The sequence below is a fragment of the Salvelinus fontinalis genome, chromosome 19 (genome assembly GCF_029448725.1).
Source record: "Salvelinus fontinalis isolate EN_2023a chromosome 19, ASM2944872v1, whole genome shotgun sequence".
NCBI lineage: Eukaryota > Metazoa > Chordata > Actinopteri > Salmoniformes > Salmonidae > Salvelinus > Salvelinus fontinalis.
In genome coordinates this window covers 11,822,116-11,950,296 of record NC_074683.1, presented here as the reverse complement: position 1 = coordinate 11,950,296, position 128,181 = coordinate 11,822,116, and the positions used below count along the sequence as shown (strand labels likewise).

At 42.9% G+C, this 128,181-nt stretch overlaps 4 protein-coding genes across 15 annotated transcripts; 3 read left to right on the top strand and 1 right to left on the bottom strand.

The window, feature by feature from the left end:
- The first annotated feature begins 21,689 nt into the window (after nucleotides 1–21,689).
- Nucleotides 21,690–46,258, top strand: slc40a1 (solute carrier family 40 member 1). The gene is made up of 8 exons (XM_055870784.1): nucleotides 21,690–22,010; nucleotides 22,150–22,217; nucleotides 24,764–24,923; nucleotides 25,133–25,248; nucleotides 28,110–28,236; nucleotides 28,616–28,861; nucleotides 39,737–40,387; nucleotides 41,302–46,258. The coding sequence occupies exons 1-8, from the start codon at nucleotides 21,977–21,979 to the stop codon at nucleotides 41,622–41,624; spliced, it is 1,725 nt and encodes a 574-aa protein (XP_055726759.1). The 5' UTR covers nucleotides 21,690–21,976; the 3' UTR covers nucleotides 41,625–46,258.
- Nucleotides 46,259–48,824: 2,566 nt separating this feature from the next.
- wdr75 (WD repeat domain 75) lies at nucleotides 48,825–68,503 on the bottom strand. 2 transcript variants are annotated; one of them, XM_055870782.1, is made up of 20 exons: nucleotides 68,391–68,503; nucleotides 65,241–65,370; nucleotides 63,931–63,996; nucleotides 62,338–62,437; nucleotides 62,037–62,158; nucleotides 61,773–61,843; nucleotides 61,324–61,440; nucleotides 61,115–61,203; nucleotides 59,532–59,690; nucleotides 57,971–58,146; nucleotides 57,523–57,698; nucleotides 55,981–56,132; nucleotides 55,589–55,766; nucleotides 54,456–54,550; nucleotides 54,213–54,308; nucleotides 53,797–53,966; nucleotides 53,470–53,529; nucleotides 53,213–53,347; nucleotides 52,799–52,890; nucleotides 48,825–49,219 (listed from the first exon to the last, which is right to left on the bottom strand). In XM_055870782.1, exons 1-20 carry the CDS (start codon nucleotides 68,474–68,476, stop codon nucleotides 49,000–49,002), a joined length of 2,490 nt encoding a protein of 829 aa, XP_055726757.1. In that variant the 5' UTR covers nucleotides 68,477–68,503; the 3' UTR covers nucleotides 48,825–48,999. The 2 variants fall into 2 exon arrangements, with proteins under 2 accessions (XP_055726757.1, XP_055726758.1); XM_055870783.1 differs by having other exon boundaries at nucleotides 55,589–55,763.
- A 188-nt stretch (nucleotides 68,504–68,691) lies between these two features.
- LOC129816366 (uncharacterized) lies at nucleotides 68,692–110,729 on the top strand. 11 transcript variants are annotated; one of them, XM_055870777.1, is made up of 10 exons: nucleotides 68,692–69,017; nucleotides 72,260–72,418; nucleotides 77,073–77,124; nucleotides 77,348–77,537; nucleotides 77,653–77,689; nucleotides 77,967–78,211; nucleotides 78,407–82,868; nucleotides 82,995–83,073; nucleotides 83,670–83,789; nucleotides 84,937–85,122. In XM_055870777.1, the coding sequence occupies exons 1-10, from the start codon at nucleotides 69,003–69,005 to the stop codon at nucleotides 85,089–85,091; spliced, it is 5,514 nt and encodes a 1,837-aa protein (XP_055726752.1). In that variant the 5' UTR covers nucleotides 68,692–69,002; the 3' UTR covers nucleotides 85,092–85,122. The 11 variants fall into 11 exon arrangements, 5 of the variants coding, with proteins under 5 accessions (XP_055726752.1, XP_055726756.1, XP_055726751.1 ...); XM_055870776.1 differs by lacking the exon at nucleotides 68,692–69,017 and adding an exon at nucleotides 69,062–69,646; XM_055870781.1 differs by lacking the exon at nucleotides 72,260–72,418 and having other exon boundaries at nucleotides 68,693–69,017.
- Nucleotides 110,730–111,200: 471 nt separating this feature from the next.
- On the top strand, nucleotides 111,201–119,584 carry LOC129817011 (uncharacterized). The gene is made up of 6 exons (XM_055871996.1): nucleotides 111,201–114,031; nucleotides 114,817–114,975; nucleotides 115,211–115,378; nucleotides 116,273–117,922; nucleotides 118,049–118,127; nucleotides 119,430–119,584. Exons 1-6 carry the CDS (start codon nucleotides 114,017–114,019, stop codon nucleotides 119,582–119,584), a joined length of 2,226 nt encoding a protein of 741 aa, XP_055727971.1. The 5' UTR covers nucleotides 111,201–114,016.
- The last annotated feature ends 8,597 nt before the right edge of the window (nucleotides 119,585–128,181 follow it).

Sequence of the window (128,181 nt, the reverse complement as noted above, 5' to 3'; positions counted from 1 at the left end):
CAACAAGTGCACTTGGGTATACTTAATTAATGATGCATGCACAGCCATGATTGTTGTGTAAAAACTCTCAAGGACTTTGAAAGGAGATCTGCAGCTCCAACTGCTTATTTAACCCCTAATTCACCTTCATCCTTCAACAAATATACTGCTTGCAAAAGAGCAGATATACAGTGAGCTCCAAAAGTATTGGGACAGTGACACATTTTTTGTTGTTTTGCCTCTGTACTCCAGCACTTTGGTTTTGAAATGATACAAGGACTATGAGGTTAAAGTTAAGACTCTCCATTTTCATCCATATCGGGTGAACCGTTCAGAAATTACAACACTTTTTGTACATAGTCCCCACATTTTAGGGGACCAGAAGTATTGGGACAAATTCACTTGTGTATTAAAGTGGTCAAAAGTTTAGTGTTTGGTCCCATATTCCTAGCACACAATGATTACATCAAGTTTGTGACTCTACAGAGTAAATTTGAAAGTGTTAAATCAACACTTTGTGTTAAATGTAACACTGTCGGCAAGTACATATGGCCCCACTCTACACAGAGTAAAAAGTACACTGATCAAAGTGTTACATTTCTAGTGTTGATTTAACACTGAGGAGTGCAAAAAGTTAACACTGCACTACACTGGCCAGTGTTGATCAAATTTAACACAGAGGTAATCAACACTGAGTGTTATAGTGACTCTCACTATAGTTGATCTAGGGTGACTCCTTTTAGAGTAAAAATGTGTTTACTCTATACAGTGTTAATTGATTTACTCTTCACCCATGTAAATAGAAATTATATTTTGTAAAAGCACTTGGAATTTCACAATAAACTCAAGCAAAGCTGTTTCAACATTAAAATATGTTATTCACAACCTAACCATAAGTCTCAGCCCTGGCTTAAACTGTTATCAAGTAAGAGTAGAATGTAGTCAAAAGAATCCCTTGCTCCATATGACATGAGCAAATCAAAAGGTTTGTGGTACATGATATCATTTACATGAAATACCTTGCATGGTGGACTTTGCTTCAAAACAACTTTAAATGCATGCAAATGATCATCAAAACATAAGGTTTCAAGAGCTGACCCAACCAAAAAAACATTTTCCTCTTTCAGAACAATAGCCTTAATTATGTAAAATACTGGCATTTCAATGACTACTTCACCACATATGACCAAATCAAGATGATATTCTGTACCATGGTGCTTTACCCATTTAACTGACAAAACATTTGTGTGCACTGAGACATTCAGCTTGGCAGCAATCTCATGGCTTTCTTTCAGCTCATTGAGCCTTGACATCTTTCCTGGACCTATAGCTAGTCTATCCTGGCTGAACATTTCCCAATTATATGCCATGTCATTTTGGTGTTTCTTGGTTAAGGTCATAGTGACATTCTTAAAACTCTTCAGTTGCTTTTTTAAAGAAATTATGTTTTGCCTCGTAGCGCATACACCACGAATGAAGAATTGGCCCAATATTCCTTATACAACAAGGATAATGTATCATGAAGTGGTGTTTCGGTAAAATATTTCTATCAGGAAACAAATACATGAAAAGCCTATGATGTTCAGCAATTAAGTGCGTCAGATAGATAGTCATGCCCTCTGTTAGTATAGGAGAAAACACAATATTTACAATTTGTAGTAGTAACCAAAGCAGCTGCCAGTATTTATCATCTTTCTGTACCAGATCACCAAATATCAATGTCAAATTACAGAGAAGACACCAAGACTGAATAGCATTTAGACACAAATCATTGCTCCCATCATCCAATTTGAGTGCAGGTGGATGATTCCTCCTCTCTGTGTAGCCATAGTTAAATGAATGAACTCTACCGTACACATCTTTAGCAGTCACAAAGTTGGCTTGTATATACTGTAACACACGTTTTACCTCAAGTTGTGCAACTCCTTCTAAAATGTCATGCATTATATCAACAGAAAAAGTGTCTGTAGTATTGAAGTACTGCAGAGAGTTCAATAAGCAGGCATGCTTCACACCGTACACATGAGGTAGTGTTGAGTTTGACTGAATAGTTTGACAATGGTCTGAGTGCATTTCCCAGTGTGGCAATAACGGCAACAATAACGAGCACTAAATGATTCCACAAAACCAAACAGGCAATGTATACCAAGATTATCTCCAGTTACTTGGACAATACTGCCATGTATACGACCACTGAAGAAGGGAACTTCAATACCCTCAGTCTTAAGCACTTCCAAATCACTTACTATTGGCTCAAGAATGGAATCAAATCCATAGGTTTTAAGGTCCTGGGTATGGAAGAGTGCACATAAGTTAATACTTACCAAAATTGAATTAAACTTTGGGGTAAAATTTCTCAAAGTAAAGTATATACCTCCCAACTTGTGAATATCCTTTTTTGATCCCAATGGATTAGCGGTCTCAAAGTCATCATAAAAGAGTTGAATTTGCAATGAATTTTTATCTTTAGAAAAGAGAGGATGTCTCTTCATATATAGTCCATCTTCCAAATCAAAGTTAACACCATTTTAAAAAAGCTCTGAGCTCAGCAACCCTTGGAGTCTCCTTAACCTTCCCAATGTCTATGTCCTTTCACTCCCTCCTCTCTACATTCTCCTCTTCTGTCTCTGCTGCTAAAGCCAATTTCTACCACTCTAAATTCCAAGCATCTGCCTCTAACCCTAGGAAGCTCTTTGCCACCTTCTCCTCCCTCCTGAATCCTCCTCCCCCTCCTCCCCCCTCCTCCCTCTCTGCTGATGACTTCGTCAACCATTTTGAAAAGAAGGTCGACGACATCCGATCCTCATTTGCTAAGTCAAACGACACCGCTGGTTCTGCTCACACTGCCCTACCCTGTGCTTTGACCTCTTTCTCCCCTCTCTCTCCAGATGAAATCTCGCGTCTTGTGACGGCCGGCCGCCCAACAACCTGCCCGCTTGACCCTATCCCCTCCTCTCTTCTCCAGACCATTTCCGGAGACCTTCTCCCTTACCTAATCTCGCTCATCAACTCATCCTTGACCGCTGGCTACGTCCCTTCCGTCTTCAAGAGAGCGAGAGTTGCACCCCTTCTGAAAAAACCTACACTCGATCCCTCCGATGTCAACAACTACAGACCAGTATCCCTTCTTTCTTTTCTCTCCAAAACTCTTGAACGTGCCGTCCTTGGCCAGCTCTCCTGCTATCTCTCTCAGAATGACCTTCTTGATCCAAATCAGTCAGGTTTCAAGACTAGTCATTCAACTGAGACTGCTCTTCTCTGTGTCACGGAGGCGCTCCGCACTGCTAAAGCTAACTCTCTCTCCTCTGCTCTCATCCTTCTAGACCTATCGGCTGCCTTTGATACTGTGAACCATCAGATCCTCCTCTCCACCCTCTCCGAGCTGGGCATCTCCGGCGCGGCCCACGCTTGGATTGCGTCCTACCTGACAGGTCGCTCCTACCAGGTGGCGTGGCGAGAATCTGTCTCCGCACCACGTGCTCTCACCACTGGTGTCCCCCAGGGCTCTGTTCTAGGCCCTCTCCTATTCTCGCTATACACCAAGTCACTTGGCTCTGTCATATCCTCACATGGTCTCTCCTATCATTGCTATGCAGACGACACACAATTAATCTTCTCCTTTCCCCCCTCTGATAACCAGGTGGTGAATCGCATCTCTGCATGTCTGGCAGACATATCAGTGTGGATGACGGATCACCACCTCAAGCTGAACCTCGGCAAGACGGAGCTGCTCTTCCTCCCGGGGAAGGACTGCCCGTTCCATGATCTCGCCATCACGGTTGACAACTCCATTGTGTCCTCCTCCCAGAGTGCTAAGAACCTTGGCGTGATCCTGGACAACACCCTGTCGTTCTCAACTAACATCAAGGCGGTGACCCGTTCCTGTAGGTTCATGCTCTACAACATTCGCAGAGTACGACCCTGCCTCACGCAGGAAGCGGCGCAGGTCCTAATCCAGGCACTTGTCATCTCCCGCCTGGATTACTGCAACTCGCTGTTGGCTGGGCTCCCTGCCTGTGCCATTAAACCCCTACAACTCATCCAGAACGCCGCAGCCCGTCTGGTGTTCAACTTTCCCAAGTTCTCTCACGTCACCCCGCTCCTCCGCTCTCTCCACTGGCTTCCAGTTGAAGCTCGCATCCGCTACAAGACCATGGTGCTTGCCTACGGAGCTGTGAGGGGAACGGCACCTCAGTACCTTCAGGCTCTGATCAGGCCCTACACCCAAACAAGGGCACTGCGTTCATCCACCTCTGGCCTGCTCGCCTCCCTACCTCTGAGGAAGTACAGTTCCCGCTCAGCCCAGTCAAAACTGTTCGCTGCTCTGGCACCCCAATGGTGGAACAAACTCCCTCACGACGCCAGGTCAGCGGAGTCAATCACCACCTTCCGGAGACACCTGAAACCCCACCTCTTTAAGGAATACCTAGGATAGGATAAAGTAATCCTTCTAACCCCCTCCCCCCCTTAAAAGAGTTAGATGCACTATTGTAAAGTGGTTGTTCCACTGGATATCATAAGGTGAATGCACCAATTTGTAAGTCGCTCTGGATAAGAGCGTCTGCTAAATGACTTAAATGTAAATGTAAATGTTGTACACAGTTGTTTGTATGAAGGTGTACATGTTGCGCAGCATTGTATTGTAAGCAGTACCAAAAACAAAGTGAGTCTTGAAAAGCTCATCGAAGGCCCCAAGAGCTCTCATTGACTTGCACAGCAAGGCTCGCTTGTCCAGGATGATGAAGTAAGGCTTGCTTGTCCAGGATGATGAAGTAAGCATGGATGCTGCTCTTCCTGGTCCCGACTGCAAGAAGATATGGTTGGTGGCTCTGGTCAATCGCATCAAGGTGCTCCTGGATACTGGTTCCTGCCTAAAGACGACAAAAACTAACACCATCATTAGTTCATCATAACGGCTGCAGCACTGTCCATGAATAAGAATGCCAATACAAACCTTTGGAATATCACAAGATGCTGTTCAGCTTGGGATGCAGACATCTTGCCTGGTCTTTTGCGGCCTTGTGATGAAGGAGGAGTCAAATGGAGCAGCAGAAGGATGGAGGATAGGTCACTGTCCCATCCTAAACAAAGAGATCCTGATTAAAATGGTAAATTCCTTCAGTGACACTAACATTTCAGAGTTATTTGAAATATAAATTATGATCATCTTAACATCAGCATTCGTGTCAGCTCATTCATCAACTGCACATTCTGCCATCTGGATCAGCTCCTGAAGTTCAGGTCCCTGAGTCGCCTTGCTTAGGGTCTTGCTTAGCATGATGATCTTTTGCTTGAATGTAGTTGGCCCCCTCTCCAAACAGCAGCACAAAATCCTGTTCAATCTGAATAAAATAAGACAAAAACATTCCACTTTAACCTCCAAAACAGAGTTTGAGTAAATCCCCAGCCTACACATTCATTGAACTACTATTACTGGCCAACCTGAATTGGCATCTAGAGATAAAACACAATTTATACAACTTAAAACTGTTTAAAAAAAAGTCTTACCAAGCCCTTCACATCAAGAAAGCGTGGAAATTCGGTTAGGATGGTGGAGCATTTCCTCAGGTTGTGGGTCAACTTCTTCCTGTACTCAAAGGTCAATTTCATCTTCTTTTTGACTGTTTCTTCATCAGAAGAATATTCATAAGAGAAATGGTCTCTCGGCACTGGTCTTAACTCAGGGTAGCCAAAGTGGATGGACTGGACTCCCTCTCAGCAGTTGGCCCTCCAGAGTATAGTTGAGTTGGCCGTTTCTCTGATGAAGCCAAATTCCTCTGAATGGTTTTGATTCTATGGGAACAAGGAGACGATGCCTTGTGCAAACGTTTCTCTCACACTGCGCCGTGGTGATCTCCTGACAAGAATATAATGTTATGTTTAGGCGGCAATCAGAATCTCCACAAGCAGCATTGGTCCCCAGTCAGCTAAATATCAGGAGTGATTTTTTGAATCACATCGAGTTTGATACAAGATAAATCTTCTACCAATAGCAGTGGATGGTCAGCAGTAGCCTATCCAATTATGCGACTGAGATACTGATACAGAAGTTATTTTTAACATTCAGCAGATATAGGAGCAAGTAATGCTCAACAATTTTCATTATGAATCTTTCCTTTAAATTTACCCATGAGTCGCTGTCATCGCCGAAACAAGAATGTTGACCATCTTTCATCTGGTGCAGTCAGTCAGGCTTTTAGTTTTGGAGTACTCCTTGATGATAACCTCTCCACCAGGCTTTTTCTTCAGTATGCTCTCTGTTAGCTGTAAAAAAAAAACAGCAGTGAAAAATCCATTGAATTGAATAATGAATTACAAATGTAAATTCTTTGCTTCGTCATCAGATCTTTGACGCTTTTGTGGAGGGCTTCCATCCTCGCTCAAAATTATTGTATCATCAACTGACTCATGGTCTGAACCACCCACCACAGAACTGGCAAAGACAGGACTCATCAGGAAAGATTCTGAAATAAACAAAGATGACAATAATACAGGCATGTCAAATGTATGGTTATATTGAAAGTGATGCCACAAGTAACCAAGACTTGAAAACCAGCACATACCTTTAGCATCATTGTTCAGTGTGAGCTTGAAAACACCAAGATTTGGCCGTGTCACCACCTCCTCAAACACATCCCCATCAACTTCAGTTCCAGACCCATCATACAGCTTTGGCTCTGATAAACTAGGAAGTGGGATCTCAAATTTCAGGAAACCTGTGACAAACATTAAAAAACAACCTACAATTAGAATTGCAATCGTAATGGTAAGAGTAATTAGACTGACTGGTATGAAAACAATACATTTATTTCCAATCACAAATGAAAAGTTTACCTCCAATCAAAAGGTCTTCAAGTGTCAGGTCAATGATCTTGACATATTTTTGTTCACCATTGAATTTCACCCTGATCAGCATGACTAGGTCTGAAAGCAGTTAATGGTACGAAATAAGGACAAAACGGATGAAAAAGCATTACATTTTGTATTTCGATCATGACACATTATATAAGGATGACTTCAAACATTTTCACCAATACTCCTGCAATGCTAATTTCAAAGTATATTATGAAATTATTAGATCATGACCACAACTTGTTTGATATTGCTTGAAGCAGGTCCCAAACTACAGCAAACAGACTATTGAACTGACATTCACTGTCCCGAAATATTGACGGCCTAATTAGTCCAGTAAAATACAGTCATAATTCCAGCTAGTCACTATATTATGTTGTCATGTTCTAGGAACAGTCTTACAAGCCCGCCAAAATCAACTGGTGATAAAGCGAGTGCGAAACGCAGTTAGCTAGACTAGATAGCTGCCAATGCAATGGCTACAATATGTATCTATAAGCATCACCCACAAGTCAAAAATGCAGTTATAATTTGGATAAATAAACAACTCACCTTAATCAGATTAGTCCTCAATATATAGTAAGCAGCTGAAATAAAGAGAACAAACTAGTATAAAGCGAAAAAAGCTCAGTGCTGAAATGAGACACGCGCCCATGGAACCGCCAGGTAGAGCAGACTAACTGCACAGGACAGGGGCGAGCTAGTTAGCTAGCATGCTAGCTATCTAGGAAAGACTTGCAAAAAGTGAAACAACGCAAGTAACTCTAACATTAGCTGCACACACACACAATCAAAACTTCTAGACTTTTTATGTTACACTGCAGTCTGACAACCATATACAAAGTATTTACATTAAAATTGCTAAATAATATCAGTGAAATAATTGTTTAAAACTCACCTTTGCGTGGAACAAATTAGGATTTTGTTGATCCAACAATGGTGTACGAGAAAAGAGGAAATTTGAACACAAACTGAATTTATGGGCGGGGTGGTGATGATGTTCACACTTACTGAGTAAAAGTCTACACTAATAAAGTAACATTTTACACCTTAGCAATTAACACCAGTTATCAGCACTGACACTAGGGGTCATTTGGCACTGCCAGTTGCTAAAACAACTCTATGGGAGTCCATCACTTTTGACACAGTGAATTTAACGCTGGTGATTTTACTGTGTACAAACTTGTTGGATGGATTTTCTGTTTGTTTGATTGTGTTTCAGATTATTTTGTGCCCAATAGAAATACATGGTAAATGATGTATTGTGTCATTTTGGAGTCACTTTTATTGTAATTGAGAATCAAATATGTTTCTAAACACTTCTAGATTAATGTGGATCTTACCATGAATACTATTACGGCTAAGACCCAGATGCAGACACAGGAGGCAGATAGTAAGAGTCTCAGAGTTTATTATAATTCAAGGGGCAGGCAAAAGGTAAGTTAAAGCAGGAAAACGGTTGTAATCCAAATCAGAGTCAGGCAGATACAGGATGACAGGCAGGATCAGGGTCAGGACAGGCAGAAAGGTCCGAACTGGGAAGACTAGGTGTGCTGTAAGCCCGGACGAAACAACGGTAGAAATTGGCAAGCCCCAGGAAACGTTGCAGCTGCACTCTGGATGTGGGTTGAGGCCAATCCACCACCTCTCTCACCTTGTCAGGGTCCATCTGAATATTCCCTGCAGCGATGACGTATCCTAGGAAGAAGATGGTGAAGCGATGGAACTCACATTTCTCCGCCTTCATGAAAAGCTGGTACTCCAGGAGATGCTGGAGGACCTGTCGGGCATGGAGGACGTGCTCTTGAGCTGACCGGGAATAGATTTGGATGTCATTGAGGTAGACAAACTGACGTCGTCAGAGTGCAACGTATGTTTGATGTTGTTGAACGCTGTCGATCGCCGAAGCTGAAACCTGTCGAACGCTGAAACCTGAACTAAAAACCTTGGTTTAAAAGCTGACCGTGTTTTTATATACTTTTATTTTGAATCCTGCAGCTCTGTTGGGCTAAATTGCTGTGAGTGCTGCTATCTGTCCTGGGATCCTGCCAGATTCCGTATAGGGGGAGAGACGCGAAAGCCCAGCTAGCCTAGTTGCCTCGGTGGACTCAAATGGAGTTGAATGTTTCCAACCTTGCAGGAGCTGCGTTTGTTCCGGGACAATGTGGACCGCATTGACTTTCAATGTAGCAACTGCATGATTGCGGAGGACTACAGGAGCGAAGTAGCTACTCTTAGCAAGCAAGTAGAACGCTGCTCTGGTCTGATGGAAGTTTCGCGGCCGTGTCGGCTCTCCACAGCCGACTGGCCGGTGAGAGGCAGGGTTCCATCCCCGAAGGGTTCTCCCCCTTCCCTGGAGAACGGAGCTCAACCCAACCCAACCAACCAGCCATGGAGGTACGTCACTCGCCATGGAAGTCGAAGAAGGCGTCCTCTGGCAATGGGGGTCTCCATGGAGATTTTGAGCCTTTTTTCAGCTGTCATCATAGGCAGCTCTATGGTGAGAAACATCTCGGTCCCCAAGGCAAAAAACCCTGTGCTACCCAGGAGCATGAGTACAGGACATAACAAGGCTGCTTCCGACTGTTCTACCACAGATGCCGGGAGCTGACACTATCGTAGTCCATGTGGGGTCAAACGACATCAGGAGGGCTAGCTCGAAACATTTGAAAATGGATTTTAAAGAACTGATTTTAGCATTAAAAGACTCCAAAAAATAGCCAATAATTTCAGGTCCAGTACCATCATTGGGTGTGAAAGATTCAGCAGGCTGCTGGAATTACACATCTGGCTAAAAGACTACTGTAGCTCTGCTGGAGTCACTTTTATTGATAACTTTGACACCTTCTGGAAACCGAAGATACTCTACAGGAATGAGGGAGTCCGTCCAAATCATCTTGGCTCCTGGATTCTGTCCACCCATTTCAAGGCTGCATTGAAACAATGACTGGTAAATGATCCAAGACCAGCTCAGTTAATCCCTACCATTGCGACAATGAGTCGTCATAATGCTGCATCAAATGTACATGATCTTAAGGGCATTGGTAAACACAATGTAAGTAATTTAATTTATGTACCCCTAATTGCACCGAATACATCTGTTTACCCTACAGCTATTGTAAGCAGGAATCATGAGCCTATACACCAGAGTTACACTGTTAGCACTGAAGCACTGTGCAATAGTAGGAAGACCCCTTTATGCAGCTCACCCTGCACTATCAGTTCCAATGTAAATAACATGAGTAAGTCTACCTCTGTTTTTTATGCTTTACTGGGAAGCTTATCAATCAAGCTACCCAGAAAAGTGCTAAAAATAGCCCATATTAACATATGTAGCCTAAGAAACAAGGTCCATGAAGTCAATAACTTGCTTGTAACAGATGACATTCATATTCTGACTATCTCTGAAACTCACTTAGACAATAACTTTGATGATACAGTGGTAGCAATACATGGTTATAACATCTACTGAATATACAGAAATGCCAACGGAGGCGGTGTTGCGGTCTATATTCAGAACCACATTCCTGTAAAGCTTAGAGACGATTTAATGTTAAATACTGTTGAAGTAATATGGCTACAGGTTCATCTGCCTCACCTAAAGCCCATGCTTGTGGGAAGCTGCTATAGACCACCAAGTGCTAACAGTCAGTATCTGGATAATATGTGTGAAATGCTTGATAATGTATGTGATATCAACAGAGAAGTATATTTTCTGTGTGATTTAAATATTGTCTGGCTATCATCAAGCTGCCCACTCAGGAAAAAACTTCAAACTGTAACCAATGGCTGCAACCTGGATCAGGTTGTCAGTCAACCTACCAGGGTAGTTACAAACAGCACAGGAATGAAATCCACAGCATGTATTGATCACATTTTTAATAACGCTGCAGATGTTTGCTTTAAAGCAGTATCCAAATCCATAGGATGTAGTGATCACAATATAATAGCCATATTAAAAACCAAAGTTCCAAAGCCTGGGCCTAATATAGTGTATAAGAGGTCATACAAGAAGTTTGTAGTGATTCCTATGTTGATGTAAAGAATATTTGCTGGTCTGTGGTGTAAAATGAGGAGCAACCAGATACTGCACTTGATGCTTTTATGAAACTACTTATTCCGGTTACTAATAAGCACGCATCCATTATGAAAATGACTGTAAAAACTGTTAAATCCCCTTGGATTGATGAGGAATTGAAAAATTGTATGGTTGAGAGCAATGAGGCAAAAGGTATGACAATTAAGTCTGGCAGCCCAACTGATTGGCAAATGTACTGCAAATTAAGAAATAATCTGACTAAACTAAATAAAAAGAAACTACACTATGAAACAAAGATACATTTCATAAAGAATGATGGTGGTCCTGTGTGGCTCAGTTGGTAGAGCATGGCGCTTGCAACGCCAGGGTTGTGGGTTCATTTCCCACGGGGGGACCAGGGTTCAATTCCCATGGGGGGACCAGGATGAATATGTATGAACTTTCCAATTTGTAAGTCGCTCTGGATAAGAGCGTCTGCTAAATGACTTAAATGTAAATGATAGTAAAAAGCTTTGGGGCACCTTAAATGACATTTTGGGGGAAAAAAGCCAACTCGGCTCCTTCATTTATTGAATCAGATGGCTCATTCATCACAAAGCCCACTCATATTGCAAACTACTTTAATTATTTTTTCATTGGCAACATAAGCAAACTTAGCGATGACATGCCAGCAACAAACACTGACACTACACATCCAAGTATATCGGACCAAATTATGAAAGACAAGAATTGTACTTTTGAATTCCGTAAAGTCAGTGTGTAAGAGGTGAAAATAATATTGTTGTCTATCAACAATGACAAGCCACCGGGGTCTGACAATCTAGATGGAAAATTACTGAGGATAATAGCAGACGATAATGCCACTCCTATTTGCCACATCTTCAATTTAAGCCTACTAGAGAGCATGTGCCCTCAGGCCTGGAGGGAAGCTAAAGTCAATTCCGCTACCCAAGAATATTAAAGCCCCCTTTACTGGCTCAAATAGCTGACAAATCAACCCTTAGTAAACTTCTGAAAAAAATATATGTTTGACCAGATACAATGCTATTTTACAGTAAACAAATTGACAACAGAATTTCAGAATGCTTATAGAGAAGGACACTCAACAAGCACAGCACTTGACTGATGACTGATGATTGGCTCAGAGAAATTGATGATAAAATGATTGTGGTGACTGTCTTGCTAGACTTCAGTGCAGCTTTTGACATTATTGATCATAGTCTGCTGCTGGAAAAACTTATATGTTATGACTTTACACCCCTTGCTATAATGTGGATAAAGAATTACTTGTCTAACAGAACACAGAGGGTGTTCATTAATGGAAGCCTATAAAATATAATCCAATTAGAATCAGGAATTCCCCAGGGTAGCTGTTTAGGCCCCTTGCTTTTTTCAATTTTTACTAACGACATGCCACCGACTTTGAGTAAAGCCAGAGTTTCTATGTATGCGGATGACTCTATACTCTAACGCTATACACGTCAGCTACTACAGCGACTGAAATGACTGCAACACTCAACAAAGAGCTGCAGTTAGTTTCAGAGTGGGTGGCAAGGAATAAGTTAGCTGTCACGTTCTGACCTTAGTTCTTTTGTTATTTCTTTGTTTTAGTATGGTCAGGGCGTGAGTTGGGTGGGTTATCATGGTCATGGTCAAAACATATTGATGCCGTAGTAGCTAAGATGGGGAGAAGTCTGTCTATAATAAAGCGATGCTCTGCCTTCTTAACAACCCTATCATCAGGCAGGTCCTACAGGCCCAGTTTTGTCGCACCTTGACTACTGTTCAGTCGTGTGGTCAGGTGCCACAAAAAAGGACTTAAGAAAATTGCAATTGGCTCAGAACAGGGCAGCACGGCTGGCCCTTGGATGTACACAGAGAGCTAATATTAATAATATGCATGTCAATCTCTCCTGGCTGAAAGTGGAGGAGAGATTGACTTCATCACTACTTTTATTTATGAGCGGTATTGACATGTTGAATGCACCGAGCTGTCTGTCTAAACTACTCGCACACAGCTCGGACACCCATGCATACCCCACAAGACATGCCACAAGAGGTCTCTTCACAGTCCCCAAGTCCAGAACAGACGATGGGATGCACACAGTACTACATAGAGCCATGACTACATGAAACTCTATTCCGCATCAAGTAACTGTCACGACTTCCGCCGAAGTCGGCTCCTCTCCTTGTTCGGGCGGCGTTCGGCGGTCGACGTCACCGGCTTACTAGCCATCGCCGCTCCATTTTTCATTCGTCCATTTGTTTTGTCTTGTTCCCTGCACACCTGGTTTTCATTCCCCAATCACACCATGTATTTATTCCTCTGTTCCCCCTCATGTCTTTGTGTGAAATTGTTTGTGTTACGTGTTTATTGTTGACGCGCCAGACTGGTTTGCCTATAGCGTGTTGTTCACGAAGATGTTTATTGTTAAAGATAAATTATTGTGACTGTTTTGCGCGTTTTGCACTTTTGCCTATGGGGTGGAGGTTTTTGACGCAGTTGCGTCTGTCTGTTGGTATCTCCTGCCTCAATAAAGTGTGCGCCTGTTCACAACTCTCTGCTCTACTGCACTTGACTTCGCTACCAGTACGCACACACCTGACAGTAACTGACGCAAGCAATAAAATTAGATTTAAAAAACAGATTAAAAAACACCTTATAGAACAGCGGGGACTGTGAAGCAACACAAACATTGGCACAGACACATGCACACACACACACGATAACATACGCACTATACATACACATGGATTTAGTACTGCAGATATGTGGTAGTGGTGGAGTAGGGGCCTGAGGGCACACAGTGTGTTGTGAAATCTGTGAATGTATTGTAATGTTTTAAAATTTTATAAACTGCCTTAATTTTGCTGGACCCCAGGAAGAATAGCTGCTTTGGCAGCAGCTAATGGGGATACATAATAAATACAAATCGGTTCAACATGTCTCAGAACACATCATTGACCAGGGCTGGAACACTGCAGGAGCGTTTGTCAATCCAAATGGCATCACCAGGTACTTGTAGTGCCCGTTAGCTGTGTTAAAGGCATTCTTCCACTCATCTCCTTCCTGTATCCAAACCAGATGGTAGGCGTTCCGAAGGTTCAACTTGGAGAAGATGATCGCCCCCTGGAGAGCCTCGAAAGCTGAGGAGATGAGTGGTGGCGGGTAACTTTAGACTTAAACAGACAAGACATCCTAACCTCTAATAGAGGAAATATTCCATGAAATAGAGGGGTAAACATCTGACAGGTGTTTCTGATCGATAAAAAACAGAGTTTATCTGTCACATCACTGGCAGCTGAGAGCGGGGGTTTGTGTTCTTGACCTCTCATGCCGTTGCATGTGGATCAAAATCAACATTTGTTTGCAAGTAATGGCAGAGCAAACCACCACAATCTCCGGCCACTTTTGAGTAAGCAGCACAACAAAAAGCAGACGACCTAATGAAGGGGCTGTCTGCACATGAGTTGACTTTGAACTAAGTCATGGAATGATGAGATCAGAATACAGTGAAGTGTATCAGGTAAACCTGAAATGGATGAAAATACCCTCACATTAAAGCTGACAGTCTGCACTTTAACCTCACAGTCATTGTATCATTTCATATCCAAAGTGCTGGAGTATAAAGCCAAAAAAACAAAAAATGTCAATGTCCCAATACTTTTGGACTTCACTGTATTGTGATCTCATCATTCCATGACTTAGTTCAAAGTCAACTCATGTGCAGACAGCCCCTTCATTAGGTGGTCTGCTTTTTGCTGTGCTGCTTACTCAAAAGTGGCTGGAGATTGTGGTGGTTTGCTCTGCCATTACTTGCAAACAAATGTTGATTTTGATCCACATGCAATGGCATGAGAGGTCAAGCACACAAACCCCTGCTCTCAGCAACGTGACAGATTAACTCTGGGGTTTTTTATCGATCAGAAACACCTGTCAGCTGTTTACCCCTCTATTTCATGGAAGTTGTCCTGTATTAGAGGTTAGGATGTCTTGTATGTTTAAGTCTAACAGCTAAGAGCTGTCTGATCACCTCATTCAACCAAAATATATGGTGGAGTAGGTGTAAAAATGTTCAAATGCAACTTATGTGGCAAAGCATCTCAGTGCTTGAGGCATCACTAGACACCCTGGTTCAATTCCAGGCTGTATCACAACCGGTTGTGATTGGGAGTCCCATAGGGCGGCGCACAATTGGCCCATCGTCATCCGGGTTTGGCCATCATTGTAAATAAGAATTTGTTGTTCACTGACTTGCCTAGGTAAATAAAGGTAAAACATACATATATGTATATATATATATATTTTTTTTTAAATGGTCCCTATTTATAACCATAACATAAAACCAACCAACACAGAAACATTTGAATGACATATAAGAATAACTAACCATATTACACAGACTTTAATGGATTAGGGAAAGATCTGATCTAGTGATCTATTGGCACTGTCTGTGTTTGAAATGTAACTAGGTAAATTAAGTGTTTTTCCAACAATGTGAACATGAATTAAATAATGGTAATAGGATTCCATTAAGAAAGGACATTTATTACACCAACATTTGTGGTATTACAATAAGAAGATAAATAAAGTAAAATGGGAAAAATAGGTTACACATCATTGTTTGATAATTAATATATTGTTCAAACCTGTTTCAAATATAAGATGCAAAGAGACCATCCTCTCACTTGTTGCAATAATCTGCTCTGAGTGGATTGTGAAGCATGAAGCAGAACGATTGCAGACACTTTTGCCAAGTCATCCTTTGTTTGTGTTCCTGCCAGGGGTGTACATTTAGATGTAAACTGAGATGTTGTTCCACCTCTAGCCTGGGAGAGGTGCTCAGTGAGGCATACCTCCAGATCATGTGATCCCAACATGACACAGCAAAAGCCTTACTACTGAACATAGACACCTCAGCCAGCTGACAACAACAACCCACTAATGGGATCAGGTCAGTTGTTTTTAGCTCTTCAATAGGGCCAGGTCAATTCTCTACCCCTCTGACTTAACCATGAATAGATCAAAATAGATGAGGGATGCCAACTGTGACCACACAACACAAAAGTAACTGCTGAGTGTGAGGTTTGTGTCCTGTATACCCCACACAATGAGACTAAGCAGCCTACTTGTTACTTGTGGTCAAAGAGGTAACCAAGTGTTTGACCATAAATACCTTATATTGAATACTAGAAGCTTGCTGAAAAAATAATGTGTTATGTTACTCATGTTACTAATTTTGATTAAACCAATTATGTTATTATGCATAGTATGGAAAGAGATATAGAGAGGTCATCTTTTGTTGAGAGGAAGATATAGAATGCTGTGTCATTATGGGATCACATTACCCGGAGGTATGCCTCACAGAGCACTTCTCTCAGGCTAGCAGTGGAACAACATCTCATTTACATCTACATTTACACCCCTAGTAAGAACATGCACAAGGATGACTTGTCAAAAAGTCTTCAATCATTCTGCGTCATGCTTCACAATCCACTAAGAGCAGATTATTATTGGAGTCACTTTTATTGTAAATAAGTATAGAATATGGCTCTAAACACTTCTACATTCATGTGGATGCATCACCATGATAACGGATTGAATCGTGAATAATGAAGATTATCATTTTTTTGGAGGGGTGGTATGAAATTTATGCCTCTAACTTTCTCGCTCTCATTATTCACAATTAATTTGTCCCATTACTTTTGGTCCCCTAAAATGGGGGGACTATGTACAATTTTTTTTAAATTCTAAACGGTTCACCCGATATAGATGAAAATGACATCAAATTAAAGCTGACAGTCTGCACTTTAACCTCAGTCAGTGTATCATTTCAAATCCAAAGTGCTGGAGTACAGAGCTCACTGTATATAATGACACTCGTATTCATATATAAAAGCATTGTTATCACATGCGCACCGTTTTACGACAGGTCTGATTTATAATGAGAAATGTGTATATATGGCGTGCGCCAAGTGTATAAATATTAATATTTTTGTGCGCACACAGATATTTATTGCAACATTTACGCAACGGGTATAAATGGAGGCCCCAGCTGACAGAAGGCCATGGCATATGGTTTACATCGTTGTCATGCTCATCACACTCATCAAACGATTGAGGTCACTCGTGCCCTGTGGATGGGGGCATCCAGCATTTTTATACGTGATCTTAAGCATGATTGGATGTTAATTGCATAATTAAATCAGGAACTACACCTGTGTGGAGATACCTGCTTTCAATACACTTTGTATCCCTCCTTTACTCAAGTGTTTCCATTATTTTGGCAGTTACCCGTATTTCATTGAAGACATATCAGCGGCCTTTGTTCCAAATATCTTTGTGGTGATGCATTGTCACACCAAAACAACAATATGACCAATAATTATTCCGAATTTTTGGACATTGTATGTCAGTGATATTACACAATGGCTTGACAGAAACAATGTTTCTGCTTTTGCCAACTCTCTTGTTGCTGTCTTGACAAAAAGTGTGGCAAATTAAAAGTGATGCGTTGTTGAATGCCGAAGCAGTCCACCCAATCATGCAGAAATGTGCAGTAATTACTGTAGTAGTATATAATTTTACAGTTTGCCTGTTACAACTGTTCAATCAGATTATAATGGTATTCAGTTTCAGGGGAAGATAAACCATTTTGAGATTAATTATTTTCCAAGTAGGACAAACAATCATAAAACAGAAGTCTGCGGTGCAAAAGGCCTGCCACAGGTCTGCGTATTTCTGAACTCTACACTGTGATTGGTTAGTGCTAATCACGATTGCAGTTACCAATAAAATCTTGAAAATATAATTAGTTTGACCACAGACTGCAGAATAACCCGACAGAATATGTAATCTTGACTATAATTGTAATGGCAGCCTTCCTCCTCTTCGTCTGAAGAGGAGGTGTAGCAGGGATCGGACCAAAACGCAGCGTAGTTAGTGTCCATCATGTTTTAATAATAACAAAAACGTGAACACTACAAAAATACAAAATAACAAATGTGGCAAAACCAAAACAGTCCTATCTGGTGCAATGAAAACAAAGACAGAAGACAACCACCCACAAACCCCAACACAAAACAAGCTACCTAAATATGGTTCCCAATCAGAGACAATGACTAACACCTGCCTCTGATTGAGAACCATATCAGGTCATACATAGAAACGGACAAACTAGACACACAACATAGAATGCCCACCCAGCTCACGTCCTGACCAACACTAAAACAAAGAAAACACAAAAGAACTATGGTCAGAACGTGACAATAATCATCAATTTGTGACTGAGATTGCCTGAACAAAACGTGATAGTGTTATTGGTGTTGATGTGGGTTCTGTTTAGGCCACTCAGGGCGTTTTTCAGCAGAACAAATGGTGAAACGCATAAGAAATACAGTATCTTGCTGCGTTTTGTAAACAGAGATCTACAGTGCATTCGGAAAGTATTCAGACCCCTTGACCTTTTCCACATGTTGTTACATTACAGCCGTATCCTAAAATTGATTAAAATGTTTCCCCCCCCTTCATCAATCTACACATAATATCCCATAATGACAAAGCAAAAACAGGGTGTTAGACATTTTTGCAAAAACTAATAATAATACTGAAATAGCACATTTCAATAAGTATTCAGACCCTTTACTCTGTACTTTGTTGAAGCACATTTGGTAGTGATTGCAGCCGCAAGTCTTCTTGGGTATGACCCTGCAAGCTTGGCACACCTGTATTTGGGGAGTTTCTCCCATTCTTCTCTGCAGATCTTCTCAAGCTCTGTCAGGTGAGATGGGGATTGTCGCTGCACAGCTATTTTCAGGTCTCTCCAGAGATGTTTGATCAGGTTCAAGTCCGGGCTCTGGCTGGGCCACTCAAGGACATTCAGAGACTTGTCCAGAAAACACTCCTAAGATGTCTTGGTGGTGTGTTTAAGTTTGTTGTCCTGTTGGAAGGTGAACCTTTGCCCCAGTCTGAGGTCCTGGAGATAGGTTTCCATCAAGGATATTTCTGTACGTTGCTCTGTTCATCTTTCCCTCGATCCTGACTAGTCTCCCAGTCCCTGCTGCTGAAAAACATCCCCACAACATAATGCTGCCACCACCAGCTTCACCATAGGGATGGTGCCAGGTTACCTCCAGACGTGACACTTTTCATTCAGACCAAAGAGTTAAATCTTGGTTTCATCAGACCAGAGAATCTTGCTTCTTATGGTCTGAGATTCCTTTAGTTGCCAAAAGGCAGACTCCAAGTGGGCTGTCATGTGCCTTTTACTGAGGAGTGGCTTCCGTCTGGCCACTCTACCATAAAGGCCTATTTGGTGGAGTGCTGCAGAGATGGTTGTCCCATTTCCACAGAGGAACTCTGGAGCTCTGTCAGAGTGACCATTAGGCTCTTGGTCACCTCCCTGACAAAGGCCCTTCTACCCCAATTGCTCAGTTTGGCCGGGTGGCAAGCTCTAGGAGCTCTAGAGTCATGGTGGTTCCAAACTTCTTCCATTTAAGAATGTTAGAGGCCATTGTGTTTTTGGGGACCTTCAATGCTGCAGAATTTTTTTTGTACCCTTCTCCAGATTTGCACCTCGACACAATCCTGTCTTGGACCTCTACAGACAATTTATTCGACCTCATGGCTTGGTTTTTTCTCTGACATGCACGGTCAACTATGGGACTTTATTTAGACGTGTGTGCCTTCCCAAATCATGTCCAATTAATTTAATTTACCACAGGTGGACTCCAATCAAGTTGTAGAAACATCTCAAGGATGACCAATGGAAAAAGAATGCACCTGAGCTCAATTTCGAGTCTCATAGCAAAGGGTCTGAATACTTATGTAAATAAGGTATTTGTTGTTTTTTCTAAAAACCTGTTTTCGCTTTCTCAATATGGGGTATTGTGTGTAGATTGATGAGGAAAACAATTAATTTAATACATTTTATAATAAGGCTGTAACTAAACAAAATGTGGAAAAAGTGAAGGGGTCTGAATACTTTCCGAATGCGCTGTATAATGCTTCTTAATGTAATTTCTGCTCGGCATCAGACTAATTTTGTGCTTCAGTTGCACTTCTCCACTCGGATGAGAATTCATAAACAGGCATTCTATCAAGTCAGAGCTATCAAGTCAGAGCTCTGACTGATGTGTAGCTACTTTTCTCTGGTGAAATGCAAGATTAACTACAAGCAAAACATTGGGAAATGTAGCTAGCACCATTCTTTCTATCATAAACATATGTTGGCCATGCATAGTTTTTGCAAAAAAGACCTTGCTTTTTCACTGTAAGAATTTACTTGTGAGGGCCTCCCGGGTGGCGCAGTGGTCTAGCAAAAAAAATGACTGTTGACATTCTATATTAAACACAGGTGAAATGGTTTAAAACGCAGATTTTTTGATGATCAGCGTTTTGAAAATATGACCTCTGCGATATAGCCAACTGATATGGGAAGCTGGTTTAATGACTGATTAGATTATGTAACAGATACAGTAATATTATTATCTCCTATCACCCTTCCTTGTGCATGTACATTTATAGGTTTTAGCCCCAAATACAGACTGACCAACTTTATGCACACATGCATAGAAAATAAACACGCAGTGCTGCTTCAAGCATTGCCCTCCATATAGCCTACTTGCATATGCTACACAAAATGACCATTTGTGTTAGTTATGCCACAAGCAATGGATTAATTATCTTAGTGTTTTTATATGTATTTTTCACTTTTCTTCCTGACAGGTAAGCAAATAGATAGGCTCCTGTGCATTTATTTATCTGGGGTAGTCCACATCTGTAACACTTGCCACTGGTTTCGCGTGAGTCCTGGGATACATAAAAGCAATAAAAAACAGTCACTATGTATGTGTTGTATCTAACTATCTGCAACTATAATTATTTTTATCCCTCTCCCAATATATGCAGTTATTATAAGCTGGGTGGTTTGAGCCCTGAATTCTGATTGGCTGAAAGCCATGGTATATCAGACCGTATACCACTGGGTATGACAAAATATTTAGTTGTACTGTTCTAATTACATTGGTAAGCAGTTTATAATAGCAATAAGGCTCCTCGGGGGTTTGTGATATATGGCCAATATACCACGGCTAAGGGCTATGTCCAGGCACTCCGCGTTGCGTGTTATGAACAGCGCTTAGCCGTGGTATATTGGCCCTATACCAAACCTCCTCTGGCCTTATTGCTTAATTATATAATTAATATTGTTGTAACAACCACCTAAATCATGGATCCTGTCAGATCTTTTGCAACAATGTATCAATAATTGTCCACAAGGGTTTTGTTTTGAATGCATTTACATCAATGATTTATATATGCATCATCACGCTGTGCTCGAGTCGTCGACTGGACTGTGCCGTGTGCTTCTGGCTGCTCACTGTATGCAGCGATACTTTTTAGGAGATGGTAAACTCCATTAGAATGGTATTACCGCCTATTGTGTACGTTGCCCAACTATGGCAATGCGCGATGCATTCTGGACGCTATCTCAAAAAAAATCTAACATTTGCACGAATTTCGTCAACAAGAATCACAACATTTCAAGTATTTTCCAAGACGGTAGATACGTTACTTGCTATCTGTAATATTGTATAGCTGTGGAATCGTGACATTGCGTACTTTCGCGGTAAATAGACACGTTTCTCGACTCATACCCTGACTTTGAGAAAGGAATTTTGTGACGATTAGTTTAGCAACCATGTGACGCAACATGACAACGTGAACACGATTGGTCGGCAGTCTGCTGGGTATCCATTCAATGCCAAATGGTATTCCTATCTCCACCTTTCTGTAATATCTCTGTTGTAGATATATTGACAGGAGACTGCGGGGACAAAAATACTGTAGGCAGTGCAGAAAGGACGAGAGAAGGCTGCTGGAGCCGTCCAGGAGATTTTATTGTTTTGTATTTTAACTAACAAGGCTTTTCGGCAAATATATATCTTTCCAACTTCAGCTACAGTGATAGCTAAGTTTGGAAAGGAGAAAGGGGAGTTTTGGAGTGCGTTTATCGAAAATTCAATGCACCGAGTATCGCCTGCATCGAAAGCCTGTACAAAGGGAAATAAATATTGACTAAATTATTTTGAGAAAAAATATTACAAATGGATAACGCGGGACCTAAGAAACGTTATTGTGGTAGGTCAATTTTATATTTTCAGTGCTTTTAAAAGGACTCATTCAAATGGAATATTTGATTAAGTATTGATAACTGCCGATCTATTGACCATATTTGTTCTGATATCAACAAGAATCTCAAACATCATTTCCCTTGCAGAATCTGTCCAATCGTTCTTCACATCACCAACGTTCCTTATTTACCTTGGACATGCCCTCTCCACATGGGTAAGTGAATCAAAAGTAGCCAATACAAAATGTCACAACCATTGTAAACCATTCATTTAAAATAATGTTTAGGGAGGCTATCACCCTAATTACTCATCATAGGTGGAGGGTCATTTGACAAAATCTTATAGCTTATTTGTGTTTTAGAATAGGTACACACGTAGGGAATATATATAGGCTATTTCCCATCTCTTTGGGTGCATTTTGCTTGGGGAAAAAAATAAACATTTGATCAAGTCCAATGGCACATCAGTGGACACGGATGGTTCCATATAATGTGCGATGGTCTATACAATATTTATTATGTCAGGGTATTTCTAAATCGGGTAATTGCATTATTAAGGTCATGTTTCTTTTGTGTACAGTTCTTGACAGTAGACCATTATACATTTATATAGGATAGCTTTATATAGGCTCGATAGTAGGCTAGGATCATGTTTCTGCAAGCATTATCCATATACTGTAGCCCTACTGTGCAGTACATTTTAACAGCTGGTTGCAACCTGGTCTCAGAGCATTTCTTGTTATTCTGTACATAAATTCAAGACACTCCATTTAGTATAATATGTTACGTTTCATATGGTGTGTATTCATTTGTGGTAGTCCAGCACCCATTTCATATGATATGTTGCAAATTACAATTCGTATTATATGTTACGGATTAGAAAAATGCAAATGGAATAGACAAAAGGTGGAAATTATAGGCAATTAGCAAGACACCCCCAAAAAAGGAGTGATTCTGCAGGTGGTGACCACAGACCACTTCTCAGTTCCTATGCTTCCTGGCTGATGTTTTGGTCACTTTTGAATGCTGGCGGTGCTCTCACCCTAGTGGTAGCATGAGACAGAGTCTACAACCCACACAAGTGGCTCAGGTAGTGCAGTTCATCCAGGATGGCACATCAATGCGAGCTGTGGCAAAAAGGTTTGCTGTGTCTGTCAGCGTAGTGTCCAGAGCATGGAGGCGCTACCAGGAGACAGGCCAGTACATCAGGAGACGTGGAGGCGCCGTAGGAAGGCAACAACCCAGCAGCAGGACTGCTACCTCCGCCTTTGTGCAAGGAGGTGCACTGCCAGAGCCCTGCAAAAGGACCTCCAGCAGGCCACAAATGTGCATGTGTCAGCATATGGTCTCACAATGGGTCTGAGGATCTCATCTCGGTACCTAATGGCAGTCAGGCTACCTCTGGCGAGCACATGGAGGGCTGTGCGGCCCCACAAAGAAATGCCACCCCACACCATGACTGACCCATCGCCAAACCGGTCATACTGGAGGATGTTGCAGGCAGCAGAACGTTGTCCACGGCGTCTCCAGACTCTGTCACATGTGCTCATGTGCTCAGTGTGAACCTGCTTTCATCTGTGAAGAGCACAGGGCGCCAGTGGCGAATTTGCCAATCTTGTTGTTCTCTGGCAAATGCCAAACGTCCTGCACGGTGTTGGGCTGTAAGCACAACCCCCACCTGTGGACGTCGGGCCCTCATACCACCCTCATGGAGTCTGTTTCTGACCGTTTGAGCAGACACATGCACATTTGTGGCCTGCTGGAGGTCATTTTGCAGGGCGCTGGCAGTGCACCTCCTTGCACAAAGGCGGAGGTAGCGGTCCTGCTGCTGGGTTGTTGCCCTCCTACGGCCTCCTCCACGTCTCCTGGTAGCGCCTCCATGCTCTGGACACTACGCTGACAGACACAGCAAACCTTTTTGCCACAGCTCGCATTGATGTGCCATCCTGGATGAACTGCACTACCTGAGCCACTTGTGTGGGTTGTAGACTCCGTCTCATGCTACCACTAGAGTGAGAGCACCGCCAGCATTCAAAAGTGACCAAAACATCAGCCAGGAAACATAGGAACTGAGAAGTGGTCTGTGGTCACCACCTGCAGAATCACTCCTTTTTTGGGGGTGTCTTGCTAATTGCCTATAATTTCCACCTTTTGTCTATTCCATTTGCACAACAGCATGTGAAATTTATTGTCAATCAGTGTTGCTTCCTAAGTGGACAGTTTGATTTCATAGAAGTGTGATTGACTTCGAGTTACATTGTGTTGTTTAAGTGTTCCCTTTATTTTTTTGAGCAGTGTATATGGTATTAATTTGGAAAGCGTATGATATGTTACGAATTCTAGATAGATGGCTAACGTTAGCTAGCTGCCTAACGTTAGCTAGGTTAGGGGTTAAGGTTAGAGTTAAGTTTAGGAGTTAGGTGAAAGGGTTTAAAGGGTTAAGGTTAGGGGAAGGGTTATCTAAAAGGGTTAGCTAACATGCTAAATAGTTACAAAGTAACAAAAAAAGTAGTAAGTAGTTGAAAAGTTGCCTGTGATGAGATTCTAACTCACAACCTTTGGGTTGCTAGACATTCACATTATACACCCACCCATCCTACTTTTTTGGGTGCCTTAAGTAACCAGCTGTCTGATGTAACTATACTAAACGTAACATATCATAATAACTTTAGTGTGCCAGATTGACATTTTCTATGTTACGTCTAAGCTATGAAAATAGGTTGCTGGTTGAAACAACAATGTAACATGCATGTATTTGTAGGGAGATCGTATGTGGAATTTCGCTGTAGCTGTATTTCTGGTGGTGCTGTATGGCAACAGCCTCCTGCTCACGGCTGTGTACGGACTGGTGGTGGCAGGGTCAGTCCTGCTGCTCGGAGCCATTATCGGTGACTGGGTGGATAAAAACCCCAGACTCAAAGGTATGTAGCCATAAGTAGGCCTACTCTACAGTCAGTGTTTCTGAACAGAACTGAATACACAGAACATGAATAAGCAATATACAGTCTCAAAACATTAGTAAATCGTTAATTTTGTTTGGGATTAGAACTTTTGGTCTTGGTGATTTACACAGAAATTAATTGTTTATGACCAACCCTACATCTCTAATGCTTGTCCTCTAATTTGATAGTGGCCCAGACTTCACTGGTTGTCCAGAACTGTGCCGTCATACTGTGTGGGATCCTCTTGATGGTGGTTTTCCAGTTCAAAGAACAGCTCGCAGAGTTATATAATGGATGGGTTCTGGTAAGATTCCATTGCCTGAACTCTCTCATACTGTCATTTTAAACTTAGAATTGAATGGTTATGCATTTACCCATTTGATAAGTACAACGTGACCTTCACTAATATGATCTATAATTTAAAACAAGCTTTACATATCAGTTCAGCCTCTGGACAGCAGCCTAGGCTACACATTGAATAATGTCTGAAAGCTTTCTTCACTGTGGCTTTGAAATGAGCTACATCAGTATTTTACACAGACCTCAAGTTTACTCAATTACCTCACATTTGAAACAGAAAAAACTTTGGACAGGGTCTTGCCTGAGTAGCGATCTAGGGAAAATTGTTTGATTCTTATGATTACACAAAGATTTGCCAGGAAACATGTTTGGCTTCTTGAAAAAGCTCGTTCTTTTGGTTGAATGTGTAGATCGGGTCCAAATGAGCACATTTAATTTACATTGTACAGCAAGACTTTGTCCCATAGAAGAAGTGCTGTGCCTTGTTTTTTGTTAATAAAATAAGACTGTTGCAATAGCGAGTGTTACAATCTGCTGGCTACTACACTATCAGGATCATGAAAGTCTCTCACACGTGGTGTATTGTGGGACAAATCGTGTTTTTGTGAAGGGGCCCTTGGTTTTTGAGAGAGGTGGTTGCTGTAAGTTCTCTGGTATGTGTGTTTCTGGAGATGGGGGAGAAACAGGAGATTGAGTGTCTTGTTCATGACTGTGTAGTCAGCGGATTTCCTCTAGGGCTGTCATGTGAGGTCTCGAAATGCTGCCTAACCAGTTGAGCCAATCCATCTGTATTCCTCTGGCCAGAACAGCTGCAACCATAATCTACACAACAAAAAACAGCAGGCCTGTTTGTTTCACTCTTACACTGGCTGATGGCTGTTAAGCATTGTAGTGTTAGCGATTTCTAGATGAAATGATATGCTAAGCTGAACAATAGTCGTTTTTTCTCGTTGTTGTCGTGTAAGTGCTAGCTATAGACACGAAGAAGTCCACAGGGGCCGACAAACTGGAGCTGGCTCTGCTTACCAGCGCAGCTCCCCTCATCACTGGCTCAATAACCCATATTTGAAATTGTTATATTGATGTCGGGAAATGTTCCAAAAGTATGGAAGGCTGCTTATGTGCTGCCTCTCCATAAGGGTGAGGACACTGGTGTTCTTGATAATTATCGTCCCATATCTAGGCTTTGTCTGGCTACGATTCTTTAATCTTTGGTAAGTGTACAACTTTGTTACTTTTTATCTGAGAATTGTATTCTGAATGTACATCAAAATCAGGCCACAGTACTATTACTGCAACCACATTAGTTGTACATTATATTGTCAATGTTTTAGATGCCCAAATTAATTGTGCTGCCCTGTTTGTGGACTTGTCAAAGTCTTTTAACATAGTTGATCATTCTATTTTATTGAACAAGTCCTGGGCACTGAAGCCTGTATGTGGTTTCAGTACTCTCAGTAATAGAACTAAGGCTATTGTGACCAAGTTTCAAATCTGGATTACTTTAAGTGCATGAAGGGGTACCCCAGGGTTTGATTTTGGGGACACTATTGTTTACGCTGTATGTAAATTACATTGAAAATACTGTGATAAAGAGTTATACATTTTTATGTTGATACAGTATTGTACTCTATTGCACAATCTGTAAATCAAGCCTTTTCACATTTGCAATCTGATTTCCAAGCACTACAGAAATCACTCCTGGATCTTAAATTAGTACTCAATGCAAACAAAACAAAATACATGCCATTTTCTAGGTTCCATAACTTGGACTTAAGTGGCCTTGAAAGTACTAGCCTGAACAGAACACAAATTGAACGAGTTCCCTCTTATAAATATCTTGGTATCTGCCTAGATGATAAGTTGGCATTTTTAAAACACGTTACTGAGCTGGTAAAGAAGTTGAAGATCAAAATGTGATTATTTTCACTCCGGGCTCCAGAGTGGCGCAGCGGTCTAAGGCACTGCATCTGTGCTTCAGGCGTCACTACAGACACCCTGGTTCGAATCCAGGCTGTACCACATCCTGCCATGATTGGGAGTCCCATAGGGCGGCGCACAATTGGCTCAGCCTTGGCCGGGGTAGGCCGTCATTGTAAATAAGAATTTGTTCTTAACTGACTTGCCTAGTTAAATAAAAAAGAGAAAGAGAGCATGTGTAGTCTTTTGATAATAGGAAGGAAGTTATCTAGGCCATTTACTGTATGTTTGTTTTAGATTACGGGGACATAATCTACATGCATGCAGAAGCTTCCACACTTAAACCTCTAGATGCTGTTTTCTATTGTACCCTTAGATTTATCAAAAGGTGGGTTGGGTCTCTGTATGTAAGAGAGCAGCATTCCCTTTGTTTATTTGCAAAGCGCTCCTGTAGAAACTTCTGATGTATCTGACACTCGTACTGCATTTTATTGTTTTGACCTTGACAAGAGCACAGGATTGCATAGTGCTAGAGGGTCCAAAGGTGGCTTCTGATTTAGGTAGAGATGCTTATAGTTTTTATGCTCCACAGATGTGGAATATGTTGCAAGGGAGGCTTGAATGCCCTTAAGAGACTTTAGAGCATTAGTGGGGGATGGTTCTAAGGGAAGATCTATATATTTTTAAATTATCATATTTTGCATTCAAGTGTGTTTTGTATTGTGCAGGGCTCATTTGAAAGAGACTTTGTCTCCATGACACCCTGTTAAAATAAAGATGAACACATTTATAAAAAGAAAGTAAGATCACATGTTGAGGCCAAAAATATCACACTGGAAACTTTGTCCATGTTTTGATTTTTCAAAAGTAAATTTATAAAAGTAAACTTGTATGCTTTGATTTTTACCTAAGCGATCAATAATGTATTGTTTTCTTGGTTTTCAGACATGCTGCTATATCTTGGTCATCTCCATAGCCAACATTGCTAACTTGGCCAGTACTGCCATGTCAATTACCATCCAGAGAGACTGGGTGGTGGTTGTGGCTGGACAGGACAGCAGCAAGCTGGCAGGTCAGTCTCCATGGGAAACCATCCCAAATCGATTGGCCTCATGACCTGGCATTTATCTCCTTGCAGTGGCGTGACTTTGAACCCAACCAAAGCAAATCACTAATTGTTATTTTAGAACTTCCCCAGTTTCACCTTGGTTTACAAACGCTATCAAACAGATTAACACAGTAAAAATGCAACACTTCCGAACATCTAATCTCAAATTATTTTTTTCACAAGCCATAAAGACCCACAGTTCACAAATAACCAGAGCTGGGTGCTACAGTTTGCTTATCTGCACCATTGAAGTAATTTAACCTTCAGTAAATCTATAAAAATCCCTGTCATATGAGTTTGCTTTTCCTATGGACAATAAAATAATTCTGCGCTTCTTCAATAGACATGAATGCCACAGTACGGATCATCGACCAGCTAACAAACATCCTGGCGCCTATGTTGGTGGGCCAGATCATGGCTTTCTGCTCCAACTTTATTGGCTGCGGCTTCATCGCCGGCTGGAACCTGTGCTCTATGTGCTTGGAGTACTGTCTGCTGTGGAAAGTCTACCAGAAATGTCCAGCACTGGCCATGAAGGCTGGCAAGAAAGAAGACTACCAGGAACTGAAACGACTGAACTCCCCGAAAGGTATGTTCTAGTCCTCCAGTTCTCTGAAACATCAATGAACATCACTGATAGATATCATGTCTTAACATCAGTGTTCTTGGGAAATATTGCACAAAAAAAAAAATTGTCAACAAAATAGATATGTTTTTGAAAGAAAGACTAAATGCTGAGATGTGGGCCCGTATCAACAAAGCTCAGTGTAGGAGTGCTGAGCTAGGATCATTTTTGCCTTATAGATCACAATGAATGTCTTGATTGAAGCTCAATATTAAATTAAAATCTCCCTACCATCATATCTAAGCCAATGTGACACCAATGTCTATGAAACTTTGCAAATCAACTTGGCGACACAAAACACAACCCCCACCTCTCATCATAAGCAGTCCGGTCGTTACCGAGAATCAGATACCGGATATAACAGGGTCGTTAACATTAGGAAAAAATAACATTTCTTGCCCCGACCTAGCTCAATATCTATCGAGGCGTCAGATAAGAACGAGACTACAGTGTCCATAAAGTGATCATTAGACTTGATCATGATCATCACCTTTCGGACTGAATATGTTTGTAGGGGCAACAGTTTTGATTACATTTATAATAAAAAATAAATAAAAATAAATAAATCGCTCACGTGCTCATTTCTGTCCATTAAGAACCAACGATGCCCTACCCTTTTGTAGCATTTCTGACAATGCCAACATATTTTTTTAGCCGACGCTCAGTGTTCTAACACCTGGTCTGTTGCTCGGCAACAACACAGCTGCTTGCACCAGTGTGCCAATCATAAGTATGCAAACAAACCAAGGCTGCTGTAGATGGCTAGCCTAATGTTTGCATTCAAGTGGAGGTTAATCAATACAGTGGCTTGCGAAAGTATTCACCCCCTTGGCATTTTTCCTATTTTGTTGCCTTACAGCCTGTAATTAAAATGGATTTTTGGGGGGTTTGTATCAATTGATTTACACAACATGTCTACCACTCTGAAGATGTAAAATATTTTTTCTTCTTGTGAAACAAACAAGAAATAAGACAAAAAAACTTGAGCGTGCATAACTGTTCACCACCCCAAAGTCAATACTTTGAAGAGCCACCTTTTTCAGCAATTACAGCTGCAAGTCTCTTGGGGTATGTCTCTATAAGCTTGGCACATCTAGCCACTGCAATTTTCCCCCCATTCTTCAAGGCAAAACTGCTCCAGCTCCAAGTTGGATGGGTTCCGCTGGTGTACAGCAATCTTTAAGTCATACCACAGATTCTCCATTGGATTGAGGTCTGGGCTTTGACTAGGCCATTCCAAGACATTTAAATGTTTCCCCTTAAACCACTCGACTGCTGCTTTAGCAGTATGCGTCGGGTCATTGTCCTGCTGGAATGTGAACCTCCGTCCCAGTCTCAATCTCTGGAAGACTGAAACAGGTTTCCCTCAAGAATTTCCCTGTATTTAACGGCATCCATCATTCCTTCAATTCTGACCTGTTTCCCAGTCCCTGCCGATAGAAAACCATCCCCAGAGCATGATGCTGCCACCACCATGCTTCACTGTGGGGATGGTGTTCTCGGGGTGATGAGAGGTGTTGGGTTTGCACCAGACATAGCGTTTTCCTTGATGGCCAAAAAGTCCCACATGCCTTTTGGCGAACACCAAATGTGTTTACTTATTTCTTTCTTTAAGCAATGGCTTTTTTCTGGCCACTCTTCCATAAAGCCCAGCTCTGTGGAGTGTACGGCTTAAAGTGGTCCTATGGACAGATACTCCAAACTCCGCTTTGCCGCTCCTTCAGCGCTATCTTTGGTCTCTTTGTTGCCTCTCTGATTAATGCCCTCCTTGCCTGGTCCGTGAGTTTTGGTGGGTGGCCCTCTCTTGGCAGGTTTGTTCTGGTGTCATATTCTTTCAATTTTTTAATAATGGATTTAACGGTGCTCTGTGGGATGTTCGAAGTTTCAGATATTTTTTTTTAATAACCCAACCCTGATCTGTACTTCTCCACAACTTTGTTCCTAACCTGTTTGGAGAGCTCCTTGGTCTTCATGGTGCCGATTGCTTGGTGGTGCCCCTTGCTTAGTGGTGTTGCAGACACCGCGGTCTTTCAGAACAAGTGTGTGTGTGTGTATATACACTGCTCAAAAAAATAAAGGGAACACTAAAATAACACATCCTAGATCTGAATGAATGAAATATTCTTATTAAATACTTTTTTCTTTACATAGTTGAATGTGCTGACAACAAAATCACACAAATTATCAATGGAAATCAAATTTATCAACCCATTGAGGTCTGGATTTGGAGTCACACTCAAAATTAAAGTGGAAAACCACACTACAAGCTGATCCAACTTTGATGTAATGTCCTTAAAACAAGTCAAAATGAGGCTCAGTAGTGTGTGTGGCCTCCACGTGCCTGTATGACCTCCCTACAATGCCTGGGCATGCTCCTGATGAGGTGGCAGATGGTCTCCTGAGGGATCTTCTCCCAGACCTAGACTAAAGCATCCGCCAACTCCTGGACAGTCTGTGGTGCAACGTGGCGTTGGCGGATGGAGCGAGACATGATGTCCCAGATGTGCTCAATTGGATTCAGGTCTGGGGAACGGGCGGGCCAGTCCATAGCATCAATGCCTTCCTCTTGCAGGAACTGCTGACACACTCCAGCCACATGAGGTCTAGCATTGTCTTGCATTAGGAGGAACCCAGGGCCAACCGCACCAGCATATGGTCTCACAAGGGGTCTGAGGATCTCATCTCGGTACCTAATGGCAGTCAGGCTACCTCTGGCGAGCACATGGAGGTCTGTGCGGCCCCCCAAAGAAATGCCACCCCACACCATGACTGACCCACCGCCAAACCGGTCATGCTGGAGGATGTTGCAGGCAGCAGAACGTTCCACGGTGTCGCCAGACTCTGTCACGTCTGTCACATGTGCGTGTGAACCTGCTTTCATCTGAAGAGCACAGGGCGCCAGTGGCGAATTTGCCAATCTTGGTGTTCTCTGACAAATGCCAAACGTCCTGCACGGTGTTGGGCTGTAAGCACAACCCCCACCTGTGGACGTCGGGCCCTCATACCACCCTCATGGAGTCTGTTTCTGACCGTTTGAGCAGACACATGCACATTTGTGGCCTGCTCCTCCTTGCACAAAGGCGGAGGTAGCGGTCCTGCTGCTGGGTTGTTGCCCTCCTACGGCCTCCTCCACGTCTCCTGATGTACTGGCCTGTCTCCTGGTAGCGCCTCCATGCTCTGGACACTACACTGACAGACACAGCAAACCTTCTTGCCACAGCTCGCATTGATGTGCCATCCTGGATGAGCTGCACTACCTGAGCCACTTGTGTGGGTTGTAGACTCCGTCTCATGCTACCACTAGAGTGAAAGCACCGCCAGCATTCAGCGAAAGCACTACAAACGATTATATTAGATCACACCAAACCACAATAAGCACAGACATTTTTCCAGCGAAATATAGCAGTCACAAAAAGCAGAAAGAGAAAAAATGTATCACTAACCTTTGATGATCTTCATCAGATGACACTCATAGGACTTCATGTTACACAATACATGTATGTTTTGTTTGATAAAGTTCATATTTATATAAAAAAAAAATCTGAGTTTACATTGGCGCGTTACATTCACTAGTTCCAAAAACATCAAGTGATTTTGCATAGCCACATCGTTTCAACAGAAATACTCATCATAAATGTAGATGATAATACAAGTTATACACATGGAATTATAGATATACCTCTCCTTAATGCAACCGCTGTGTCAGATTTCAAAAAAACTTTACGGAAAAAGCAAACCATGCAATAATCTGAGACGGAGCTTAGAACAATAGCCAAATTAGCCGCCATGTTGGAGTCAACAGAAACCAGGAATTACATGATAAATATTCCCTTACCTTTGATGATCTTTATCAGAATGCACTCCCAGGAATCCTAGTTCCACAATAAATTGTTGATTTGTTCGATAATGTCCATTACTTATGTCCAAGTAGCTACTTTTGCTTGCATGTGTAGTACACGTGTCCAAACGTTCGCGCAGATGCAGGCAAATGTCAGACGAAAACTTCAAAAAGTTATATTACAAGTCGAATAAACTGGTCAAACTAAGTAGATAATCAATCTTCAGGATGTTGTTATCATATATATCCAATAACGTTCCAACCGGAGCATTCCTTCTGTCTGTAGAAGTTATGGAACGCAAGGCGATATCATGAGGAATGCGTGTGACCAGGAACTGGCAATCTGCCAGACCACTGACTCATTCCCCTCTCATCCGCCCCCACAACACAGTATAAACTTCATTCAATGTTCTACCGACTGTTGACATCTAGTGGAAGGCGTAGGAAGTGCAAACAGATCCATATATTACAGGGAATTGAATAGGCGATGACTTTAACATCGACCACTCAGAATTCTCACTTCCTGTTTGGATTTTTTCTCAGGTTTTTGCCTGCCATATGAGTTCTGTTATACTCACAGACATAATTCAAACAGTTTTAGAAATTTCAGAGTGTTTTCTAACCAATACTAATAAGCATGTATTAGTAACTGGGACTGAGGAGCAGGCCGTTTACTCTGAGCACCTTTCATCCAAGCTACTCAATACTGCCCCTGCAGCCATAAGAAGTTAAACAAGTTATTTAAAAAAAAATCACTTCACCTATTTGGACTATTTTGTGTATATCCATTACATGAAATCCAAATAAAAATCTATTTAAATTATAGGTTGTAATGCAACAAAATAGGAAAAACGGCACGGGGGATGAATACTTTTGCAAGGCATTGTAAATGTAAACAGATTTTTTTAGCTAGCTAAGATTAGGTTGCTTGTCCAAAGTCCAGCATCTAGCCTCTGCAGCTAGCAAACACCAGTCAGCTGAACGCTAGCTAGACAATGAACAGGCAAAGAAAGGTAGCTAGCCGATGTTTTTTGTAGCTAGCTAACGTCACGTTATACTAGTCAGATGAGAGCTAACGTTGGCTAGGTAGCTAACCATCAAGCGAGTAGGCTTAGGCAGTATACTGTATAAATCGGGAAAAAGCCACGGGATGGTTTTTCAACGTCAATCATTTCTTTGAAGTTTAATACATTTCAATATTTGTAGCTACTTTAAGTAAATGCCTACAGTCAAGTTGTGCAATGCATTAGGAGATATAAAAAAGATTGTTCTTAATTTCTCCTAGTAACAACCAGTCATTCGAGGCAGGGCACCTGTTTTGAGCCCCACTTGTTTAGTTGCACTATATATACACACACATATACACACACATATACACACACAGAAAGGATTCAGACCCCTTGACTTTTCCCACAATTTGTTACGTTACAGCCGTATTCTAAAATGGATAAAATATTTTCTTAATCTACACAAAATACCCCAGAATGACAAACAAAAACAGGTTATACATTTTTGCACATTTATGCAGTTGAAGTCGGAAGTTTACATACACCTTAGCCAAATACATTTAAACTCAGTTTTTCACAATTCCTGACATTTAGTCCTAGTAAAAATTCCCAGTCTTAGGTCAGTTAGGATCACCACTTTATTTTAAGAATGTGAAATGCCAGAATAATAGTAGAGAATTATTTATTTCAGCTTTTATTTCTTTCATCACATTCCCAGTGGGTCAGAAGTTTACATGCACTCAATTAGTATTCGGTAGCATTGCCTTTAAAATTGTTTAACTTATCTCAAACATTTTGGGTAGCCTTCCACAAGCTTCCCACAATAAGTTGGGTGAATTTTGCCCCATTCCTCCTGACAGCTGGTGTAACCGAGTCAGGTTTGTAGGCCTCCTTGCTCACACATGCTTTTTCAGTTCTGCCCACTCATTCTGTATGGGATTGAGGTCAGGGCTTTGTGCTGGCCAATCCAATACCTTGACTTTGTTGTCCTTGAGCCATTTTGCCACAACTTTGGAAGTAAGCTTGGGGTCACTGTCCATTTGGAAGACCCATTTGCGACCAAGCTTTAACTTCCTGATATCTTGAGATGTTGCTTCAATATATCCACATCATTCCCCCCCTCATTATGCCATCTATTTTGTGAAGTGCACCAGTCCCTCCTACAGCAATGCACCCCCACAACATGATGCTGCCACCCCCGTGCTTCATGGTCGGGATGGTGTTCTTCGGCTTGCAAGCTTCCCCCTTTTCCCTCCAAACATAATGATTTTCATGATCGCCAAACAGTTCTATTTTTGTTTCATCAGACCAGTAGACATTTCTCCAAAAAGTACAATCTTTGTCCCCATGTGCAGTTGCAAACCATAGTCTGGCTTTTTTATGGCGGTTTTGGAGCAGTGGCTTCTTCCTTGCTGAGCGGCCTTTCAAGTTATATTGATATAGGACTCGTTTTACTGTGGATATAGATTCTTTCATACCTGTTTCCTCCAGCATCTTCACAAGGTCCTTTGCTGTTGTTCTGGGATTGCACTTTTCGCAGAACGTGTCTCCTTCCTGAGCGGTATGACAGCTGCGTGGTCCCATGGTGTTTATACTTGCGTACTATTGTTTGTACAGATGAACGTGGTACCTTTAGGCATTTGGAAATTGCTCCCAAGGATAAACCAGACTTGTGGTCTACAATTGTTTTTCTGAGGTCTTGGCTGATTTCTTTTGATTTTCCCATGATGTCAAGCAAAGAGGCACTGATTTTGAAGGTAGGCCTTGAAATACATCCACAGGTACACCTCCAATTGATTCAAATTATATCAATTAGCCTATCAGAAGCTTCTAATGCCATGACATAATTTTCTGTAATTTTCAAAGCTGTTTAAAAAGGGACAGTCAACTTAGTGTATGTAAACTTCTGACCCACTGGAATTGTGATACAGTGAATTATAAGTGAAATAATCTGTCTGTAAACAATTGTTGGAAAAATGACTTGTGTCATGCACAAAAGTAGATGTCCTAACTGACTTTCCAAAACTATAGTTTGTTAACAAAAAAATTCTGGCATGGTTGAAAAACTAGTTTGAATGATTCCAACCTAAGTGTATGTAAACATCTGACTTCAACTGTATATTTTTTTACTGAAATATGACATTTACATAAGTATTCAGACCGTTTACTCAGTACTTTGTTGAAGCACCTTTGGCAGCAGTTAGAGCCTTGTGTCTTCTTGGGTATGACACTACAAGCTTAGCACACCTGAATTTGGGGAGTTTCTCTCATTCTTCTCTGTAGGTCTTCTCAAACTCTCTGGTTGGAAGGGGTGTATCGCTGCACAGCTATTTTCAGGTCTCTCCAGAGATGTTTGATCAGGTTCAAGTCCGGGCTCTGGCTGGGCCTCAAGGACATTCAGAGACATGTCCCGAAGCCACTCCTATGTTGTCTTGGCTGTGTGCTTAGGGTCGTTGTCATGTTGGAAGGAGACCCTTCGCCACAGTCTGAGGTCCTGAGCGCACTGGAGCAGGTTTTCATCAAGGATCTCCCTGTACTTTGCTCCGTTCATCTTTCCCTAGATCCTGACTAGTCTCCCAGTCCCTGCCGCTGAAAGACATCCCCACAGCCTGATGCTGCCACCATCACCATGCTTCGCAGTAGGGATGGTGCCAGGTTTGGCACCAGGCCAAATAATTAAATATTGGTTTCATCAGACCAGATAATCTTGTTTCTCATTGTCCAAGCGGGCTGTTATGTGGCTTTTACTGAAGAGTGGCTTCCATCTGGCCACTCTACCATAAAGGCCTGATTGGTGGAGTGCTGCAGAGATGATTGTCATTCTGGAATGTTCTTCCATCTCCACAGAGGAACTCTGGACCTCTGTCAGAGTGACCATTGGTTTCTCAGTCACCTCCCTGACCAAGGCCCTTCTCTCCCGATCGCACAGTTTGGCCAGGCGGACAGCTTTAGGAAGAGTCTTGGTGGTTCCTAAAATTCTTCCATTTAAGAATGGAGTCCACTATGTTCTTGGGGACCTTCAATGCTGCAGAAATGTTTTGGACAATTCCTTCGACCTCATTGCTTAGTTTTTGCTCTGACATGCACTGTCAACTGTGGGACCTTATATAGACGTGTGTGCCTTTCCAAACCTTATCCAAACCTTGTCCAATCAATTGAATTTACCACTGGCGGACTCCAATCCAGTTGTAAAAACATCAAGGTTGATCAATGGAAACAGGATGCACCTGAGCACAATTAAAGAGTCTGAATACTTAAGTATCAGTTTTATTTTTTATAAATTTGCAAAAATATATTTTCGCTTCGTCATCATGGGGTATTGTTAGTAATTTATATATATTTTTTTATCCACTTTAGATTAAGGGCTGTAACAAAATGTGGAATAAGTGAAGGGGTCTGAATACTTTCCGAAGGCACTGTATATCTTTTTTTTGCATGTTTTGCGTGTTATTTTGGCATTAATACGTGTCACATCAGTTTGCAAACAACGTAAAAAAAATCATTGAGTTAATAAAGCCGCATACAACTAAGGTCCCTTTTTTGCTTTCTTAAGGCAGCTCTAAAATGCATGCGTTTCAGCGTAGCACAGTGCTGTCTGTGATGGTGGGGCAGCCAGCAGAAAATACAGAGCATAGGGGTTGGTAATGTTCTCTAGTTGCGCCGTGATTGGCTCAGTGTTCTGTCAGTCACAGGGACACCACATCACCTCAAAATCTATGGGTAGAGCTTAAATTCAAGCCTCTTGGGTGCTGATATAGAGTTACATTAGAAGTGCCCACCCAAAAAGGCTCAAGGTCATTGGCCATAGATAAAATTACATCAAATCACATATCTACAGTAGCTTTGATTGGATCGACTATGTCAACATCATACTTTCAAAATCTTAGCTAGCAGTAATCATCATGAATGAAGTCGACAATCTGCTGGCAAATCCTTTTCAATCCTTGTCATATGGAGAGAAATTATAGGTAAAACGTATCAGTGCTCATCGGCCATTGGACATAAACATTACACAAGTTGGAAATCGCAAATGAGTGAAACAATGAGTGGTTTGGAAGGAATCAGTGGCTAACTGCAAGCATTGCAAAGCAATCACTAGCCTGCTATTCAGTGGAGTGGGTGTGTGGTCCAAGTCTGGGTTCATGAATCTCTTTTCCAAGCTTAAAAGGATAAACATTCAACATTGGCCATTATGTCAATCCAGCATGATTTCTGCCGCGCTCAAAACAACTGGAAACTCGTAACTGGGAAATCGGACTCGCTGCTCACTGTAATTTGCATTGTTAGTGCTAGCTAGTCAATGAGATGCATCACTTATGTTTACTACCGAACTAGCTAGTTAGGTAGCCAACGTTACACCATCCAGACTGTACCACAACTCTGTTGATAATACATCCAAGCAACATTCTTCACAAAACTTAGCAAGCTAGCTGAGTAGGTTCAAAGCCAATGCCAAACTTAGGGAAGCTAGCTACCTAACAATGCATGCAAAGGGCATTGCAAAACTAGCTAAGAAGTCTACTCCATAGGCCAAGTTACGGTAAGACGAGGTAGACAGATTTCAGACAGGACAAACACTTCAGTTAGCTTTGCTACTTTTCGACTAAGAACAACCAAGAAGGCTACACAAACCATAGCCAAGGAAACAAATAGCTTTGTAAACAGTAAGCTAGCTATGTTGAACCGCATATAGTTGATGGTTGAACCCCAGACGCACATGTAAACAGAACCTCAGTTCAGTTGTGCACTACAAGTGTGGAAATGCATGCTTGCATCAGACAACTTATCAGACTCGACTGACCGCATCGCTGTTTCACACATGTCAAATAAATTCCAGCTCCAGCATACACTCCCTCTCTTGCCTTCTTGTGATTATTATAATCCACATTTGTGCTGACTGATCAACAGTGTCAAGTTACTTTTCAGTGTTCCCAGAAAAGTCACTATCCACAGGTAAAAAGTAGTCAGGGGGTGCAAGTGCTGTACCCGGTGCACCCAGGTAAAACTACTTCAGAATAATTTCTTGCTTGTGTCCTGCTGCGTGCAGTCAAAAGACAATTAAATGCTTGCTAACTTGGTTAGCTATGTCATTAAATGGAGTGTTTTCAACAAATCAACTGTTTTAAACTGTCTTTTTACAAAGCAAGAGAAACTTTCAATCAGTACTGAGTGAATGAACAAAATCATTTTGGAACGAACGATTCGACTGTCCATTTTTAAAATGGTCTGTCGAAGTCAATATGTTAAGACTAGGGTTCATAGTGTAATGGTTAGAGCTACCACCTGTGGATCAACTTTTTCGTAGCAGTAGGTTAGGATAATTAGGCTAAGGGTTAGCTGAAAATGCTCTCCTAACCTGCTATAAAAAGTAACTTGTATCGAAGTGCCGTGGTTTTAGGGAGTCCTGTCCGTGGACGATGAAATCAAGGCCAGTGCAGACCGCACCAAAAAAAGACGGAGTAGGTTCCCTTTGTGGGAAGTAGCCATCAACAAGTAAAAAACTGGAGGGGGGTCTGGAAGGCTCTCCCTCAGTCATCCAATTTATTCAGTAATTGCACCTACAAAGGTTCTGATGATGAACTTAGCCTTAAGATGCTTTTTGGAAACCGGGCCCTAAAATGAGACACATTTGATTTTACATTTTAAGCGCAAATTACATTTTTGAAAGACCTTTTGCATGTGGAAATGTTGTAGAAATGTTGTGTAATCACCGTGAGAGAAGTAGGGATTGGTCTTAAAGAAATTCATGAGCAGCACAATGCCTACTCCGCCCATGCTCTACCAAGGTTTTCCAGCCCGCAGCTTTGACCTATTACAGTAGCTATGTTGCTCTATTGTACTTCAAATAATGCGTGTGCAGGTTGCTTAAGATTCAAATGGACAGATCCTAGGTCAGCACTCCTGCTGAGACACTGTGGATACGGGCCCTGATCTGTGTACAGTTGTGTGGCCCAAAAACTCATGTCTATCTGCTCTTCTTCCTGTGGTCTGCAGAGCTAGAGAACGGCCAGGGCCCAGTGGAGGGCTCCCAGCTCATGAACGAGACTGCTGTCGTCAAGGCTGACTCTCCCAGGAAGACTGGCTGCTGCTACCAGATGGCGGAGCCCCTACGCACCATCCGCGATGGCTGGGTGGCCTACTACAACCAGTCCATCTTCTTCGCTGGCATGTCACTAGCTTTCCTCTACATGACAGTGCTGGGCTTTGACTGCATTACAACAGGCTACGCCTACATGCAGGGCCTCAATGGCTCTGTGCTCAGCCTGCTGATGGGCGCCTCAGCCGTGTCGGGCATCTGTGGCACGGTGGCCTTTACCTGGGTTCGCAAGAGTTGTGGCCTGATCCGCACAGGCTTCATCTCGGGTGTGGTGCAGCTCTCCTGCCTAATGCTGTGCGTGGCGTCTGTCTTCGCACCGGGCAGCCCCTTTGACCTCAGTGTCTCGCCCTTCCAGGACATCTATAGCCACCTGACTGGGAAGAGCAGCGCCCTCCCGGAGGCCGCCTACCCGGCTAGCGTGCTAACCATCGATGGTCAGGGTATGCTGGTTAACAGTTCGACCGTGCCGCCCACCGAGGAACTACCGCCTCTGCAGTCCTACATGTCAGTCAGTCTGCTGTTTTCTGGGGTCATTGCTGCTAGAATTGGTGAGTTACTCGAAAGTCCACATTGGGAAAAGCGCTCAATGAGTGCTACTATGTTAAGTTACGCTGGCACAGAAGTTAATTGTTTGAGGAAGTCTAAAACAATGCATCACATCATTGCGTAGCGCATGAACTTTGTTGTATAAGGCAGGTGTTCCCAAACTTTATGGAGGCGGGGACCCCTTTTGTGATAGCAAATTCATCAGGGACCCCCTCAAAATCAGAACACAACTCCCAACTTTAGAGTGCGATAAAAATAGCATACAAAGAGTTTTACTATGACTGCTGCAGTGCATGCATGGCTGGACTAACCAAGTCTCGGGCCCTGGGAAATAAAATTTGAAAGACCCCCTCTTCCCAGCGGAGAAAATGGTGCAATTTTGCAGCTAATTTCCTGCAACTCTACACATTTTGCCATGGGGTAGAAAGAACATTTTGCAGTTTTAAAGCTTAAAATTACAGTGCATACATGTTCAAAACAAAAAAAAGGAAATACAAGAAGTACTGAGTTGAAAATGGAGTAACTGTGGATCCCTGTGAGCCTCACAGGCCATCCTTCTAAGGGTAAATTGTAGATTAATATTACATTGTATTGCACCCTATAAACTTCTTCCACAGACCCCACATTTGGTTATTCTGTTTTTGCTAGAAATATTTGTTTATTTAAAAATGAAAAATAAGAAATTGAGATCAGACCTCTCCAGCTTAGGAACCACTGGTATAAGGCAGCAGCCACCACTTGGCGGGAAGTCGGCTCCAGATCCGGTGTTAATGTCACCATAGAGAAATATTGCCAGCCTTTGATGCCAATATAGTCTGATAATTAGTAAATCATTCCGATTCTTTTTTTATATTGCTTTTATGTGGCCGTAAAAATGCCATTCTGAATGACTGCTGTGCCGTCATCCCCTCTGCAGGTCTATGGTCCTTTGACTTAACCGTGACCCAGCTCATCCAAGAGAATGTGATCGAGTCGGAGAGGGGACTGATCAACGGCGTCCAGAACTCCATGAACTACCTCCTAGACCTTCTGCATTTCATTATGGTGATTCTGGCGCCCAACCCAGAGGCCTTCGGCCTGCTCGTCATCCTCTCCGTCTCATTCGTGGCCATGGGCCACATAATGTACTTCAGGTTTGCCTTTAAGAGCCTCGGGCGGCGCCTCTTCCTCTGCTTCTCTCCAGAGCAGCAGACTCAGCCCCTCCCCGACTCTCCCTCCTCGCTTCCCACCACGGTGTAACCCATTAAAGAGACTCTTTCCCTGCTTACAGCTCCGCCTGCAGTACACAAATACTTCCTTCTCCTCCAGCCCCCTAGCCATCAACCTAAACATGCTTGTAGCCCCGGCAGGACTAATGTATTTACTTTTGCGCCTTACCCTAGCAGGTGCTGTCCTTTGTCATTGTAGATAGCATTTGCCGTTCGCTGAGGGAGAAGGGTAGTGCGGCCGCAGACATAGAGAGAGAGTCTCAGACAAACAACCCCATTCATAAGTGTCACAAAAAAAACCTTCCCTACTTCCAATATTTAAATGTAGCCGTCTTGTCATGCATTCAGCTTAAAAGCTAAACTAAGGTGGAAAATTGCAGGTATTGCCACTTGCAGTTACTCCGGTTACAGCTGGGTACTGCTCAAGTATGTGCTAGTGCTGTTTGCATCTCATTACAGCTCTGCATCAGCCGTGGGATTCCTATTTCCACTTTCAAGCCATTTGTTTCGCAGTAGTTTATTGGTGCTATAAATCATTCATGCTAGCATTTCAGTTATTTCAGCTTAAGTAATTAATGTTTTAGATGATCGGTTCTTGCTCATTTCTCTTTAATACATGGTTATAAGGGTTATGCAAATGTATTTATTCAAGGAGCGCAAATACTTATGTTTATCTATACATGGAGTGTACAATACATTAGGAACACCTGCTCTTTCTATGACGGACTGAACAGGTGAACATTACGATCCTTATTGGTGACACCTGTTAAATCCACTTCGAAGACAGGTTAAAGAAGGATTTTAAGCCATGAGATAGAGACATGGATTGTGTGTGTGCCATGGATGGTGAATAGGCAAGACAAAATATTTAAGTTCCTTTGAACGGGGTATTGTAGTAGATGCCAGGTGCACCGGCTTGAGTGTGTCAAGAACTGCAACGCTGCTGGGTTTTTCACACTCAACAATTTCCCATGTGTATCAAGAATGGTCCACCACCCAAAGGACAGCCAGCCAACTTGACAACTGTGGGAAGCACTGGAGTCAACATGGGCCAGCATCCCTGTGGAACGCTTGACACATTGTATAGTCCATGCACCAACTAATTGAGGCTGTTCTGAGGGCAAAAGGGGGTGCAACTCAATATTAGGTAGGTATTCCTAATGTTTTGTACACTCAGGTGTATATTCTCAATGTATCATCACTATTGTCTTTCTCACTCATGGTGGTGCTAATGTACTAGCTATAGCAACACCTGGAAAACTGTGCATTCACATTAACAACGCTCTCAATGACCAAAGTGGACCTTATATAGCTTAAAGGAAATGAGGGGAAAACCGATTTGTTACATTTGTTTGAGCATTCCAAATATTTCTTTGATGTGAAGTGACAGTGAAACTTGTATAAGCTCATTAACGCTATTGTAGACACTTGTGTACACTTACAAGCTCAGCCCCCCCCCCCCCCCCCCCCGCCGCAATTCTTTTAACTATAGCATAACAATGTAAACTACTAGTTATTTGTCATGATTGATTTCTATAGCGCCTTCAGAAAGTATTCACACACCTTGTCTTTTTCCACATTGTGTGTTACAGCCTGATTTTAAACTGAGATTGTGTTCCTAGCCTACACACAATACCCCATATCGTCAGTGGAATTGTTTCACATTTTTACAAATTAAAAATGAAAAGCTGAAATGTCTTCAGCCAATAAGAATTCAACCCCTTTGTTATGGCACACCTAAATAAGTTCAGGAGTAAAAATGTGCTTAACAAGTCACATGGACTCACTGTGTACAATGAGTTTAACATGATTTTTTTTAAATGACTAACTCACCTCTGTACCCCACACATACAGATAATTTTAAGGTCCCTCAGTCGAGCAGTGAATATCAAACAGATTCAACCACAAAGACCAGCAAGGTTTTCCAATGCCTCAAAAGAAGGGCACCTATTGCCAAAAATGTAAAGAAAAGCAGACGTTGAATATGCCTTTGAGCATGGTGAAGTTATTAATTACACTTTGGATGGTGTATCAATACACCCAGTCACTACAAAGATACAGACCTTCCTAACTCAGTTGCCGGAGTGGAAGGAAACCGATCGGGGATTTCAGCATGAGGCCAATGGTGACTTTAAAACTACTAGTTTAAATGGCTGTGATAGGACAAAACTGAGGATGGATCAACAGCAATACGAACAAAATTGACAGAGTGAAAAGGAAGCCTGTACTGAATAAAATATATTCCTAAACATGCATCCAGTTTCAAACAAGATACTGCCAGAAAATGTGCCAAAGCAATTCCCTTTTTGTCCTGAATACAAAAAGTTGTTTGGGGGTAAATCCAATACAACACATTAAAGTACCACTCTCCATATTTTCAAGCATAGTAGTGGCTGCATCATGTTATGGGTATGCTTGTAATAGTTAAGAACTGGATAGTACAAAAAAGAAACGGAATGGAGCCAAACAGGCAAAATCAGTGGAAAACCTGGTTGTCCGCTTTCCAACATACACTGGGAGATTAATTCACCTTTCAGCAGAACAATAACCGAAAACACAAGGCCAAATCTACAATGGAATTACTTACCAAGAAGACAGTGAATGTGGCTGAGTTACAGTTGACATATCTAATTTGAAATCAAATGGCAAGACCTGAAAATGGTTGTCTTGCAATGATCTACAACCAATTTGACAAAGCTTGAAGAATTTTGAAAATAATAAAAATAGGCAAATGTTGCACAATCCAGGTGTGGAAAGCTTAGACTTACCTAGAAAACCTCACAGCTGTAATCGCTGCCAAAAGGTGCTTCTACAAAGTATTGACACAGGGGTATGAATACTAGATATCTATATATATATATACACATTTATTTTTTATTTTGTCATTGTGTGGTATTGTGTAGATGGCGGAGAGAAAAAAAGTAATACATTTTGAATTCAGGCTGGAACAATGTAGAATAAGTCAAGGGGTATGAATACTTTAAGTGATTGTACTATGTCCATAATAATGGTTGAGCTCCTGCCTCCTCACTGAGTTTAACTGAAGGACTTTTAGTTTCCTGGCAGGACCATGATACCGAGCCATCATTACGCTAAGCTCTGCCACAAACACACACACACACAGCGCAATTGTAAACCCAGACACTAGGTGAGCATGAAAAACTGTACCACCTTTTTCCTGTGGGCGACTTTCAAAATCCCTCCCAAGTTTACCTGTGATTTTCCCCTCTTCCCCCCTTAGTCTAGCAGACCTCCCCACCCCTTGTTCACTTGCCAGAGTAGAAAGTCAGCATCTTCAGGTTGTCTCAGCTGGCCAAGGACTGCCATTACACCAACCAGGTGGTTGCCAGGCAGAACTGTAGGTTTGTAGCTCTTGGAGCTCTCCAACACCACTAAAAGGGTTGCAGAAGGCTTTTTAAAATATTTTTAAATGTGGTTTGACTCACTGTAATACTCACATGTTCACAATAGACTATGGTTATTACCTCTGCCCATGAAAACCATGGCTGAGATTTTGTAATGAAAATATTAGGATTGGTGCAGAGAATAGCCATGGCACTAAGAGAACAGTGAGGCCTTTCTTTACATCTGCCTACAAGAGCCTTTTAATACACCGCCCAGAGCTAGAGTCGGACAGAACTGCGGGTTTGTGGAACTGCAGCTGGTGTTCTGTAGAGAAATGCCAGGAACTGAGCTCTATGTTGATGTTTGGCATGGGTTACCCCTCAAATGGAAAGTAAGCACATTCTCCAGAAAATGTGTTTTTAACATTTCAGGAATACTTCAGACAAGGCAATTTTATATTTTTCACATAACAATCGCCGTCAATTGATATATACTATTTGATACACTGTACTGGATGTACATTTTTTGTAGTTGAACATTATCAGATTGTTGTCTTTAAATGTTGGTGTGGTTTTTAAATGTTTTTATATAAGTGTTAACTTCTCAATTAGCAAATATATGTTTTCTGAACGATTTGTGAAATTTCTCTGCCTCGTGTTTACAAACAATGCTCTCATGCATAATAGTAATGGGATTTTTTTGTTGATAGTTACAGATCACAGTATACTTTTTTTTCCTACTGTTTGTAGTGTACACTAGCGCTGGTCGGCTGTACCTGCACCAAAACCCCGATATTTTTCATTCTATAGCATCTTTTTAAAACAGCGAGCCAACATGTTCAGGACTTATTTCCCTGACAGATCAAAACTAGTTGTTTTCTCATGCTCTCGTCTCTCTGCAGCAGACATAGTGAGCCATTTGTTTGGAACATCAAATCTCAATACATATAGAATCATGAGAATCGCAATACAGTACATATCGTATCGGCACTGAAGTATCGTGATATCATAAGGTTCCTAGCAATTCCCAGCCCTAAAGCATAAACCAAGAAAATCATGAGTACACTGTTCCAATGGACCATAATATGTACTGTCCATAATCTCCCATCATTGTTAAATACAGAAAAAGCATTGTTAGATAATCTGTTTAAAAAAAAATATTGAATCATTGTGAAATCATTATGTAATCACAGCTTTCAACATTGGAGGAGTAAATTGAGATGTTTGTATGCAATAATTACATCACACTCCATTGAAGTGGATGACGGTTATACAGCTTATATTGCATGAGCTCTGAAATAAATAAAGTCTTTACACTCTGTCTCGTTAGTGTTTTATGTTATCACAGGAACCAATTCATTGTACTGTATAAGAAGACTGCAGCCATTTTAAGAGCCCCACTCAGTCAGTTCCTAGTCCCAGTTCTCTAGCTCTGGCCAGGCCGCCACTGTGCAGGTTCACATTCCACAGGGGTTTGTCCCTAATTTGCCCCAGAAGCCCCTTTGACAGCCAGTGTTAAATGGACTGACTGGCTAAGCTGAACTGTATGATCTAGACCTGTGTGCTTGCAGGCGAAAGACAAAGAGTGACCTGGTTTCCCACAACATGAGTGACAGATTGGGCAGAACAGACCCGTGTGGCCAGTAGGTCGACTGGCTTTTCTGGATTTGCATCAGCGCCGCCTGTCCCCCAATTGCGCACAAGCTCTCTAAGAGGCCTAGTGCATTATATTGACACACTCTACCCAAAAGTTACAAACGCTCCTCCTTGCCTTGAGGGTTTAAGGGGAAAAGTGCACTTTAAGAGTACAATGTCTACTTAAATTAACTAAGACTCCAGATAAAATAGACATGCAGAAGATTTGAGTTTGTTTCCTCAGATAATGTCACGCTGATCTTAAGAAACATGAACATACAAAAAATAATCTTTATAGTTCCGATTTCTTTCATAATTCTTTCTAAATTAACCCCTTTTTTAAAATTAGGAGCACAGTGACCTATGGCCTGACATTGCCGATAGCACATTAAAAACACAACAGGCTTTCTACCCTCAGTGGTTTCTATTCTGGTTAAATGGAATCAGGTTTACAGTCCCAGGTGATATTGGGTCACTAACAGGCTAAACATACCTCACTGACTAAACATATCATTTTGGGCCAATAGGGAAACCAACTGAGGGTGACCCAGTTTCTGCTGAGGCAGACCTATGCACGCTTTGTCAACTTGAGGAACAGAAAAATGTGACTTGGTCAGTTTTAAGTTCCTTGTCAGGGCTTGGAGCTCATTCTACCTCTAGAAACTACAATTACTACCATGAATGTGTATGCCAGCAATCTTGACACAATGAATCACAATGACACTATGAATAACATTGATTGACTCACTTATCAAAGTCCAGCTAGTGCAATCTGCATAATAAACAATACTGCATGGTAGGCTTGGGCAGTATACTGGGGTATTTGGAAATAGCCAGGGGCTGGTTTTTCCAATACCCTTTAAAATAATTTATTTTAAGTTTTTCGCTACATTTTTATTTTTGTAGCTACTTTAGGTAAATACCTGCAGTCAACTTGTGCAATACGTTAGGAGATAAATCAGATTGCGTTCTTTATTTCACCTGTCACATTATGAAGCATACAGTAGTTCCCCAGAACAGTTGAGCCAGTCACCTGTTTGTTTGTAAATAGCGCAACCGTAGAAAATGGGAGCAGGTGAGTCCAGCTGTGGTATTGACAAGGATTGCATTTTATATTGAAAGTCAAGAGTTTTTTTGCTCCACAGAAAATACATTAGTGCCACACATGTCTGAAAATAAATGAACTTTCAGATGACAACAGAAGCGCAACGCTATTTGGCAGGCAGACATACAAATACAAGTAAATGAGCTTACAATGAAAAAGCAAGGTATTTTTGTAAAAAAAACAATGCATGGCCGTCAAATTTCTAAGTGTTTATCATAGAAAGAATGTAGCCATCTATATTTCCTAATGTTTTGCTTAAAGTTAATCTTTCATTTTACCAGAGAAAAGTAGGCTGGCCACACTGAGAAAAGTACCAGAGAAAAGTAGCTACACCGTCAGAGCATTGACTATCAGTGATGGATGAGAATTCATGAACGGCATTCTGAATGGAGAAGTGCAACTGAAGCACAAAATGTCTGACACCGAGCAGAAATGACAATAAGAAGCATTTTAGATCTGACTTTAGAAAACACTGAAAGATCTATGACTATTTTTCCTGTGTGAAAAACGCAGAATCTCGCAACCCCTAAATTTAATTTGCTAGTTATCTAAGTAAGTGGCTGAATTAATAATGTGAGGGTGAATCATAGTGTTAGCTTTCTGCAGTGTTTGAGAAGTCAAAGCCCTTTGGATGAGTTATCTGTAGGCTAGAGCCAGCGGTGTCTCAATTTCCTTGTGTTTTTCTCCTCTCAGTTCTCGGCCTGTCTGCTGCTCCTCCCCCACTCTTTTTCAAGCAGAGCAGGCAGGCTCGTTGCCGTAGCGACCAGTACTGTTCTTGCTTCATACAAGCATGCCTCAAAACTTTGTTCATTTGAGCAATGTCTTTCGTTTACATTCGCTTGTAAAAGTCCAAACTCACAAAAGGACATTCGGTAAGTCCTACCTATACACGTATAACTTTATGAGCTGGATTGCCTGTCTTTGCCATTTCATTTATTTTTGTTTGCGCTTGTTAGCATATTTAGCTAGCAGCCCCTATGGAAATGCGCTATTACTTGTGGTAATTGTGTTACCATTCTGGTAATAAACACCCAATTGGCTTTTTTGGCGCCCTCTTGTGTACTAAGCCGGTAATAAGTAAATCTCGGGATGAGAAACGGTATGACGATACTGCCCAACCCTACTGCATGGAGACAGACATAATACATAGTGAGATTGTGTATATATACACAAACATTTTTATTTTATTTTAAGTACAGCAAAACTAAAATAATAAGCATGATACGGCACATTTGAAAATTGAAATATTTTATTACATCAAAATACAGCCATAGGAAAACTATGACTGGGTAAATTGTGTGTGTGTTTTGGCTTGGTAAAGGTTAACATTCAAGGAGGCTACTGAGCCAGCTGTGGTCAAAATGTTTCACTCTCCTCAGTTCCCGCTCCTGGGCTTTCGTGAGAGCTGGTGCCCCCAACTCTTCACCTGGGCCCCATGCTGCCGACCCCCCCAGATCCTGCCTGGCGTCTCGGAGCTCTGCTTCCCCTTCAGAGTCCTCTTCCTCACTCTCCATTTCCTCTTCTACAGGTTCCTTTTCCTCTCTTCAGCAATTATAAAACAACAAAACACTTGTATAAGGGAGGTGAAAGTCCCGGTCGTGAGGCCAACTAAGCAACTATTCCTGACAGTCAGCATAAAATGACATTTTCCATAGCATTGTCAATTTATCTGCTGAACCGAGGTGTATCAGCCTGGTTTCATGTCAAGTAGTCCAACCATACGGTTTGGTTTTGTACCCATGTAACCTTATGTTTAAGATCATTTAAAACAACCACCTGGGGGAATCCAAGAACAAGCCTGAATACAAATCATGGGACATTATTTTGGATCTTTTCAGTCAGCATTTGAAAAGTTCTGACGGCATATTGTTGGTTTGGGAAAAAATCAATGATTAATGAGAGGCTGATAATGTTTTCTGCCTCGCTGCCAAGACTGGAGCCATCTCTGATCTCCCAGGAGGCCTTTGGCAGAGTGACCCTGAGCAATGTCAACACAGACATCATGCCAAGTCGGAGTGCTGCAGACAACAACCATCCAAATAATAACTGTGCAGTATGCACATGCCTCTTAATGTCATTTTTCAGTCCACATCAACCTCTCAATGAAAGCGGACAGTTAACACTTCACAACCTTCCAAAGGAAGTCAATGGCAGTGTCCGAATACCCATACTTGCTTTCTAAATAGGCAGTTTTAAATTTAAGTTTAATAGTATGTGACATTTCTAAAATCAAGTATACTTTAAACGCCCGGATGGCATACTCATTTCAGCTTTGACAACAGCTGATTAATTAGATATGGGGATGCGCTACAGAAGTGAACAAATAGCGGGAAACAACAAAAATCAAGTATGGTATAAATGCTAGGATGTTATACTAATTTAAGATCTAGTCAAATTTGATGCACACTTTTCCACGATGCATTGGAAGAGGTGGGCTGCGAGTGATAGGCCCTAGGTTTCTTCAAGTAGCCAAACAACAAAACTAGGCTACTTAAAAATGGGAAGATGCCAAAAGCTTCTGCAGTGAAAAAAAAAGTAGGCTAAGTAGTTTTTGTTCTCCTTTAAAATTATTATTGCATCATATTTGAAAACAAGTATTTTTATTTTACCCATAGTGAATCTTATTTGTCACTGAAAAGTCTGTTCTCTTGGCCTTCGTCAGAGCTTTTAAACTAAATACTAAACCATCTTGATTTCTGAATGTGTCGGTACTGCAGTATTGATGGCATGTTACTCAGGCCTTTTGATTTGAACATATGTATTGTTTAAGTTTTGTAGGCTACCTATTTAATTAATGGATCAAGCCTGAGCAGTCCTTCTGATCTCGTTCCCAATGATCAGTGGTTTAGTTTATTATGTTGCTGTCCAGCAGTTCTGAATTTGCGATGCACCTGACTGTCCATGTTTTTCTGTGCAATAGCATTTTGATTTGAACATCTGAAAAGTTTGTGTGTACTAGGCTATTTGATTGCATTTATATTAAACTACCGTTCAAAAGTTCGGAGTCACTTAGAAATGTCCTTGTTTGTGAAAGAAAAGCTGATTTTTTTAATGGAATATCTACGTAGGCCCATTATCAGCAACAATCACTCCTGTGTTCCAATGGCACGTTGTGTTAGCTAATCATTTTAAAAAGGCTAATTGATCATCATAAAACCATTTTGAAATTATGTTAGCACAGCTGAAAACTGTTGTTCTGATTAAAGAAGCAATAAAACTGCCCTTCTTTAGAGTAGTTGAGTATCTGGAGCATCAGCATTTGTGGGTTCGATTACAGGCCAGAAACAAAGGACTTTCTTCTGAAACTCGTCAGTCTATTCTTGTTCTGAAAAATGAAGGCTATTCCATGTGAGAAATTGCCAAGAAACTGAAGATCTCGTACAACGCTGTGTACTGCTCCGTTCATAGAACAGCACAAACGGGCTCTAACCAGAATAGAAAGAGTGGGAGGCCCTGGGTGCACAACTGAGCAAGAGGACAAGTACATTAGAGTGTCTAGTTTGAGAAACAGATGCCTCACAAGTCCTCAACTGGCAGCTTCATTAAATAGTACACGCAAAACACCAGTCTCAACGTCAAAAGTGAAGAGGCGACTCTGGGATGCTGGCCTTCTAGGCAGAGTTGCAAAGAAAAAGCCATATCTCAGACTGGCCAATACAAAGAAAATATTAAAATGGGCAAAAGAACAGACACTGGACAGAGGAAGATTGTAAAAAAAAAAAGTGTTATGGACAGACAAATCTAAGTTTGAGATGTTCTGATCACAAAGAAGAACACTCGTGAGATGAAGAAAAAAATGACGATGCTGGAGCAGTTCTTGACGCCATCTGTCAAGCATGGTGGAGGCAATGGGATGGTCTGGGGATGCTTTGGGGGTGGTAAAGTGGGAGATTTGTACAGGGTAAAAGGTATCTTAAAGGCTATCACTCCATTTTGGAGTGGCCAGCACAGTCACCGGATCTCAACCCTATTGAGCTGTTTTGGGAGCAGCTTGACCCTATGGTATGCAAGAAGTGCCCATCAAGCCAATCCAACTTGTGGGAGGTGCTTCAGGAAGCATGGGGTGAAATCTCTTCAGATTACCTTAACAAATTGACAACTAGAATGCCATAGGTCTGCAAGGCTGTAATTGCTGCAAATGGAGGATTCTTTGACGAAAACAAAGTTTGACAGACACAATAATTTAATTAAAAATCATTATTTATATTTCCTATTCATTTTGCAACTCATTTCATGTATGTTTTCATGGAAAACAAGGACATGTCTAAGTGACCCCAAACTTTTGAACGGTAGTGTATGTAACAGCACTTTGGTTTGCTAATAAATATGTTGAAATGGAATCAAAATAATATTTTTCTGTCTTCAGTCCTAGGATAGATGGGCTATATGGTCTACTACAGTATAGGTTGAATGTGATCAGCTTGAGTAGGCCAATAACGCAATTCCTATTCTATTCCGAGTTTAGAGAAATTAATCAAGTTGAAAATTAGCTATTTTCAGGATGGTTAATGCGATGCATGTCTGTCCCACCCCACCTACTCAGCCAATCAGGAGCCGCTACTGCGTTGCACCCCGGGCATTCCTTTTACTAACCGGTACGTGCTAAATAGTATGTGGCGAAGAGTAAATAGTATGCAGTCTGTAGTACACTATTATGGGTATTCGGACACGGCCAGTGTGTGGTGGCCTACACAACTCCAGTTCTTGAACCGGATGCGCTGGTTACAATTCTTGCCTTGTAGTTGGGATTAAGACAAACCAGGTGGTCAAATTTCATTTGATGTGGCTTCCTCGCCGTGTCTCCATCTACACTGATGTGTCCGAGCAAGACTGGTGAAAGAGTCCGCTAGGGTGCAAGGCCATCATCACAATACTGCTTTGACCTTAGTTTTCAGGCCAATATAGCTTAACCTATTTATTGTGATTCTATGTCAATTGTAATGTATAATTTAAAAAAATAACAGAATTCAGACCTCAATAGTAGAGGCATAGACAGAGGGTGGCCAAAATGTATATGCGGTCCTGAGTCGGAAGCCTCGACCGCTACACCAGACTGGCACAATGTCTATTTTTCATTTTCTTGTCTGGAACAATAAAGTAACTACTAGTTACTGGACTCACCTGGCAGGAGAGCTGGAGATGAGCAGGGAGCGGACGAACATAGAGCAGAGGAACGAGGCTGAAGGCAGGACGTGGGCTGGGGTGTATAGCAGCTGAGGGGGAGAGAGGAGTGAGTTATGAGGAGCTCCTGATGCTTATTCCCCCCCCCCCCCCCAGAACCTGGTCTAACTTTCTAATACAATCTAGAAATATTTGTAGACCAACTTGTTTTAGCTAGCATCTAAAGTGAACTCAGTATATTTAGTAGTTCACTACATGGAAGTATACAAGTACTTGGCACGTGCACTATTTAAGCAAAACTAAACATGAACTTTGAGGGCCAACACTACAGAACGTAGAAACACTAGCTTATTTACAAGTACGCAAATAAATGGCCAGTGGCCCTTGCATGAATGCGCGTGCGCACATACACACCTCCTTGATGGCAATGGAACCCTGTGGTAACTGAATCCTTTCTGCCATGGGATTGGTCAGCGCTTCTTGCTGCTGCCTGTGTTTCCCTAGCAACAGATAGAACGGCGTCACGGCAACACTGTCGTCCACCATGAGCTGAAAAACACCCCAAAAACAAATAGTCAGGACTTCAGTAGAGAATGCTATACATGTGTTACAGGAATAGATTACTTTGGCAATATGTTTCGCAACTGCTTTGTAACAAAGTGGGATTGTACCCGTTTACTGGACGCCAACAGTCTGTCCTCCTCAGTCTTAGTGCTAAACGTCATCAAATCCTACAATGGAGAGAGGATGTCAGACAGAACTCTGTGGTTAGTTACCTGCCAGTGGAATAAGAAGTAAAACCCACACATGCGCCATCCCCTCAGATGAACGGGTTCTTTACGTTCAATGTCATTTAGTAGTTTGGGGGATCTTGTATTCAACGTTTGAATTGGAACAGAACATGTGGTGTGTCCAGTCATTTAATGTATTAGGGGTGACAAAGGAAAGGAGACGAGGAAGCCATGAGTCTGGAGACAGTCTGTGTATTATATTTTCACCATGTGTTGGGTGAGGAAGTAGAGCTGGGATCTGTTGAGCCATTGAGCGTGCTCCTCGCAGCTCTCCAGCATCTGGTCGCGCGGGGCGAAGACGGCATGCTGTACCTTGCCCGTGCACAAGGCCCTCTGGGAGTAGAGGGGCAGCGGCTCGCTGGGCTTGAACACAAACACTGGTGGGAGGAGAGGTCATTGATGAGTGAAGCCCATATAACCTAGGTGATGTTTAGGTAATGTTGCCATACCACACAACCCTAAGACCCAAAGTTTAGCTAGTTGCACACATGTAACATGGCAGGTTCTCCTAGGTATTCCATAATATGTACTTTGGTCTTGGTAGACCCAGCCAAGTCTAAATCTAAATAAGCAAAGAGAAAGAGTCCTGTTGGAGCTAGGAGCTACATCCAGGAAGCACTCACAGTCGGAGCAGCCAGACTGACTGCAGAAGGCAGCCATGTTCTCAGACAGTGGGTCGGCCTGGAGCAGGCTCACATCCACGGAGGTACTCCACTCCACTGATTGAGAGAAGGGAAGAGAGAGAAACAAAAGTAGGAAAACAAACGTCAGGTCTATGGATTGAACAGATTCTATTTTAGGTTGTGGTTATGTTGCTTATAGGACAATTGCACATAGGCACAAGCACGTCAGAGGGTCTGTCTTACGTGAGCAGGTGAGGAGGTTCCAGCAACAGAGTTGGTTCTTGGTGCTGGTCCCCAACAGGTACTTGGAACAGCTTAACCTTCCAAAACAAAGGTCCCTGGTGGATCAAGAAAGTCTCATCTTTCAAACCCATTCACCAGTCTCTTACCACACTTTCAAAGTACCCATGACCATTCCACTCACAGGATTAGTGGCAAGGACCTTTTCCACACCAGAGCTACAACAACAAATACAGTCATCTGAAATCATTTCTGTTCAGAGCACCAGCAGACACCAAACAGAAAATCAATAGGAGGCGGTTATACAAGGGGCTGTGGGCAGCTGGAATAACAGTGCGGAGGCCCAGTGCTCGCCTTCCAAAGCCATTTCTGTACCAGCAAGTGCCTACATTACTCAGAGCACATATGAGGCAGAGCTAGCCCTATACATTACATCCTCATTTAGGTGGGGGAAGTAAAAGGATGAAGAGTGATGTATAGTTGACTCTTGGGACCATTGTGAATAACAGCACTAAAACCAGGGCATGCAAATGGAAGTAAAAAGAACACATTCAAATTTGGACTCGTAAATGACACAGCACTGCAACAGTTAACATTGATCACGAGTTTATAGGCAGCAGCTAGGCAGCTCTGGCATGCAATTGAGTAAGACTCAACACCAAATACTAGTTTTCTGCACTCGCTGACCTAAGGAAGGGGGAGTTGACTTGGCAAATATTGTTGTAGAGGCTCCCTCAATGTTGCAGAGCAGGTTCTGTCTCCCAAGTTGACATGGCTGGCCAATATCACTTGGTTTTTTTGGTATGTTCCCGATCTGTTGCCATAAAGTACACTCGTTTTGTGCCAGTGAAGTCACATATTACAGACTTATCTACCACGGAGGGTTTTTACACAAGTAAACAATGTAAATGTGAATCTAAGTTCATATCACGAGTCACAGCTGCTAGTTTAAAAAGCCATCTTGTTTGTTGATAGACAGCCATATCTGCTAACGTACACATTTTTGTTGTTAGGAAAGTTGTTGAAATGTCTGCTCGTTTGAATGGTCATGCATGTTTGTGTATACTTGTATAAGTGTGTGAAGTTGTTTCTAAGTGCGTCTGTCTGTTTATAGGTGTGTGCGAGTGAGCTCTGACCTGATGGCCCCTGGGGGCTGGGACAGGGTGGTAAGTAGCTCCCAGGAGGGGCTCCATACAGTCACCACTTCCTGGAAACCGACAGCCAATAGGGAGCCGTCGGCCGAGAAGCAGCAGCAGCCAGGCTTAAGGAGGTGGTACCCGCCCACAAAGTCACATGTCCAGGAGGCGCCCTCTGCTGGTAGTCAGCAGTATAGAGAGAAATGAAAAGCCAGGGTGAATATTAGAGCGTCAATGTGGTTTAGCTCATCATCAATACCTTGATTAGCCGAATCATGTGTCAGTGAACAATAACTAGCAGGTCTCCAGGACCAAAATGGAAGAACATTATTATAGGCAGACTCTTGCCAACTCCTGGCCATCAGGCTCATTGATAGAAAATAACCATTTACCCTTGGTGTCCGAGTTGTCTGCCAGCAGCCAGGCTTTGAAGTGGCCGTCGAAGCTGATGGTCACCAGCATGGTGGTCTCTGGTGAGGGGCTGAAGCACATGGCTGTAATCTGGTCATCGTGGGGGGCTGTGACTGTAGTGTTCAGCACAAAACTACAGAGGGGGGAGGAGGAAGGGTAGAGAGTGGACGAAAGATGGAAACCACAATTTTGTGTATATATATGGTGTATGTTTAAGTATGCGGACATCCCTTCAAATTAGTGTAGTCGGCCATTTCAGCCACACCCGTTGCTGACAGGTGTATAAAATCGAGCACACAGCCATACAATCTCCATAGACAAACATTAGCAGTAGAATGGCCTTAGTGAAGAGCTCAGTGACTTTCAATGTGACACCGTCAAAGGATGCCGCCAGGTCATCAATTTTCTACACTGCTAGAGCTGCCAGTCAACTCTAAGTGCTGTTATTGTGAAGTGGAAACGCCTAGGAGCAACAACGGCTCAGCCGCGAAGTGGTAGGCCACACAAGCTCACAGAACGGGACCGGCGAGTGCTGAAGCACGTAAAAATTGTCTGTCCTCAGTTGCAACACTCACTACCGAGTTCCAAACTGCCTCTGGAAGCAACGTCAGCAAAATAACTGTTAGTAGGGAGCTACATGAAATGGTTTTCCATGGTCGAGCAGCTGCACACAAGCCTAAGATCACCATGCACAACGCCAAGCGTCGGCTGGAGTGGTATAAAGCTCGCAGCCATTGGACTCTGGAGCAGTGGAAACTCGTTCTCTGGAGTGATGAATCAAGCCTTATCATCTGGCAGTCCAATGGACTAATCTGGGTTTGGCGGATGCCAAGAGACCGCTACCTGCCAGATTGCATAGTGCCAACTGTAAAGTTTGGTGGAGGAGGAATAATGGTCTGGGGCTGTTTTTCAGCCAAGGGAAATCTTAACGCTATACCATACAATTCTAGACGATTCTGTTCTTCCAACTTTGTGGCAACAGTTTGGAGAAAGGCCCTTTCCTGTTTCAGCATGACAATGCCCTCATGCACAAAGCGAGGTCCGTAAAGAAATGGTTTGTCGAGATCGGTGTGGAAGAACTTGACAGGCCTGCACAGAGCCCCGACCTCAACCCCCATCAAACACCTAACACCTTTGGGATGAATTGGAATGCCGACTACGAGCCAAGCCTAATCGCCCAACATCAGTGCCCGACGTCACTAATGCTCTTGTGGCTGAATGGAAGCAATGTTCCAACATCAAGTGGAAAGCCTCCACAGAAGAGTGGAGGCTGTTATAGCAGCAAAGGGGTGGGGGGACCCAACTCCATATTAATGGCCATGATTTTGGAATGCGACGTTCGACGAGCAGGTGGCCACATACACTACAAGACCAAAAGTATCACATGGATACGGCCAAACGTGTGAACAGCATTAACTAAGGGGCTTGTTAATGACGAGCATGAAAAATGGCACGTTGATACGAAGACATGTACAACAACATGTAACCAGTAGTGGTGACTATGGTGTGCAAACAAATAGTACCTCTGAGTTTTCTCATCGTACGCCCACATCTTCAAATTGATCTCTAGCTCAGAGCCTTTTGGCGTCCTCTCCTCCACCGTAGCAAGCCAGTCGCCGCGGGCGTCGAACGCCGCCCTGACCACCTCAAACTGGTCCAGACCCTCTTCGTGGATGTACTCCTGCTGTACTATGTCCAACTGAAGGTAGAAGAGAAAGTCAAATCATTTTCATCAGCTTGATTGGTCAATAAGAGTTAATTCACTTATCAAAGGGTTAATTTTGAGTTCATGACAAAAGAGCGAAGCCAGACCTCCAAGACTCAGGCCATCCATTCTAGTCATTCTATGTCTAATAGTCACATGACATCAACGTTCAAGAACCTTCCTAGGTAGCTCCACTGGGCCAAGTTAACAAGGACAGTGTTTGGTGTTTTTCATTGACAGCTCCAGGCAATAAAAGCTGTGCTTACATTGTAGAGCAGCTTGTCGCGATGGAGAGAGTAGAACTGCAAGTGGCCTGGTTTCCCGTTGAGCACCAAGGCTTTGCTACGCGGGTCGATCATCAGGTTTGTCCGCACACCCTCACCCTTGACCAGCCCCTGGATGACGGCCGGCACTTTAACACAGCTCTGGATGATAGTGATTTCTTGACAGGGAAAATAGGGGGGAAAAAAAGATGGATCAGGTCTACAGATTAAACTCCGTGACAACATCCAAAAGCCCTTACAGTTGTTTGACACAACATATAGTGGGTCCAAAATTATTGGATCCCTTGATAAAGATGAACAAAAAAAAAACTAAAATAAATAAAAATAATGAGCTATGTTGTATGCGCAATTTTTTAAAATGTTTCATTATTTAATACTACCACAATTGTTCAGAGAACGAGATTTTGTTTAACAAGTCAGAGATCAAAATCACTTTACTCCAACACTCTCCCCTGGCAAAGATAAGAGATTTAAAAAAAACTTTTTATGAGATTGAAGAACACATTGGGAGGGATCTTAGACCAATCTGCCATTCAGAACCCTTCCAGATCTTTGATATGTTTTATCTGCTCTTATGGACTTCCCTTGTGAATTAAAACCACAGGTTTTCAATGAGGTTATGTCTGTCAATGGCCATCTAGGTCTGGAGACTGAGAAGGCCATTGCAAAATGTTGATTTTGTGGTCAATTAACCATTTCTTTGTGGATTTTGGATGTGTTCTTGTGGTTATTGTCTTGCTGAAAGATCCACGTGTTGCCAAGTTTCAGCCTTCTGGACAAAATGTTCTGGTACATGGTAAAGTTCATGATGCTGTTTGACCTTAACTCATTTGACACCAGGAAATCCCCAGGTGAACAAGATGAAATTCTGATGATTCACCACCATATTTTACAGTAGGTGTGTGGTTCTTTTCTGATTATGCATCTTTGGCGTGGCCAAAGAGCTCTATTTTCATGTCATCTGACCATAGCACTGGTTCCAATCCAAGTGCCAAAGTCTGGGTCGTTATCCTAGCAAGAGGAATATTGAACAGGGGATCCAATTATTTTGACCCCTATCTTTGAGATGTATTTATTTATTACTTGTTAAACACAATCTTTCTCTGAGCAATTGTGTTAGTATAAAATAATAAAAACAATGGTGCATACAATATAGCTCAGAATTACTTTGGAACAAGCATTTCGCTACACCCGCAATAACATCAGATAAGTTTGTGTCAGCAATAAAATTCGATTTATTTGTTTTTATACACAGTATTTTTTGCTCATCTTTAATCAAATGTTGGACCCCACTGTACATGGTGATGTCAGCACCAGCCATTGCTAAGATAAAATAGTATATGCTACTTGGGAATCTTCCCTTTCAAGAGTGAGACGGAGGACCCTGAACAGTTTTAAGCATCTTTCCTTAAAGTAATCACTGAAATCCGCTACATAGCAGTTACCATTCCAGTCATGTCAGATCAGAGATTACTTCAAGGGAGGGAGGCAAGATGGAGGAATGAACCATGAAATTATTGTAACAGGGTGCAACAGTCCTTACTGTTGTCAGAGTGGGAGGTGCAGAACAATGAACCGTCAGGTGACACGGCAATGTGTGTGATTGCACCGCCCAGGCGCGGCAGGAAGTCCATCTGGGTCGCTTGTGTGTAACGCCACTGGACCAGCACCGATTCTATCCCCCCACTTAGCAGGTTGGTGCCTACAGAAAAGAAGCGGAGACAAAGGCCATCACGCCACTGGTCAGAATGCTTCCATCATGAACCAGGAAAACAGTTGGCATAGAGCAGGGGTCGCATTAGCTTTTAGAAATGTGCATTTTCAAAACGCAGACAATCAGAAAATCTGAGTTTCAAACCATTTCACCTGCATTTTATATTGAAAGTCAACTGTGTTTATTTGCCTAAATAGAATGATCAGCGGCATGCAACTATAGTTTTCTGCAAAAAATTGCTGGGTTTTCATCAGATAACAGAAGTGCAAGGTGTTTTTTTCCCAAAAAACATGCATTGCCATCAGAGTTCTCATGTTTATCATAGAAAGAATGTAGCCAGCTAAATGTCCTAATGTTTTGCTTGCAGTTCATCGAGGATCCTTTTTATATAGAAGGACTGAGAAGCTCAGTTCTGGTGACTTTTATAAAAGGACATTTAACTCCAAAATGAAAGAAAATAAAAGTATGCTGACAACATCTAAAATATCATTTCCACCTTCAGAAATGAGCCCAATAACATATTGGTAAAAATATTCTAATAATTATGACATATTGGACCATGCATGGTCTATCAGATGTACCATTAGCACTAAGCATTATCACCTGTAGTCCAATTGATGCAGCATAGTGGCTATAACATTTACATATGCTGAAGCATGGGGTTTGTCCATCTGCATTTACCCCATTGGACAGAACATCCTGATTGTTGTTGTTATTCATAATTAATATTTTATTATAATTAATTGTTCACTTTCAGGCATTTCTATTACAAAGTACATCACTGCCCTTTAATTAAGATGCCAATGTCCACTTTGAGCTGTTGCGCAGCTGCTCCTAGACCATGACTGAAAACTTCAGCTGTAACTTTTTTTTTTAAACAAAGGTCAAAAAGGCTTTCATAATATATTTACCAAAACGGCTTTGCATTAACAATTTATGTGAACTGATTGCTTGTCAGAATACATGTTTCCCTCCCCATGGCTCTCGCAACTTGAATGCGCCTCAAGAGGATTATTTATCTTACAGAACACATGGCAAGTCGACGAGGTAAATAGGTAAAGTATTCTGATTTTGTTTTAATAAGATTACATGGCAAAAATAGTAGCACTGGAAAGTTGCAAGCCAACACGAGTGACAAAGTAGAGGCTTTGAACTACTTTGTCAGCAGTACCACTGCTTGAGTTGAGTGCCACAGTAGTGCGCATTATAGACTATTTAATTCCCTTCATCTGGACAATCAGAGTGTCAGCAAAAATCATGCATGTCAGTTCTGTGCACACAGCTTAACAGAGAAAATAAAATATTTGGGAATATATCTCATATAACAGACATGCGACCCCTGTAGTGTGATCAAAGATGATGATTTGTACAGGTATAATTCAACAGTTATAGGGTCAGGGGTTATAGGTTACCTTCAGGGGTGAATTGCAGTGTGTTGACTGCCCCGTGGTGCCAGTGTAGGGTGGAGTATGTGTACTCCTTCTTCTGGTTGAAGTTTCTCCTATGAAGACAGAGAAAGAACATTGATTGTGAGTGATGCCAATCCAGTGTTTCCCCTAAATGTGGTCTTAAGTGAGACCATGTATGGTCATGGCCGCAATGTTCCTCCGGCATCACTCACCACAGGCGAATTTTGCCGTCCTCGTGACCTGTGGCGATACAGTCCTCTTTAGGGTGGCACGAGACACAGGTGAAGGCATTCTTGGCCCCTTTCTTATTCCCCGGCTTGAGGAAAAACCTGTGGGGCACAGAAACAGACAATACAGTTGAATGAGTGCTATGACTAGTGATGACCAATGTTTAGTTGGGCAATGTCAAATCCCCATAACATACTGTAACGTAATCAATCCCGTTTCCAGGCGAGGGGGTTGCTCAAAACAATCGAGAGGGCTGGCTGAACTCCCCCACTCCTGACCACAGACAAGCAGAAAGGCCACTCATCCAACAGAAAGGACTGCCGTTCAGCGTGTTTGGACTTGTATTGCACAAACACTAGCCAGAAAAACATTAACATTCATGCTTAGAGTCCTTGAAGGGGACAGCCTCCTGACAGGGCAGAATGTTGTTTACCTGTAGGACTTCTGCTTCTTGAAGAAAAACACCTCAAGCTTTAAACCTTTGGCGGCAGCAATGTATTCACCCTGTTAGATTGGAGGAATAAACAAGCTTTTCACAAAGAGCTGGCGTCCATATTGGAGGTGGTAATAAAAAAAAAACTCAAACCTTTCACTTAACAATACAATGGCAAACTATGACAAGTGACCCAAGCGTAAATTGTTTGCTGCCAAGAAACTTGTTTGCTACTGAAGTTCCAGGTAGGCCTACTACACGTACCTCTCTGCCAAAGGAGGCAGCCCCAGAGGGGCTGACATCACAGAGGACGGCCGAGAGCTCTCGCGCCTCCACTTCCTGGTCCTCACTTCGGGGCAGATGAACAGCTACCAGCTGGAACAGCTCTGAAGACACACACAACCATGTCAGAGATCACCCTCCTCCACATTCTGCACTATTATGTTGACCAATTACAAAACAAATCACTTGTGACTTGAAAGAACACTGACTGACTGCAAAAAGACCCTATATAGGCATTTAAGGACAATTGATGTGCAAATGCCAACCTCTGATTTGTACTTACCAGAGCTTTTGTCATTTGCCATTGGGACGACGACAAACACAACTCCTCCATGATTTTCAGAGACGTATATGGAGTAGATGGGGTACCCAATAATGAAGGTCTGAAAAGTATTATAGTGAAGTGATTTCTAAATACAGAACCAGTCAAAAGTTGACAAACCTACTCATTCCAGGGTTTCTTTATTTGTACTATTTTCTACATTGTAGAATAATGGTGAAGATATCAAAACTAGGAAATAAACACACGGAATCATGTAGTAAACAAAAGTGTTAAATTAAAATATATTTTTTTATATTTGATTCTTCAAAGTAGCCACCCTTTGCCTAGATGACAGCTTTGCACACTCTTGGCATTCTCACAACCATTCTAGTCAACTGGAATGCATTTAAAATGACAGGTGTGCCTTGTTAAAAGTTGATTTGTGGAATTTCTTTCCTTAATTTGTTTGACCCAATCAGTTGTGTTGTGACATTCTAGGGGTGGTATACAGATATTGTCCCTATTTGGTAAAGACCAAGTCCATATTATGGCAAGAACAGCTCAAATAAGCAAAGAAACGACAGTCCGTCATTACTTTAAAGACATGAAGGTCAGTCAATCCGGAATCAAGAACTTTGAACTTTTATTCAAGTGCAGTCGCAAAAACCATCAAGCGCCATGATGAAACTGGCTCTCATGAGGACCGCCACAGGAAAGGATGACCCAGAGTTACCTCTGCTGCAGAGGATAAGCTCATTAGTTACCAGCCTCAGAAATCACAGTCCAAATAAATACTTCACAGAGTTCAAGTAACAGACACATCAACATCAGACCTTCATGGTCAAATTGCTGCAAAGAAACCACTACTAAAGGACACCAATAAGAAGAGACTTGCTTGGGCAAAGAAACACGAGCAATGCACATTAGACTGGTGGAAATCTGTCCTTTGGTCTGGAGTCCAAATAGGAGATTTTTGGTTCCAACCGCTTTGTCTTTGTGAGACGCAGAGTACGTGAACGGAGGATCTCCGCATGTGTGGTTCTCATCGTGAATCATGGAGGAGGTGCGATGTGTGGAGGTGCTTTCCTGATGACACGGTCTGCGATTTATTTAGAATTCAAGGCATACTTGACCAGCATGGCTACCACAGCATTCTGCAACGAAACACCATCCCTTCTGGTTTGCGCTTAGTGGGACTATCATTTGTTTTTCAACAGGACAATGACCCAACACACCTTCAGGCTGTGTAAGGGCTATTTGACCAAGAAGGAGAGTGATGGAGTGCTGCATCAGATGACCTGACCTCCACAATCACCCGACCTCAACCCAATTGAGATGTTTTGCGATGAATTACACCTTTCCAGGGGAAGCTGGTTGAGAGAATGCCAAGTCTGTGCAAAGCTGTCACCAAGGCAGCTTATTTGTTATTACATGATTCCATGTTTGTTATTTCATAGTTTGGATGTCTTTACTATTATTTTAAAATGTAGAAAGTAGTAAAAATAAAGAAAAACCCTTGAATGAGTAGGTGTGTCCAAGCTTTGACTAGTACTGTACATAACGCAAAAAGGAAGCAGCGATCGCAAATGATTTTGGCAAAGGGTGCGGCTGTACCTTGATGAGGATGCCATCTGTGAAGTCCCACAATCGGACAGTGCCATCTGCCGAGCACGAGTATACCTGCAGGAGAGTGCAACAATGTCACGTCTACACTCAAAACATTGCAATGAACAAACATTCCTCAGAAACACCAAACCATAAGAGCAACAACAAACCATTCATTCGACAAACATGCTGAGTGCAGACACGTATGTAGCTACTGTATTTATAGCTACCAGATATGTGATAACTATGTCTCTGTACTGGGCGTTACAGGAAAGCCCTATACAAGATGTCACCTTAGGGCCTCCCGGGTGGCGCAGTGGTCTAGGGCACTGCATCGCAGTGCTAGCTGCGCCACCAGAGTCTCTGGGTTCGCGCCCAGGCTCTGTCGCAGCCGGCCGCGACCAGGAGATCCGTGGGGCGACGCACAATTGGCCTAGCGTCGTTAGGGTTAGGGAGGGTTTGGCCGGTAGGGATATCCTTGTCTCATCGCGCTCCAGCGACTCCTGTGGCGGGCTGGGCGCAGTGCGCGCTAACTAAGGGGGCCAGGTACACGGTGTTTCCTCCGACACATTGGTGCGGCTGGCTTCCGGGTTGGAGGCGCGCTGTGCTAAGAAGCAGTGCGGCTTGGTTGGGTTGTGCGTCGGAGGACGCATGGCTTTCGACCTTCGTCTCTCCCGAGCCCGTACGGGAGTTGTAGCGATGAGACAAGATAGTAATTACTAGCGATTGGATACCATGAAAATTTGGGAGATAAGGGGATAAAAAAATTATAATAATAAAGATGTCACCTTAGATTTTTCAACTTAAATTTTCTTGGTTATACTTTCTTTGTTCTCGATTCGGTCAGAAAAGTATATTAGAAATGTGTGTTAGTTGCAGGTCATTCTACAAAAACAAAGAAAGATATTAAATCTACGTTTAGCACCAAGTGAGGTGTTTCCTCGCCATTTTAGCTGCCAGACATCTTGCATTTTCCAACATCTTTGTAGAAGTAGATGACAGATTGCCGCAACCAAAACAAAGATCTACACACATGCAAGTGGGATTTCTCACTTGGTAAAAAAAACAAGATTACATTGCAAAAATAGTAGCACTGCTTTTGCCAAGCGTTTTCGCAGTTTTTTTGTAGAACCACCTGCAACTGGACACAGACATTTAAAGATACTTTTTTCACTGACTCAAGAACAAAGAAAGTGGAAAGGACGGTTACGGTAGTTAAAGTCTATGGCGCTGTCTTGTATAGTGCTTTCCTGTAATGCCCAGTATGGAAAGTTTACACATATCGGACACACAAACTGGTAGCTACTGTATTTACAAACCTGCAGGTGGTTTGAAGGGTTGCGGACAATGCCTGACACCAGGTCTGTGTGTCCCTGCAAATCATGGACGCATTCCTCAGAGCTGGAACTGTACACTTTCACTGATTCCCCCGAGGCACACAAAATGAACCTGGTGAAAAGGACCGGAAAGAAATCAGTTTACAGACTATGGTTATTCCCGATTCAACAGACACCCGACTGTTTATTATGATTAGCTAACTAGCTAGCTAAATACCAAAAACAGGTCTAGCTAGCTTACGATAGCGGTTAGGTGCTTTTAGCAACTCAGGTGTATTTACATACAATAGAAGCAACGCTAGCGTATTGGGTTGCACAAAAACAGAAATAAAATTCTGGGAAGCCAGAAGTTAAAAACAATTCCATTTCAACTTACTGTGCCGGTGGCCATGGCGGGTTGGTCATTATGACAGGAGGGAATTCGAGACACATTATCTAAAAGATTGTATTATTTAACGGACTTTCCAAACGTGGGTCTGTTGTAGACCCACTTCCTCTCTGCTTACCTCAAATAAAAGTCCTGCACGTGTGCCATATGTAGACAAAAAGGAATAACTTCTGGGGGGACTTTTATTTTGACATGAGGTAAGCAGAGAGGAAGTGGGTCCCTTAAGTGTTATCAAACGTGGCCCCTTTCAGACAATTTTTCTGAACTCAGTGAGGTTAGCTTAATTTTTGTGCAGTGTGAACACTCCAAGGGAACCCAGACCCCTCAAAAGAGCCCCGAAGCGAACCAAAACAATCTCAAGAGGTGGTCTAAGTTCGATTCGCTTGAAGTCTGTGTTCGGTTCCCTTTTTTAGGGCAATGCGAACAAAAATCTCCATGTTCGCTTGTCATTATTCCCGCACCATACACTAGACTACTGCAATACAGTTTCCCCTTCCATAACCTCCTACATTGGTGCCACAAAAGAGATAAGATGATGTTCAGGTTCACAGAAAAAACGTGCTGTTTTTGGACATTGGCTAGAGATTGTCAAGGATGCACATACATGCAAATATAAGTATTTAGTTTTGTATCAACACGATGTTCAGATTATTTGTTTGCAATATGATCTATAAGCGAAGAGCTTCATAAGCCATTTATTCGATTGTGGGGTTTGAATAGTGTAAGACACAACATATTTGGTGAATCAATGCTAGCTCTTAAAGGGGCAGTAGCCTTCATCAGGTGTACAATTTTCAATTACAGCATTATTTAATCTACAGTTATTCTTCTGACATTTATTCTGTTACCAATAATATTTACATGTTAATATTATCTTACGATTATAATTATGTCTCATAGTTTAGCAAAATGCAAATGTATTAGCTTCCAAAATGTGATTAGGTATATCTAGCTGTCCAATAACACATTCTGATAAAATGTCTCGTCCTGCACTTCGTAAAAACCCAGACTGTGGGCCAGCCAGAGTGCATTGGGTGAATGTTGCAAAAATACCTTGGTTCCTTTCTAAACATAGCAATGTGAATGCAGAAAGGTTTCAGACCACAAAATAGGTAAAGATAGGTAAAGTGAACTGGCAAAAAAATAAAAAGAGTTCAGTCCTCATTCAAAGGGAACAGTTATTCTGCTTTCTTCACTTTAAAGAGGACTGAGATGACTGAAAACACAAAAAGTTGAAATGGAATTGTATTTCAATTCTGGCTTCCCATGGACTGTTTTTGTGCAACCAAAAACAATTGAAAGCAATGCCAGTGTATTTAAATAAACGTTAACGTTACACCCTCGTTGCTTAAAGCACCTAGCTAGTTACCGGTATGTGTAACATTACATTTTGAATTAGTAGCCTGCAAGCAAGGAAGTGGAATCAGTGGATTGCCTAGTTAGTTAATATATACTGAACAAAAATATAAGAACGCACCATGTAAAGTGTCGGTCCCATGTTTCATGAGCTGAAATAAAAGAACCCAGCAATTTTCCATACGCATAGGCGATGTGGGGTGCTGCATAAGGCAAATAGTGGTCACACCAGAAACTGACTGGTTTTGTGATCCATGCCCCTACCAGGTAAGGTATCTGTAACCAACAGATGTATATCTGTATTCCGAGTCATGTGAAATCAATAGATTAGGGCCTAATGAAGTTATTTAAAATGACAGGTTTTCTTAAAAATAGTAACTCAGTAAAATCTTTGAAATTGTTGCCTGTTGCATTTTAATTTTGTTCTGTGCAGTGGTGTAATGTACTTAAAAATTGTACTACTACTTATGTCTATTTTCTTTTGGAATCCAAAATAATGTACTTTTCACTGAATACAATTTCTGACATTTTGAATGCTTAGCAGGACAGGAAAATTGTCATCCCTACTGCCACTGATCTGGTGACTCAATAAACACACATCCTTAATTTGTCAATTATGTTAGTGTTGGAGCCCCTGGCTATCCATGAATTAAAAAAACAACAATATGGTGCCGTCTGGTTTGCTTAATATAAGGAATTATTTATAGGTTTATAAGTATATTTTATCCAATTACATTTTTGATACTTAAGTATATTTAAAACCAAATACTTTTAGACTATTACTCTAGTATTTTACTGGGTGACTAACTTGAGTAAAAGTAAAGATACCTTAATAGAAAATGACTGTCATTTATGACAATTGGGTACTTTTTCCACCACTGCACTTGGTTCTGTGTATAAGCCATTTAGCAAGAACTTTTACCCAAAGCGACTTAGCTACGACCATGCAAAGTATCGTCCCTAGAGATACTGAATATGCCGCTGTTAACATTATTTTCGTTTGAGTTGGTTGATCAAGGACGCCTGACTACGTACGGAAGCTTCCTCAACGAGTCGTCTGTATAAACAATGGTTCGCTGCGGGACGAAGCAATGGCCATGCACGTATACATTTTACGTATGGGTGTTCCCGGGATTCGAACCCATAATTCTTGCGTTGCAAGCGCCATTCTGTACCAACTGAGCTACAGGACCACAGACAATAGCCAACGTTACGTTTCTCTCAAGATTAGAATACTTGTGTTGTAGCTATACAGTAACACGTTAGCTAACGTGCTAGCTAACTAGCCACAGTAGCTAGCCAGGGATCCAGTTTGCATCCATGCCATACTTGTGACATACAGTTAATTCAGGTTTAGCTCATGTCAGCTGCAAAGTACACACACGTACCTGGAATCATTTGTAATAACTGGCTCTCTGAAGTTTATTTTGCTGCCACCACGGTGAACCACGCGTATTTCTGCGTGCGCCATCATCTTTTCGAATTTCAACTATGAACCTTCGCCTCTGACCCAACAACACATGGCTTGCTTCTGTCCTTGTTTATTCAAAACTGGTTCGTAGTCGCCCTCAAGCGTTCTTCTCCAATTACTGCATTTGATTTATTTTTTTATTTTTTATTATTTCACCTTATTTAACTAGGCAAGTCAGTTAAGAACACATTCTTATTTACAATGTTATGTATTGCTCATCATTGTTGTCGGCTGTTGTTTACTTATTTATTTGTTGTCATCACATTATTGTACAAAAAAACGGAAACGTAGCTAATACACCAGTATTTATTGTTTCGAGTGGTCTTTTTAGTGGTATGGGGATCCAGTATTGCGTCGCTGATCGCATTGATTGACAGATCATCACTGAAGTTGTTTTATTACGTAAAAGTTCTTTCACATTGTGACGTTGGCTGAGTTACCGTATAAAATGCGATAGCTTATCTCTTTGGTAATCACTTGGTAAAGTTTTACATGATGGGAACATAGGCTCCAGCTATAGACTTTAACCATGGAGGATAATAAGGTAAGCCTATGAATTGTTAACAGAGAAGGCCTATGCAGTGGTGCTGGAACCGCTGCGCCGTCTTTTTTTTATGCTGCGGCAGGAACCACAGGGTATACAGGACATGCCGATAGGGGTGCCGCAAGTAGTGACAGCTGGGTGGCCGTGTGGGCTAACGTTAATGTGCCGCTAATATTATACTTTTTAATATTGTAATTTTTTTAATGCATTATAATAACCTATGGGACTTGTTATACATGAAATATGATCCTTGCAAAGATAACAGCAGTAGGCTATTTATCATAATTTTACCTAAATTATATAATAATAGGTGACTCCATAACGCGTTCATTACGAATCTTGATATCAGGCAATAGGATCTATGTGTATTTATAGCGAAAACCTGTACTGTACAAAAATACAACTGTCAACTCCGTCCGTGTAGCCATTTTGTTAGTTATTTAGCAGTCTTATGGCTTGGCGATTGAAGCTGTTCAGGAGCATGTTGGTGTCAGACTTGATGCACGGTACCGCTTGCTGTGCCGAAGCGGAGAGAACAGTCTATGGCTTGGGTGGCAGGAGTTTAACGATTTCCGGGTCTTCCTTTCGGCCTGATATAGAGGTCCTGGATGACAGAGAGCACAGCCCTGGTGATCAAATTGTATTTTGCACATACACATGTTTAGCTGATGTTATTGCAGGTGTAGCAAAATGCTTGTTTCTAGCTCAAACAGTGCAGAAATATCTAACAAGTAATATTTAACAATACACACAATCTAAAGTAAAGGAATGGAATTAATAATATATAAATATTTGGATGAGCAATGACAGAGCAGCATAGACTAAGATACAGTAGAATTGGAAGGATACAGTATATACATATGAGATGAGTAATGCAAAATATGTAATGAAACAGGCAGGGAGCAGGTCTCGAACACTCAACCTTCTAGCCCGAAGTCCAGCGTGCTATCGACTGTGCCTCAAAAGCATGCTTGAGTGGCAGAGTCGATATCCGCGCTTATAAACCCAGGGTCGTTACATTATGTAAACATTATTAAAGTGAATAGTGTTCCATTGTTAAAGTGGCCAGTGATTTCAAGTCTCTGTATATAGGGCAGCAGCCTCTAATGTGCTAGTGATGGCAATTTAACAGTCTGATGGCCATGAGATAGAAGCTGTTTTTCAGTCTCTCTTCTGGATGATAGCGGGGTGAACAGGCAGTGGTTCGGGTGGTTGTTGCCCTTGATGATCTTTTTGTCTTTCCTGTGACATCGGGTGCTGTAGGTGTCCTGGAGGGCAGGTAGCTTGCCCCCGGTGATGCATTGGTTGGGCTCATTTACTAGGCTGTCCGCACCACCCTCTGTAGCGCCATGCAATCGTGGGCGGTGCTATTACCATACCAAGCAGTGATGCAGCCAGTCAAGATGCTCCTAATTGTACAGCTGTAAAACTTTTGAGGATTTGAGGACCCATACCTAGGGCTGTGGCGGTCATGACATTTTGTCAGCTGGTGATTGTCAAGCAAATAACTGCTGGTCTCACAGTAATTGACCTTTAATTAAAATAAACACATTTAGCATCTCCTGGCTTCCACGCATAGCCTACAAACCACTGATGCAGACCATTGCGACATCTACATATTAAAATGTCTAATAAATCCATGTAATATAGCCTACACCATCACAATAAATCCAGTCTAAAATGTAGTCTATTTCAGAAGAACACTTGCCCTTATGTTAGACCCTGATCTGGCTATGCCATATGGCTACACTGGTTCATTTAGCAGACAAGATCTAGTTAGAATTCCATGGCATTATTTTATATTATTTTATAGTATGAAGAATACAATTGAACATAGCTGAATAAAATGAAATAAAATGTTTTCTCCAAGCGATTTTAGGGAGTGCGCACATGTGGCTATTCTGTGTTTAGCAGTTAACAAAGAAATAGGTACTCCTATATGCTTAATTTATAGTTATTTATGTAACTTTAGTTGTGATACAAACGTTGGGTTATCCGTTTTGATTTTCAATACATTCTAAGGCTGTATGATTTGCCTCTAATGATGATTTGAAAAAAGTTGCATGAAAGGCATGAGCTCTGCTTAGTTTTTTTGCTCAGGCTGCACACTGTTATTCACAATTTGACAAGCACATGATAATACCTCAAATTACCTGGCGACATCCCCTTTGTGTGACCGTAATGCCCCCTAAAAAAATCCATGCCTTTTGCGACCTGTGTCCTTGGACTGAATATAATAATTATAATTCCCTTCTCCTGGCTCTGAAGCACCTCTCACTCACATGGCTCTCTCAGATAGCTCAATTCTCATTAGCCAATGCCCATCAAGTGATCGGGTCTTTCTCACAGGCTACAAGTGAAGACAGACACATTGGAGACTCAATTGCGTGCGTCCTTATCCAATTCCAAGGCGCGTATTGAATATATTGGAAGAACTGTCCACATTTACTTTTCATCAGCCAACAAAATGAGTAGGCCTAATGAACAGCAAAAGCACTAGCCTATGTCAATCTACTATCCCCATAGTACAAAAATTGACCTATTCTGTGTGAGATATAAATATTCCAAACATAGTCTGGGACAGCTGTGGGATGCGATAGATCCCAAAATGAATACAACCGTTAGCAAAGAATGAATTTACCATGGCTAAGGGCTGTATCCAGGCACTTCGCGTTTCGGCTTGCTTCAGAACAGCCCTTAGCCGTGGTAAAATGGCCATATAGCACCCCCCCCCCCCCCCCCCCCCCCCCCCCTGCCTTATTGCGTAATTATAAACCAGGCAGTTTGGGTCCTGGATGCTTATTGGCTGAAACAGCATTTCAGCCATGTGTATATACGACAATATACCACGGGTTTGATGCAAATATACTTGTTACTCTTCTATTGATGTTGGTAACCAGTTTTTATTGGCAATATGGCACCTCAGTGTTTGTGGTATATGGCCAATATACCACAGCTAAGAGCTTTATCCAAGCAGTTTTGCCTAAGAACAGCGCTTAGCCATAGTATATTGGCCATTATAAACTGGGTAGTTCGAGCCCTGAATGCTGATTGGCTGAAAGCTGTGGTATATCAGAGCGTATACCACGGGTATGACAAAACAATTATTTTTACTCTTCTAATTAAGTTGGTAACCAGTTTTAATAACTCTGCGTTGTGTCGTGCGTAAGAACAGCTCTTAGCTGTGGTATATTGGCCATATCCATGAGCATTTAAAGAATGGTCTAATTTGTTCCAATCAGAGTTTAAACGAAGATGATCCACATGATCATCAAAGTTTGGAAGGTCAAGTCCAGAAAATGAAGAATGATATCCTGGGTTTAAACTATCCAGAAGATATTGAAGTGAAGGATCCCCTGCCTCAGATCGAGCTGAAGGCTGTGACAAGGAGAAAAGTTAAGGTGAGAGAATAGATTGAGGAGAGAAAGGGAAATCGGGGGTCTTACCTGTCCACACTCTAAACCTGTCCAATATGCCATACAACATGTTGTTGTGAGGTTGGAGGGTAAATTGTCCTTACAACAGACTTCCATCTCTTAATATTCAATCACCAATCGTTTACTGTAGCTCTTCTCAAAGGCCTGTATAGCATTAAGAAGGAAAGAAATTCCTTTACTTAACTTTTAACAAGGCACACCTGTTAATTAATTAAATGCATTCCAGGTGACTACCTCATGAAGCTGGTTGAGAGAATGCCAAGTTTGTGCAATGCTGCCATCAAGGCAAAGGATGGCTACTTTGAAGAATCTCAAATTGAAAATATAATATATATTTGTTTAACCCTTTTTTGGTACCTACATGATTCCATATGTAGTTCCATTTCATAGTTGTAACGGCTTTCCTCCTCCTCTTCATCAGAAGAGGAGGAGCAGGGATCGAACCAAAATGCAGCTGAGTTTGTAGACATGATTTATTAACGAAAAACACGAACTCGACTAATACACTAACAAAACAAATAAACGGTGTAGACAGATCTGAACGATGGACTCACATAACACACGAGAACGCACGAACAGGGAAAAAAGCCTACACATAAATGACACTGAACAAACAAACCGAAACCAGTCCCGTGTGGCGTAACGACATACACAAACACAGGAGACAATCACCCACAACGAACACTGTGAAAACACCTACCTAAATATGACTCTTAATTAGAGGAACGCCAAACACCTGCCTCTAATTAAGAGCCATACCAGGCAACCCATAAACCAACATAGAAACAGAAAACATAGAATGCCCACCCAAACTCACGTCCTGACCAACTAACACATATAACAAACTAACAGAAATAGGTCAGGAACGTGACATAACCCCCCCCATAAGGTGCGAACTCCGGGCGCACCAGCACAAAGTCTAGGGGAGGGTCTGAGTGGGCATCTGACCACGGTGGTGGCTCAGGCTCCGGGCGAGGTCCCCACCCCACCATAGTCAATCCCAGCTTCCATCTCCCCCTATGAATGTCCACCCTCCTCTTACCCCCACAAAATCCTTTTTGTAACATCAACAACAGGGGCAGCACCGGGACAGAGGGATAGATCAAGACAGAGGGATAGATCAGGATAGAGAGGTAGCTTAGGATAGAGAGGTAAATCAGGATAGAGGGGCAACTCCGGACTGAAAGGCAGCTCCGGACAGAGAGACAGCTCTGGACTGAGGGGCAGTTCTGGGTAAATAGCCGCTCCGGGCTAAGGGACAGCTCATGACTGGCTAACGGCTCTGGACGCTCATGGCTGGCTGACGGCTCTCGACGCTCATGGCTGGCTGACGGCTCTCGACGCTCATGGCTCGCTGACGACTCTGGACGCTCATGGCTCGCTGACGGCTCTGGACGCTCATGGCTCGCTGACGGCTCTGGACGCTCATGGCTCACTGACGGATCTGGCAGATCCTGTCTGGTTGGCGGCTCTGGCAGATCCGGTCTGGTTGGCGGCTCTGGCAGATCCTGTCTGGTTGGCGGCTCTGGCAGATCCTGTCTGGTTGGCGGCTCTGGCAGATCCTGTCTGGTTGGCGGCTCTGGCAGATCCTGACTGATAACTGGCTCTAGCGGCTCCTGACTGACTATCGGCTCTGACGGCTCGGGACAGACGGGCGGCTCTAATGGCTCAGGACAGACGGATGGCTCAGACGGCGCTGGGGAGACGGATGGCTCAGACGGCGCTGGGGAGACGGATGGCTCAGACGGCGCTGGGGAGACGGATGGCTCAGATGGCACTGGGGAGACGGATGGCTCAGATGGCGCTGCGGAGACGGATGGCTCAGACTGCTCCTGTCTGGCGGAAGGCTCTGGCTGCTCCTGTCTGGCGGAAGGCTCTGTAGGCTCATGGCAGACGGGCAGCTTTGCAGGCTCATGGCAGACAGGCAGTTCATGCGCCGTTGGGCAGACGGCAGACTCTGGCCGGCTGAGACGCACTGTAGGCTTGGTGCGTAGTGCCGGAACTGGAGGCACCTGACTGAGGACACGCACTTCAAGCCTAGTGCGGGGAGCAGGGACAGGACACACTGACCTCTCGAAGCGCACTATATTCCTGGTGCGTGGTACCGGACTGAGGGCACGCACCTCAGGACGAGTGCGGGGAGAAACAGTGTGCACAGGACTTAGGAGACGCACATGTGGCTTAGTGCGCGGTGCCGGAACTGGAGGCACTGGGCTGGAGACACGCACCATAGGGAGAGTGCGTGGAGGAGGCACAGGGCTCTGAAAACGCACTGGAAGCCTGGTGCGTGGTGTAGGCACTGGTGGTACTGGGCTGAGGCGGGGAGGTAGTGCCGGAAATACCGGACCGTGAAGGCGTACTGGCTCCCTTGAGCACCGAGCCTGCCCAACCTTACCTGGTTGAATGCTCCCCGTCGCCCGACCAGTGCGGGGAGGTGGAATAACCCGCACCGGGCTATGTAGGCGAACCGGGGACACCATGCGTAAGGCTGGTGCCATGTAAGCCGGCCCGAGGAGACGCACTGGAGACCAGATGCGTTGAGCCGGCCTCATGACACCTGGCTCAATGCCCAATCTAGCCCTACCAGTGCGGGGAGGTGGAATAACCCGCACTGGGCTATGCACTCGTACAGGAGACACCGTGCGCTCTACTGCGTAACACGGCGCCTGCCCGTACTCCCGCTCTCCACGGTAAGCCTGGGAAGTGGGCGCAGGTCTCCTACCTGCCCTTGGCCCACTACCTCTTAGCCCCCCCCCAATAAATTTTTGGGGTCTCCTCTCGGGCTTCCAGCCACGTCTCCTTGCTGCCTCCTCATACCACCGCCTCTCTGCTTTCGCTGCCTCCAGCTCAGCTTTGGGACGGCGATATTCTCCCGGCTGTGCCCATGGACCTCTCCCGTCCAATATGTCCTCCCAAGTCCATGATTCCTGTGTATAATCCTGCTTGAACTCATGCCGCTTGGTTCTGGAATGGTGGGTGATTCTGTAACGGCTTTCCTCCTCCTCTTCATCAGAAGAGGAGGAGCAGGGATCGAACCAAAATGCAGCTGAGTTTGTAGACATGATTTATTAACGAAAAACACGAACTCGACTAATACACTAACAAAACAAATAAACGGTGTAGACAGATCTGAACGATGGACTCACATAACACACGAGAACGCACGAGCAGGGAAAAAAGCCTACACATAAATGACACTGAACAAACAAACCGAAACCAGTCCCGTGTGGCATAACGACATACACAAACACAGGAGACAATCACCCACAACGAACACTGTGAAAACACCTACCTAAATATGACTCTTAATTAGAGGAACGCCAAACACCTGCCTCTAATTAAGAGCCATACCAGGCAACCCATAAACCAACATAGAAACAGAAAACATAGAATGCCCACCCAAACTCACGTCCTGACCAACTAACACATATAACAAACTAACAGAAATAGGTCAGGAACGTGACAATAGTTTTGATGTATTCACTACTATTCTACAATGTAGAAAATAGTAAAAATAAAGAAAAACCCTTGAATGAGTACATGTGCCCAAACTTTTGACTGGTACTGTATATATATATATGTATATATATATATATATATATATAATGTTGAATTAAGCAAATTCACTGATTCGGCTGTTTTTAATCTTTGCTATGCTGTAATAAAGGCTTTACAATTTTTTGTCGTTAGAACAGACTGGTATTGCTTAGAATTTATTTAGTGTTGTTTACACTGTTCCAAATGGTCAGAAAAAACAATATTGTAATCTAACAGCAACTGTTTGGCACACATAACACTCACGCAGCACTTGGTCCTATAGCCTCCTTTTTGTTGATCACCAGTAGTTTCCACAACTAAGTCAAATGTCTTCCACAGATCTGACTTCCCCTTTCCCTCCTAAGCAACCAGTAAACATTCGCCCGTTTGGCGTTTATTTTTCACATCCTCCGCATCCATTTTGCTGTTGATATTACTGTGTTCGGAGTTTGTTATAACCAATTTATTGACTTGATTATGATAGGCTATAGGTCAGGCCCTATTTGTCACATGCATGCGATGCTTACATGTTTCACTTAAAGAGAGCAAGGCTGAGGAAATAGGTCATGCTTTTTGTAAACAAGTTAGGGATTTCGGTAACAGAACCTTTCAGTCAGAAACGAGGAAGAAACTAAATGGCTGAAATTATGTTGCATCTTCAGCATGGACAGCACAATAAACACTTGCTGTTATGTGGTGCCTTTTCACTGCAGTAGGGAGGAGAGCGAGACAACGTGCGCCTGTCACACAGGCACTCGCTGTCATTTCTTTTTAATACAGTATCACCATCGGGCTCTTTTTTGAGTCATTTGTGTGTCTTAATTATTTAATTAAACAGTGTGCTTAAAGCATCAGAAAAGCTCAGTGCCAATGTAGGTGATTGTATTCAAACACATAGGGTGTTTCTGATATGGAAAAATACATTTTAACATTAGAACAGGATGACTCTCGGTCGACAAAGAATTTTTTTTGTCGGGGACAGCCCTACAATCAATCTTACCCTTGCTCTACTCAAAGGGCTGTATTGGAATGGCTTCATACAGTATCTACGTGTATATCATTGACTGTATTGTCTTTTTAGACCAAGAAGACCAAGAGAAACAAAGTGGAGCAGATCACTGATACAGATGCAGGTCATAAATTAAACTCTAATTTCACTGAATGTAATCCTTTTGCATGTAAATGTGATTTAGTATGGACATCTATTGAGCAGAGAACTAATAGCAGAGCGCACATGTTATCCTTTCTTGGGTACTTAACTTCACAAAGTACACAAAGTTGGCTAACATATACTTGCCTCAGAAGGTTACATGTTTTCTGACTTCTTTACCTTGGGGAATGCTGCTTTGGACACAGGTCCCTCTACATCTGTGGAATTCTCTGGGATGGCAGTTCAGGGGACATCTCACCAGGGACAATCTAATGAAAAGATCCTAAGTGAGTGTGTCTCCAGGGCCTGTCAGACCAGGACTCTTGACCTCCCGCCAATCAATCCGGATGCTTTCAACACGATTATCATCCGGTTTCTGGAAAAACTTACTGAGGAGTATGTCCAAACTTCTATTGTAGTATTTGAATGCAATGGCATCTGGAGGATTTTATAAATTGTATGTGTGTTGGTGTGCTTTTTGGTGCTAAAAACATCTAATTATCTCCTATAGGCAATGGAGGCAGTTAAGCATTGGCAGGATGGACCCTGTAAGTCCCTTAACCTTGACAATTATTCATAGATATATTAATAGATGTTTCAAGAAAATTAGATACAAGCCTTTTATCTATCTACAGTATCATCCACATTATCACAAACAGTTACATTCAAAGAGCTTTTTAGTAGCCTACTGTTTTTCATGCTTTCCAATGTATGCCACTTTCATGATTCACATGAACATATGTGAGATTGTTGGTATCTCTTCGAGGAGCTTTGGTTTCAGAGCCCGGATATGAGTAATCTACCTACACTGTTTCGGTCCTACAGGTGATGAGGGCACTGCTTGCAGAGATGTGCCTGGAGATTGTGCGGTTTGTATCTGAGGCCATCCTAGAGGTCATCATCCCTGCAATTTTCCGTTTTGTACGGATATACAGCCATGTGTCTCCAGTATCCGGCAAGTCTCTGACAGAATCAGAGAGATCTTCTAGCACAAACCTGAAGGTTCGCAAGAGAGGCAGCAGCAAATCCTCAAGGTCCTGCACGGCCAAATCAAGCTCCTCTCGTAATGGGTATGTTCAGTCTTCCTAAAGAAACCGGTTTCACCTAACTATTCATAACCCATTTTGTGAAAATATGTTTTGTTATCTGTATAACAGTTTACTCTTAATGTCCAGTTTAACTGATTACTGAATTATGCATTAATGTGACTACAGTGTCTATTATCGAATATGGAATGCTGTATTTTTTGCTTTGTATTCTCAAAGGTCTCAGACAGTGTTGCCAAAGACTCAGGGAGATGGTGAGTCTATATCATCTGAGCCACTCAGTGACTTTTTTGGGATCACTGAGGACAGTCTCCTCACTAATGTCCAGGATTCCTTCAAAGAGTCGCTGAACAATGTCCTCTGTATCCAAAGAGAGGGCCAGGTAGACACTCAAAGTCTATCCCGGGTTATTGTTGGAGAAGTGTCAAAGAAGGTCAATTCCATAATCTCTATGGCCATCCAAACTCCCATCTCTGGGCGAATGTCCCCTGTCATTTTTGCCAGTGGTGGTGTCTCCAGCACCAAGGTGGTTGAGGAGATGGTGTCTGGCGTTTCCAACATACTTCAGATGTACATTAATGGGAAGAGTGTTGAGCAGAGTGTTGTTCTCAGAGAGGATGGTGTTGAGGTGGATATGACACATTTAACAGGACAGGTCATGACAGCCCTCAGTGGCACTGTTTTGAACTTCAGCAATAAGGAGGAAAATGATCCCGACAAGAGGGAACTGCTTTGTGTTGTTGCTGACCATATGAAGATGCTTGAATCTTGTAAAAGTTTTGAGGAGATGCTAAAACAAGGAGAGAGCAACCTCAGTATCAAAGGTGCCAAATCTAGTCTTCGTCTGTCAACGCTAAGTATGGACAGACTACTCACTGAGGAGTTTCAGACCAAGGCCACTGAATCGATCCGGGAGATCGTTAAAAGATTCAGGGGTTGTACATCATGTTGTTCTGGCACTACATCATCTAGTCCAACTCCTAGGATAGGTGAGATCGGAGACCTTATAGTTGACCCTGAGGCCTCTGAGTTGCTAAGTACCTTTGTTTCAGACATGGACAATCTTACCCAGTCTATCAGGGCATCCTACTCTCCTGCACAGAGTGAGCAGATCCTTCTTGAAAACCATCAGAGTAAGATCTGGTCTTACACTGTTGGTTGCTACTACGACATGAAAAATACACTGAAGAGACTTCTTACCTGTCCAGAAAAAGGTGATCTCTTAAGTACATTTGTGGAGAGCACAAAATATTCTTTCACAATGGTTCCAACTTTGTGGCTGGACGTCGGTCATTCCAGTAATGGTGAGGCTTACACATCGGACTCCATTTCTTGTAAACCACTTTTAATAACCCCCTCATTGATGAATGAACAAAAAGGACGAAGTGAGACCCCAAAACCTCTCTTGGCTCTCAAGAAGTATTTGCAAGACCAAGTCCTCCTTGACACCACAAAAGAGATTGCCAGCCAGGTTCTAGTCTTGTATAAGACTGAGGTGATGGAGAAGTTCTCATCTTCTGTTGGAGAGTGTGATTCTGAAGAGTCTCTGGAGGCCCTTCTATTTGTGGATGGCATCATGTCTGACTTGAATGATTTCACCAGTTCTTGTTCCGCCTCACCATCTGAGTTGTTAGACAGTGAACGATGTCTCTCCGATCTCACTTTTCCACTTGGTCTGCAGGACAGCACCACCAACAGTGAATCTACCCAGAGTCTTCCAGTTATAAATATGACGAAACTCTCCAGTGTGTCTTTCCAGACAAAGGCTAGAAAGGCAGTAAGTGAAGCTCTAAGATCTGTCAACCCCTTTACAACCAGCTTACTGGGAGACTCTGAAACATCTAAATTGCTGGACACTTTTGTAACAGATGTGGAGACTATTGTTCAGTCCATGCAGGCACATGACTCTGAAAATGTCAGAATTTCAAAAGTGAGCACCCTTTCTGCTGCTCGTATTATATATCATAGATTTCGAGAAATGCTGAGGCGGTTTCTCACTCCCTGCCAAGACTCTGTAAAGGTCATTGATGGTGTTACACCAATACATGATGAGACTCTCAAACAGGCTCCCAGTGAAAGTTTAGATTCTCAGGTGACTTGTAATAGTGATTCTCTTGAAATCCAAGTGGACCTTCAAACCTGTACCAAGGAGGTCATTAGTCAGATCCTCACTGTGTATCACTCTGAGGAATCCATGGAGAAATGCCTCTCTAGCCTAAAAGGAGATACAGAAGACCTGTCCAAGCTTTTGGATGCCGTTGTTTCTCAGATTGACGTCCTTGCCGCCTCCAAATCATATTTATCTGTTGATGACTATGCTGTCAATACACAGGACAATTTGCATGGTGAGATCAACAATGATGAAGAGGAAGCATACTCTAAAAGTCTTAAATCCACAGCCTTTGACAAACTATGTACTGAGGAGTTTCAAACTAAAGCCTCACATATGGCTGGTGGGATCCTTCGATCAGGGTTGATTGGCATTGTAAATACCAGCCTTGATGGTAGAAGTGCAGACATTTGTGCAGAGTCCAGTAATGATGGTGATGATAGAGATGTCAAAATCCTTCAGAAGAGTGGAACTCCATCATTATTCACCTCTTCTCTGCACACCAATTCTGCAGCATCCAACATCGTCATAAGCATCACTAAAGACCTTAATAGCTTCACCCAGATGACTAAAATGTCTGATGCTTCAGTGTCTGGCCAGTTAGAGAGATCCCTGTCAGCTTCAACCCTTCCTGTCAGTGTTCACAACGGGGCCAATGTGAAAGGAAAGATAATTTGGCCAGGCACTGTTAACCTGTTCAACAATGTGTTCACCAAGGTCAAGGATTTCTTTGCCCAGCAACAACCGGTCCTCCTAGACAATGTTGTTGAGGCCCCCAAACATGCCGAATCCATATGCAGAACAGCTACTTCTACAGAAATTACTTACAGTGAACATGAAAGCAGCCAGACCAGCATGGTAAATTATTCCAAAGCCTTAATTAGTCAGACTCTGATGACAATCCAGAAGAGAGTGTCTATGTCAGAGAGGATGAGCACCTCAGAGAAAGGCCTCTTGACTCGTTCCATCGTGGGCTCCATGTTGGAGGATGTTGACATGGTGAGAACTGATGGACACGAGATACACCGGCCATCCTCCTCAAAGTCCTCCGTGTCCATCACCTCTGCCATGACCAGAGGGTCCCAGAGTGATTTTACAAATTCTCTTCCAGGGACTCCAGTCCCCAATGAGTGGCCTGTTGAAAGCTATTGTCCTATCATTAGGAGTTCGGTCATTGATATGAGTGACTCCTCAACTCATTCACAAGGGTCAACAAATTACACAAGGCAAACCATCTCTGCCATAGTTGACACTGTTATGGAGGTCATTCCAAGAGAAGATACGGAACACATAGCCACTGCAGATGATGTCACTTCTTTTACAAGAAGACTTGCGAGACTCAGCCCCAGGGACAGTCTTCAGAACTTCTCACATGAGCTCACTGACAAAGTTTATGAGCTCATAAAAAGTCACAACACCCCCCAGGCTCTTTTTGTGCCAGCTGGCAAGAGCGTGTCTGACTCTATTCTTTTGAAGCTGAAGACAGGATTGAATGCTTCTGAAGAATCCAGGGAGTTTCCATCTGACCTTGTGTACTCCTTTGCTGAGGAGTCAATAAAACGTCTGCTACAGCAGATTGTCTTCTGGCTTCCTCCACCATCACAAGGATCAGATTTCTGTCAAACTATCGTCTCTGATGGTTCTCTGCAGGACACAAGCCGGCTTATCCCGAGCTCTTCTGCCATCTCCATTAGTTCCTCACCGGTTTACTGTGACACAAAGAGCCTTTTCACCAATATAATGGTCAATCAGGTCATGGATACCTGTTCTGTGGCCTCCAATTCATCAGAAGAATTATCAGAGTTGATGAACATAATCAATGGGTTGTCCCCAACTGATGCTGGAACACTTGACTCTGACAGACCGGCTCTCATGACCCCTAGCCGTCAGTCTAGTGCCAAATCATTGCCTAGACCCTCTCTGTCTGGCAGCAGCACACACAACGGTGGAACTGTGGATATTCAAGTTTTAGGAGAGGTGGAATCCAAGATGGACAACAAAGATATGGAGATGTCTAGTGTCTCTGTGCATCCATCAACTCCATCAGCCATGGACTCTGATACACATGCATCATTTGACTCCACTAGCAATGACTACACCTCTTTGGTACTTTTACTGATTGTTAGATTGCTGACAATGATCACCCCTATCACATTACGGGAATCCTCTGACATTGGTGAAACATCAAGAGTTCTCACGAAGAGGATTCTGTCTGAGTTCTGTGGCACCTCAGGCCTTGAACCAACTCAAGCCTACCCCCAGAATCTGAAAATCAAAAAGATTTTCAAGGCTGTCTACAAGGGGCTTCTTCAAGAATTCGGGTCAGAGAAGATGCTCCAGGTTGCAATGAAGTCAACGGATTATGCATTTGACGATGCCCTGGTCAAATCATTAACTAGGGAACTACTAACTAAATGCAATGAGGCTAGCTCTTCACCTCCCTCCATGACCCAGTTGTCATCACACAATGCACTTGGCAGTGACGAGGTAGGTAATTCTGGGCTTCCAACAACTGGTAGAAAGGACAAGAAGAGAGGAAGATTCAGCGCTCTCTGTGGACTCAACCCAAAGGTACATATGTCATCAAAATACAAATTATAAAGATGATTTTTATTCATTGCGTACAGTATGATGGTAAACACTGATACCTTTTGTGTGCAATTTCTCCTACTGTACAAATGACTGTTTGTTACCCAGTGTACAAAGAAGGTCAACAAGAAGAAACACTGCACTCCAACACCTTCCCAGAACCAGACCCCTGTCGTCAGTGAAACAGGTAAGTCAATACACTCAAATGTGTACTGAACAAAAATATAAACGCAACATGCAACAATTTCAAAGATTTTATTGAGTTACAGTTCATATAAGGAAATCAGTCAATTGAAATACGTTCATTAGGCCCTTATCTATGGATTTCACATGACTGGGAATACAGATATGCATCTGTTCGTCACAGATACCTTATAAAAAGGTAGGGGCGTGGATCAGAAAACCAGTCAGTATCTGGTGTGATCACCATTTGCCTCATGCAGCGGGACACTTCTCCTTCGCATATAGTTGATCAGGCTGTTGACTGTTGATTGTGGAATGTTGTCCCACTCCTCTTCAATAGCTGTGTGAAGTTGTTGAATATTGGTGGCAACTGGAACACGCTGTTGTACACGTCAATCCAGAGCATCACAAACATGCTAAATGAGTGACATGTCTGGTGAGTATGCAGGCCTTGCGACATGGGGCCATGCATTATCATGCTGAAACATGAGGTGATGGCGGCGGACGAATGGCACGACAGTGGGCCTAAGGATCTCGTGACGGTTTCTCTGTGCATTGAAATTGCCATTGATAAAATGCAATTGTGTTCGTTGTCCGTAGCTTATGCCTGCCCACACCATAACCCTACAGCCAACACGACGCCATATACGTGGTCTGTGGATGTGAGGCCGGTTGGACATACTGCCAAATTCTCTAAAACGACATTGAAGGCGGCTTATGGTAAAGAAATAAACATTCAATTCTCTGGCCACAGCTCTGGTGGACATTCCTGCAGTCAGCATGCCAATTGCACGCTCCCTCAAAACTAGACAACCAGCGTTTTTCCTTGCTCCTATTTTTCCCAGCCTCTGTCTCTGAGACATCTGTGGCATTGTGTTGTGTGACAAAACTGCACATTTTAGCGTGGCCTTTTATTGTCTCCAGCACGAGTTGCACCTTTGTAATGATCATGCTTTTAACCCACAAGAGTCTAAGCCCTGTCTAGACCGAGGGGTTTGTATCGGCCTTACTGCTATTAGCTGTCACGCCCTGGCCTTAGTATTCTTTGTTTTTCTTTATTATTTTAGTTAGGTCAGGGTGTGACATGGGTAATGTTTATGTTTTGTTGGTTTTGGGTGTTTATTTGGTAAAGGGGTTATGGGGTGTAGTAGATGGTTTTGTGTTGAGTGTATATGTCTAGTGTTGTCTATGTTGGTTAGTTATCTAGGAGAGTCTATGGTTACCTGAATGGGTTCCCAATTAGAGACAGCTGATTTCGGTTGTCTCTGATTGGGAGCCTTATTTAGGGTAGCCATAGGCTCTCATTGGTTGTGGGTAATTGTCTATGTAAGAACGTTAGTAGCCTGTATGTTTGTGCACAACGTTTGTAGCTTCACGGTCGTTTTGTTGTTTTGTTAAAGTGTTTTTGTGTCGTGTTCATCTTCGTGTTAAAATAAAAGAAGATGGCTTATTTTCCAACTGCTGCATTTTGGTCCGTTAATCCGCCACACGATCGTGACATTAGCCCATACAAACACATTGAATAACAGATTCACTACATGGAATTGAAGTGTCTGTCCTAAATCTGAGAGATATAAGAAAGTTGACGAATATATATATATATATATATATATATATATTTATATGTATATCTATTTTTTGCATGTTTTTAACCCCTTCTTTTTGGCACTAAACAGTCTAAGCCCTGGGGGGGCCTATGTAACACTTCTGTGTTAAATAGGTGGATTGAGACTGCTAGGCTACCTGCCGCCCTACATTTCTAAATTATGTAGAATATTACAATTCAAATAATAATAATGCAATACTAATTCTTCACACTAACTAGGGTCAGTTAAAGAAAATGTTATGTTTACATTATGTTTTTCAGCAATTGTCAATGATCAAGAATCCTGCCGAACAGAGAGTGTATGCTCCACAAAGAAGAAACCAAGGAAGCGTTCGCTCATTTCCAGGATGTTTTCAGCTATAGGAAAAGCCTTGTCCAGTCCCTTTACTTCCTGCTATAAAAGGAAGACCACCTAATCTATATTTGAAATAAATATAATTACATTAATTCTTCATGTTGAGTGTTTTTCATTATATATTATTGGATAATATAAAGTGTAGTAGTAGTAGTAGTAGAAGTTTTAAAGTTGACTATCTTACTTTTACTTTTAAGATACTGTACATTAAAAAAAAATAAGAAGAGTGTGCACTTCTAGGTACAGTTGAAGTCTGATGTTTACATACACCTTAGCCAAATACATTTAAACTCAGTTTTTCACAATTCCTGACATTTAATCCTAGTAAAAATTCCCTGTCTTAGGTCAGTCAGGATCACCACTTTATTTTAAGAATGTGAAATGTCACAATAATAGTAGAGAGAATTATTTATTTCAGCTTTTATTTCTTTCATCACGTTCCCAGTGGGTTTACATACACTCAATTAGTATTTGGTAGCATTGCTTTTAAATTGTTTAACTTGGGTCAAAAGTTTTGGGTGGCCTTCCAAAGCTTCTCACAATAAGTTGACTGAATTTTGGCCCATTCCTCCTGACAGAGCTGGTGTAAATGAGTCAGGTTTGTAGGCCTCCTTGCTCGCACACACTTTTTCAGTTCTGCCCACATATTTTCTATAAGATTGAGATCAGGGCTTTGTGATGGCCAATCCAATACCTTGACTTTGTTGTCTTTAAGTCATTTTGCCACAACTTTGGAAGTATGCTTGGGGTTATTGTCCATTTGGAATACCCAATTGCGACCAAGCTTTAACTTCCTGACTGATGTCTTGAGATGTTTCTTCAATATATCCACATAATTTCCCCCCCTCATGATGCCATCTATTTTGTGAAGTGCACGTGAAAAACGAGTTTTAATGACTCCAACTTATGTAAAGCGGAGCGACACAGGGGAACCCAGGAGCAGACTCAGATGAGGAAACAGGGATGAATAAAACAAAATATTTATTGTCACACAGGGAGATATGGAGTGCAGATCCGGGGAAGCTCGGATGAGTTGCAAAAAAAACAGATGTGGAGACTGAGGTTGGAGTTGGCTGAGTAGAACAGGGTAAACAGGTCCTGAGGGGAATCCAAGGTAGTGGTGGTGAGTAAAATCCAGAGCAAGGTAGTTGGGTGGTGAGATGTGGAACAGGAGACAGGAGCCAGAGACAGAGCGGTAACTGCAATGAGAGGATAAATGGTGTCAGACAGGGAAACAGGCACAGCAGAGTAACAGGATCTTGAATAATCATAAATGGCTAGACCATATAGAGAATACATATATGGCAGCTCTGCTTCTAGCTCCTAAGCAACTTTGCAGTATTTGCAGTGTTATTCCTTACATTATTAGGCCATCATTTTTTTTGTGTTATTACAACAGCCGGAAATAACTTTTGGATTCAGAGTGGCGGTAACTCAACAGCATTACGACCAGGAATTGTATTTATTCCCGAGGCTGCTCCAAAACACAGATGGCGGGGAAGACGTATTCGAAGTGGACTTCTAGTCCGAGTCAGGAGGCGTGCACACCATTCACCGCTTCCAAGTATATTATTTGCAAATGTTCAGTGTCTGGATAATAAAGTAGACGAGCTCAGGGCGAGGATCTCCTTCTAGAGAGACATCAGGGATTGTAACATACTCTGTTTCACGGAAACATGGCTCTCTCGGGATATACTCTCCCCATCCATACAGCCAGCTGGGTTCTCACTACCAGGGTTGGGTAGGTTACTTTCTAAATGTAATCCGTTAGTTACTAGTTACCTGCCCAAATTTCCAATCTTAACCTGCCATAAGCTACTTTTGTGTCAGCAAGTCTCCCCAGTGAAAAATGTCCATATCCACTACTCCATCTCTCATGTACAGACCTTTCAAGTAGCTGCACTTAACACCTCACTGATACTGATTGTGTAAGCTACAAACCCAAAATGTCTAAGGAAATGTAGCTAACAGTAATAACATTGCAGACATATTCAGAAATCTGGGCTGAAATAATAATTCAGATGAAAATAAGAAATATGTTAAATTAATTAAGAAATAAGTGACCAGATTTTTTTATTGAAAACCATGGACATTAGTTTTGGGTGGGGGGAAGGGCGTGGTGCGGACCCTAGTTATTTATTTTTTTGCACATAAAAGAGTGAAACACCACAACGGGAATAAGGGTTGTGGAAAGTGTCAAATTTGGTAGGACTGACAATTTACTGTCTTGAAAAAATATATACAAATACAAATGTGACAATTTACTGTCTTGAAAAAATATATACGTATACAAATACAAATACCTAGGTGTCTGGTTAGACTGTAAACTCTCCTTCCAGACTCACATCAAACATCTCCAATCCAAAGTTAAATCTAGAATTGGCTTCCTATTTCGCAACAAAGAATCCTTCACTCATGCTGCCAAACATACCCTCGTAAAACTGACCATCCTACCGATCCTCGACTTCGGCGATGTCATTTACAAAATAGCCTCCAATACCCTACTCAATAAATTGGATGCAGTCTATCACAGTACCATCCGTTTTGTCACCAGAGCCCCATATACTACCCACCACTGCGACCTGTACGCTCTCGTTGGCTGGCCCTCGCTTCATACTCGTCGCCAAACCCACTGGCTCCAGGTCATCTACAAGACCCTGCTAGGTAAAGTCCCCCCTTATCTCAGCTCGCTGGTCACCATAACAGCACCCACCTGTAGCACGCACTCCAGCAGGTATATCACTCTGGTCAACCCCAAAACCAATTCCTCCTTTGGCCGCCTCGCCTTCCAGTTCTCTGCTGCCAATGACTGGAATGAACTTCAAAAATCTCTGAAACTGGAAACAGTTATCTTCCTCACTAGCTTTAAGCACCAGCTGTCAGAGCAGCTCACAGATTACTGCATCTGTACATAGCCCATCTATAATTTAGCCCAAACAACTACCTCTTCCCCTACTGTATTTATTTCTTTGGCCCCTTTGCACCCCATTATTTCTATTTCTACTTTGCACATTCTTCCACTGCAGATCTACCATTCCAGTGTTGTACTTGCTATATTGTATTTACTTCGCCACAATGGCCTTTTTTTAAACTTTTACCTCCCTTATCTCACCTCATTTGCTCACATTGTATATAGACTTATTTTTCTACTGTATTATTGACTGTATGTTTGTTTTACTCCATGTGTAACTCTGTGTTGTTGTATGTGTTGAACTGCTTTCCTTTATCTTGGCCAGGTCGCAATTGTAAATGAGAACTTGTTCTCAACTTGCCTACCTGGTCAAATAAAGGTTAAATAAAAAAATATATATATTGGCAGATTCTTTAACCAAATCCCTATTTCTTACACACTTTTTTAAGATCGAAAACAAATTGGAAGATAAGAGTCCAGGAACCTACAAAGTAACCAATGCGGTATGTTTTAAGGCGTAGCCTAGTATTTTCTGCTTCGCCTAGTATTTAGAGTATGCCTTGCTTTAGCCAAACCACTCATACTGATTCTCTTTAAGTCCATCCAGAAAATCAGATTCAGCTTTAGTTGCATCATGTGCTTATGTTATGCTTATACTTGCTTTCTTTTAACCTTGAAAGTAGTTTTAACAAACTGAAATTGTAATAGATGTTTGTTGGACCTCTATTAGTCAATGATAACAGTCATTGGTGTCCCCCAGCCCATCCCCTGTTGTGTGCCGAGCAATCTTGTCATTCTATTAAGTCTCAAACGTTTCTTTTTGTCTTCCTTTACAAAGGCACTGCAGAGGCTAAGAAGGCGCATGGAAACTCTATAGAGGCATCATTCAACTTTTGAGGCCAGATTTGAAAAGGAAATGATAAATCCCGAAGCTCAGGTTTGTCAGTTGTTTAGAATGAGGATACTGTGTATGGTTGAATCGTTATCATATCCTATTGCCTAATTTGCACATGACTAAGAGATGTCAAGACACCGAGGCTGCCAGTACCTCTGAGGCTGCCAGTACTTCTGGGTCGATAGTCCATGTGTTGGATGATGCACCACCGTTGATCAGAACAGACAGCATATACGTAAGTTAAAGTGTCATTCAACACCAGCACATACTGTAAGTCCTTGTGAATCAGCTTTGTAAATCAAAGATGGGCAAGTCTGCACTTTCATCCCATATTCATAGTATTATAACAAAATCAAGTAGAGGAGCACAGAGTCGTAACTAATCAAAATGTGCCGGTGTCCAAATACTTTGTCATCTGCCCCAAACACAGGGAACTTAAACAGTCCAGCAAAAATACAAACACACGGACAACCGTGACCTACAACCGTGTACACACGTACACTGAAATAATCCAGCACAACAGCAGGCGGGCCGGCTGGAAAATAAAGCCCAACCAATTAGCCTAACTAAACACAGGTGCAACTAATAAATAGAAAAGGAGGGAAAAGGGATCAGTGGCAGCTAGTAGGCCGGTGACGACGACCGCCACCTGAACAGGAAGGGGAACCACTTTCGGGAAGGAGTCGTGACAAGATAATTATGTCCCAGGGCCATCAGAATCATCAGAGGAAGATAATTCCGATGATTTTTCAGAACCAAAGACAAGGGTGGACAGCAGTAAACACGTTGATTTAGTCTCAGAGGGAGACAGTTCAGATAAAATAGCATGAGTCAAGAGAAAGAATCACTACAAGAAGACTAACAAGAGATGCAGAAGTTCCTCAGAAGAAAACAGCTCAAATGGAGAATCAGAACTCAAGAGAAAGAAGCAATATACAAATACTTATGAGATGTACTAGTTCCCCAATGTCAAACACTAGCAGTGCATCATTGCTTGTAATGAATGTCTCAGAAGTAGATGGATTCAAAAGTACCACCAAAAAAAGCACTTCTGTCTGTTTTGCGAGCAACCGCAATCCAAAATTGCCCGTCATTTACAACGTAAACATGGGGATGAAATAGAGGTAGCTACTGCACTTCGGTTTGCAAAGAGATCAAAAGGTAGGAGACTTTAGCTGAATCTCCTTCGCAAGAAGGGGAATCAGGCACACAACATTCAGGCACTTAAAGAAGGAAAGAGGGTTTTGGTACCATGTAAACAAACAAGTGATGACAAGACCAATCACCAGGACTATCAGCATTGTTTTGCCTGCCATGGGCACTTTAAACGCAAATCTATGTGGAAGCATGTGGCAAGGTGCACACTACCACAACACGTTCGACAGGAGATGCCTGGCAAAACCAGAATACAGGCACTCTGTGCTAATGCTCAACCGGTTGCTAAAGGAGTGAGCGATAAGGTATGGAAACTTGTGAGTAACATGGCTCAAGATGATGTAGCCCATGCAGTAAAACAAGACAGATACATCTTGGCATTGGGTGAAAAAATGTACAACAAGAAAGGGGAGAAACCCTCACAACACCAGCACATTCGTCAAAACTTTGCGAGAACTAGGGAGACTTGTGATTAAAGGTGACACCACTGAAAAAGATGAAGGATTATATCATCCCAAAACACTTCCAAGACATCATAAAAGCTGTCAAAGAAGTGACTGGCAATGATGGAAAGACAAACCAATTCAAAATAGCAACCCTGGCGACAAAGCTTGGGCAAAGCATCCAGAAAATTGCAGACGTCATGGAGGGTGAAGCTCTTATTACCCAGAATGAAGAAAAGTTGAAGCTTGTCCGAAACTTCCAAGGTATCTACCGTCTTCGCTGGAATGAAATTATCTCTTCTGCTGCATATCGTACACTTGAACAGAAGAAATGGAACCCACCGCAGCTTATTCTATTAGCAGATGACATTAAAAAAATACACATGTACTTAGATGAAAAGCAGAAACAATACTACAACCAACTAATGAGAAAACATGCGATGAGAAAACCCCAAGAAAATGGAGCAATCTAGCAAAAGTGATTCTGGCTCAGATGATTATCTTCAACAGGAATAGAGAGGGAGAGGTGTCAAAGATGTCTATGGCAACATTTCACTCCAGGGACAAATCCTCACTCAACAAAGATGTTGCAGTGGTGCTAACAGAGGTTGAGAGACTCCTCTGTGCGGATTTTGAACTTATTGAAACCTGTGGGAAGCGTTGCAGGAAGGTGCCTGTAATCCTCACTCCAGTGATGGTGGAATCTTTAGAGTTGCTTATCAAAGAGCGGTGCTCATGTGGAGTGAGCGAAGGAAATATCTACTTATTTGCCAGGCCAGGATATGATACACATTTTCGGGGGAATGACTGCATCCGTGCTTATGCCAAACAATGTGGTGCCAAGTTACCTGAAGCATTGTCATCAACTAAACTATGAAAACAGGTTGCCACCCTCTTCAGAGTGTTTCACCTCAATGATACAGAACAGGACCAGTTTGCTGACTTCTTGGGTCATGACATTCGGATTCATCGAAAGTTCTACCGTCTTCCAGAGGGAACGCTTCAGTTGGCAAAAATAAGTAAAATACTGATGGCGTGTGAACAGGGCAGATTGGCAGAGTTCAAGGGGAAAACTCTGGATCATATAACCATCAGTCCCAGTGGTAAGTTTACCCCCAGTGTTTAGTTTAATGGCAAAAAGTTTACACTGACAATATAAACAAAGGTTTTGTTTTGCGCAGATTTAGCTTGCCTCAATTTAGCATTCTTCTTTTGGCTATCTTTTAGAAATTAGCATGGCTGAAAATAATGAGGCTGCAGACTCTTATTCATCAGAGAACGACTCTGAGAGAGAGGAGTCGTCTGAAAATCCTATGAAGAAAATATGACCGGTATGCATATACCTTACATAGATATGGACGTATTCTTAATTACAATGTCCTTTTCGACATGTCTTCCACTGATGTTTTCCAGGAGAGATGTCAGCGGTTCAGGCCAAACAGCCAATGACCAAGGGAAAGGCTCACACAGTTAGCATGTTTCCTGCTGCCTTCAGTCAGTGCATTTTCACTCTGTAGTGTCAACGTATGGTACTGTGCTGGCCCAGATCAATCCTGTCTTCATCAGTTAGCGTATTTCCAACCATGCCAGCCCAGAACGGTTCAGTTTGGATTATACACAAATCAAGACATTAGATCTGGAACTAGTGTGTCAGGATAGATGATAACACAGAAGAATTACCACGCTTTACATTGTTTTACCTGGAGGGAGGGAACTCGTGTGTCAGGATAGATGATAACACAGAAGGATTACCACGCTTTTCATTGTTTTACCTGGGGAAGGGAACTTAATTTAATAAGTATTGCTTTTATTAGAAGGTTTACATTGCAAACAATTTGATGGGCTTAGATTCCATACAGATTGAGTCTGCCTTGATGTCAGCATTGCACATTCTTCTCTCACATCCTTATCTATGTAGTTATTTAGTTGGAATTGTTAGTTTAATCTCAACACACTCTCTGCAGATACAGCTGCAACCTTGTAGAGTTAATACAGAGATGTTCAAGTACTGTATTGTACTCAACCTTTATTTAATGTAGTCATTCATAATGTCATCTCTTTCCAAAGGAACAAAAAAGTATTGGTCGACAATAGAGGTGGATGCAGTTGAAGATTCCTTGATGAATTTTATCCGAATGGGAAAATTGCCTGGAAAACAAGACTGTGGGAAATGCATTGCTGCTTCTGGCCAAGCGCTAGTAAACAGGGACAGGAGAGCAGTAAAGTTGTATGTACACAACAGAATAGTTGCAGATCAGAGAAAATAAGTGTATGAGATGCTTCTGGCTATCTTGGTGTACCTCTGACAATTTAATGGGACTTACTTGACTTAAGCTCATAGGCAGTTGATGAATGTCCTCCATCTCACTCTGTTCGGGGGGAGTTTTTCCAGGTGGGTTGTTCACTTTTGGAGTGACTAAGGTCTCAAGAATACAAAGCCTGCTGACTTTGAATGATACAGAAAAATATATTTTTTTTCTAAACTATTAATCTGTTACTTGGATATAATGACTCCATTACTGAAATGGTTGTTCCAGTTTAAATACTTTACAGAAGAACTACACTACAGCCGTTGAGTTGCCATCCGTGTTGCATCATTGTGGCATCTACATGCAATATTTTCAGTCCTAAAATAGAATGAATGCATCAAATATCGAGAATTTAAACGTGTTAATTATTTTACGCTTCCATTAGGTACAACGAAGGCAGTTGGATAGCTTTTATAGATTTTATAGGAGGCATTCTCTCGATGGCTGAGTGGCTGCTGCCAACATACAGACTCAATCTCTAGCGACTTTAATAATTAATACTTCGATGTAATAAATGTATCACTAGTCACTTAAACAATGCCACTTTATATAATGTTTACATACCCTACATTACTCATCTCATATGTATATACTGTACTCTATACCATCTACTGCATTTTGCCAATGCCGTTCGGCCATCGCTTATCCATATATTTATATGCACATATTCGTATTCATTCCTTTACACTTGTGTGTATAAGGTAGTTGTTGTGAAATTGTTACATTACTTGTTAGATATTACTGCACGGTCGGAACTAGAAGCACAAGCATTTCGCTGCACTCGCAGTAACGTCTGAAAACCATGTGTATGTGACTGATTTGATTTGATTTGCAACGTGCGGTCTCAAGTAGTTGGTAAAATTACACGTGGGTGATTTTGACATGGGTGAACAGTGCCTCCGCAGTCTGTAGGGCCGTAGGGAGACCGGGCAAAAGGATAAGACGGCAGGACTTCGAGAACCGATCCACAACGACCAGGATCGTCGTATTCCTCTGAGACAGGGGAAGATCCGTAAGAAAATCAACCGATAAATGGGACCACGGCCGTTGTGGAACGGGGAGGGGTTGTAATTTCCCCCGTGGCAAGTGCCTAGGAGCCTTACTCTGGGCGCACACCGAACAGGAGGAGACATAGAAGCGCACGTCTCTCAACAAGGTAGGCCACCAGTACTTCCGTCTAAGACCTCGCACCGTCCTCGAAATACCCGGGTGACCTGACGAGGGTAGACTATGAGCCCACCGAATCAATTGATCACGAACAGCGAGTGGCACGTACCTATGACCCTCCGGGCACTGTGGAGGCGCAGGTTCCTCCCTTAGTGCCCGCTCGATGTCCGCGTCCACCTCCCATACTACCGGTGCTACCAGCTTAGCAGCCGGAATGATGGGAGTAGGATCGATGGACCGGTCATCAGTGTCATATAGGCGGGACAGAGCGTCGGCCTTAGTATTGAGGGAACCTGGTCGATATGAGATCGTAAAACGAAATCGGGTGAAATACATGGCCCACCTTGCCTGACGAGGATTCAGTCTCCTAGCTGATCAGATATACTCCAGGTTACGGTGGTCAGTCCAGATGAGGAAAGGGTGCTTAGCCACCTCAAGCCAGTGTCTCCACACCTTCAGGGCCTTAACCATGGCCAACAGCTCCCTATCCCCCACATCATAATTCCGCTCCGCTGGCCCGAGCTTCTTTGAAAAAAAAGCACAGGGGCGGAGCACCGGTGGCGTACCCGAGCGCTGTGAGAGCACCGCTCCAACCCCAGCCCCGGATGCGTCCACCTCTACGATGAATGCCAAAGAAGGGTCCGGATGCGCCAACACTGGCGCGTCGGTAAACAGCGCCTTCAAACGACGGAAAGCGCCGTCCGCCTCTGCTGACCACTGCAAACGCACCGGCCCCCCCTTCAGCAGTGAGGTAATAGGAGCCGCTACCTGACCAAAGCCCCGGATAAACCTCCGGTAGTAATTGGCAAACCCTAAAAACCGCTGCACCTCCTTTACCGTGGTCGGAGTCGGCCAATTACGCACGGCCTTGACGCGGTCACCCTCCATTACCACCCCCGAGGTGGAAATGCGATAACCCAGGAAGGAAACGGCTCGTTTGGAAAACTCACATTTCTCTGCCTTCATGTACAGGTCATGCTCCAGCAATCGCCCAAGAACCTTGCGTACCAGAGACACATGCGTGGCGCGTGTAGCGGAGTAAATCAAGATGTCGTCAATATACACCACTACACCCTGTCCGTGCAGGTCTCTGAGAATCTCATCAACAAAGGATTGAAAGATGGCTGGAGCATTCTTTAACCCGTACGGCATGACGAGGTACTCATAATGGCCAGATGTGGTACTAAACGCGGTTTTCCACTCATCTCCCTCCCGAATACGCACCAGATTATATGCGCTCCTGAGGTCCAGTTTCGTGAAGAATCGCGCCCCGTGAAATGATTCCACCGCCATAGTGATGAGAGGTAGTGGATAACTGAAACCCACAGTGATGGAATTTAGACCTCGATAATCAATACACGGACGTAAACCACCATCCTTTTTTCACGAAAAAGAAACTCGAGGAGACGGGTGACATGGAGGGCCGAATGTACCCCTGTCCCAGGGCTTCCGTGACATATGTCTCCATAGCCAACGTCTCCTCCTGAGACAAAGGATACACGTGACTCCTGGGGAGTGCAGCGTTTACCTGGAGGTTTATCACGTAATCCCCCTGTCGATGAGGTGGTAATAGGGTTGCCTTCTTTTTACTGAAGGCGATAGCCAAATCGGCATACTCAGCAGGAATGGGCACGGTGGAAACCTGGTCTGAACTCTCCACCGTTGTCGCACCGATGGAAACTCCTAAACACCTGCTTGGACACTCATCAGAACACCCCTGGAGACCTCCCTGTTTCCACAAAATCCTAGGATTGTGAATAGCCAGCCAGGGAACCCCCAGCCCCACCGGAAACGCAGGTGAATCGATAAGGAACAGACTAATCAGCTCCTTATGATTCCCCTGCGTAATCATCTCCAGAGGAATCGTGGCCTCCCTGACCCGCCCTGACCCTAATGGTCGACTATCTTAGGAGTGCACGGGGAAAGGGGGGTCTACCTTCACTAACAGAATCCTCAACCTCTGAGCGAGTCCGCGATCTATAAAACTCCCCGCTGCGCCTGAATCGACAAGCACCTTATGCTGGAGAGAGGGGAAAAACTTCAGAAAACAAATTAACAAAAACATGTGACCAACAGGATGCTCTGGGAGAGTGTGGTGCTGACTCACCTGGGGTGACCGAGGAGTGTTCTGCCTGCCCTCTCGACTCCCAGAAGGACTCCTCCAGCACCGACCGGATGTGTGCCCTCTCCGGCCACAATGGGTACAGGAGGAGCCTCCTCCTCCGGTCTCCCTAGATGCAGCCCCCCCTAGCTCCATAGGGATGGGAGCGGGAGGTCCAGGAGGTGGAACTGACAGGACCCTTTCAGAACGTCCGCGAGCACATGTCGATCAGCTCAACCAAGCTGAGCGTAGTGTCCCGACAAGCCAGCTCCCTTCGGACGTCCTCTCTTAGGCTACACCTGTAATGGTCTATCAGGGCCCTGTCGTTCCACCCCGCTCCAGCGGCTAAGGCCGGAATTACAGCATGAAGTCCTGCACGCTCCTCATCCCCTGCCGGAGATGGAACAACCTCTCACCCGCCGCTCGGCCCTCCGGAGGATGATCGAACACGGCCCGGAAACGGCGAGTGAACTCCGGGTAGTGGCCCTTCGCTGAGTCGGGCCCATTGGCCCACTCCAGGGCTCTACCCGTCAGGCAGGAGACGAGGACACTCACGCTCTCCTCGTCCGAGGGAGCCGGCCGAACAGTGGCCAGGTAGAGCTCTAGTTGTAACAGGAATCCCTGGCACCCCGTCGCCGCTCCATCGTACTCCCTCGGAGGCGTGATACGCAGAGCGCTGGCACCGGATCCCGCTGGAGGAGATGGTAGAGTTGCTGGTGGGAGGGTAGGTGGGGTAGTAGGGAGACCACTCCTCTCCCAACGGTCCATCCTCTCCATCATTTGATCCATCGCTGATCCGATGCGATGGAGGATGGACTTATGATGAAGGACTCTCTCCTCCATCGTGGGGAGAGGGGTGGTCGCTGCTCCTGCTGACTCCATATCGAGGTGCAGGCTTCTGTAACGTCTGGAGAGTGATGGGTGTGGAGTCAGACGCAGAGAGCAGAATGTAGACGGGAAAAACGCTTTAATGTCCTTTCGGCTAGTAACCAGTTAAAAACATGGGTGAAGCCCAAAACACAGGTGCAACAAACCCAAAACCATAGTTACTAAAAAACCCGGACAGCGAAAACCCAAAAGAACACAAACACCACATACGTCAAAATAACAACAAGCCCGCACAAACACCAGCGGGCTAAACAAACTTAAATAACACCCATCCCAAAACCCCAACAAGGAACAGGTGAAAACAATTAGACAAAAACAAACGAAAAGGAAAAAGGGATCGGTGGCAGCAAGTAGACCGGTGACGACGACCGCCAAGCGCCACCCGAATAGGAAGGGGAGCCACCTTCGGTGGTATTCGTGACACTGTGTGTACACGTGCATGTTTGTGTGTGTGTTGGGGGGGATTCGGGATTGTTGTCTTGCAGTAAGCTACACTTAACAGCAGCTCAGAACGACTAGGGAATCTAATTATTTCACAAATGTTCCATTTTGTCTCCTAAAACGTCATCAGGCCACATCCATTGGCCACATTTGCATTTGTATGTCAGCCAAGGCCTTTGGTGGACTGCTGCTCTACTTTTGGGGCTGTTGTTTTTCTCTCAATGTTTTCAATCAATCATGCTTGAAACTGAACTGTTGAATGGGTATCAGCAGTAGTAGCCCTGTGTTACCAATGACTTTTTAATAAATGTGCTTTTCCTCACCTGGGTCCATATCAGTCTATGCGTGGGTCCCATACCAGGGTTGGGGTCAATTTGAATTGAAGTAAATTCAGGAAGTGATAAGAATTTACATTCAAAAAGCTTTTCTGTTTCATTTTGTTGACACGTAATTGAACATAGATGCCTTTTTCAATTATTGAATTGGAATGTGTTAATTTATTTGGAATTCCTGAATTGACTGACTTTACCCAACCCTGTCCCATGTACTTTTATTTTGTTATTAGCTTATTTTAGCATCAGCTGTTACTTCAAATATCTATTGTATGTTGTTTTGTCATGTCTATATGCTTGGACTTCAGGTGAAGTCTATAACTACTATTTCGCTGAGGATGTTTTTAAGTGTAGGCCTATGAGATGTTGTCAGTTATTGTGCGGTGCAAAGCATTCACAAGCCTCTGACACTATGGAGGGAAGCTAGCTGCGGCTAGCCTAGCAGCTAACATTAATCTGCTTTCTAGGCTTGGGCGGTATACCGTATATACCGTATACCGGGGTATTTGTAAATAGTCACGGGAGGGTTTTTCAATACCATCAATACCGTTGAAACTATTGATTTGAAGTGTTTTAATTCATTTTACTATTTGTAGGTAATTTTTAAGTAAATACTTACAGTTAGCTTGTGCAATACGTTAGGAGATAGAGCAGATTGCGTTCTTCATTTCATCTGTCACGTTATTTTTCATTATGAAGTTTACCAGTAGTCCCCAGTCACATGGTGTTTGTTTACAAACACACAATGACAAGAGACCTTGTGAGTCACTCACTGTTGTGCAGGACGCGCCAGGTGATCTAGTTACAGTATGGAATTCACAACTAAATGTTTGCCAGCTAGATCTCTCATAACTATTAAGTTAACTGTCAAAATGTGCTGAAAGCTCTGGAGTTGGGCATTTGGTTTGCTAATTTAGTAGCTAGTCTCTAGCTAAGTGGTTACATTCTTGCAAAATAAAGCTTCTCTTGTTAACAGCAGATAATCCCTTCCCGGATCAAGAGCCTTGCTGTCGAATATTTGTTTTGTCCAGGCAGAAAACAGAGTAGAATTTATGAGTTACTTGTATAACTTTGTGAGCTGGGATATCTATCCTGCAAATAGTTTGTCAGAGACTGGATAAAATGTTCGCAATGCACTTGTTAGCATTTCACTTGCATTCGCTATGGAATTTTAGATGTACTTGTTAACATTGCTAAATTTTGGATTACAGAGGCTCAGTGGTGTTGGAAAACAGCGCCCCTTGTGTTCAGTGCCTGTATTACCGAATATCCTGGGGTGTCAACGAGGTCGGTATGACAATCTGGAGACTGCCCAAGCCTACTTGTTTGCTAATGCTAATTGACCAAATCATCAGTCCTGCTCAATCGATCCTAATTCTTTGTACTGGAATTTGATATTTTTTTCTTTTCTGCTGCTACTCGTGTTTTACAGAAACACGTTTGAGTGGGTTTTCTACAGTCTGGCCCATGTTGACACAATATGGAGAATGCATAGGCTGCAAACCAGCTCGACTATCACGCATCAAGTATAGACGAGTTTCACTCACTATTGCAGTTTGGAGTTAGGTTGATGTTAGAGGCTACTGGAGGAAGTTATGGGGCTTACTTGAACTCTTTAAGGGAACATGAACCTTTCTACTCTCCTGCAAATTGTGACTAATAACCCCAATCAAATTCTACAAGATGGGTTTTTGAGGCCTCCCGGGTGGCGCAGTGGTCTAGGGCACTGCATCGCAGTGCTAACTGCGCCACCAGAGTCTCTGGGTTCGCGCCCAGGCTCTGTCGCAGCCGGCCGCGACCGGGAGGTCCGTGGGGCGACGCACAATTGGCATAGCGTCGTCCGGGGTAGGGAGGGTTTGGCCGGTAGGGATATCCTTGTCTCATCGCGCTCCAGCGACTCCTGTGGCGGGCCGGGCGCAGTGCGCGCCAACCAAGGGGGCCAGGTACACGTGTTTCCTCCGACACATTGGTGCGGCTGGCTTCCGGGTTGGAGGCGCACTGTGTTAAGAAGCAGTACGGCTGGTTGGGTTGTGCTTCGGAGGACGCATGGCTTTCGACCTTCGTCTCTCCCGAGCCCGTACGGGAGTTGTAGCGATGAGACAAGGTAGTAATTACTAGGGATTGGATACCACGAAAATTGGGGAGAAAATGGGATTAAAAAAAAGAAAAGAAAAAAAGAAGATGGGTTTTTGAATGCAATACTGTATTTTCATTGAAATGGCAGATTTTTATGAGTTCACACAAAAATGTATGTAATACTTCCCACAAAGAAATTATTTTACTATTTCGTTTCAAATGGTCCCTCTGGCATGCATATTTTTGTATGATTTAATACATGTGTTTGAATCCCACTTCCTTGATATTTTGAAGTTCATTTTAGTCCTCCTCCTTGCATATTTTGTTCCATACCTGTGCCTTGGAGAAAACAACTATAGCCCTCCAAGTCTAATACGCTACACACACCAGCAGCCTACAGTGTTAACTTATTGAGAATGTATATGATTGCATTTAACATTCAAACTTCTTTTGAACTCTTCAGATCTGAACCGGATCAAACTGGAATGTTGATATATTACCCTATCTCAAACTGGTTTTGGTGTCTTAGACACAAAAGGTTGTTTTCTCCTCATAGTAAAACACTGTTTCATGGTTTGGATTAAAACACTGGGTATTTGTTTTGTAGAACTTTGTGTTTTGGGGGGGGGAAAGCAATACTACTATTTGTGTAGAGGCCTGGTTAGAATTGTTTTGCAATGACATAGTTGTTGAAATCATGCTGCCTTGCTGCTCATTCCTTAAAGTACTATTACCAACAAATAACTGTTTGTCTGTAGCCATAGCTGTTCTTAACCTGTTCAACTCTGACGCCCTCTGGTGGCATTTTATAAACAACGCATTATATTGTATACTACCCTCAGTCCTTACAGAAACACGCTTAGCGAAAGGGAAAGAGGGATACCTAGTCAGTTGTACAACTGAATGCATTCAACTAAAATGTGTCTTACGCATTTAACCCAACTCCTCTGCATCAGAGATGTGCGGGGTCTGCCTTAATCGACGTTCACGTCATCTGCGCCCGGGGAACAGTGGGTTAACTCCCTTGCTCAGGGGCAGAACAACAGTTAAGTACTGTTAGAAAGCTAAGAACTGTGGGATTCTGATAAGCGTCAGAAACAATGTGACTATTACAGAGCCTAAAATACGGGGGAGGTCCCAATTGTCAGTTGTTGGGAAATAAGAGATTTGAAAGTCTAGGTTCGACATAAAATATGTAACCAATTACTCGCTCTAAACATGTGCACATTTCCATAGCAACATAGCTATTTTAAAAGCACGGAGCTTGTGCAACGTTTCTCGTTTTACAGGATATACACATGAGAAGAAAGCTGAAGTCTCTACCTATCCATTGATGTAAATATATCCCCTAGATATATCCCCCTAGGGCCTGATCACTGACGACAATGAGACAGCCTATATGGAGGAAGTCAGAGACCTGGCAGTGTGATGCCAGAGCAACAACCTCTCCCTCAATGTCAGCAAGACAAAGGAGCTGATTGTGGACTACAGGAAATGGAGAGCCGGGCACACCTCCGTTCACATCGACGGGGCTATAGTGAAGCGGGTCGAGAGCTTCAAGTTCATTGGTGTCCACATCACCTTGGTGTCCACATCACAGTTGTGAAGAGGGCATGGCAACGCCTCTTCCCCCTCAGGAGGCTGAAAATATTTAGCATGGGCTCTCAGATCCTCAAAAAGTTCTACTGCTGCACCATTGAGAGCATCTTGACTGTCTGCATCACCGCTTGGTATGGCAACTGCTTGGCATCCGACCGCAAGGTTCTACAGACGATAGTGTGTGCAGCCCTGTACATCACTGAGGCCGAGCTCCTTGCCATCCATGACCTCTATATCAAGTGATGTCAGAGGAAGGCCCTAAAAATTTGCTGTGATTTATTTGTTTTTCACGGAGTGGCTGTGGTTCGTAGCTATTAATAGAGATTTCTTCTTCTGTACAGGATTTTTTTAAATGTAGCTGTAGCTGCCCACTCTGCCTAGGTAGCTTCAGCTCGATTTCATGCTCTATTTATTAAGAAGGTATGTTTAGGCTAAATGCAGCTATCATGTTGTACATAGAATACTTTGTTGTCTGTTGTAATAGTATATTTAGGAAAGCATATAAAACACAAGCAAGACACAAACAGGCAGTCAAAATCGTGATTATTGTCTCATTATCATTGCAAAAAAATTTTGTTATTTTTTCAGCAACTCTCACTACGATATGGCACCATAACTACAAAGATTATCATCTCAAATAGAGTGCCGGGCGAAGTAGAACAAACTTGCCCAGTCAGACTCTGGTTACCAGTCCAGCTACACATGCTCGGGCTGCCTAGAACGTTTGGCTGCCCAGAGGTGGAACCACTAGGTAGCCTACTCGTGCAGTACTTGTGTGATCATTGAGAAGCTAAATAGCAGTTAGCAGGGCCTGTGTGTGATTCATTTCGGGATCAGTGTTCCTTCCACGGACGGTTGAGCTAATGTAGGCTAATGCGATTAGCATGAGGTTGTAAGTAACAGGAACATTTCCAAGGACATAGACATATCTGATATTGGCAGAAAGCTTAAATTCTTGTTAATATAATTTCACTGTCCAATTTACAGTAGCTCTTACAGTGAAATAATACCATGCTATTGTTTGGGGAGAGTGCACAATTTTGAACTTGAAAAGTTATTAATAAACAAATGAGGCACATTTGGGCAGTCTTGATACAATTTTTTTTGCAGAAATTCAATGGTTCCTTGGATCAGTCTAAAACGTTGCACATGCACTTCTGCCATCTAGTGGGAAAAATCTAACTTGCACCTCGGGTGGAATAATACATTATGGCCTTTCTCTTGCATTTACAAGATGATGGTACAAAAAAAATCCAAAAGAACGTTGTTTAATTTTTTTACATTTATTATCTTTTACCAGATCTATTGTGCTACATTCTCCTACATTGCTTTCACATTTCCACAAACTTCAAAGTGTTTCCTTTCAAATGGTACCAATAATATGCATATACTTGCTTCAGGGCCTGAGCTACAGGCAGTTAGATTTGGGTATGTCATTTTAGGCAAAAATTGGAAAAAAGGGGTGGATCCTTAAGAGGAGATTTTTCCCTCAATGCAAAACTCGGAAGTGGGGAGTTACATTCTTATTTTCAGGAGCTCTGGCAAGTGGCTACGATATGGCAGCAACTATAAAGATGAGCCTATATCATCACACAAAACGCTGATGGTTTTTGCAATGTGTAGGGACTGCGTCCTGCGTGTGCAACTGCAATATCCGTTACGACAGATAGAGAAGGTTGTATAGCCTTCAATAAATATTTTGGGAATGTTCGTTAAAATGTTTATTTCAGCTGTTCAGAAATATGAGTCAGAGATCATGGTTCAGAAGAGGGTGAGTAGAGAGAAACATAAAGGGAGGGGGAGTGTTAGTAGCAGCTACGTAGTGTGCGTAAAATAACACATGCGCAGAACAAGATCCGGATCCTTAGCATTGAGAAAGATGTTTCTGGACGGGCGAGTGAGAAAACTCTGTATTCAGAGCCACAACCTTTTTCGAAATAAGACACAGGCAGGTGAGGAAACTTCAAACTTATTTCCCTGTTCAATTTTCCTATTGTAAACAAGTGAAATAGATCAACGGTGCATGTGAAGGAGGCATACAAGGTAATGTGGATGGAGAAGGAAATGCATTGCTTTACAATGACCATCAGGGTGTACCCTTTCCTTGCACACTAAATGTCTGCACTTTGTGACTTGACCTACATTGCAAACTCTTTGAATATGACCATAGCGCATGATTTTGGACCTTTATGGGGGTAGGTGGTGGGGGTGGGAGATTCTTATGACATTGCCAGCAGTAAGATTTCAGTTATATATTTTTTTAAAGACGAGGGCTGTAGGTCCTCCCCAAACTCGCCGTACTCGGTACCGGGTCCAAAACAACCGCTCAGAGTTGAAAATGTTTAACTCAACTGAAACTAAGTTGTTCAGCCTTTCTTAGTTTTCTTGGCTAACAGAAGATTTTGTGATGGCACTTTATGTTACGATATTGTTTGCACTGGTATTCACCTGGTATTCATTTACTAGGACATTATGTGGTATCAATAGGTCCTTTCTGTTACTTACTTTCAACACAATTGGTAACTACGTATCTGGTTGGTACTAAAACGATAGCTACCAGTTTGAATAAATCCTAAACAATTTGTAACAATCAGTAATTTAAAGTAAACTTGTTGGTTATTATTATGTAATTACCATTTTACCATATAATTTCCAAGTAAATACCGTGTCATTTCTGTGCCATAAAAACGTTTGAAAACGTTTCTGTGACTAGGCTTGACTCTTCAGGTCACAGTTCAACCTGAGCTGGTAACAGAGAGGTGAGGGTGTGAGTGATATGGGAGGGGTCTTGTGTGGGATGCAGTGCACCCTTTCACCCCTGAGATCAGAGTAAATGTAACTAATCAGAAGAGACCCCCAGAATGCATTGTGTTTGACCTGTGTGAGCTTGGTCTGTATGCTTGTGCTCCGGCCTCTGGCGCAGTGGTCTAAGGCACTGCATCGCAGTGCTAGCTGTGCCACTAGAGATTCTTGGTTCGAGTCCAGGCTCTGTCGCAGCCGGCCGCGACCGGGAGACCCATGGCACACAATTGGCCCAGCGTCGTCCAGGTTAGGGGAGGGTTTGGCCTGCAGGGATGACCTTGTCCCATCGCGCACTAGCGACTCCTGTGGCAGTCCGGGTGCAGTGCATGCTGACACAGTCGCCAGGTTCACAGTGTTTCCTCTGACAAATTGGTGCGGCTGGCTTCCGTGTTAAGTGGGCATTGTGTCAAGAAGCAGTGCGGCTTGATTGGGTTGTGTTTTGGAGGATGCACGGCTCTTGACCTTTGCCTCTCCCGAGTCCGTTCGGGAGTTGTAGCGATGAGACAAGACTGTAACTACCAATTGGATACCACGAAATTGGGGAGAAAAACGGGGTAAAAAAAAGTTTGTTCTCCGGTCTTGCAGCATTGTTTTTAACCTTTTTTTATTTGGTGAGTTGAGTGAAGTCAAGTGTGCTTTCTTTGTTGGCAAGTGTGTTCCTTGATGTACATCAACAATAGTAGGCTTGATTACCAACAATGACGAGACTACAGGGAGGATGTGAGGGCACTCGGAGTGTGGTGTCAGCAAAACAACCGCTCTTTCAACGTCAACAAAACATAGGAGATGATTGTGGACTTCAGGAAACTTCAGAGGGTGCATCCCCCCTATCCACATCGACGGGACAGCAGTGGAGAAGGTGTAAAGTGTTAATTAAGTTCCTCTGCCTACACATCATGGACATACTGAAATGGTCCAACCAAACAGTGTGGTGAAGTTGCGCCTCTTCAATCTCAGGAGGCTGAATAAATGTGGCTTGTCACCTAAAACCCTCACAAACTTTTACTGATGCATAATTTAGAGCATCCTGTTGGGCTGCATCACCGCCTGGTAAGGCAACTGCACCGCCCTACAACCGCAAGGCTCTACAGAGGGTGGTATGGTCAGCACAGCGCATCCCCGGGGGCAATATTACCTGCCCTCCAGGACACCTACACCACCCGATGTCACAGGAAGGCCAAAAAGATCATCAAAGACAACAACCACCCGAGCCACTGCCTGTTCACCCCGCTACCTTCCAAACGTCAGTGGTCAGTACAGGTGAATCAAAGCTGGGACCGAGAGAATGAAAAACCGCTATCTCAAGGCCATCAGACTGTTAAACAGCCATCACTAACACAGAGAGTTGCTGCTGCCTACATACAGACTTGAAATCATTGGCCACTTTAATAAATGGATCACTAGCCACTTTAATAATGTTTATATATCTTGCATTACTCATCTCATATGTAGATACTGTATTTTATACCATCTATTGCATCTTGCCTATGCTGCTCTATCATTGCTCATCCATTTATTTATATGTATACATTCTTATTCCATTCCTTTACTTAGATTTGTGTGTATTAGGTAGTTGTTGTGGAACTGTTAGATTCCATGTTAGATATTGCTGCACTGTCGGAACTAGAAGCACAAGCATTTCGCTACACTCACAATAACATGTGCTAACCATGTGTATGTGACCAATAAAATGTTATTTGTTTTGAACTCCCTGTCCCCGTGTGAACAAAGTGTTTCAGATATTCTCAGCCCCACATTGGGTGGGTTTGCATGTGTTTTATCCTAACTAGCCTACATAGCCCATGTATGTTTATGACTGTGTGTCTGTGGGTTGATAAAGGTTGCTCCCTTTTTGTTTTGCTTCAGTTTCTCTGCACTTAGGCTGTACCACACCATGTGGACTCTCACTCTCTTTGAGAAGCAGTCACTACCTCTCTCAGTCACTACCTTTTCTCTGTCTCTCTCCTTAATTTGAAGTCTTTTTTTTTAGATGGGGATTGGGGGTGAGGATTCAGGAGATAGCAGAAAAGAGACACACAGTGGGGGCTTAATCCACAGCAAAAATCTCAGAGATGGAATTGGGTGTGAGATTCACTGCAGTATTACTCAGTGCTGTTTCATCCAGAACGGTTCGATCCAAATCTGACTGGTAAATTATACAACATCCCCTCGTCTTGCACCAACATGTATCTAGACGTGAAGATGTGAGCACAACACCACTGTGTTAATTTGATCACAGATGTGGAAAGATTATTTAAAGACACCATGACAACATTGGTATATAGAGCAGAGCCATTTTCTGTAGGAACAGAGCTGACATGATTTCTTATTCTACATGTCAGAGTGGCATATTTGTTCTACACAATATATTCCTACCTGAACGTTTCACAATGTTGTGCCCTGCTGAATGCAGCCCAGTGATGGTTAAGAGCTGTAGGTGAGTGTTTCATGTGGTCCTCCCGGACCTCTCTGCTCTACTGCTATCTCATTTCGTATATGTTATTTTCTGATCTAGCTAGTTCTGTTCTGCTCCCGAGTTGTGTGCAACTGATCTGCTAAATGCCTGTGCTCTACTCTATTCTACTGTGTTCAGTTCTGCTCTATGCAACTTAGGTCTATGCTGAGTTTTGCCCTGCTTCATTCTGTTCTGATGTGTGTTTTACTGTGATGTGGAGCTCCTTTATATTCTATTCTGGGCAGTTGTGTCTCTGCATTGGAAAGCATTGTGCAGCCTCATCAAAATGCATCAGATATGTTATACTGCACAACTGTTCTTCCCCAAGTAAAACATTTCTCAACTGGTAATAACTCCATATTGTCATTAATTGAGAAATGTATTCATTGATTCGTTTTTACTCGTTTGTTGTGAATGTGAAGCACGGGTTTTATGCTTTTGATTCCCCAGCACTGTTTACTGTTTTTGTTATTAATTCACTATTTTCATTAGCTCCAGTACAGTTGATATATAAAGCATCTAATTCCGGTCCAAACAGAGGTTCACATAACAATGTCTTTGAAGCTTTTGAGCTCCACCCACAATACCACCACCAACACCCAATTGGAAAAACAGAGAATTTACTCAAGGCAATGTCACTATCCCTTCAGTAATGTTTCACCGCCCTCTAGTGGTTAATTGTCAGATTAGATTAGAGAAGGTTACTGCAGACCAATAACTTTGCAATACAGGAAGGCCCTCAATTTAGACTGCTTTCCCTCCCATAAAACTCACACGTAATCTGTTAAAGCATGGGAACTTCAAGTAAGTGTATTGTGAACGGACCAAAAGAGAATAAGCTCAAATTGTAATCCATCACTCTATTTCTATGCTAGTGCCATAGTGTTACACCCAATATGTTCATCTCTACCTGTACTTCTCCAATCAACTCTTTAAAAACCCACTGCCAGAATCCAACCATAGTATTTGGTCTGTAATCGATACTGGTAGCTCCTCAAACATGACTGGGTGCACTTTAAAATAGAAAACATTGGCTAAGGAAGCTGGCAATATCCCCTGCTTAGACATTATAAAGGGGTAATAAGAACTTCTGGCAAGTCTTACAATGCACTACAACTGTATTCTTAGCATTATTCCTTTCAGCTCTACTTAGTGATGCCAATATTTTTTTTACTATAGTTTTCTTACTTTTTCTCATTTAGTTTCCTAGTTATTGCTGACTTCATGTGTGGCTCGCTATAGTATTTTACTTCAGGTTATTACAGTAAACGAGAAATCCCTCAATCTGCCGTATAATTTTCAGATTCACATAATTTAAGTAGTACTGCCATTGCCTTGGGGTTTTGTTAGGAGTTTATTGGTATCCAGAAGTCCTGATTTGATGGGTTTGACTCTGCTTCTCCTTTAGCTGGCACATGTCCCCCACACACCCCCTGGCTGCCTGTGTGTGTTGCCTGGTTCCACAAACTGCTTTCTTTTTTTCGCTCCAGGTCAAGTCTGTCATCAACCTCCTGTTTGCCGCCTACACCGGAAACGTCTCAGCACTAAGGAGGTCAAGTATGCAACTCTCAAATTCCCAGAAACACCAAACATAATGACTGTCCCTCAGTGTTTACAACGGCACTAAAGTCCTGCTGTCCATGATATGCAAATTATATATATTTTTATCATGTTAATTTCATGACAATTGAATGATTAGATCTTCATAGTGATAAATCATCTTTTGCATCTCTGACTTCCGTGTTCTTTCTTTGGCAGTTATCGTCCATCTCGTGACACTGCTGACCTGTTTCTGTCTGTCTGCAGATTTGCTCTGTCCTCCATGGACATGGAGCAGAGGGACTATGACTCCAGGACGGCTTTACATGTGGCTGCAGCAGAAGGTACTTCTCACAGCCTCCTTTTCCTGTCACACACAGGGACAGATTGTGTGTGTGTCAGGGTCCTCTGGGAGTGTTTGGCAGACCCCCTCTGTGTCGTAGGGTTAATTTGTTGTCCCTCGGTAACTGCACTGTGTAGTGTTCGACGTCTTTGCTGCAGTGTGTGAGAGAGAAAGTGTGTAGGAGTGTGTGTTTGTTTCTTAAATAACCCTGTCATCTGCTCTGCTTTCAGGACATGCAGAGGTGGTGCGCTTCCTCTTGGAGGCGTGCAAAGTGAACCCTGTTCCCATTGATAGGTATGACCACTTTGTCTGTCTGTCTTATCTGTGTGTGTGTTTTGGGTGGGTAGGTAGGTGTGGGTGGATGAGAGACTGTATCATATACTTGTGTGACAGTCTACAATGTACTCCCACTCAAAAGAACACTTATGGTCAACCATGAGGGATTTATTTGAACTGTACCCTATAGCATTTTCACACCTGAAGAGTCGTGTTAGTTCCCAAAACGAATACCTTTGTAGGCCAGTCCAACCCCAGTCAGTCACACTGCTCATTATCTTTCCGGTAGGTGGGATAAAACCCCAATGGAAGAGGTCTTGCATTTTGTCCATCACGACATGGTCACCATCCTCCAGGACTATCAAAACAAGTACAACCCACAAGAGGCCCCCAAGAAGGACAAGGAGACAGCAGAGAACAACCTGGGCGGCCTGCTGTAGTGTAGACATCCAAGCCAGTTGATGGCGCCACGCTGCTTTTGTATCCTCTCTATTAGACTGCTGTTTCTTTGGTGGGATAAACACTTTTTGGAGTGACTTTTGTCGACTTTGTATGATGACTTTATTTCTGAACTGTGTGTTTGATTAAATGTGTTTGACATTTTTTATACTCTTTTGTTTTACTGTAAGTGTTTTGCTTGACCTTTTGTTGTGTGATTTGGTGACGGTGTTGCTTATTTTTGCTGTATCTTTCCTCTTTCGTCCTCTAGTCTTTCCCTCACCAAGTGTGTGTGTGTGTGTGTGTGTGTGTGTGTGTGTGTGTGTGTGTGTGTGTGTGTGTGTGTGTGTGTGTGTGTGTGTGTGTGTGTGTGTGTGTGTGTGTGTGTGTGGTGTGTGTGTGTGTGGTGAGAGTGAGTCCCAAATCGAAGTGCAGAATCTGATTGAATCTTTGTGACATTGGTGTGCAATATAAAGTGATATTATTATACATATGCTGCTACATGTACATTGTATATTTATGTACTGTATAAAGTAAATATATTTCATGATATCAAGTACCAATACTTAATATAATTCAATGTAGTAGTTTAGCAGTTTGGTATTTTTCCTGGAGGGCCACAATGTGTAGTAATCTTTGGCCAAACCAGGCACACTAGAGTCTATGGAGCGAAATGATGTTGAATCTGAAATATAGTTTATGTTGGCACTAATATCACTCCATAACATTCTAGCTATTTGTCTTGGTTAATGCCTGGTTGGAAAAAATGAAACAGACTGTAGCTCCTAAAGACATGATGGGCTACCACTTGGGTAGAAGCACTATATGGTCCTGTAGCCTACTTTGTCACATGTAAACAAGTTTAGGATGCCAAGTGTTACCAAACATCCTACGCTTCCACTAGTCCCAGTCAAACTTATCTTGACCTTTATCAACCCTACTGCATATGCCATTTAGTTTTCATTTCAATTTCATTTTATTGTACTTTGTTTGGGTAGGCACAAGACACTTTAAAAAAAAGGTGTATATTTTTGGTCTAGTGTTCTTTTTTTGTATTACGATTTTCTCATAACAATGGAATTTTACTTCTCTATTGGTCAATACTGTCTGCTATGCGCACACAGTTGTCTGTTGTAGATCTGGAACCACTGATAGAATAGGGGAGTATCTGTGGCCACATGATAAACACTAGTCTGGCATCAGTAGTCTGAAAATAGGAGGAAACCAGTTGCACATGTACATAAACATATGGCAGGTGACATTATTAATATTGTCAAAAACTCATCCTAGATGTCTCACACTTTTTGAATGAACTTGTGCCTTTAGCCAGGATCCAATATTCCCACGGAGCTGGTGTGTGTAAAGGACCATATAAAATCATCTGAATGAGGGTTATTCATGATTCAGTGGGATTATAGCATAGTTGAATTCCATTTCATTTCCAATGAGTTTAAGAAATGAATGGAAAGCCATGTACTGATTGTATTTGTATGTTATGAATCGCTACTTGAATACGTACAAGAACAGTTTGTTGATTTAGTGTGTCAGTTTTGTGGAGGTCCAATATGAATGTAAAATCCAGACAGTTGAGGAATGACACGCAGTATGACATGAGCGATACCAAAAACATAGCTACTGCAGTCAGTTTACAACCAGAGTTTTTCTTTTTTAATTTGTTTATTGCTTAAACACACATTTTAACACAGCATAAACCAATACTGATGAAATTAGAAATCAAAGCAGTGGTAGGTTTTATGGGGAAAACATTCAATCAAATCAAATCACATACACATGTTTAGCAGATGTTAATGCGAGTGTAGCGAAATGCTTGTGCTTACATTTACATTTACATTTAAGTCATTTAGCAGACGCTCTTATCCAGAGCGACTTACAAATTGGAAAGTTCATACATATTCATCCTGGTCCCCCCGTGGGGAATGAACCCACAACCCTGGCGTTGCAAGCGCCATGCTCTACCAACTGAGCCACACGGGACCGTGCAGTAATATCTAACAAGTAAGCTAACAATTTCACAACAACTACCTTATACACACAAGTGTAAAGGAATGAATAAGAATATGTACATATAAATATATGGATGAGCAATGGCCAAACGGCATAGGCAAGATGCAGTAAATGGTATAGAGTACAGTATATACATATGAGATGAGTGATGTAGGGTGTGTAAACATTATATAAAGCGGCATTGTTTAAAGTGACTAGTGATGCATTTATTACATCCAATTTTTAAGTATTAAAGTGGCTAGAGATTGAGTCAGTATGTTGGAAGCAGCCACTCAATGTTAGTGATGACTGTTTAACAGTCTGATGGCCTTGAGATAGAAGCTGTTTTTCAGTCTCTCGGTCCCAGCTTTGATGCACCTGTACTGACCTCGCCTTCTGGATGATAGCAGTGTGAACAGGCAGTGGCTCGGGTGGTTGTTGTCCTTGATGATCTTTTTTGGCTTCCTGTGACATCGGGTGGTGTAAGTGTCCTGGAGGGCAGGTAGTTTTCCCCCGGTGATGCGTTGTGCAGTTGCTGTACCAGGTGGTGATACAGCCTGACAGAATGCTCTTGATTGTGCATCTGTACAATTTTGTGACCGTTTTTGGTGACAAGACAAATTTCTTCAGCCTCCTGAGGTTGAAGAGGCGCTGTTGTGCCTTCTTCACCATGCAGTCTGTGTGGGTGGACCATTTCAATTTGTCCGTGATGTGTACGCCAAGGAACTTAAAACTTTCCACTTCTCCACTACTGTCCTGTTGATGTGGATAGGGGGGTGCTCCCTCTGCTGTTTCCTGAAGTCCATGATCATCTCCTTTGTTTTGTTGACATTGAGCGTGAGGTTATTTTCCTGACACCACACTCCGAGGGTGTAGCATAAGAACAGCTTCATTGGCACAATGGACAATAACCTTGCACAATGTTCTAATCCAACATTCTAATGTATATCTGCTTAATTTGTCAATTATGTTAGTGTTGGAGCCCCTGGCTATCCATACATTTAAAAAACAACAATATGGTGCCGTCTGGTTTGCTTAATATAAGGGATTTGAAATCATTTATAGGTTTATATTATAAGTATATTTTATCCAATTACATTTTTGATACTTAAGTATATTTAAAACCAAATACTTTTAGACTATTACTCTAGTATTTTACTGGGTGACTTTAACTTGAGTAAAAGTAAAGATACCTTAATAGAAAATGACTGTCATGTATGACAATTGGGTATCTTTTCCACCCCTGCCCGGATTCTGTGTATAAGACTTTTAGCAATAACTTTTACCCAACGCGACTTCGCTACGATCATGCTTGCTTCGTCCAGCTAAGTATCACTCCTAGAGATACTGAATATGCCGCTGTTAAGTGGAATCGTTATTTTCGTTTGAGTTGGTTGTTCAAGGACGCCTGACTACGTACGGAAGCTTACTCAACGAGTCGTCTGTATAAACAATGGTTCGTTGCGCGACAAAGCAATGGCCAATGCACGTATACATTTTACGTATGGGTGCTCCCGGGAATCGAACCCATAATTCTTGCGATGCAAGCGCCATGCTGTACCAACTGAGCTACAGGACCACAGACAACAATAGCCAACGTTACGTTTCTCTCAAGATTAGAATACTTGTGTTGTAGCTATACAGTATCAAGTTAGCTAACGCGCTAGCTAGCTAGCCACAGTAGCTAGCCAGGGATCCAGTTTGCATCCATGCCATTTACAATGTTATGTATTGCTCATCATTGTTGCCGGCTGTTGTTTATGTAACCGGTGCTGTACTGCACCGCTGTAACTCTGCGTTGTGTGTGGTTGATTGAGACTATAGAAGTGGACTTTGGAGATCAGATAGTTTTAATCAAGCAGAATTCACTCTGCATCCAAAAGAAAAGAAAACATGTGTAGAGCACATATGTTCTGCGAATCGTCGCCTCTTCCTCTCATAGTGCATCAAGATGATTTTTGAATACAACATTTAGTACAGCCTCTCCTTATTAAACATAACATATTTTACATAGATAAAACCACATACCTGCATCCAAAAGAAAATCAAACATGTGTAGAGCACATATGTTCTGCGAATCGTCGCCTCTTTCTACAACGGATGCACAATACAAGGGACTGGGATCATTCGAGGAGCTAGCCATCGTTCACACATACACATGCTAATACCTTAGCTAGCTATTAACCACGTGTTGAATTCAGAATGTTGATATCATCCTAAAAAGTACAACTACAAGTGCATCTTAACAATACCATCCACGTATGAGTAACCTCTAAATATACAACATTATTCATGAACAAAACACTGTGTGTATGACATTGTGCTTAAAAAATCAAACTTTTCTGAAGACGACAGAAAAAGCCTATCATAGTGCATCGAAATGATTTGAGCACGCAGGACATAACGTAAGTACACACCCCCCTCCTCCCAGGATGCAGGCGTGCATAATAACAATTCAACATGACATAATATTATATGAACCTGGTTAAATTCACACAGTACTTTAACAACTGTTACATTTACTTATTTATTTGTTGTCTCATCACATTATTGTACAGAAAAACGGAAACGTAGCTATTACACCAGTATTTATTGTTTCGAGTGGTCTTTTTAGTGGTATGGGGATCCAGTATTGCGTCGCTGATCGCATTGATTGACAGATCATCCCTGAAGTTGTTTTATTACGTAAAAGTTCTTTCACATTGTGACGTTGGCTGAGTTACCGTATAAAATGCGCTAGTTTACCTCTTTGGTAATCACTTGGTAAAGTTTTACATGATGGGAACATAGGCTCCAGCTATAGACTTTAACCATGGAGGATAATAAGGTAAGCCTATGAATTGTTAACAGAGAAGGCCTATGCAGTGGTGCAGGAACCGCTGCGCCGTCTTTTTTTTATGCTGCGGCAGGAACCACAGGGTATACAGGACATGCCGATAGGGGTGCCGCAAGTAGTGGCAGCTGGGTGGCGGTGTGGGCTAGCTGTTTTTCCGTCTCTCTTCTGGATGATAGCAGTGTGAACAGGCAGTGGCTCGGGTGGTTGTTGCCCTTGATGATCTTTTTAGCTTTCCTGGACTCAATTGCGTGCTATCCAATTCCAAAGCGCGTATTGAAGATATTGGAAGAACTGTCCACATTTACTTTTCATCAGCCAACAAAATGAGTAGGCCTAATGAACAGCAAATGCATTAGCCTATGTCAATCTACTATCCCCATAGTACAAAAATTGACCTATTCTTTCTGTGTGAGATATAAATATTCCAAACAGAGTCTGGGACAGCTGTGGGATGCGATAGATCCCAAAATGAATACAACCGTTAGCAAAAAATGAATTTACCATGGCTAAGGGCTGTATCCAGAAAGTTTTGCCTAAGAACAGCGCTTAGCCATAGTATACTGGCCATTATAAACTGGGTGGTTCGAGCCCTGAATGCTGATTGGCTGAAAGCTGTGGTATATCAGAGCGTATACCACGGGTATGACAAAACAAATATCTTTACTCTTCTAATTAAGTTGGTAACCAGTTTATAATAACTCTGCGTTGTGTCGTGCGTACGAACAGCTCTTAGCTGTGGTATATTGTTAAAGAATGGTCTAATTTGTTCCAATCAGAGTTTAAACGAAGATGATCCATGTGATCATCAAAGTTTGGGAGGTCAAGTCCAGAAAATGAAGAATGATATCCTGGGTTTAAACTATCCAGAAGATATTGAAGTGAAGGATCCCCTGCCTCAGATCGAGCTGAAGGCTGTGACAAGGAGAAAAGTTAAGGTGAGAAAATAGATTGAGGAGAGAAAGGGAAATCTGGGGTCTTACCTGTCCACACTCTAAATTTGTCCAATATGCCATACAACATGTTGTTGTGAGGTTGAAGGGTAAATTGTCCTTACAACAGACTTTCATCTCTTAATATTCAGTCACCAATTGTTTACTGTAGCTCTTCTCAAAGGCCTGTACAGCAACGGCAACATACAGTATGTCATTAATGACTGTATTGTCTTTTTAGACCAAGAGGAGGACCAGTGCCAACAGGTCCACAGTTGAACAGAGCACTGATACTGATGCAGCTGAGAGAGATTTTGTTGATAATCAGAATGATGAAGATGAGGAAGAGGTGAAGAAGGATCCCCTGCCTCAGATGGAGCAGGATGCCGTGAAGAGAAATACAGTCAAGGTAAGGGGATAGATTGAGCAGAGATGTGGATATTTGTGATATCTGTCATGTCTATAGCCCATACAATACCCTTTTATCTCCTAATAGTAAATCTAGGGCTGACTCCATTTGGTCGACTGGTCGATAGTTTGGTCGATAGGCTGTTAGTTGACTGGGATTTCTTAAGTCGAGCAGTCGCAAAAGTTTTTTTTCTTCATGGTGCACATGGACACGTGTCTGATTCGCGCCTGTCTCAGTTGACTAATCCATTGCCGAGGCCACAGGGATGGCACAGTCCATCACGCTAAGACGTGATACTGAAAATGTATATGGTTATATTATGTCAAAATAATGGTGCAACACTAAAAAATCAAATATTATTTTATAACAAATGCGCTTTCTCCCGCGTTGGATATGGTCGCTGTCTGTGGTTCTGAAACATAATCTTCAGTGCTCCGTAGAATTGGTGCCCTTCCCTATGTTGCTATGTGCATAATAGCATAGTTAACCAGCATATTGGGATTGAGAACAATGCTGCAGAGGCAGCAGCAGCAGCAGCAGAGACGGGGACACAGCCCTTGCCTTAGCCTAATTGTCTAAGAAAATTGAGGAGAGAGGAAAACCCAACTTAATTAGGTCTATAATCAATAGCCTAATTGTTAAATGTGCCTGGCTTTGTAAATCATCCATATATATGTATTACCAGTCAAAAGGGTTTTTCTTATATTTTTACTATTTTCTACATTGTAGAATAATAGTGAAGACATTAAAACTATGAAATAACACATATGGAATCATGTAGATACCAAAAAAGTGTTAAACAAATCAAAAAATATTTTATATTTGAGATTCTTCAAAGTAGCCATCCTTTGCCTTAATGACAGCTTTGCACACTCTTGGCATTCTCTCATCCAGCTTCACCTGGAATGCACCTCAGAGAAGGGCCTCTTGACTCGTTCCATCGTGGGCTCCATGTTGGAGGATGTTGACATGGTGAGAACTGATGGACACGAGATACACCGGCCATCCTCCTCAAAGTCCTCCCTGTCCATCACCTCTGCCATGACCAGTGGGTCCCAGAGTGATTTTACAAATTCTCTTCCAGGGACTCCAGTCCCCAATGAGTGGCCTGTTGAAAGCTATTGTCCTATCATTAGGAGTTCGGTCATTGATATGAGTGACTCCTCAACTCATTCACAAGGGTCAACAAATTACACAAGGCAAACCATCTCTGCCATAGTTGACACTGTTATGGAGGTCATTCCAAGAGAAGATACGGAACACATAGCCACTGCAGATGATGTCACTTCTTTTACAAGAAGACTTGCGAGACTCAGCCCCAGGGACGGTCTTCAGAACTTCTCTCATGAGCTCACTGACAAAGTTTATGAGCTCATAAAAAGTCACAACACCCCCCAGGCTCTTTTTGTGCCAGCTGGCAAGAGCGTGTCTGACTCTATTCTTTTGAAGCTGAAGACAGGATTGAATGCTTCTGAAGAATCCAGAGAGTTTCCATCTGACCTTGTGTACTCCTTTGCTGAGGAGTCAATAAAACGTCTGCTACAGCAGATTGTCTTCTGGCTTCCTCCACCATCACAAGGATCAGATTTCTGTCAAACTATCGTCTCTGATGGTTCTCTGCAGGACACAAGCCGGCTTATCCCGAGCTCTTCTGCCATCTCCATTAGTTCCTCACCGGTTTACTGTGACACAAAGAGCCTTTTCACCAATATAATGGTCAATCAGGTCATGGATACCTGTTCTGTGGCCTCCAATTCATCAGAAGAATTATCAGAGTTGATGAACATAATCAATGGGTTGTCCCCAACTGATGCTGGAACACTTGACTCTGACAGACCGGCTCTCATGACCCCTAGCCGTCAGTCTAGTGCCAAATCATTGCCTAGACCCTCTCTGTCTGGCAGCAGCACACACAACGGTGGAACTGTGGATATTCAAGTTTTAGGAGAGATGGAATCCAAGATGGACAACAAAGATATGGAGATGTCTAGTGTCTCTGTGCATCCATCAACTCCATCAGCCATGGACTCTGATACACATGGATCATTTGACTCCACTAGCAATGACTACACCTCTTTGGTACTTTTACTGATTGTTAGATTGCTGACAATGATCACCCCTATCACATTACGGGAATCCTCTGACATTGGTGAAACATCAAGAGTTCTCACAAAGAGGATTCTGTCTGAGTTCTGTGGCACCTCAGGCCTTGAACCAACTCAAGCCTACCCCCAGAATCTGAAAATCAAAAAGATTTTCAAGGCTGTCTACAAGGGGCTTCTTCAAGAATTCGGGTCAGAGAAGATGCTCCAGGTTGCAATGAAGTCAACGGATTATGCATTTGACGATGCCCTGGTCAAATCATTAACTAGGGAACTACTAACTAAATGCAATGAGGCTAGCTCTTCACCTCCCTCCATGACCCAGTTGTCATCACACAATGCACTTGGCAGTGACGAGGTAGGTAATTCTGGGCTTCCAACAACTGGTAGAAAGGACAAGAAGAGAGGAAGATTCAGCGCTCTCTGTGGACTTAACCCAAAGGTACATATGTCATCAAAATACAAATTATAAAGATGATTTTTATTCATTACGTACAGTATGATGGTAAACACTGATACCTTTTGTGTGCAATTTCTCCTACTGTACAAATGACTGTTTGTTACCCAGTGTACAAAGAAGGTCAACAAGAAGAACCACTGCACTCCAACACCTTCCCAGAACCAGACACCTGCCGTCAGTGAAACAGGTAACTCAAATGTGTACTGAACAAAAATATAAACGCAACATGCAACAATTTCAAAGATTTTATTGAGTTACAGTTCATATAAGGAAATCAGTCAATTGAAATAAGTTCATTGGGCCCTTATCTATGGATTTCACATGACTGGGAATACAGATATGCATCTGTTCGTCACAGATACCTTATAAAAAGGTAGGGGCGTGGATCAGAAAACCAGTCAGTATCTGGTGTGATCACCATTTGCCTCATGCAGCGGGACACTTCTCCTTCGCATATAGTTGATCAAGCTGTTGATTGTGGCCTATGGAATGCTGTCCCACTCCTCTTCAATAGCTGTGTGAAGTTGTTGAATATTGGTGGCAACTGGAACACGCTGTTGTACACGTCAATTCAGAGCATCACAAACATGCTAAATGAGTGACATGTCTGGTGAGTATGCAGGCCTTGCGACATGGGGCCATGCATTATCATCGGCGGACGAATGGCACGACAGGATCTCGTGACGGTTTCTCTGTGCATTGAAATTGCCATTGATAAAATGCAATTGTGTTCGTTGTCCGTAGCTTATGCCTGCCCACACCATAACACTACAGCCAACACTACGCCATATACGTGGTCTGTGGTTGTGAGGCCGGTTGGACATACTGCCAAATTCTCTAAAACAACATTGAAGGCGACTTATAGTAAAGAAATAAACATTCAATTCTCTGGCCACAGCTCTGGTGGACATTCCTGCAGTCACGATGCCAATTGCACGCTCCCTCAAAACTAGACAACCAGCGTTTTTCCTTGCTCCTATTTTTCCCAGCCTCTGTCTCTGAGGCATCTGTGGCATTGTGTTGTGTGACAAAACTGCACATTTTAGCATGGCCTTTTATTGTCTCCAGCACGAGTTGCATCTTTGTAATGATCATGCTTTTAACCCACAAGAGTCTAAGCCCTGTCTAGACCGAGGGGTTTATATCGGCCTTACTGCTATTAGCCCATACAAACGCACTGAATAACAGATTCACTACATGTCCTAAATCTGAGAGATATAAGAAAGTTGACGAATATATATATATATTTCTATATATTTTTTGCGTGTTTTTAACCCCTTCTTTTTGGCACTAAACAGTCTAAACCCTGGGGGGGCCTATGTAACACTTCTGTGTTAAATAGGCGGGTTGAGACTGCTAGGCTACCTGCCGCCCTACATTTGTAAATTATGTAGAATATTAGCATTTAAATAATAATAATGCAATACTAATTCTTCACACTAACTAGGGTCAGTTAAAGAAAATGTTATGTTTACATTATGTTTTTCAGCAATTGTCAATGATCAAGAATCCTGCCGAACAGAGAGTGTATGCTCCACAAAGAAGAAACCAAGGAAGCGTTCGCTCATTTCCAGGATGTTTTCAGCTATAGGAAAAGCCTTGTCCAGTCCCTTTACTTCCTGCTATAAAAGGAAGACCACCTAATCTATATTTCATAATAAATATTTGAAATAAACATAATTGCATTAATTCTTCATGTTGAGTGTTTTTCATTATATATTATTGGATAATATAAAGTGTAGTAGTAGAAGTTGTATAGTTGACTATATTACTTTTACTTTTAAAATACATGAAAAAAAAAAAAAAAAAGAATAGTGTGCACTTCTAGGTACAGTTAAGGTCTGATGTTTACATACACCTTAGCCAAATACATTTAAACTCAGTTTTTCACAATTCCTGACATTTAATCCTAGTAAAAATTCCCTGTCTTAGGTCAGTTAGGATCACCACTTTATTTTAAGAATGTGAAATGTCACAATAATAGTAGAGAGAATTATTTATTTCAGCTTTTATTTCTTTCATCACGTTCCCAGTGGGTTTACATACACTCAATTAGTATTTGGTAGCATTGCTTTTAAATTGTTTAACTTGGGTCAAACGTTTTGGGTGGCCTTCCAAAGCTTCCCACAATAAGTTGACTGAATTGTGGCCCATTCCTCCTGACAGAGCTGGTGTAAATGAGTCAGGTTTGTAGGCCTCCTTGCTCGCACACGCTTTTTCAGTTCTGCCCACATATTTTCTATAGGATTGAGATCAGGGCTTTGTGATGGCCAATCCAATACCTTGACTTTGTTGTCTTTAAGTCATTTTGCCACAACTTTGGAAGTATGCTTGGGGTTATTGTCCATTTGGAATACCCAATTGCGACCAAGCTTTAACTTCCTGACTGATGTCTTGAGATGTTTCTTCAATATATCCACATAATTTCCCCCCCTCATGATGCCATCTATTTTGTGAAGTGCACGTGAAAAACGAGTTTTAATGACTCCAACTTATGTAAAGCGGAGCGACACAGGGGAACCCAGGAGCAGACTCAGATGAGGAAACGGATGAATGAAACAAAATATTTATTGTCACACAGGGAGATATGGATTGCAGATCCGGGGAAGCTCGGATGAGTTGCAAAAAAAACAGATGTGGAGACTGAGGTTGGAGTTGGCTGAGTAGAACAGGGTAAACAGGTCCTGAGGGGAATCCAAGGTAGTGGTGGTGAGTAAAATCCAGAGCAAGGTAGTTGGGTGGTGAGATGTGGAACAGGAGACAGGAGCCAGAGACAGGGCGGTAACTGCAATGAGAGGATAAATGGTGTCAGGCAGGGAAACAGGCACAGCAGAGTAACAGGATCTTGAATAATTATAAATGGCTAGACTATATAGAGAATACATATATGGCAGCTCTGCTTCTAGCTCCTAAGCAACTTTGCAGTATTTGCAGTGTGTTATTCCTTACATTATTAGGCCATAATTTTTTTTGTGTTATTACAACAGCCGGAAATAACTTTTGGATTCAGAGTGGCGGTAACTCAACAGCATTATGACCAGGAATTTTATTTATTCCCGAGGCTGCTCCAAAACACAGCTGGCGGGGAAGAGGTATTCGGAGTGGACTTCTAGTCCGAGTCAGGAGGCGTGCACACCATCCACCGCTTCCAAGTATATTATTTGCAAATGTTCAGTGTCTGGATAATAAAGTAGACGAGCTCAGGGCGAGGATCTCCTAGAGAGACATCAGGGATTGTAACATACTCTGTTTCACGGAAACATGGCTCTCGGGATATACTCTCCCCATCCATACAGCCAGCTGGGTTCTCACTACCAGGGTTGGGTAGGTTACTTTCTAAATGTAATCCGTTAGTTACTAGTTACCTGCCCAAATTTCCAATCTTAACCTGCCACAAGCTACTTTTGTGTCAGCAAGTCTCCCCAGTGAAAAAGTCCATATCCACCACTCCATCTCTCATGTACAGACCTTTCAAGTAGCTGCACTTAACACCTCACTGATACTGATTGTGTAAGCTACAAACCCAAATTGTCTACGGAAATGTAGCTAACAGTAATAACATTGCAGACATATTCAGAAATCTGGGCTGAAATAATAATTCAGATGAAAATAAGAAATATGATAAACTAATTAAGAAATAAGTGACCAGATTTTTTTATTGAAAACCATGGACATAAGTTTTGGGTGGGGGGAAGGGCGTGGTGCGGTTCCTAGTTCATTTTTTTTTTTGCACATAAAAGAGTGAAACACCACAACAGGAATAAGGGTTGTGGAAAGTGTCAAATTTGGTAGGACTGTGACAATTTACTGTCTTGAAAAAATATATACAAATACAAATGTGAGAATTTACTGTCTTGAAAAAATATATACGTATACAAATACAAATACCTAGGTGTCTGGTTAGACTGTAAACTCTCCTTCCAGACTCACATCAAACATCTCCAATCCAAAGTTAAATCTAGAATTGGCTTCCTATTTCGCAACAAAGAATCCTTCACTCATGCTGCCAAACATACCCTCGTAAAACTGACCATCCTACCGATCCTCGACTTCGGCGATGTCATTTACAAAATAGCCTCCAATACCCTACTCAATAAATTGGATGCAGTCTATCACAGTACCATCCGTTTTGTCACCAGAGCCCCATATACTACCCACCACTGCGACCTGTACGCTCTCGTTGGCTGGCCCTCGCTTCATACTCGTCGCCAAACCCACTGGCTCCAGGTCATCTACAAGACCCTGCTAGGTAAAGTCCCCCCTTATCTCAGCTTGCTGGTCACCATAACAGCACCCACCTGTAGCACGCACTCCAGCAGGTATATCTCTCTGGTCACCCCCAAAACCAATTCCTCCTTTGGCCGCCTCTCCTTCCAGTTCTCTGCTGCCAATGACTGGAACGAACTTCAAAAATCTCTGAAACTCGGGGCCTCCCGGGTGGCGCAGTGGTCAAGAGCACTGCATCGCAGTGCTAGCTGCGCCACCAGAGTCTCTGGGTTCGCGCCCAGGCTCTGTCGCAGCCGGCCGCGACCGGGAGGTCCGTGGGGCGACGCACAATTGGATTAGTGTCGTCCGGGTTAGGGAGGGTTTGGCCGGTAGGGATATCCTTGTCTCATCGCGCTCCAGCGACTCCTGTGGCGGGCCGGGCGCAGTGCGCGCTAACCGAGGGGGGCGGGTGCACGGTGTTTCCTCCGACACATTGGTGCGGCTGGCTTCCGGGTTGGAGGCGCGCTGTGTTAAGAAGCAGATATGGACGTATTCTTAATTACAATGTCCTTTCCGACATGTTTTCCACTGATGTTTTCCAGGAGAGATGTCAGCGGTTCAGGCCAAACAGCCAATGACCAAGGGAAAGGCTCACACAGTTAGCATGTTTCCTGCTACCTTCAGTCAGTGCATTTTCACTCTGTAGTGTCAACGTATGGTACTGTGCTGGCCCAGATCAATCCTGTCTTCATCAGTTAGCGTATTTCCAACCATGCCAGCCCAGAATGGTTCAGTTTGGATTATACACAAGTCAAGACATTAGATCTGGAACTAGTGTGTCAGGATAGATGATAACACAGAAGAATTACCACGCTTTACATTGTTTTACCTGGAGGGAGGGAACTAGTGTGTCAGGATAGATGATAACACAGAAGGATTACCACGCTTTTCATTGTTTTACCTGGGGAAGGGAACTTAATTTAATAAGTATTGCTTTTATTAGAAGGTTTACATTGCAAACAATTTGATGGGCTTAGATTCCATACAGATTGAGTCTGCCTTGATGTCAGCATTGCACATTCTTCTCTCACATCCTTATCTATGTAGTTATTTAGTTGGAATTGTTAGTTTAATCTCAACACACTCTCTGCAGATACAGCTGCAACCTTGTAGAGTTAATACAGAGATGTTCAAGTACTGTATTGTACTCAACCTTTATTTAATGTAGTCATTCATAATGTCATCTCTTTCCAAAGGAACAAAAAAGTATTGGTCGACAATAGAGGTGGATGCAGTTGAAGATTCCTTGATGAATTTTATCCGAATGGGAAAATTGCCTGGAAAACAAGACTGTGGGAAATGCATTGCTGCTTCTGGCCAAGCGCTAGTAAACAGGGACAGGAGAGCAGTAAAGTTGTATGTACACAACAGAATAGTTGCAGATCAGAGAAAATAAGTGTATGAGATGCTTCTGGCTATCTTGGTGTACCTCTGACAATTTAATGGGACTTACTTGACTTAAGCTCATAGGCAGTTGATGAATGTCCTCCATCTCACTCTGTTCGGGGGGAGTTTTTCCAGGTGGGTTGTTCACTTTTGGAGTGACTAAGGTCTCAAGAATACAAAGCCTGCTGACTTTGAATGATACAGAAAAATATATCTTTTTTTCTAAACTATTCATCTGTTACTTGGATATAATGACTCCATTACTGAAATGGTTGTTCCAGTTTAAATACTTTACAGAAGAACTACACTACAGCCGTTGAGTTGCCATCCGTGTTGCATCATTGTGGCATCTACATGCAATATTTTCAGTCATAAAATAGAATGAATGCATCAAATATCGAGAATTTAAACGTGTTAATTATTTTACGCTTCCATTAGGTACAACGAAGGCAGTTGGATAGCTTTTATAGATTTTATAGGAGGCATTCTCTCGATGGCTGAGTGGCTGCTGCCAACATACAGACTCAATCTCTAGCGACTTTAATAATTAATACTTCGATGTAATAAATGTATCACTAGTCACTTAAACAATGCCACTTTATATAGTGTTTACATACCCTACATTACTCATCTCATATGTATATACTGTGCTCTATACCATCTACTGCATTTTGCCAATGCCGTTCGGCCATCGCTTATCCATATATTTATATGCACATATTCGTATTCATTCCTTTACACTTGTGTGTTTAAGGTAGTTGTTGTGAAATTGTTACATTACGTGTTAGATATTACTGCACGGTCGGAACTAGAAGCACAAGCATTTCGCTGCACTCACAGTAACGTCTGAAAACCATGTGTATGTGACCAATTTGATTTGATTTGATTTGCAACGTGCGGTCTCAAGTAGTTGGTAAAATTACACGTGGGTGATTTTGACATAGGTGAACAGTGCCTCCGCACTCTGTAGGGCCGTAGGGAGACCGGGCAAAAGGATAAGACGGCAGGACTTCGAGAACCGATCCACAACGACCAGGATCGTCGTATTCCTCTGAGACGGGAAGATCCGTAAGAAAATCAACCGATAAATGGGACCACGGCCGTTGTGGAACGGGGAGGGGTTGTAATTTCCCCCGTGGCAAGTGCCTAGGAGCCTTACTCTGGGCGCACACCGAACAGGAGGAGACATAGAAGCGCACGTCTCTCAACAAGGTAGGCCACCAGTACTTCCGTCTAAAACCTCGCACCGTCCTCGAAATACCCGGGTGACCTGACGAGGGTAGACTATGAGCCCACCGAATCAATTGATCATGAACAGCGAGTGGCACGTACCTATGACCCTCCGGGCACTGTGGAGGCGCAGGTTCCTCCCTTAGTGCCCGCTCGATGTCCGCGTCCACCTCCCATACTACCGGTGCTACCAGCTTGGCAGCCGGAATGATGGTAGTAGGATCGATGGACCGGTCATCAGTGTCATATAGGCGGTACAGCGCGTCGGCCTTAGTATTGAGGGAACCTGGTCGATACGAGATCGTAAAACGAAATCGGGTGAAATACATGGCCCACCTTGCCTGACGAGGATTCAGTCTCCTAGCTGATCAGATATACTCCAGGTTACGGTGGTCAGTCCAGATGAGGAAAGGGTGCTTAGCCCCCTCAAGCCAGTGTCTCCACACCATAAGGGCCTTAACCATGGCCAACAGCTCCCTATCCCCCACATCATAATTCCGCTCCGCTGGCCCGAGCTTCTTTGAAAAAAAAGCACAGGGGCGGAGCTTCGGTGGCGTACCCGAGCGCTGTGAGAGCACCGCTCCAACCCCAGCCCCGGATGCGTCCACCTCTACGATGAATGCCAAAGAAGGGTCCGGATGCGCCAACACTGGCGCGTCGGTAAACAGCGCCTTCAAACGACGGAAAGCGCCGTCCGCCTCTGCTGACCACTGCAAACGCACCGGCCCCCCCTTCAGCAGTGAGGTAATAGGAGCCGCTACCTGACCAAAGCCCCGGATAAACCTCCGGTAGTAATTGGCAAAGCCTAAAAACCGCTGCACATCCTTTACCGTGGTCGGAGTCGGCCAATTACGCATGGCCTTGACGCGGTCACCCTCCATTACCACCCCCGAGGTGTAAATGCGATAACCCAGGAAGGAAACGGCTCGTTTGGAAAACTCACATTTCTCTGCCTTCATGTACAGGTCATGCTCCAGCAATCGCCCAAGAACCTTGCGCACCAGAGACACATGCGCGGCGCGTGTAGCGGAGTAGATCAAGATGTCGTCAATATACACCACTACACCCTGTCCGTGCAGGTCTCTGAGAATCTCATCAACAAAGGATTGAAAGATGGCTGGAGCATTCTTTAACCCGTACGGCATGACGAGGTACTCATAATGGCCAGATGTGGTACTAAACGCGGTTTTCCACTCATCTCCCTCCCGAATACGCACCAGATTATACGCGCTCCTGAGGTCCAGTTTCGTGAAGAATCGCACCCCGTGAAATGATTCCACCGCCATAGTGATGAGAGGTAGTGGATAACTGAAACCCACAGTGATGGAATTTAGACCTCGATAATCAATACACGGACGTAAACCACCATCCTTTTTCTTCACGAAAAAGAAACTCGAGGAGACGGGTGACATGGAGGGCCGAATGTACCCCTGTCCCAGGGCTTCCGTGACATATGTCTCTATAGCCAACGTCTCCTCCTGAGACAAAGGATACACGTGACTCCTGGGGAGTGCAGCGTTTACCTGGAGGTTTATCACGTAATCCCCCTGTCGATGAGGTGGTAATAGGGTTGCCTTCTTTTTACTGAAGGCGATAGCCAAATCGGCATACTCAGCAGGAATGCGCACGGTGGAAACCTGGTCTGGACTATCCACCGTTGTCGCACCGATGGAAACTCCTAAACACCTGCCTGAACACTCATCAGACCACCCCTTGAGAGCTCCCTGTTTCCACAAAATCCTAGGATTGTGAATAGCCAGCCAGGGAACCCCCAGCCCCACCGGAAACGCAGGTGAATCGATAAGGAACAGACTAATCCGCTCCTTATGATTCCCCTGCGTAATCATCTCCAGAGGAATCGTGGCCTCCCTGACCAGCCCTGACCCTAATGGTCGACTATCTTAGGAGTGCACGGGGAAAGGGGGGTCTACCTTCACTAACAGAATCCTCAACCTCTGAGCGAGTCCGTGATCTATAAAACTCCCCGCTGCGCCTGAATCGACAAGCACCTTATGCTGGAGAGAGGGGAAAAACTTCAGAAAACAAATTAACAAAAACATCTGACCAACAGGAAGCTCTGGGAGAGTGTGGTGCTGACTCACCTGGGGTGACCGAAGAGTGTTCTGCCTGCCCTCTCAACTCCCAGAAGGACTCCTCCAGCACCGACCGGAAGTGTGCCCTCTCCGGCCACAATGGGTACAGGAGGAGCCTCCTCCTCCGGTCTCCCTAGATGCAGCCCCCCCTAGCTCCATAAGGATGGGAGCGGGAGGTCCAGGAGGTGGAACTGACAGGACCCTTTCAGAACGTCCGGGAGCACATGTCGTTCAGCTCAACCAAGCTGAGCGTAGTGTCCCGACAAGCCAGCTCCCTGCGGACGTCCTCTCTTAGGCTACACCTGTAATGGTCTATCAGGGCCCTGTCGTTCCACCCCGCTCCAGTGGCTAAGGCCGGAATTCCAGCATGAAGTCCTGCGCGCTCCTCATCCCCTGCCGGAGATGGAACAACCTCTCACCCGCCGCTCGGCCCTCCGGAGGATGATCGAACACGGCCCGGAAACGGCGAGTGAACTCTGGGTAGTGGCCCTTCGCTGAGTCGGGCCCATTGGCCCACTCCAGGGCTCTACCCGTCAGGCAGGAGACGAGGACACTCACGCTCTCCTCGTCCGAGGGAGCCGGCCGAACAGTGGCCAGGTAGAGCTCTAGTTGTAACAGGAATCCCTGGCACCCCGTCGCCGCTCCATCGTACTCCCTCGGAGGCGTGATACGCAGAGCGCTGGCACCGGATCCCGCTGGAGGAGATGGTAGAGTTGCTGGTGGGAGGGTAGGTGGGGTAGTAGGGAGACCACTTCTCTCCCAACGGTCCATCCTCTCCATCATTTTATCCATCGCTGATCCGATGCGATGGAGGATGGACGTATGATGAAGGACTCTCTCCTCCATCGTGGGGAGAGGGGTGGTCGCTGCTCCTGCTGACTCCATATCGAGGTGCAGGCTTCTGTAACGTCTGGAGAGTGATGGGTGTGGAGTCAGACGCAGAGAGCAGAAGGTAGACGGGAAAAACGCTTTGATGTCCTTTTGGCTAGTAACCAGTTAAAAACATGGGTGAAGCCCAAAACACAGGTGCAACAAACCCAAAACCATAGTTACTAAAAAACCCGGACAGCGAAAACCCTAAAGAATACAAACACCACATACGTCAAAATAACAACAAGCCCGCACAAACACCAGCGGGCTAAACAAACTTAAATAACACCCATCCCAAAACCCCAACAAGGAACAGGTGAAAACAATTAGACAAAAACAAACGAAAAGGAAAAAGGGATCGGTGGCAGCAAGTAGACCGGTGACGACGACCGCCAA

Coding starts and splice junctions, on each gene's coding strand:
- LOC129816366 (XM_055870776.1), top strand. CDS start 69,626: ATGACAGAGAGCACAGCCCTG. Junction 77,690..77,966: donor GCATTGGCAGGATGGACCCT/GTAAGTCCCTTA, acceptor TCGGTCCTACAG/GTGATGAGGGCACTGCTTGC. Junction 82,869..82,994: donor TCTGTGGACTCAACCCAAAG/GTACATATGTCA, acceptor TTTGTTACCCAG/TGTACAAAGAAGGTCAACAA.
- slc40a1 (XM_055870784.1), top strand. CDS start 21,977: ATGGATAACGCGGGACCTAAGAAACGTTATTGTG. Junction 24,924..25,132: donor TAAAAACCCCAGACTCAAAG/GTATGTAGCCAT, acceptor CTAATTTGATAG/TGGCCCAGACTTCACTGGTT. Junction 28,862..39,736: donor ACGACTGAACTCCCCGAAAG/GTATGTTCTAGT, acceptor TGTGGTCTGCAG/AGCTAGAGAACGGCCAGGGC.
- wdr75 (XM_055870782.1), bottom strand. CDS start 68,476: ATGATGGCGCACGCAGAAATACGCGTGGTTCACCGTGGTGGCAGCAAA. Junction 61,204..61,323: donor GACGGCAAAATTCGCCTGTG/GTGAGTGATGCC, acceptor CTGTCTTCATAG/GAGAAACTTCAACCAGAAGA. Junction 56,133..57,522: donor TACGATGAGAAAACTCAGAG/GTACTATTTGTT, acceptor CCCCCTCTGTAG/TTTTGTGCTGAACACTACAG.
- LOC129817011 (XM_055871996.1), top strand. Junction 117,923..118,048: donor TCTGTGGACTTAACCCAAAG/GTACATATGTCA, acceptor TTTGTTACCCAG/TGTACAAAGAAGGTCAACAA. Junction 118,128..119,429: donor ACCTGCCGTCAGTGAAACAG/GTAACTCAAATG, acceptor TATGTTTTTCAG/CAATTGTCAATGATCAAGAA.